General features: G+C 32.5%; 14 protein-coding genes and 4 non-coding genes across 48 annotated transcripts; 7 read left to right on the top strand and 11 right to left on the bottom strand.

Annotated features, from left to right (window-relative positions):
• Positions 1-1,814: 1,814 nt before the first annotated feature.
• On the bottom strand, positions 1,815-6,007 carry LOC103490861 (ubiquitin carboxyl-terminal hydrolase 3). Its single transcript, XM_008450581.2, has 9 exons — positions 5,796-6,007; positions 4,632-4,763; positions 4,481-4,522; positions 4,012-4,117; positions 3,496-3,554; positions 3,234-3,308; positions 2,489-2,537; positions 2,283-2,359; positions 1,815-2,157 (listed from the first exon to the last, which is right to left on the bottom strand). The coding sequence occupies exons 1-9, from the start codon at positions 5,874-5,876 to the stop codon at positions 2,056-2,058; spliced, it is 723 nt and encodes a 240-aa protein (XP_008448803.1). The 5' UTR covers positions 5,877-6,007; the 3' UTR covers positions 1,815-2,055.
• Positions 6,008-7,413: 1,406 nt separating this feature from the next.
• LOC103490860 (probable enoyl-CoA hydratase 2, mitochondrial) lies at positions 7,414-11,583 on the bottom strand. Of its 2 annotated transcripts, none has more exons than XM_008450578.3 (8): positions 11,222-11,583; positions 10,067-10,236; positions 9,869-9,943; positions 9,162-9,252; positions 9,005-9,080; positions 8,648-8,751; positions 8,485-8,561; positions 7,414-7,925 (listed from the first exon to the last, which is right to left on the bottom strand). In XM_008450578.3, exons 1-8 carry the CDS (start codon positions 11,460-11,462, stop codon positions 7,749-7,751), a joined length of 1,011 nt encoding a protein of 336 aa, XP_008448800.2. In that variant the 5' UTR covers positions 11,463-11,583; the 3' UTR covers positions 7,414-7,748. The 2 variants fall into 2 exon arrangements, with proteins under 2 accessions (XP_008448800.2, XP_008448801.2); XM_008450579.3 differs by having other exon boundaries at positions 9,005-9,056; positions 11,222-11,577.
• A 600-nt stretch (positions 11,584-12,183) lies between these two features.
• Positions 12,184-16,793, bottom strand: LOC103490858 (uncharacterized). Of its 6 annotated transcripts, none has more exons than XR_537948.3 (8): positions 16,615-16,793; positions 16,336-16,372; positions 15,913-16,172; positions 15,129-15,165; positions 14,767-14,987; positions 12,893-13,559; positions 12,756-12,811; positions 12,184-12,312 (listed from the first exon to the last, which is right to left on the bottom strand). XR_537948.3 is itself a non-coding variant. In XM_008450575.3 (7 exons), the coding sequence occupies exons 1-6, from the start codon at positions 16,642-16,644 to the stop codon at positions 12,912-12,914; spliced, it is 1,233 nt and encodes a 410-aa protein (XP_008448797.2). In that variant the 5' UTR covers positions 16,645-16,793; the 3' UTR covers positions 12,592-12,811; positions 12,893-12,911. The 6 variants fall into 6 exon arrangements, 2 of the variants coding, with proteins under 2 accessions (XP_008448797.2, XP_008448799.2); XR_007821852.1 differs by having other exon boundaries at positions 12,893-13,556; XR_537947.3 differs by having other exon boundaries at positions 12,756-13,559.
• A 1,393-nt stretch (positions 16,794-18,186) lies between these two features.
• LOC103490857 (polycomb group protein EMBRYONIC FLOWER 2) lies at positions 18,187-31,182 on the bottom strand. 17 transcript variants are annotated; one of them, XR_007821846.1, is made up of 17 exons: positions 30,985-31,180; positions 29,216-29,390; positions 28,904-28,959; positions 28,018-28,082; positions 26,859-26,944; positions 25,017-25,070; positions 24,879-24,938; positions 24,242-24,288; positions 24,030-24,157; positions 23,276-23,546; positions 21,290-21,338; positions 20,614-20,697; positions 20,308-20,387; positions 20,067-20,156; positions 19,914-19,928; positions 19,732-19,839; positions 18,187-19,546 (listed from the first exon to the last, which is right to left on the bottom strand). XR_007821846.1 is itself a non-coding variant. In XM_051086459.1 (16 exons), the coding sequence occupies exons 3-16, from the start codon at positions 29,336-29,338 to the stop codon at positions 18,466-18,468; spliced, it is 1,335 nt and encodes a 444-aa protein (XP_050942416.1). In that variant the 5' UTR covers positions 29,339-29,390; positions 30,159-30,483; positions 30,985-31,181; the 3' UTR covers positions 18,187-18,465. The 17 variants fall into 17 exon arrangements, 10 of the variants coding, with proteins under 10 accessions (XP_050942416.1, XP_050942418.1, XP_050942414.1 ...); XR_007821847.1 differs by having other exon boundaries at positions 18,389-18,607; XR_007821844.1 differs by having other exon boundaries at positions 19,732-19,928; positions 30,985-31,181.
• Positions 31,183-33,332: 2,150 nt separating this feature from the next.
• Positions 33,333-33,405, top strand: TRNAE-CUC (transfer RNA glutamic acid (anticodon CUC)). The gene has a single exon. It is a non-coding gene; the product is annotated as a tRNA-Glu (tRNA).
• Positions 33,406-33,463: 58 nt separating this feature from the next.
• LOC103490856 (pentatricopeptide repeat-containing protein At4g16835, mitochondrial) lies at positions 33,464-35,875 on the top strand. Its single transcript, XM_008450571.3, has one exon. It carries the CDS (start codon positions 33,620-33,622, stop codon positions 35,627-35,629), a length of 2,010 nt encoding a protein of 669 aa, XP_008448793.2. The 5' UTR covers positions 33,464-33,619; the 3' UTR covers positions 35,630-35,875.
• A 1,361-nt stretch (positions 35,876-37,236) lies between these two features.
• Positions 37,237-41,333, bottom strand: LOC103490855 (GTP-binding protein YPTM2-like). Of its 2 annotated transcripts, none has more exons than XM_008450570.3 (8): positions 41,097-41,333; positions 40,208-40,280; positions 39,780-39,827; positions 39,639-39,686; positions 38,900-38,971; positions 38,664-38,819; positions 38,466-38,569; positions 37,237-37,616 (listed from the first exon to the last, which is right to left on the bottom strand). In XM_008450570.3, exons 1-8 carry the CDS (start codon positions 41,108-41,110, stop codon positions 37,523-37,525), a joined length of 609 nt encoding a protein of 202 aa, XP_008448792.1. In that variant the 5' UTR covers positions 41,111-41,333; the 3' UTR covers positions 37,237-37,522. The 2 variants fall into 2 exon arrangements, with proteins under 2 accessions (XP_008448792.1, XP_050942413.1); XM_051086456.1 differs by having other exon boundaries at positions 40,982-41,307.
• A 3,298-nt stretch (positions 41,334-44,631) lies between these two features.
• Positions 44,632-48,635, bottom strand: LOC103503286 (NAC domain-containing protein 2-like). Its single transcript, XM_051086455.1, has 4 exons — positions 48,073-48,635; positions 46,364-46,432; positions 45,381-45,765; positions 44,632-45,229 (listed from the first exon to the last, which is right to left on the bottom strand). Exons 3-4 carry the CDS (start codon positions 45,761-45,763, stop codon positions 44,644-44,646), a joined length of 969 nt encoding a protein of 322 aa, XP_050942412.1. The 5' UTR covers positions 45,764-45,765; positions 46,364-46,432; positions 48,073-48,635; the 3' UTR covers positions 44,632-44,643.
• Positions 48,636-48,903: 268 nt separating this feature from the next.
• LOC103490838 (uncharacterized) lies at positions 48,904-51,448 on the top strand. Its single transcript, XM_008450551.3, has 6 exons — positions 48,904-49,132; positions 49,238-49,317; positions 49,411-49,503; positions 50,391-50,461; positions 50,556-50,618; positions 50,704-51,448. The coding sequence occupies exons 2-6, from the start codon at positions 49,254-49,256 to the stop codon at positions 51,019-51,021; spliced, it is 609 nt and encodes a 202-aa protein (XP_008448773.2). The 5' UTR covers positions 48,904-49,132; positions 49,238-49,253; the 3' UTR covers positions 51,022-51,448.
• A 702-nt stretch (positions 51,449-52,150) lies between these two features.
• On the top strand, positions 52,151-52,224 carry TRNAT-AGU (transfer RNA threonine (anticodon AGU)). The gene has a single exon. It is a non-coding gene; the product is annotated as a tRNA-Thr (tRNA).
• A 1,367-nt stretch (positions 52,225-53,591) lies between these two features.
• Positions 53,592-53,664, top strand: TRNAA-AGC (transfer RNA alanine (anticodon AGC)). Its single transcript has one exon. It is a non-coding gene; the product is annotated as a tRNA-Ala (tRNA).
• Positions 53,665-54,677: 1,013 nt separating this feature from the next.
• On the top strand, positions 54,678-81,019 carry LOC103490840 (uncharacterized). Of its 3 annotated transcripts, none has more exons than XM_051086454.1 (36): positions 54,678-54,871; positions 55,313-55,406; positions 55,837-55,931; positions 56,041-56,558; positions 56,669-56,879; positions 57,031-57,342; positions 61,554-61,701; positions 61,839-61,976; positions 62,242-62,323; positions 63,849-64,126; positions 64,249-64,362; positions 64,514-64,761; positions 66,203-66,448; positions 66,611-66,766; positions 67,861-67,998; positions 68,234-68,476; positions 69,263-69,390; positions 70,246-70,369; positions 70,855-71,016; positions 71,100-71,247; positions 71,339-71,436; positions 72,405-72,563; positions 72,844-72,891; positions 73,267-73,374; positions 74,383-74,457; positions 75,143-75,193; positions 75,393-75,536; positions 75,615-75,745; positions 76,062-76,149; positions 76,768-76,827; positions 76,901-77,153; positions 78,212-78,363; positions 78,472-78,542; positions 79,755-79,911; positions 80,551-80,711; positions 80,796-81,019. In XM_051086454.1, the coding sequence occupies exons 3-36, from the start codon at positions 55,920-55,922 to the stop codon at positions 80,800-80,802; spliced, it is 5,169 nt and encodes a 1,722-aa protein (XP_050942411.1). In that variant the 5' UTR covers positions 54,678-54,871; positions 55,313-55,406; positions 55,837-55,919; the 3' UTR covers positions 80,803-81,019. The 3 variants fall into 3 exon arrangements, with proteins under 3 accessions (XP_050942411.1, XP_008448774.3, XP_050942410.1); XM_008450552.3 differs by having other exon boundaries at positions 54,678-55,007; XM_051086453.1 differs by lacking the exon at positions 54,678-54,871 and adding an exon at positions 55,079-55,129.
• Positions 81,020-83,950: 2,931 nt separating this feature from the next.
• LOC103490842 (light-harvesting complex-like protein 3 isotype 1, chloroplastic) lies at positions 83,951-85,967 on the bottom strand. Its single transcript, XM_008450555.3, has 3 exons — positions 85,448-85,967; positions 85,049-85,186; positions 83,951-84,396 (listed from the first exon to the last, which is right to left on the bottom strand). The coding sequence occupies exons 1-3, from the start codon at positions 85,851-85,853 to the stop codon at positions 84,146-84,148; spliced, it is 795 nt and encodes a 264-aa protein (XP_008448777.2). The 5' UTR covers positions 85,854-85,967; the 3' UTR covers positions 83,951-84,145.
• Positions 85,968-87,405: 1,438 nt separating this feature from the next.
• LOC103490843 (ATP-dependent Clp protease proteolytic subunit-related protein 4, chloroplastic) lies at positions 87,406-91,416 on the top strand. Its single transcript, XM_008450556.3, has 8 exons — positions 87,406-87,732; positions 88,454-88,657; positions 88,939-88,994; positions 89,133-89,259; positions 89,438-89,515; positions 90,260-90,373; positions 90,451-90,557; positions 91,097-91,416. The coding sequence occupies exons 1-7, from the start codon at positions 87,469-87,471 to the stop codon at positions 90,520-90,522; spliced, it is 915 nt and encodes a 304-aa protein (XP_008448778.2). The 5' UTR covers positions 87,406-87,468; the 3' UTR covers positions 90,523-90,557; positions 91,097-91,416.
• A 1,740-nt stretch (positions 91,417-93,156) lies between these two features.
• LOC103490844 (histone-lysine N-methyltransferase, H3 lysine-9 specific SUVH6-like) lies at positions 93,157-106,304 on the bottom strand. Of its 3 annotated transcripts, none has more exons than XM_008450557.3 (3): positions 105,991-106,304; positions 101,114-104,287; positions 93,157-93,505 (listed from the first exon to the last, which is right to left on the bottom strand). In XM_008450557.3, exon 2 carries the CDS (start codon positions 104,145-104,147, stop codon positions 101,166-101,168), a length of 2,982 nt encoding a protein of 993 aa, XP_008448779.2. In that variant the 5' UTR covers positions 104,148-104,287; positions 105,991-106,304; the 3' UTR covers positions 93,157-93,505; positions 101,114-101,165. The 3 variants fall into 3 exon arrangements, 2 of the variants coding, with proteins under 2 accessions (XP_008448779.2, XP_008448780.2); XM_008450558.3 differs by having other exon boundaries at positions 106,004-106,304; XR_537940.2 differs by lacking the exon at positions 101,114-104,287.
• Positions 106,305-108,258: 1,954 nt separating this feature from the next.
• TRNAK-CUU (transfer RNA lysine (anticodon CUU)) lies at positions 108,259-108,331 on the bottom strand. The gene has a single exon. It is a non-coding gene; the product is annotated as a tRNA-Lys (tRNA).
• A 3,032-nt stretch (positions 108,332-111,363) lies between these two features.
• Positions 111,364-118,733, bottom strand: LOC103490848 (GATA transcription factor 26-like). Of its 4 annotated transcripts, XM_008450560.3 has the most exons (9): positions 118,144-118,733; positions 117,138-117,273; positions 115,840-116,211; positions 114,710-115,142; positions 114,194-114,266; positions 113,833-113,936; positions 113,473-113,659; positions 113,279-113,378; positions 111,364-111,924 (listed from the first exon to the last, which is right to left on the bottom strand). In XM_008450560.3, exons 2-9 carry the CDS (start codon positions 117,253-117,255, stop codon positions 111,614-111,616), a joined length of 1,698 nt encoding a protein of 565 aa, XP_008448782.2. In that variant the 5' UTR covers positions 117,256-117,273; positions 118,144-118,733; the 3' UTR covers positions 111,364-111,613. The 4 variants fall into 4 exon arrangements, with proteins under 4 accessions (XP_008448782.2, XP_016900626.1, XP_016900628.1 ...); XM_017045137.2 differs by lacking the exon at positions 117,138-117,273 and having other exon boundaries at positions 118,144-118,732; XM_017045139.2 differs by lacking the exons at positions 117,138-117,273; positions 118,144-118,733 and adding an exon at positions 116,893-117,121.
• A 15,582-nt stretch (positions 118,734-134,315) lies between these two features.
• Positions 134,316-138,738, bottom strand: LOC103490849 (vesicle-associated protein 2-1). The gene is made up of 7 exons (XM_008450562.3): positions 138,223-138,738; positions 136,969-137,039; positions 136,773-136,854; positions 136,357-136,472; positions 136,151-136,267; positions 135,815-135,883; positions 134,316-134,602 (listed from the first exon to the last, which is right to left on the bottom strand). Exons 1-7 carry the CDS (start codon positions 138,281-138,283, stop codon positions 134,468-134,470), a joined length of 651 nt encoding a protein of 216 aa, XP_008448784.1. The 5' UTR covers positions 138,284-138,738; the 3' UTR covers positions 134,316-134,467.
• Positions 138,739-140,749: the final 2,011 nt, after the last annotated feature.

Raw genomic sequence — 140,749 nt, 5'->3', positions numbered from 1 at the left:
TAAATAAATAAATCATATGCTCTTTATTAAGGTTTAATGTTCATAATTAAAAAAACTTAAAACTTTTATTCTTTGGGTCACAACGTCATACCTTCAAAAGTTGAAAATAATAATTAATTTTTCTTTACACTTTCATAAATGTTTCAAAATTAAACTATTTTATGTTACTCTCTATTATATTAATCATACTAATAACATTAATTTGTATTATATTAATCATACTAATAACATTAATTTGTTGCTTATTTTTATAGTTTCTTAGTCTTTTAAGTTATTTTAGAAATATTTACCGTCGTATGGTTAACTCTTATTTATCATACAAAAATGGTAATACGTCAATCAAAATTTGCATATTATGTTTATCCATCCAAAACACTATTCTTTTAAATAGAAATTATGAATTTTCAGTATTACCAAAAAAAAGTTTTGTACTTCGAAAGAAATTCGAAAATTTTCTTATTCCCTCTATTTATTGTACGCCATGTGTTAGTGTATACATAAAATTAACATTAGATCGTAATAAGAACTCAATTTAACTGATACATATATGAATTTAAGGATAAAAGATTTCGAGTTTAAATCGAAAGGGTATGAAACAATTTTAATGAAAGTTAATTATTAGAAAAATATAATTAATGCTTCTAGAAGGGTTTGATTTTCCATTTTGTAGGTAACTTCCTTCCAAAGATTTGGATTCAAAAGTGAAAAGCATTTCTTGAGACCCCACATGCTTTGACTTTTCAACTTCCACTTTCACACTTTTTTTCTTCTTAAATTATGTTAGGGAATTTGAGTCTTTATTTATTTTAATCAATTTTATAACATTTTTAAAAGTGATTTTTGATTGGATTATGCAAGTCCAATCCCTATTATCTCATTATAATTTTTTATTGAATATAGAGAAGGGTAAAGAATTGGTTTTTATACTAACTTATAAGTGATTTGTTGATCCAAAAATAGAATTTGTTGTCGTTTGTAGTTCTAAAAATTGGACAAATATCAGTACAAACAATTATGAAAATGTACGAACAAACCTTCAACATAAAAAAAAAATAGATAGATTCTGCATCAATTACTGTTGAGCTCATACTTTAGCTATTGAACATTGAATAATAATTTGTCAACAAACGTTATAAAAATCGAACAATTTTTTGACTTTTATCTAACAAAAAGAAAAAAGAAAAACAATTTAGTATTTGCAATAGTCTATCAATCTAAGAATATGCAACATTAACACTTAGATGTCATGTCTGAATTTTATTAAAAACGTCAAAAAAAAAAAAAAAAAAGAACTTGTGTAGACAAAGCATAATATTCAGTATTAAAAGATGAAATTACGTCCTAAAATATGAAAACTTAATAAACCAAGTAAACAACCTGAGTATATTGAGTTTCTAATTTGACATTTCATCTTTTCTTTTTTTTCTTTTTTTTTTTTTTTTTTTTTGGTTTTTCAAAAATGATAATTAAGAAAAACAAACTATAAATATTTGATCAATTTTCCTATTCTTTTTCTTTTTTAGTACTTTTTAGTTTAAATAAATGTTTGTTTCTACCCAGTTTTAGTATTTATTTTAAATGCGTTGCAAATTTTATAAATATGACAAGCTTGAAATTATCAAACAAACCTCAGTCATCTTCCATATGAACCAAGAGATCTAAAATTTATATGCAAAATAATAATAATGATAAAACCCCAAATAAAATTCAGACTCAGAAATCGACCAAATTTGTAATTCTCATCTTTTATGATTTAATTTGTCATTTCCACAAATCAATCAAATATCACTTTTCATGATTGTCAACCTTCCATCTTGAACAACAAAAGCAACGAACAGCTTTTTTCTATATTGTCTCATTAGCAAATATTTAAACCACAAAAGAAAGTGTGACGTAAGGTACACTACTAAACACTTTGTTCAACTACAACAGAAACAGATTCGTGTCGGTTACAAGCTAACGGATCTCTCATACACGCATCTACACATGCCGACAACTAGGTAATAGGACTAGGTCATTGATGTAAAACTAAATCAGATTGAACCTTGGTCGCCTTCACATGCTTCCTTCCCCAGTCTTCTTTGAGATGGCAATGACATTGAAGTTCAGCGAGTCGGGGTTATCCGAGATCATGTCTTTTATGACTCGAGCTGCATCCTGTGGGTTTCATCAAGTACTTAATTAAGTGGAAGAGAAGAGGGGTAATATTTTGTTTTGTAGATTCATTTATGAAGTAATTTTGGACTAATGTATGATCTTTCAGAGCGATCATAAATTCATACCTGTAATAAACTGTTGGGTGATGATGGACCATGTGATATAGGTTCCGTCTTTCTCCCATCGAGCTCATAAAGTGTCCCTATTTAAACCATCAATTAGGATATTGTAAGATTAGATGAGCTCTGAGAAAATCTGATCACTGAATTCGAAGTAAACATGATAAAGAAGCAATTTGTTTCCCTATAAGAGAGTTTCAATAAGTGTGTACCATCCACACATGAGAAGCAGATAAAGTGAGTATCGACGTTTTCCGGAGCCTGCCAATAATAAGTGCAAGGAAAGATGAGCCAAAAATGGATATTGCATGAACACACTACTTAAAAAGATGGGGAAAATGAATGGAACTCGACAGAGTTAAATCAATAGAAAAGATGTACACGCACACACGTATGCATCCATAGGAGGGAAAATAAAAGGCATTTGTTCCAGTGAATTAATTTTATGTTCATGGGATCTCTTATTATCAGATATCTGCCAGACGAGACATCATTCACCTTAACCAATAAGGAGTACATATGCTGTATTTTTCAAATCTTAATTCTCTAAATTAGAAGCCATGAAGTTCGGAAGTCCATGCCTTGATCTGAAAATAACTATGCATCAAACCTTATGTCCACTATACAACCAATCCCTGTGTTATTAGATCTTGAACTTCGAAAATTTATGTCCATTTTCACTGATCATCCACATTTTAATTATCAAATTCTCCGATTTGACAAAGAGGTAAACAGGTAAAAATGAGGTATCGGAAATTCGGCTCCCTTGGCCAAAAAAAAAAAAAAAAGCATCCATGTTTCCAATTAAATTATAACTATTTGAAAAAGAAAAAGGAGCTTATTAAGGTAAGACATTCAGCTATATTTTTCTATTCTCAATATACTTAAAAGGGAACAAGAAAAACTCTTCTATTATCATTCTCCATCATAATGCAATTAACTTAAAAAGAGTCTTACTGCGGTATCTCCAGCAGTTGCTGCTACCGAATGTGCAACTTCCATTTCATTGTCTTTCTCAAGAAATGCTGCACGCTATCATAGTGAAAAACATACAACTATTAGAAGCAAACACCATCTCAACAAAGGAAAGGATAGAGAGATAATATTATTTTTCTTGTGTTTCTAGTTATGTTTGTCCTTTCTCTAATACTTTTGGGTGCTGGTGGAGTGGGGAGGGAGGAGGGAAGTGGGAGAGAAAGCATGTGTTTGTAAATAAAACCTCGATCGGATCCATGCTTTTGGTAGACTTGAAGAACCTATCCAAGAATGAACCCTCCGCTGTAAAAAAAAAAAAGAAAAAAAGGAACACGAGTTAAAAATGAGTGTGCCAGAACTTAAAGAAATATCAAAGCAGCAGCTAAGTAATCAGTCAGGATATACCAAAACAAGCAGGAAAGTAGATACACTGATGAAAAACATCACCAACATAATTACAGAACAATGGATGTGACCAGCCACAGGACTGAAGTTGGATAAGGACAAGAATACCAAATTAGACATATGAATGACCCAACAGATAACTCCAAGTTTCACTTTCAATTCGTGTTCTGCTTTTTTTCAGTGATACATAGCTTTCTTCGCTCCATAAATGACCCATTCTCTACTCTACTCTACAAGTGCAAGTAAAATAACAGATATAGGAAAAGCCTCTGGGTAACTGTGTTAATATTCACAACAACGAAGAAATATGTTTCATTTCACCTCTTTAAATTGGCTAGCATCATTCAGTACTTACAAAGCTTAATTTCCGAAGTAATGTTCCCAATAGCATGAAGCAGTCCAATAGTTCCACAGGCATTGCCAACTGTTTGTTTCATAAAGTATACTTCATTGCTGTAATCCTAGAGTCACAACAGAAAGGACAGAGACTTATTAGATAAGGCTTACAGATATATAAAACATTTTAGATATAGTATTAGAAAGTAAAAAAGACAACATCGTGCACCAAAAGTAGACTGTTCATACTTGATTATGTAACCAGAGGGCATTTCGTTTTTGTGAATATTAATGATAACATTTTTATTTTCTCGCATCTCTCACCATTTCTAAAAACATTATTTAGTGATTTAAAACAATTTATGACAGAGAACCTTTGATACACTAGACAAACATCAGGTAACATCATAATTTAGGGAAAACGTATCTCCATGGTTCAGCCAAGTGGTATGGCATAATATAAAGAGGACTTGAATACTCTTGCTCACCTTCTTTGCTTCCTTTTCCTGTTGCCGTCTCTCTTCTTCACTCTGAAAATATTAAACATTTAGAAAATGGAGAACTTTTACTTGGTTACATGTCAATGGAATTCTTCAAATCCATAAAGATCATTAAAATGAACTTTATCCATAAGAAAACCTTTTCGGTTATGGGATAAAGAAACAAAACCGCCAGAACAGGCTTAGGCACCATGTCCAAGAGTTCATCATCCAAGCCATAAACATCACCGCACTCTGCTTCATCTTCTGGAAGACCAAGACCCCAAAGGAACTTCGCAATAACAAAAATGAAGTTTGTCAACCATAGATGAAATATGGAAATTCTTGCAACCAAGAAAAAAAAAAAAGGACGCCAGACAAACGAAGAAAGGAAACTTGAAAACGCAATCATCTTCAAAAATCATGCAGCAATGGGTTTTATAATAAATATATATATTGGTAAGAAAAGATTATTTGAAAGAAAGAAAAGAAAACGATCACTTCAAAAGTAGCCCTCATAACATGGGCACACCATTTCCAAATGAAGATAAACCAAGAAAAGAAATCCCAATTAGTAAAAAATAACACATTCATATCCCAAGGACCACACCGAATTGACAAACGAAAAAACAACTGACAAACAAACTCGCTCTGTATCTTCTTCCATATTTCGTTCTCACTTCAACAACATACTGCTCGCAAACATAAAGCAGCAATTCCCATTGTTCCATTTCCAGAAAGAGAACAATAATGCCAATAAAAACAAGAAAGAAAAAAAAAACCAGAAAGCTTCTACATAATTCCACAACCAAGAGACAAAACATTATTTAAAGGGAATGAAAAGAAAACGATCAATTCAAAAGTAGCCTTGATTCCAATAACACGGGCATTCCATCTTTATCAAGATAAACTACGAAAAAGCCCCCCATTAATCAAAATTCATAACCAAAGGACCAAAGGAAATTGACCCCAAAAGAAAAACCTACATCTTCTTCCATATTTCTTTCATTTCAACAACATGCAGCCTGCTTCACACAAAGCAGCAAATGCCAATGTTTCAATTCCAAAAAGAGAACAGCAATACCAGTAGAGACAAGAAGGAATGAAAAGACCAGAAAGCTTCTGCATAATTCCACAACCGAGAAACAGAAATAAACAAACAGACAAGAAAACGCAGAGACACTGAAATAAACTATAACCCATTAAAGAAAGCTTCCCAATCAACATAGAAAACAAGAGTTTTCATCAATTCCCACTCACCGGATTCTCTTTCCACTAACAAGAGCTCAAAGCAAGAAGCCAAAACAGAACAAAATAATTATACCTGGTTCATAACATCAGGGTTAGCTTCAAGTGGAAGCCATCGCTTAGCTGAAGAAGAGGTTTCGTGAATAGCAGCAGCCATTGTCGTCTTCTGAGCTTCTTCTAGTACACTTCGATAACAGAAATGGAATATGCCAACACAAACACTTACTTCAATGATAGGTTTTAGGGCTTTAAGATCGAAATCAATTCCTTGCTTCGAAACGACGCAACCGTTGTACCGATTCGACTCCATCTCTATATATATAGGTTTTGTATCGGGTTTTCCGCTTAACGGGCCTGAAATCGAGCCCACTAAAACATAGAAATAAAGCCCAAGCCCAAGCCCAAGAGCCTAGTGTGAAAAACACTTTAGAGCATAAATTCTTTAACGAGTATTATTTCAGTTAAATTTAAATAGATAATATGTCATGAAATTTTTAAAATTTCAAAAGTAATGAAAGATATAATCGGTAATAGTATATATATAAGATATAATTACCTTGAATGAAATATAAATAATTTAAAGAATATAATTTTTTTTGCTGATTTTAAATTGTAAATATTGGACTTTCAGTTTAGCAGTAGTAAAATAAATAAAGTGAAGTAAGATATAGTTATTCCTAAATTTAAATATTAGGGAGTAAAATGACACAAGACATTAAGAACATGTTTTGAAAGATAAGAGTAATGTAAGGAAAAAAAAAGGGTTAAGGCATGTAGTTTTGTTAAAAGGCATGTATTAGAGTCCACTTTAATAGTCATTTATTAATGGGAAAAAAAAAAAAAACAAAAGAACTAGGATCCATAGAAAAATATATAGAAATGTACCCAAAATAAAAATGGTTCTAAGGACAAAAAGGTAAACGGAATTAAACTTTCATTTCATATTTATTTCATATTAATTAATTGACTAAAGTAAAGTTTGAGTGAAAAATAAAATAAAATTAAGCTCATAGACTAAATTGAAATCTTAAGGTAAAATTGTAAAATCTAAAGACTAAATTAAAACAAAACTTACTTAAAATTAGCTTATTAAAATTTTTTTTTATTTTTTTAGAGAGACCTAAACAATAAAAAGTAAAATAAGGGAATATAAAAAAGATTAAAATAATTAATCATAAGAAATTAAAGAGAGAGAGAGAGAGAGAGAGAGAGAGAGAGAGAGAGAGAGAGAGAGAAAAGAAGTATGCAAAAAATCTACCCTGTATTTTTAATTTGTTTTCAAACTATCATTTTCCAATTTCTTTTTAAAATTACCCTATTTATCCAAATAACCCCACAACAAGAAGTACAAAATAAAAGGAATGTGAATCGATGATAGATATTAAGATTCTATGCTCGTAACCCATTTTTATATAGCATAAATATTTGATAATATAAACCATTTTATTTGGGGTGATATTAAAATTATTTCAATAATGTAGAAAGATTTTAGGCTTTAAATGACAATAAATTAGTAATATGAAAAAGCAATAACATGAACTAACAGTTTGTTTAATTTAATATTTATGAGAATGACTGACTTCTTAGAAGGAAAAAAAAAAGTAGATACAAAATTTGGTCCAAAACATCCCTATAATTTGATAGCTCTTTCAATACCTTACTTCTTAATAATGAAATGGTACAAAATCTGAAAATAACAATGAAAATGTAATACCACAGTTACTTGAATAATAAAAGGTTACATTCACATCATTCACAACTCAATCAAGTTGTTTGGTTAATGACAACCCTAACCATTTTTACACCCCTAATTATCCAACTGGCAAACTAAAAGTAACAAAGAACAATTCTAAATTTCAGGACAGAGATCAATGAGTGCAAACACTAAGCATTCAAGGCTGCTTTATTATAGCATCACTGATCAAATAAGCTGAATTTGGTACAGTTTCTGAAGCCTTTCAAGTTAAAATGAAGATTAGAGGTAACCACATTGTATTGTGGAAACAAGCAAGTGAATGTGGTTACCAATCTATTCTCCTCTATACCTTGGCTTTCGCTTCTCGGCAAATGCTGCCAATCCTTCCAACCGGTCTTTCGTGTCCAAGAGTTCTTTGTAACATTCATCTTCTACTTCCATAGCTGACTCCAGGTCTCCCTCGAGCCCCTCGTCGATTGCCTTCTTTGCCATCTTTATTGCTAGTGGACCCTGTTACAATACTCAACAATTACTTGGGCATTAGATTGTAGGCGGTATGCACAGCACAGCATGACAGAGTTAAGGAAGAAGAATATAGTTCTTTTTTCTTTTTTTCCTTTTTTATCATTATTATTAAAAGCAATAAAAACAAAATTACGATCTACCAGCTGAAGGATAAAGTTTCTTACATCATGCCTACAACATAAAATAACCAATCAAGAAAATTAAACATCCAAGTAAAAGAAATGCCAGAAAAACCCCTTTTGGCTAACTCGTGAGCCGAGGTACATACCAATCTCCACATAAACAGAAACTGACAGTACAGGAAACTAGAAGCTAGAAGCCTATATTTCTATCTTCGAAATTATTAGAAATGGTTCACTTTGATGTATGAGTTACAGTATGTAACGCTTGAAATTTAAGAAATATTTCAAATTGATCAAGCATTTTCTAATCAGAGCCTAAATTCTCAGTCAAGAACCGAACTAAGAAGATTGTTGTTTAGATGGAGTGGATGGCAATGGACAGAAAAATGGATATAATAAACAAATAGACTTGTTCTAATTACCTTCTGATTTATCTCTTGGGCAATTTCCAGTGCCTTTGCATAAGCTTCCCCAGCAGGGACGCAGTAATTGACAAGACCTAAAGCAAGAAATTTTATTCTCTTCTCCTTAGCTCAATAAGACATTGAACTGAAGATTTTTTTTTCTTTTAAATGCCGTTCATACCTATAGATAGAGCATCTCTACCACTGACCTTACGACCAGTGAATATAAGTTCCTTTGCTATTGATTTACCGACCAGCCTAGGAAGCCTTGCAGTCCCACCTGCCCTGTGAAAAAACACGATTAGAAGCTATAATCTGCTTGTGCATACTGGAAAACCATCATGGTAATATCAATAGAAAAGGGGAAAAGAAGGATTCGAAAAATATTCTTGAGAAGAGTGTCATTCAGCTTCCTTCCACCATCAATAGTTTAATGTTTATACTAAGTAATAGAACTATCCAACTTCAGTTTGCATGCAGGCTTCCTTCTACTGGTCTCAAGTGAGCTATAATATATAAAGAAGAATTTACTACATACCCAGGAATTATAGCCAGTCCGGTTTCTGGCAAACTGAGTTTGGCATCTTCCCCTAGATCATGGCCAACCATGTGAGCTACAATAAATATGCCATCGAACACAGCAAGAAGTTGGTGGTAAAAAACTTAACTATAAAATAATCGAATAAATTATTTACCACATATCCGAAGATCACATGCAAGAGCCATTTCAAGTCCACCACCCAATGCTGCTCCTTCAATAACTGAAATAGTAGGAATAGGAAGGGCCTGAATAAAATAAAATTTAGATTACATCAGCAGACAAAGACTAATGGACCTGAAAAAATCGAAGTAAAAATATTCCAAAGAAGGTGAAAACCAAAACTAGAGTTGTTCAAGAAAGAGAAGTATTGCATTCTTAACGATGACAAATTATCAAGTTAATCAGGTAAAAAATAAATGAAAAATAGAGCTAACATGTGAGAGTGTGGCCACCATGGCTTGAATTCCTCTAAGCCTTTTATTACTATTGACCACAAGGACAAACCATAGTGGTTAAACCTGAGAGCAAATTGTAGGTTTCACCACTCATTTATTAATATATAAAACCCTAAAGTTTCATTTGATGTTCGTTGAAAAATCAAGTATATGGCCTATTGTCATTTATGGAATCGGTATGAATCAAATGAATCTCAAAGCCACTGAAGAAAGAAAATATACACCCTAGGTGACGACTAAGCTTACTAGCATCAGCAATAAAAGATCACGGTTGGAATATCAATGATAACTCATGTGCACATCGACTGATGCATTACATCCTTGACAAGATATCCTTGTTTAAATATTATTTTATATAAATCAAAGAATGTAAAAGAAAGTAGGTAGGTAGATTATAATGAGCTACCTCTAAAAATGTGAATGCAGACCGCAGTGAGGTGACAAAGGAGTGAACTTCTGATGCTGTCATCTTCTTACGTTCCTGCACTTAAAGGATGAATTGAGGGGGAAAAGAAGTTAATCACCATACCAAACTGTGAGAGGCAAATTATCTGAGATTCTACCAAAATGCTCCAATATAAACCACCAGAGTTAACAAGAATACCTTCAAATCGGCTCCTGCACAGAACACCTTTGGGACAGAGCTGCAGATCATCATAACATTGACGGATGGATCACTATCAACGGATTCAAAGGCATGACGCAATCCCCTCAGCATATCCTTGCTAATAGCGTTTTTCGCCTCAGGCCTGTCTAAATGTACCTCGACAATTCCTGTTTGATAAACCAAAGTTGATTTCCATTCAAACAAAATGAAGCAGCCCAAGAAAACCCCAGAAACTTGAAAAGAAATGATCATAGATAACATTACAAATAAAGAAAAAAGGAACCCATCGGAAGTTTGAGCCATCCAAGGACAAACATAAAGAATATTTGAAGGACCCAAGAACCAAAAGGACAAAAGAATAAGAAGAATAGGAAACAAGCCGTAGTTGGTTGTGCACTCCATTCATGAACTAACAAATTCTCAGGACAGTTTTGTCAGAAAAGTGGCTGACGATCAAGTTGCATGTCACAATATGGAAGTTTCCAGTGTATGAAAAATACTAGGAGTAAGTATGATATGGCTTCTAATTTTAACACTTTGGAAAGTTAAATTTTCTTAGAATACTTTTACAAAAATATTTTTCGTGAAATTTCGTGGGTGTTTAGTTACATTACATTTTATCTTTTTATTTATTTATTTATAAGAGTTTCCAATGTATGAAAAATACTAGGAGTAAGTCTGTTTGGTTGCGCTACATCTAAAAATAAAATCACTTTTATAAATGTCAATTACCCTAAAGTGATTCCTTGTTTTTCCAAAAGAAAAATTACAATAAAGTAATTTTAAAGTGATCTTCCATCAATCACATTTCGAATTATCAACTTTAAACTGTTTCTTAAAAAACGATTTTGAACCATTTTTTACTTTTGGTTATCAAACACTCGAAATTTACTATTTAAAAAAACAAATTTGGTCTCCACTTTCCCTTCTCTGCAGACAATCAAATCATCAAGAAAGTAGCCAGTGAAACAACAATAGCGAATTATCAGTTCCAAATGCAAGATGAAGCCTTAAACATTAGCACAAACCATAAATTAACAAAATGGGGACCTAAACATCAGCAATCTAAATAACCCAAGCATATAACCATTGAGCTTAGAGTATTAAATCAAAATTAAAGAAAATGTTTTACATATTGAGCTCAGAAATTACCAGAATCAGAGTCTGAAAGTCGGTGAAGCCGGACAGGCTTAGTAGAAAGTGAGTCCAAAATGAGATTTCTGCAATGAGTGTATCGCCACGGATGTGAGAAGGAATTGAAGGCATCGGAAGGGGTGGAGCTGGGGAATGTCTGACGGAGGTTGTTGGCCGGAATCGGAAGGTCCTGAGGTGAACGATTGAGTTGAATTCGGAGGTTGATGAGATTTCTGCATCGAATTTTGAAAGCTCCCATTTGTTGGTTGTACGGAGGAAGATGGGAAAGAAGGGAGAAAGAAGACGGAATGGAAAAACGTGAGCGAATTGGATTCGATCAAAAGATTTTGTTTTATGAAACTTTAAATCATTTTGGATTTATAACAAAGCTTAGAGATATCGTTTTCTAAAAAGTTGGGGGTAGTTGAGATTACCATCTCAATTTTTGATATATACTATGGATGTATAGCTTTTTTATTTTTATTCTTTTTAATGTGTTTTTGAAAAGTTACGTAAAAAATATGTTAGAAGAAGGCAAACTATAGACCACTTTGTTTGGAAAACGTAGACCCTTTAATAGGTTGATACTTTTAAAGATATTTAATATTTATATATTTATATATTTTTAAACCACATTGTATATCAATCAAGATTAGGGATTTGATTCTTCTACTCTATCACACAAGTGGTAAAAAATCTATTTACAAACATAAAAACCGCAATGGACTATTAATGATTACAATCTATAATCATTTTAAAAATTAAATATTTTAGTTTATTTTGCATGGAAAAAGAAATTCTTTTATGTTTAATTTTAACAATTTGAACTTATAAAAGAGAGGATATAATTATAACTTATAATTTAGGGACCTTTTTATATAAAATAATTGACTTATAATTTATAAGTAAAAACTTGATGTATTTGGATCAATTGTCAAAGATTCAAGTTCACATATCACTAACTATCGTGGACATATGTGTGCGTCAATAGCTATTCATTAACTTCAAAGTTTTCTCACACCCAATAGTTAAGTTTCAACTCTCACATCATTACATTTGGTTGAACAAAAAAAAAAACTTGAGATTTTATCTTCCATAAGCTCATTAACCTGAATAGAGCAAAATACAAATATAAAAGAGAGATCAATCAAGATTTAGATGATAAGGATGGTTGTCAATTAGAGTATAATTCTACTAATTAAAACTTATATCTACAACCAAATGGTTAAGAGTGTGAATCTCCTCTAAGATTCAACAAAAATCTACTAGCCACAAGCTATTTATATCCTTCTATCTTGGGTTTGAAACCGTTGGCTTGTGATGGTAAATTTAGTATTAATTCATGTAACATTCTTCTTTCACTTGTATGCTTGAGATATGTTCAAGAATTAACAAATGATAATCTATATTAATTTAGGAGAAAATAACATCCCACAGGTTTGAAGATAGAACCTTCTATACTATCTGCTCTAATAGACCAAAAAATTTAAGTCTAAAGATTCAAACAAATTTAATGTTATACCATCTATTCAAAGAAGGGAAATGGTAGAACCTTTTTTGCAAGAGCCTCCATCACTTTCTCGTCAATGATTGATTGTCTACTTATACCTTACAACAAAAGAATATACAGTGGAGAAGCTAACAGCCTAACACAATGAGAAGATATGTAAGAGGAGAAGATTTGCATACCATAATCGTTTTGGTAGTTCTATTTTCTGTGAACCCATCTTTCAAGTCGAAGCTGCTTTAGTGGCGGTCCGAGATTTGGCTTACTCTTCTGAGGACAACTCCACTTCCCAATTACCTCATAGATATTAGAGTGCTCAGTATTGGTTTTGTCTGACAGTCCCTTTCTTCTTGAACAAGCAAAAGCACTTCCTGCCTCTTTATTATTGTAGTTTTCTTGCATTTCCACTGATTTCTTGTATGTTGCTTCAGAAAAGCCACGCTTGTTTGCTGTAATAAAACCAGCATTTGAAACTCCTCTCTTTTTGTTTTCTTTGTTGTCGCTTAGATCATTTGGTTCTCTTACATTGGGAAAGACACGAGGCATATGGTTTGAGCCATTAAGTTGTGGTTGGACCTCACTTTTAGTTTCAAAACTTTCCAGGATGGGATCGATCTTATGGATCAAATTTGTACGGTTTGGAGGGTTGTTATTACCATCATTTGAACTTCTATTTTTATGCAGTGGCACGGAACCATTCTCTTGCAAAACTCTTTCTTGCAACTTACATTGAAGATCATCAGTAGTTAGGCTTGAGATTGGAACTTCTTTGGTTGGACTGATGGCGTTGGTTCCCATAGTTTTCTCTTTCGGGTCTTGCTCGGAAGTTCTTTCAGAAAACAGATTCTGCTGAGAACAGGGTAAGAGACTTTTACTTCCTATGAACAGTTGAGTTTCTCTCAAACTAATAGAAAATGGAAATGCCTTGTAAGAAAATACTTGGAAAAGGGTCATGCAACTCTATATTGTATTATTGATTAAATTTTGACGTGGGGTGATCTTTAGCTTAAATGAGATAAATTATCGGTTCAATTATCAAGTCACATTTAAAATTAAATATAAGTGTTTAAGTTGGTTAAGAACCATTTAAGAATAACTATTTTGTTTTTTGTTTTTTTAAAATTAAGCCTATAAACATTACTCCTACTCCCAACTTTATTCCTTTATTATTACATTCTACCCGATTAAAATACAAAGTAAATTTTGAAAATTAAAAAATGTAGCTTTCAAAAAGTTGTTTCTTATTTTGAAATTTGATTCAGAATTCAACTATTGTATTTAAGAAATATGCAAGTCTATCGTAAAACATTGAGAGTAGACTTAATTTCCAAAAATGAAAACAAAAAATGAAATGATTATTAAACAAAGCCGTTTATGGTTTTTGGTTTCTAAAAATTAAACTTATAATCACTACTTTCACGTATGATTTTTTTTATATCAATTTTTAACCAATATTTTAAAACCAAACTATGTTTTAAAATTAAAAAACATGTTTCATTTCTAGAAACTTTAGTCTCGACGTTGAATCATACATTTATGGCCAATTCAATCATACCGACTTTTAGAAGTTTGGTGTAGTTTCCATATTAATATCATAAATGACTAACTTTTTTTTCCTTGTAATATCTTAAAGTGTATCTAAGAATATCTAAAAAGGCTCTAAAAATATTTCAACACTATAATAATAGTTCCTCGGTTCCAATGAATTTGATTTTATGTATGGTTAGATGTCTAAAGAAATATCTAGATAAATAGAATTCAAGAATGGCATAGAAAATGTATCTTACTTTGGCCAGGGATCTCTTGCCAATAAATATAAGTATTGTCCCCACATATTAGGCAAGTGATTTGTAACTAGGAGATAGAAAGATTTTCATGTTCTTACACTAAACTTATTACTTGAAGCATCAAACTTAGGATTCTGAAGAACTCTCTCCTAAACTTCTACGAGCCCTCACCGTCTAAGCTGGGCTTAGGGGGAAGGGTGTTGAAGTCCAAATTAAAATATCTTTGTTCACACATCATATAAAGTGCTATTTGTAAGTATTTAATGTACCTCGCTTGGGGGCTGATTATCCTGTCTGTTTCCCGTGGAATTGTCATTGGATATTTCGAACAGGTTCAGCTGTACTCCTTCACCTCCATTATCCAAAGTCTCTTCTACTTCATGGCCCAACCCTGTTTTCTTACTCTCACAATACCCAAATTCCTGGCTTGGGTCCAATGTAGGGGATGCATATACATAACTAGAAAACCAGTTCCCAATATCAGGAGGCTCTGATGAAAAAAGGAAAGAAAAATTCTGTAATTGTCCTTGTGTTTTAACAAGTTCTAATCATATAACTCAATGGCAAATAAACTAGATGAAAAGGATAGAATATTTATTGGCAATTGAATCCCAGAGTGAATGTTATAAACCTGACAGAAGCGTCTGGGAGCACCAAGAATCTTGATTCTAACATAAAAATACAAACAGAAAAAAGAAAAAGAAATTAACTGTTAGAAGTTAGCAATTTTGAGCTTTCACTACATATGCATGCCTATCGTTCATATAACATAAAAATATCAAATCTAGAAGAATTTTGTTGTTAATTCAACAGCAACAACAATAATTATGTTTTTAGTTTTCTAGTTTGAGAATTACACTTGTTTACTAATAGTTTACAATAAATAACCAAATTTCAAATCATGCTTTCTTTAAAGAATTAAAAGAAACAAGAAAAAACAGGAAGAACTTATTTGTTTCTTAAATTTTATGGAGATTTCATTAGTAAATAAGAAGAAAACAGAGCACAGATTATTAGCAACTTGCAAGTAACCTTGCTTTTTTAGAACAAACGATAAACAAAAGAGAAAATCAAAATCCAACAAAGTCTTGAGTCTCTGCATTACTTGATCCCTTAAACTATATCTATGCCCAATTAACATCTTTAAACTTTGGCTAATTAGCAATCAAGTTATCTGTTAGAATTTCATCATCCTCGAAGAAATAATCCAACATGAAAAGTGCCTGAAGTTCAAGCATTTGTTGAGGGATTAAATCATTCCAGGAGTTCCAACACCTGACCTCCCATACCTCTTAAACCTCCTACTCTAATAACATGTTAAACAACCCATTAACACTAGCCACCAAATTCTTAAACAAATACTTGTTTCACAATTAATTGAAGGGGAAAAAATGTTGAAAGGAATAGCAGTTTACCATGCTTAGAAGCTGGCTTTCACGATGATCTTCAATTGAATTGCATTTCAAAGGAATCCAATTTCCGGGAAGCTTCTTAGCAGCTTCTTCTTCTTCTTCAATCTTAGTGACGTTATCCCTAAACTCTCCCACAGTCTGCTCATCTTCCTCGACCTCAAATTCTCTCTCTCTTGAAACTGAATCTCCAAAATTGTCATTTGAATCGAGTTCCGGAGATTCGTATTCATAGCTGGAGAACCAGTTCCTAATATCAGGCGGCTCTGATGGAAATAAACAAACGAAAAAAAGTAAGTCCAACTATGACCTAACTCAAAAACACACCTAATTAAGATCACTGTCTTCCTATGCCATACTTTTCTTTTCTCCATTTTCTCAACATCCAAACAGATATCAAGTCCATGAATCAGGGAGAAGCGTACAAACCTGAAGACGGCGAATGCGACAACGAAGAATGAAGAACCTACAAAAAAAAAAAACGAAGCAAATGAAGGAATAAGAAATAGAAATTTGGGGCAAAGATTGACCTATAAAGCTGCTGCAAATTCCCTAAGTGGAATTAAACAATGCATTGGAATTAGCTTTAAAAAAAATTCCGGCAAAAGACGATCGTACAGTCGTAATTCCTGATATTTTCGCCGGAACCAAACAGAAAATGGAAATCGATAACCAGAGAGCGAACGTGTATGCAGAAGAAAACTATACCTGAGAATCAGTGAAGCTCGAATTCTCCATGGCTCCGACGTCGCTCTAATCAAAATAATCAAAACACAATCAGCATTTGATTCATGAAGAAATTTTTTCCTCTTAATTCTTAAAAGAAAAAAAAAATTGTAATTTGAAATTCGCGGGATCAATTGGCGCCAAGTTTTTGTTCGTCTCCAACGAAGCTTTTCAAGAGCGCGTGTTTCATGTTCTTAATTATTACCCTATAAAAGAATTTATTAAATTATTTTGGAAAAGTTTAATTCAATCCATTCTTATTTTGTTTTCTACAAAGTTTAGCAAACAAGAAAAATATAAAAGAGACCCAAATCGATTAAGGAGAGTTTGATATATTCTACTATATTTTTGTAAATAATATAAATGTTTTGTGTAATCTATATCTGTTTAATAAAAAAAATATTATGATTTGGCAAGTTTTTTTAAAAAGATTGATTACAGGTAAGGAAGAGGAGCATAGAATTATGTATAATAGGTTAAAAGAAAATGTTAATTTCCATAAATATAATAAAAAATGTTTGTATAACAAATCCTACAAAGTTACAGTTGTTTTTAAATATTTCAGATTTACCGTTTCATCTTTATTTTTCTTTTATCGTATTTCTCGGTGCGATTTCTTTCGTCTTTCTTCTTTTCTTTCTCTTTTTTCCATTGTGATTTCTTTCCATCTAGCTTTCTTTTTTTCCTTTTTTTTACATCGTTTAAATCTGACTATCTAAATCTAAACGATCATGTACAAAAAAAAAAAAATAAAATAAAAGATCGTGTTACAAAATTAAATGATAAAATTGAAAAAATAAATTGTAGCAAAATCTAAACCAAACACTAGCCAAATTTATACTATCGTGTATCAAATATATTACACGCACGTTGTTGACGACGTGGATAACATGACATTTTTGTATTTTCCATGTCAGTTTTGCGGCTTTGTTATATTTTTGAAAAGACTCCTTTAAAAAATAAAATTTACTAGATACAAATAAATAATACCTATCATTAATATTATCTAAAATTTTGTTATATTTTATAAATATTTTTAAAAATTTCGTAATTTACGATTATTCATTCTTTTGCGATAGGCCTAAAATCTCATTACATATATCTCATTACTGACAAATTGGAATTCAATTTAATATTTAGTTTGTAACTAAATTTGATTTATGACACAAATATATAATAAAATGTAATATTTATTTTAGAATAAACTTTCTAAAGCTTACTGCCGTACACATCCAAAAACAGTAAACATAAAATACAACTTGTCTTTCTTCCTTGAATGTTTTATTTACAAATCAATAATCAAAGGCACCATTATTTTTCAGTTCTATCTAAAACAAAAACTCTATTACCAAGTTCTATTAAAATGTTAATCGAATCGAATATTGAAATGAAATTCCCATTTTATTTATTCTAATTTACTTCCAAACCTATTATTAGCTAGCTAGTTAGTTTTAGACATATTTGCAGTATATAATAGATTAGGAGTGAGCACGATACCAACCAAACCGAAGTTGGTCGATCAGTTACAGTTTAGAGACATACAAAATCAAAAGATTTAGAAGAATTAAACTTATCGACCGAATTTTACTATTGAGGTATGTTCGAACATTTACTAAACCAATCGATCATCAGCCCTATAAATCATTAGTAAATAAAAGTTCTGATCTACTAGAAGTGGCAAAAATTTAGTAGAAATATAAGGTTCATTCTTTTCCTTCGATAGAAGTTGTGAAAGAAAGGTAACCCATATGAATAATGAATGTAAAGGAACTAACTCCAACCTATAAATGATTAGTTAACGATGAACAAGAATGTAATAGGCCGAAGAAGCTGCTAATCGTCATCTCTTCTACAGTTTTTCATAGCATTCGAACTCTCGTCTTTAAATCCTTCAAGGGTTAAATTACAGTTGTTCATGGTAGATGCATCAAGAAGACCATGATTCCAGAGCTTGATCATGAACAATCTCCAACACCTGCAAAAGGAGATGATTCAGGATCTATTTTTAAAGCCAAAGAATGTCGAATTCGAAACCCAAATCGAAATGGATCTCCACGGGCTCCCTTCCAACCACAAATAGGATGGACTAGATACTCGAATAAAGAAAAGATTCCTAGTTATATTGGCAAATGATTCAAACTAGAGAGGAAGAAAGAAGCTGCGTTAATATGGTCTGGAAGAAGTTCAATCTTGTCATCCAACATGGTCTCATCAAACTTCCAAAAGGCTTCAAAACCAATAAAATGATTTTAGGACCAGCCATTCACATGTTTGGTTACCTGTAAACACAAACTTCAAGCTTTGAAAGGCCCACAAGTTTACTGATTAAACTTGAGTTGAGATTCCAGAAGGAAAAGTACTGAAGTGACCAAAAGTTTCCACAAGTTTATTGAACTAATCAAACCTTTTGTTAACATTTGAAAGAACTATTTTTTTGTGCTTTTCATGGCATCGAGAAAACCCAACATCAAGAACCTAGTTCGTAAGAATATCTCAAAGAACCACAGGAAAAGCTTCGATTGTCCCAATTGTCTTGTACAAAATCCATAAATTACTCTTCCTTGATGAAAAGACTGTAAGATCTCATCGTAGCCAATTAGAAGTAAAAGAATTGGGAGCCCTCAAAATTCAACTGACCACCATAGGACGATTTGATGTTCTTGGTTGTCACTCTTCTTCATCCTTGGAGTTGGAATCATTCTCCTTATTCGGCACCTCTTCCAAGGGTTGCCAAACACGTGTTGGGATCAATCATGTTAGAAGTTTTGCCATCCAAATTTTAATCGGCTTCTCTATACCCCGCCTTCAATTACACTGATGCTCATTCTCATTCCAATGCACAATTCAACTAGGGGCTCGTTCATCTCAAGTGTTCTTTTTCCTACAATTACCAGTGACGTAAAAAGCTTGCTGCCTGTCCACAGATCCTCCATGTAGTCAATAATTTAGTATTTATTTCAATAAAAAACATTTTAGGTACTTAACCACCTTGTAGATCTGCATTTAAAAGTTAACTATTGAGGTGAGAAGGCCAAGCTATTTAAGTACCACATTGGCCATCTCATTCTAACCAATGTAGGATAAAGGTAACTCATGTACCTAAAAGAAGTCTTGTTTCAATTCAAGCATAGCCTCTGGAAGCTTGCCCGAGGAGATTTCACCTAATGTCATCATGTCTTGTTTCAAGCTCAACCAATCATCACGCAGCTAAGCAAAAAAGGTCTACTTTGTTAAAGCTTCAAAATGAGCCCTACCTACATCAGTACATCAGTTATCCAAACCTTTATTGATGCGCCCTTGTCAGAAATATCCAACCGTGAATAAATATCAAGCAGCCAACGATCAAAACAAAACACAACAAATAATGAACAAGTATCACAAAGCAAGCATCAAATTTAACCGTGGAAATATATAAACATTTTGAAGAGCATTACCAAAAGAGAGGCGGAGATGAGATAAGCTCTTTCCCGTGAAGTTTTGAGAATGCTTCACATGCCCAAGGCACGTGACCGTCAGCTAGCACCCTGGTACACAGCAGAGAATATACTCTTTTTATATTATGGGACGGCCAGGAAATATTATTCATGGTGAGCTCAGTTTGATACCATGTTAAAGTAGAATTAAACAGTATAGAGGAAAGGATTGATAAGGAATATAACGCTGGCAAGGAGCAACCTTTGTTTTCTAACAAAGGAGTTCCATAGATGCATAAGCCGCTTCTCATCTTTGGTGACATCCACGAAATCATCGAGCATCTGTAAATTAACATATCAAGTTGGTATTTTTAAGTTCTCACGAATTTCATAAAAGGAAATGGATGTAACAGGTCCAAACAGTGTTACACAAGATTGTAATCACATGCCAGACAAAGATAATCCACATTGCTAGTTTGAAAAATCATTTCAAATACTTGAAAAAAATCCTTTAAAAATATTTCCAGCAGGAACAAATCAATATTTACTAGTTCAATAGAAACCGTACCCTTCGGTCTTCAAAATCAGCAATGTCATCATCTACTTCGTCCTCACTATCTTTGTCGGATAGTACTTTATCTAGAGCCATAGGCTTCATGGTCAAAACAGAAGACAGCATGAGCAATCAACAGATTTAATTACAGTAAATAAGGACCAACTATAACATGGTAGCAAGCTAGAAGCAGGTGTAGCTAGAACTTTGAATTCTCAATCAACAGATAGAAACTATTAAAGTCCATGTACTAAGCACCAAGCTACTTGTTTAAAACTATTCAAGAAAAAATTAATCCAACGTTGATAATATATCTAATATAAACATCTTACATATGTTTTGACTACTAAATGTTGACTGATTGGACAATGGTGGGACAGAAAATAAACAAATAAAATACCAATGATCCAAACCCGATGCCCAGCTGCATTTTTCATCTCCTAATCATCCTTATTTTCATTTCATTTCTTACAGTTATCTCTAAATTGAACTAGAGTAAACCAAATGAAACTGATCAATAATTTAAATTTCAAAAGTGCATGTTTAAATTCCTCCTGCTCAACAAAGTACGAAACAGCTGGATCCCTCACACCAAAAACCAAAATAAAAAGAAAAAAGAAAAAATAATTATTTTTCATAAGTAAATTTAATAATTTGAAAGACTTCAATGTTGTAAAATCAAGTTTCATACCTGAACCCTGTGAGAGTGATAAAACTGCCGTTTCTGCAAAAGCATGCGGCTGAAATAACACAATAAATTGACCACCCTTACTTATTGGCAGTCTCATAATTGATTAAAATTTACAGACAGCTCTAGAATTCAAAGATGAACTTGAAATTTGGGAATCGTTCAGACTGTAAAGCTAGAAATACAAACATGGATATGATAATGAACATGCCAATAGATCATTTCCTAAAAATTATAGCATAGACACAACAAAGACGCAGGCATAAAAAAATATTTTGAAAAGTTACTTTCACAAATATCACATATATCACCGTTTTCTAATATAGCGAGGTAAAGATTTAAAGGTATAAACTTGTAATATCATCTAACTAATTTTATGGAAATCTAATAAATTATATTTCTCTAATCGTTTTCCAACAATGAAATGAAGGCAAGCATCACAAAAAATACACATCTTTCAGGAAAAAAACACATTTTTTATGCAACCTCGTTGAGTTTTATTAAGAAAATTCAATTTTTTAGCTTATTATCTACCGGTTATAATTTTGAGGGGAAAAAATCAATTTATTTATAACCCTAATTGTGGGGGTTTATCACTTAAAACTCCAAACTAACAATTTTATCAATTAAAATCCTAAACTTTCCTAAGCGACTTTATTTAGATCCTTCTTTAGAATTTCGTTCAACGGTTGATGTATCTATGTTCAAACGGTATAAAACCTGTTTAAAAGCAAAGATTAAAGTCAATTAACATTTTGGTCCCCAAGTTTAGGATTTGTGTCAAATTGTAGCTAGGTTTCAAAATTGAACAACCAATCCTCATGCTTGGAAAATGCTCGATGTTGATTTTTAAATTTAAAAGATTACAAAAGCTGACATGGCAATAATTAAAACAAAGGTTAAAATACAAATAGTAATATTTACTTTCGGAAATGGGTCACTTTTGGCTCCTAAGGTTTGGTTTAGCTTGCATTTGGGTCCCTGAGTTAGCATACCCAACAATTTTACCCTCAAGGATTGTAGTTGGTAGCATGTTGGCCTCTTTGTCAATTTTTCCACTAATTATTTGTAAAAATGGCTCTAGAGTTTTTCCATTAATTAAAAATTATGTTGGTCTTATCTGTCAATTTTTTCATTAGAGGCATCTTCTTTGTACTGAAAAATTATGTTTAAAAAAGTCATTTTCCGTTCTCCTTTTTCTCTTTCTTCTCTCTCCTTCCATCTTTTTTCTCCTTCATCCTATCCATGGGTGCCGCCACCATTAGTCGCCATTGACACTTTTTTTCTCTCCTTTCTTTTCTTTTCCTCTTCTTCTTTATTCTCATTACCCCATCCTCTAATTCATCTTAAAAACACCATCCACCATCAGTGGTGTCATACCTCGTTGTTCCCTTTTTTTTCTTTTTGCAGCCGCCAGCGTTGGGATGTAATATTGGTTCAACTTTTTTTGTTATATTTTAATTTTTACTTTAATTATAATTAAATTTTAATAATTGATTTTTTATTTTAAATTTGAGGTTAATGTTGCCATTAACAAAGGGAATGAAATTAAGATTCCTAAATGTTAAGAACTTGATTGTTAGATTTTGAAACAGAGGGGCTAGATTGATACAAACCCCAAAACCTAAGGGACCAAAAGTCTACTTTACCCTTTTTTAATATATTACATCACTTGTAAAATGAGGGACCTATAACCTCATAGAAGGATAGAGATGGCTTAACAATTGGGCTATATTCTTCTTTTTTTTCTTGAGTTCAACAACATGTAGGATTGGATATTTGAAACTTTATGAAGTTGGCTTCAGGTATGCTTAAGTTGGCAAGTCCTAATTGTTTTAAGACAGAAGTAAAATAGTTAAACAGAAAAACAAAAAACAAAAACAACTAAAGGTAGTAAACGAACAAATACAAAACTAAAGCAGCTAAGACTACATGCTAATGAAGCTTTGATATCTGAAGGAAAGAAACCAGAAAAGATGGTGAACATACTTTCTAGGATCTCGTTCTACGGTTAACTTCCTTGCTTTGGCTGGTTGTAAATGATCACTTCCAGACAGCACTTTATAACATTCAGGACCTGTAGATGATTGATTGATAGCCACTGAGAAACCTGGAATATTTGAGCTGGATGCAACACGTTCAATGCACTCCATAGAGGAAGGACCTTCAGGGCCAATATTTTCTCCGTCTTGTTGTGCATTCTGCAAATAAGTCTCAATGGGGAATGAATGGCTCCCCTCTTTTTCACAGGACACACCATCTAAATACAAACTTAATTTCAGTTGAATTGCAAAGCAGATGGTTGAGATCATATAGTTCAATATCCACTAATTGCAAAGTGAAAGAAAAGAAAATCCATTTATGAAGAAATAAATCCATCTATGAAGAAATAAGATAATGGTACATTGTTTACTACAGCTTGATGCGATATGAGCTTCGTTTTAATCAACTTCCCTTAGTATCACTTTGTAAACTAAAAGGATAATAATAATAAGGGGAAAATTTTAGAACCACATTTTGCGAGGGCTTCTATTCTCAAGCCAAAATTATCTAATGAAACACAATGCAAGCTCAGGTAAGTATAAATTATCAGCCAAGTTTACATGCAAGAATGTCCGAATGGCATATTTCCATAACGCTAGTTTGCCACTTCTGTTAGTCTAACATAAGAAAGAATTCAATCACTCCTTTTTCCTCTATCTTAAAGGAAATAACTAGAGGACTGCAAAAGAAATGAGATTACCAGCATTATGCCCGACAAATCCCTTGTGCATGCCTTCTGTGGCAGGTCCAGGTGAGTCCATCTCCAAGAACTGCACATACTTCCCATTCTGAATAGAGTTCTTTAATTTGCGCTTTCGTGGTCTTGTGCTGAATATTAAACAGTCAAATATATTAACAGAATACAGCAAAGGACCAACAAGATAACCATACAATGAGGTTCAAAAAACTTACCAGAAGAAGAAAGTTTGTAGTTGTGGGTCCACCCCATCTGCTACAGTCTGCAAAAAAAAAAGACAAAATAAAAACATGTCGGCAACCTTCAACGGGGGTTTTGGAACGATAATCCATGAAAGTGTTAAACAAACTAGGATTAAATGAGTGAAGAAATAAAATGAGCGACAGAGAGAGAAAAGGAAGAATGTGAAGGTCATGAGAGACACAGAGGAGGAGACAACTGACAAGCAGTTTCAACTCTGCCAGATCACTCCCTGCCCACTTAAGAAAAGCCTTATCTGACGAGCAGACATATTGAAGGTGTGAAGGATTTTGAGTGTTATCGGTTTCAGTAAAGCATTGTTCCAAAGCATGCCAAATTCATCCAATGTGGGAGAGACTGTTGGATCTTTAGAAGACAGCCAAAAGGTGAGAAGGATTTTGAGTGTTTTTTATTTCAGTACAGTAATAATCCAAGAAAGACAAATTCATTAAAAGTGGAAGTTGGATTGCAGGATCTTTTGATGATCGCTTCGACTCTAACCAAGTATTAACACCCCAAAATGTTCCTTTAAATTGACATGATAAGTATAACGATAAGAGAAGAAAAATTATAAAAAATAATTCTTCGCATAAAGAAATTTCAAACTCTTACCTCAGGTCTAAAGACATCAATTTTCACAGAGACATTCACTGCCTGATATTCTTCAGTCACCTACAAGTTAAATGTTTCTTCACAAACCACATAATGGCTAGATAAGCAGCAAACATCTAGACATTGGAGATTACCAACCCAGTACTCGAAGTTGAACATATCATGGGAAGAGCATAAGTGGTAGCGCAAACCCTACAAAATAAGCACAAAAGCATTAGTCGCTTTTCATTTTCTTAATGACCAGTGTCATATTCTTTTCCAAAAAAACAATAAGCACAAAGGTTCAACCAAGGATTCCACCAAACAAGCAACTAAATTTTAAAAGCATACCAATATCTCTATGACATGATCCAGCTAAAATTATGTTTTCCAAATACACATTAACAACACAAACAAGTACAACAAAGGAAGTATTAAAAGTAATAATAATATGATTCAACGAATTGCAACAAACTTGATGGAAAATGTCAATATGAGCAGAACGTGTACAAATATAGGATATCTGGATTTGTACTACACATGGTGGCAACAGCTACATAATTTCTGTTAGATTTCAGATAATCAGCTAACTCAGCTAGGTCAGTTTAATTTGCAGTTATCGCAACAACTAAATCATTAGAAACTTATTCAGTAAATAAGGGAGTTAGATATGCGAGAATCTATAACTGTGGGTGTACAACACGAGCTGCTTCTTTCAAATTTTAGCAGTTCAATTTAACTATACTTTTCTGACTCAATTCATATTGATATCACATGTTAGAGGGTTGTTTTGTTTAAGGTGGACCCCCATGGTAATTAGACAGCTGCACTTGGTTATGCATAAAATATTATTCAAATATGAGGTAATCTATCAAGATGTGCATTGGGATAACAATGTCTGGACACATATCTTTTCCATGAATAATTGTAATTTTGAGAATTTGGATCGTTCATGGTGGAGTAAAAGTTTGCAGCTTCATATTGAATATATCTTTGATAACACACGGCATGTTTCTAGCTTGTAACTGATCTTGACTCCAAATGTAGAGGGTGCTACTTAACCCGCCATTTTGAGACAAGGGAAAGGCTATAGCATGCTACTCCACTGATTATTTTGTGAATCTTTGAATTATGGGATGGGAAATAAAATAACTTATACATTAAACTTTCAATTCTAGATATTAAAAAAATTAAAATGAAACTTGAAGGACCTAAGTAATTTTGACATACAAATATCTCAAAAACTTATGTTTTAAAAAATTAACTCACAACCATGAAAGCAAATACATAACAATCTGTCTTTATCTTACTATTTTATTAATTAAAAAAAATATCCACACTCGTCCCAAGGTGACTTTGGAAACATCAAGGGTTCCTAGTAAGCTCACTTGAAAATTCCAACAAAATTCCAATACACGAACTTTGGGTAGGTGTTACTCAGACACCACAAGCCTTACGTGACGGGCCACCAATTTGGGGATATATTTATCTTTACTTTTACCACCCTACAATAGAGCACACACCCCTGCTTTCCAACTCCCTTTCCCCAGAACAACCGATGGGTCTGTTGAGTTGGGTCTGTATTTGTGTTCTCTTTGTCATCCAGCAACAGCGAGTTTAGATTATATTTGAGGGTTTGTTAGCTTGCCATAGCTATTTGGGAGAACTGTTAAGACATCCATCTGTTGGGTTGGGTTAGTTGTGGTTATCTAGAGGCTATATTAATCCTCCTAGTCAGGATAAAAGAAGGTCTCTCAAGTTTGTATTTTCATTGTTTTTTTGGAGGTTATGGCTTGAGAGGAATAGTCATAGTCTTAAGGAGATTGTAGAGGTCTAAGTTCGAAGTATGGGACGTCGAGAAATTTAATGTCTTGCTCGGACCCCTTTTGTGGGTTTTACTTTTATGTACACTTTTGTATTTCTTTCATATTTCTCAATAAAGGTCGGTCAAGAAACAAAAACCTTAACTTCTTTAAGGAATATTAGAGTCTGAATGCCTACCTTAAAGCTTGCGCATAGCATCAAACAAAATGGACATGAGAAGTCTTCGGTCACTACATAATTCGAGAATGAAATTGGGATCAAAACTGTACGTTCAAAAAGTATGTTAAACAGACTTATCATATCTCAGTGCAGCGAACGATTTACATGGCATACTTATCCATTTCTATTAGATGACCGTATCTAAAGAAAACTACAAGTCTTTACAGAAAAAACTATTATAACTCATCTATCTCTACAAGAAACAATGGAACCTATCAGCTACAGATATTATTAGCTAAAATTATAAGAAAGAATTCTTTTAGTTACAACAGTCGGTATTACTGTAGATGAAATGATCTATAACTAGTTCCTACATATTTTACAGCTCAAATGAAGACAGCAAATAAAATAATACAACAGACCTAGTTAGCTTCAATTAAATTTTTTTAAAAAAATGCCTCGTGTTCCAGTACAAAAAGTAGAATTATATTTTAATGGTTTTTAGGAAACAAAAACAAATAACAAAAATAATTTTTTTTATTTAAAAATAATAATTAAAAAAACAAACAAACAAAAACAAAATACAAACCAAACAAAAATCCAAGTTGAAAAGTACAAGTGACCAGGGAAATACATGAATGTTCTCGAATTGGTCAGTATGGCAGAAAAAGATTGAAAAAGGTATTTTGACCGCAAAAACAAGATTTTATTGTCTTCATGTACTTTTTTTACAGTTCATCTTTCGTTGACGATCATGCACCACTCATATATAATTAATAAGAAAAAGAGAAAACAACAACACACACACACACTCACAATTTTCTTTTCAAACAAAGTTTAAAATTGAAATTAAAAATAATAGAAAATGGTTTTTTCTAACAAGTCTCATTGATGAAAACAAATAGTTCTAAAATATTAATTACTATAATAGCTTATTCAAACAAGAAAAAGGGTAAAAAAGTAAAAAATAAAAATAAAAATACACACAGACACATATCATCAACAGATCTATGGTGACATTTTCAGCACACAAAATCACAAATGTTCATATAGTAATCTTTCAAAAGGCATAACATGTCCATAGAGTACATAGAAATTGCAAGCAAATAGCACTATCAAAGGCTTTAAGAAGATGAAAACATTCGATGTTTCACTACAACAAAAAGCAGGGAGAGACCTTCAGTTTTTCGAACTATGTTGTTGTAGTCCCTATAGTTGAAAATTACAACTCCGGTGCTCACCCTGTACATAAGGCCAATATTATCTATCACACAATCATGGGATGTTAATGAATGTTGATTTATAATACCAGAAAGGATGAGGGCACAAGAGAACGATTTCATTTTATTCTCATTCAATTTAGGGTTTAGGGTTTAGGGTTTAGGATTATTTCATTTTGTCCTCAGCAGATCATATATGAACAATAAATTCAACAAAACCACAAAACAAAATAAAATTGCTGTTTTTATAATAGAAAAGTGCTTTTAGCAATTTTCCTGCTAAATAAGTTTAATACATCAGAAAAAAATCTGAAATAGGAAGTTGTTTTTAAAGGATGCCACAACTTTGTTAAAAGAACGGAAACAGACTAACAGTCCAAGTTACAAAATTAACAAAGAAAACACATAAAGGAAAAAACAGCTCGTACCCAAACAGTAACAACAAACAGAAGAAACAAAAGGAAAAGATAATTGACTAATAAATAATAAAAAAGGATCCATAAGACTAACTACAATTAATATCTTGAATAGAAAACTCCTCGAATCCTTTGGTAAAAGAACGCCAAGGGGAATGTCTCTTACAGTAACTAAGTCATTTCATATAGTCCCTCCACAGTAAATAACTTAATTAAGTACAAAATATGACGAAGTTTATCATTAATATACTATAATTAGCTGCATATTAACGAGCCTCAAGCTAAGATAGATATCTCTGTTATCAAATTCAAAGGTTTCCTAAAGTGAACAAAAGCTAGAGAATATTCATGAATTAAACAACTTTGAAAAAACCTTGCCATTAGCCACAGTTAAACCTTTTCTCCAATCAGAAAATGAAGATCTTACCTCTCTTTTCGCCTAGCTTGTAACTTGTAATACAAACAACGTCGAAGAAAAGAAGGCTGCAACAGAGGAATTAACTTCATCAGCTTACAATGTTGAGTTAGTAAAATCTTGCATTAGAAAGAAAAAAAGTTTGAAGTACAATATGCCAATAAATGGGCTGCAGTATGTGAGTATTTTACTTTCAAAACTTTCAGTTCAATGACAATAGCTAATGAAAATTTTATATACACAAGCATAATGGAAGCTGATCCATAAGAAATCAATAGAATAGAGGATAAAAAGTGATTGACCCCAGGAGATGCACCATATTACATTGTTAAGGGAACGAAGATGAAGAATGTTGTATAGTTCTACTGGTTTGCAATATATTAGGAGACTATCTTCAGCTGTCGTTGCCTCTTCTAAAGAATGAACGTGGAAATTATCATGGCACATCTTGAACTTTGAAAGAGGTTAGCTACGAATGATGAGCTAAGCTACCAGATCTCTGTTACAGCAATAAACAAGTGTTAAAATATCATATCAATGAAAGTTTTTAAGATATAATTAGATATCAAAAGATCTAATAGATTTTTATATCGCAATGTTGTGTGGGTGTGGATGTGTGTAGATAAGAAATAAATTTCACACGAGAATGAATTGCATTTATGGGTAGCATTCCAAGAAGAAGAAACACTAACACAGTTCACCCAAATAATATCCAAAAACTCTTCCTCTTTGTCCTTAAGGGGCCATCTAAAAGAACTTTGACAGTGGTCGAAATTTATCCTTGCCTTCTTCACCACTTTAAGTCCAAAAGTTTTCCATCCAAAACAAAAAGAGCCCCCAAAGGGCCCAAGCTAAAGAGCCAAATTCTAAAAGAATTGAGAATGGTATCCAGAAACCAAGCTGTCCACTTCCAGGATGCTCTGTGCCAATAAGTGGTTGTGTCAAACGCTCTTAGTTCAATTGCATAAATATACCATTAATCAGAGCACTTTCATACAACTGTAAATCTTCCATCAAAGTATTGAATAGAGTTGAATGCTTCTTGTTGTCTTCCACATTTGACTTTCTTTTCCCTTTTTTTTTTAAATAGGAAACAGTTTTTTATTACATGAAATGTACAAAAGGATAAGCCCATCCAATAGATATTACAAAAAAACAAACAAACTTCTCCAGCTGGATATATGAGTGTTTAGGCTATAACTGCTGAAAGATAAGATACTTTTACATCAATAGAGAGCCAAAAGGAAAAAAGTGAACACTGCCTCACCACCTCAACACCACCTCCAATCGACTATATATAAACTGCAATTATCACCTCGACACCACCTCCGGTCAACTATTGTGGTATCTGCTTCTCAAACAGCTCCCATATCTCGATAGTTAAACAGATAATAGATGTTGAAAATCCACATCTCCAGCTCAGCTCTCTATTGTAACATTATTGAGGGAGAGAATGTGGACAGAAATCAGATTCTTCAACTCCCTTACTCCAAGACTCTTTTTGCATGGACATTGGATTTTCTCTTCGATCGGGGAGTAAATTTCCATGGCATTTTCTTGGTATTTTATCTCCTAAATTCTTCTACAAGACACTGGTTGAATTGAATTGAATCAGTCTACCACTCAGCGTTACATAAGAACTCAGATCAGTATTAAGAACGGGCAGATCAGTATTAAAAACGTTGACCAAGATGACCCCCAGCTTCTAAAACTATCATTTTATGCCAAGCTCATAAAGAGGGATACAAAGTCCCACAACAAGGAAGATGGCGATCTTAAAGATGACTCTGAAGTTCATAATTCTGATTTTACTAGAAGCATTTACAGAAAACACATACCAAAGAAGTAATTATTCAAAATTTTCATCACTTCTACCTCGACTGAAACTACTTTATGCCCAACTCCAAGATCACCAGTCAAGAGAACAAGAAGCCCACTAAGATTCAGCATATATTGAGAACTCAGGAACAAAACACACAATAGGATATAATTCTGACCCGATGAGGTCGGAGGGAGGATAGATTATGAACACAATACAGAATCAAACGGCGGAAGTGATAAATTAAAAAGAATGCGAAGTGTATTAACCTTACCAGAAACCATGGAAGTGAGGAGCTAACTCGTTTGAAATTGGGAGGAAAATTTTTGGATTTCAGAATTCAAGAATCGTTGAATAGTAGAGAAAAATTGGTTGGAAATGGTTATCCCCTCCAAAAAAAATTGATATTCTTCCGGTAGCTGATCGACACCGCGTCGTCAGATATATGAACTCTCACAATGTCAATTAGATAAAATTAGGAAGTTTAACCTCCGCTTGGTGGTGTAAAAATTATTTTGAAAAACAAAGAATCAACCGCAAAATAAATCAAATTTTAAGCTTTATCACATGTTCACAATTTCTAAACAAAAAACAATAATTTGGACCTTCATTTTTTACCAATTATGATAAAGATTATTTCAACCTTTGACCTCTTCGATTTCTTTCGATAATTAAAGAAAAATTTTGGAAAAAAGACTTAAATAGACATTAAAAATTTAATAGATTTTGTTAAATTTTGTAAGTAGTTCTAATTTTTTATTATATTTGAAAATACTTTCGTTTAAATTCTTATTTTGTATTCAATTTTTAACTTTTGTCATCTATACTCGTTCATGTTTATATGAAAAATGTTGTGTTATGGCCTATCCAAAATTTTTTGGGCCAATTTACCAAATAACTCATTATAATTGGTCCATTTCTCATTTTCTCAATTTACCAGCAAGACTTGATTGGATGATTACTTTAGTTTGATTTGATAACTATTTTTATTAAAATCGATTTCAAAGAATAAGTCATTTACAACAACAATAATAAGTTGTCTTTTTTTCCTATTTTGTTTTCTGAAATTATAAGCATAGGATATACTTTTTTGAATTCGATCAAATTTACAATCAAACACAAAATTTTGAATTCAATGTTTAGAATTTTAAATTAGAACCAAACATGTTTTCAAGACGTCGAAAAAAATTGTTTTTTGTTTTCTAATAGATTCATTGTTTTCAACTTCTAGTTTTTTTACTTTATATTTTTACTATTGAAAGTGTTTCAAAACCAAACCAATTTTATAAAATTAACCAAGCAAGTTTAAAATTGTTTTCTTTTTTAAGCTTTGCACGTAGTTGAAATGTACGTGTCGAGAAATGTGAAAAAAAAATTGGAAACATATATCATACTTAAAGTTAAATCGTAAACTGTCACCTTTTAAAATTGTGATCCGATAATGAGTCAATCCTAAGGGTTGTGTTATGAATTTAGACATTAAAAGTTATGTCACCACAACCTAAATCGAAACAATGTATTGGATTCATTAGACTTGAATTGAGGATAGAGATTTACCTTTCATAAAAGAAATTAAAAAAAAAAATCATCCTCTAGGCTTAAACTACATTCATACACCTTTAAGTAGACAATAAACATATAAACTTTCGATGCACTAATTCACACTTTGAGACTTCAAAGTTGGTAGTAAAGTATTATGTCGAGTCATGCTCGTTGGAAGAACTCTTGCACCTATAGAATAGAAGACTACGTCAATAACTGTCGAGCTAAGTTTTGTTTGGTATTTTCTTTGTACAACAATTGTCGAAATGAGAATAGAACCTCTGACCGCTAAGATGAAAGGTCATGTCAATTAATGTTGGTCAAGCTTGGACACTTGGTTAATTGCTTATTCGCTAGTCTAACCTAATTAAGTGTCAAATTCGTTAAACCTTGATACTATGCTTAACACATCCCTCTTCTTTTCCAAGAGAACATTGATTGTCAGCCTCATATTTGACCCTTCATCCACTAGAATGGAACGACGACTCACAAGCTCGACGACTTCTTTGACTCGAGCCTCAAAAAGGTTAATTTCTCATTCCACCTCATGATACTCCTTGGAACAGTACATTAGCCGACGAAAGACATCCCTTTCCTGTTCACTCAACCTCTCTTAAAAGTTGAGCCCAACGGAGCGAATCTAATGATTTGCAAAAGGCTCCACCTAAAGCTACTGTGCGAGTTATATATCTCTTATACTACCATCAATCAATATAGCAAAACAACCATAAAAAGGAAGTGAAGTGAAAAAGTCGTATGATAGGTAGTAACTATCTTGTACAGTCCAGGGGTCTTTCGTAGATCATAAACCAACTCTATGTTTTTTCAAGACCAATTCCATTATCTTTCACCTCTTATTTAGCCTTTCACTTTCTGCTTGGATTATTGCTCTTGGAAGAGCAGCTACCTAAGCTTTCTCGTAAAGGATTTAGAAAGATCTCTTTTCATGCCTGTCTATATGCGAGTTGAAAAGAGTATTCTCAATGTAGGATAGGTCAATCCAAATGCGAAAATAGCCGTTTTTTAGAGCCGTTGGTCTTTTAAAATTATAAACTTTGTTCTTTGGTTTAGAGCCAAAGATCCGTTGTAGTCTAGTTGGTCAGGATATTCGGCTCTCACCCGAAAGACCCGGGTTCAAGTCCCGGCAACGGAACTCTTTTTTTTTTAATAACGTCTATGTTATAATTGATGAACCAACCCGAGGTCCCAAAATAACCATCGACCGAACCCAACCCAACCAAACCGTTTACAAGAGTGGTGGTGTTCATCTTGATGATACTTTTCAGCATCTGCCACGATCGACAACAAAAGCTCGAAACTGAGCTCTGAAAATGATACTATCCACTTAACCACTTCAATCATGGCAAATGATCATCCATTTTAGAAACTCAAGGGCTTACGCCAAGTTCCCCTCATCTTTATTCCGTCATTTTCTTCCAATCGAATCCCATTTCCGGAACCTTCATCTCGGTTCCAATGAAGAATCTTCTTCCATCGTTTGTTCCACTTCCATCCACCCGCCACGAAGAATCCATCTGGTTTCCCCCAATAACATGACCCCCAAACTTCATGTTGACACTGCTTCTGATGTTGTTTCGTTGAATAAAACAATCGCCAGCTTCGTAAGAGTTTGGGATTTAGAGTCTGCACGTAATGTGTTTGACAAAATGTCTGTTAGAACCACTGTTACTTGGAATACTTTGCTGTCGGGATATGCGAAAGTAGCTGGGAAAGTGAAGGAGGCTCATGAATTGTTTGATAAAATTCCTGAACCAGATTCTGTGTCTTATAACACTATGTTGGCTTGTTATTTGAGAAACTATGGTGTTGAGGCTGCTTTGGCTTTTTTTAACAGGATGCCTGTCAAGGATATTGCTTCTTGGAATACGTTGATATCTGGGTTTGCTCAGAATGGGCAAATGCAAAAAGCGTTTGATTTGTTTTCGGTAATGCCGGAGAAGAATGGCGTCTCGTGGAGTGCCATGATTTCTGGATTTGTGGAACATGGAGATTTGGAGACAGCTGAGGAGTTGTATAAGAAGGTGGTTGTGAAGAGTGTGGTTGTAGAGACTGCAATGCTTACCGGTTATATGAAGTTTGGGAAGGTGGAGTTAGCTGAAAGGATATTTCAAAGGATGGCTGTGAAAAATTTGGTCACATGGAACTCTATGATAGCAGGTTATGTTGAGAATTGTCGTGCAGAAGATGGTCTCAAACTTTTCAAGGCAATGATTGAATCTCGGGTGAGGCCGAATCCTTTGAGTTTGAGCAGTGTTCTTCTTGGTTGTAGCAACTTGTCTGCTTTGCCTTTGGGAAGGCAAATGCATCAACTAGTGAGTAAATCTCCGTTATCAAAAGATACAACTGCATGTACTTCATTGATTAGCATGTACTGCAAGTGTGGAGATCTTGACAGTGCATGGAAGTTGTTTCTCGAGATGCCACAAAAGGATGTGATTACCTGGAACGCCATGATTTCAGGTTATGCTCAACATGGCGCCGGTCGAAAAGCTCTTCATTTGTTTGACAAGATGAGAAATGGTGCAATGAAACCAGACTGGATTACGTTTGTTGCAGTCATATTGGCATGTAACCATGCCGGATTTGTTGATCTTGGGGTTCGATATTTCAAGTCCATGAAGAAGGAGTTTGGAATCGAAGCAAAACCAGTCCACTACACATGTGTAATCGACCTTCTTGGTCGAGCTGGTCGGTTAGACGAAGCTGTAAGTTTAATAAAGGAGATGCCATTCAAGCCTCATGCTGCAATCTATGGAACTCTATTAGGCGCTTGTAGAATCCACAAAAACCTTGATCTGGCAGAATTTGCAGCCAGGAACTTGTTAAACCTTGACCCCACGAGTGCCACCGGATACGTTCAGCTTGCGAATATCTATGCAGTGACAAACAAATGGGATCAAGTGGCTAAAGTGAGGAAGATGATGAAAGAACACAATGTAGTTAAAATACCAGGTTATAGTTGGATTGAGATAAAAAGTGTAACTCATGAATTCAGATCAAGTGATAGAGTTCATCCAGAAATAACTTCCATACACAAGAAACTAAATGAGTTAGATGGGAAAATGAAGCTGGCAGGGTATGTTCCGGACCTTGAATTTGCATTGCATGATGTAGAAGAAGAGCACAAAGAGAAGCTACTGCTGTGGCACAGTGAGAAACTGGCAATAGCTTTTGGATTGATGAAAACTGCGCCCGGGACGCCTATTCGGGTTTTCAAAAACTTGAGAGTCTGTGGGGATTGTCATAGAGCAATCAAGTTCATATCAGCCATTGAGAAAAGGGAGATTATTGTGAGAGACACTACAAGGTTTCATCATTTTAGAAATGGATTCTGCTCCTGTGGTGATTACTGGTAACTTGAGTTCATTTAAGCATAGCACACTGAGGATGATGATGATGATGAAACATACTTGGGTGCATTCCAATCATAATTTGTCGGAGGCAAATTCTTCTAACTTCTTTTTCTGAAAATTTTTTGATCTTTTTTCTTTTTTCGAGTGATTAGAGATGGATGAGTATTACCTGATTACTGGCAGACCTAAGAATAACATTTATATTGTTTCAAAAAACTAACAAGATTTTTCTGCTGTTTTTTGGGTAGTGATTTCTGTTTTTTTTTTTTTTTTTTTTTATCCCGGTTTGTCAACAGTCAATTGCTTGATTATTTTATGCTTTTAATTTCATTAAATCAAAATTGATCCAGCTAAAATTATTTGGAACGAAAATCCGTGATTGAAAATTACATACTTTGATATAGTATCCGAAATAATGGTATCAGTACCCATTTTAAAGATCCAACATGACAAATGACTCGAAGTTATAAAAAATTGTGAAATGTCCCGTTTACTGATGTCATGATCGCATAAAATTACAATCTCTTCTTTTTTCCTCTGCGTCTTCTCCACCTGCATGACAAGTCCACACAGCAACTCCATTGAAGAGGATGCAGTGAACTGTGAGAGAGGGTGAGTGAGAGTGAGCGAGTGAGAGAGCAACAACATGAGATGGGCGAGACTAATGAAACGAACAACAATGAGATTTGGGCGAGAGTGACACTTGGCAACACCGATTTCGAGTTATACAAGTAAGAGCAAGATTACTTTTTTACATGCAGTGTGGTAATTTCACTTATCAGGTCATTTGACATTTTTCCTTTTTGGGTCATTCATATAACAGACTTGTAATATTTTTGTAATCACCATGTACAAAGATTCACATGAGTCCATACTCGATGTTATAAACAGAGATGAAATTAACGTGTTGATATATCAATCAATTTGACACTTATATTAAATATTCACGAATATTTCTGATATATTTTAAAAGTGCTCGTAAAACATAGAAATGTTATAATTTTAATCCAATATGAATAGAAATACCAATAACAATATTAATGATTTATTTTGATAGAAAAACCAACTTAATTATTATTAGTCTAAATAAATTTCTACAACAAATATATGTTATTGTCAACATTTTATCGATATATTTAAAAATTGAAGTCTAGATATAAATCGATATCGGTACATCTAATAGTTGCTAATATGATTAACATGTGTGTGTATATATATGAGATGGGTTAGGTTTTATTACCTAATTAAATAATACAATAGAAAGAACAAAGGAAAGGAAACTAGACTACAAAATTCAAATTAAAAAATCAAAAGAAAACTTGAACTTCACAATTAATTTAAGAAATACTATTTTTCCAAACTCACGACAATTTCATTTTCTAAAAGTTTCATAACATTTCTATTGACAATGGAATCGAATTAAGCCAACAAATCAACTTAAAGAATAGCACTGCAACTTACATGAGTATTTGGGAAAAGCAACTTTCTACTCCAACATTAATCCAACACTAAACTTGACCATATCAAAAGTCACTGAAATAATTTATAGAACATGGGATTAAAATTAGGTAATGTTTAGATGTTGATGAATTTCACCATGGCAACGAAGATAAAAGAGCAAATAGTGGATAGTGCTATTCACCAATAATATTTTCTAATTTGTACAGATGGTTTAGTTTTTTTGTTTTTGTTTTTGTTTTTGTTTGTTTCAGCTTATGTTATGAGAATCAAATACATTGAAAAGAATGGGGAAATTTTAAACAAAGTGCTGACCGACCAACAAAGTAAATGATGGAGAGAAGAACACAAAAAACAAAACGAAGCTTTTTATAAGAAAAGAGTTTTACATGTGAAGAACCCAATCATCATAGAGATATCTCCATCTCCTATTTTTCTTCAAGATGAGCAGCAACCAGACTTTTGGTTCACAGGCTGTCCTCGAATTTGAACAGTTGGCGGCCGCGCATTGTTCATCGGTTGAGTTGCCATCCTGCAAATAATCCCATTTCACATGTCAGAACGTACAAAACCTTTCCAGGGTGTTTAGGTTGAATGTCAAAGAAACGTATATGCATTGTCCCATGATAACAGTTCAATAAAGGGGCTGTTTGGAGTGTTGAATTGGTTATTGTTTGATGATATAATACCAAATCTACCTTTATCCATCAGTTAAAACTTTTTAGTCAATTGGTAATTTAAGAAAGTATTAAAGAAGAAGGTAGTATAGGTATAGGAGATCTTGTGTTTAAACTCCTACAATGTTATTTGAACAGATCTTCTAAATATTTCAAATCTAAAAGTAAGGGGAGTCAGACGATAAGATATTAAATTTAACTTCACCAATTGGTTTAATCTTTTGGGTCATTCGGCATTCGATGACTTTAAGTATTTTTATAGTCTGTCGGTTACAATAGTCTGTGTTTGAGGTACACTTTGTTTTAGTTTGGGTTACAATAATTAAAAACTTCAACTATTATAATAGGGTCCACACATTAAGAGGTCCATAATACCCATCTCTACCCATGACAAGTTGGGGCCCAGACGCCACATTAAAGATTCGAGATATAGTTCAACCAATGATTTGACCGGCCACATTATTCTAGCCCACAATAATTTCTCCCTATTTACTCACCTCAACAGATTCTTGGACAAGCTTCCTAACGAAACTTATGGGATAATTAAGTGTGAGATTGAAAAGCATCCAATAATACATATAGATTACACAAACAATCTACTGTTGATTTGTGGTTTTCAAGATTTGAAAAAAGGTGCAGGGTTTTTAGAAATTCATTCCATGAACCACACACGAGTCTTCTATTAAGGTCCAAAGTAAACTTACCTATTCTTGATTTCAGCAGCCATGGCCATGAAAGCTTGTTCAACGTTCGTGGCACTTTTAGCACTTGTTTCCATAAAGGGAATTCCAATTTCATCCGCAAACGCCTAAGAAAGAAATCATAAGTTACTTCTCTAAGCCTTTTTCATGACCAAAAGGTAAAAACTTCATGTAAAGAACAAATATGAAACAAAATGTTACCTTTGCGGTTTCATAGGACACGACTTTGTTTGCTGTCAGGTCAGACTTGTTACCCACAAGAAGTTTGTTCACGTTTTCACTTGCATAACGATCAATTTCATTTAACCACTGTTTAACATTATTGAAACTGTCTTGGTCTGTGACATCATAAACAACCTGCCAAGAGTTAACAAGATTCAGATTAACCCAAGACCAAGATTTATATACCCTAGGTTTAGGTAGTATGTGGCTCTTACAATAATGCCATGAGCACCACGGTAGTAGCTGCTGGTTATTGTTCTAAAACGTTCTTGGCCAGCAGTATCCCACTGAACATTGTAAATAAAAATTTGTCAAGTCCTCTTCCCAGCAATATAATAACAGGCATAATTTGGAGGATGGATTTAACAAGTAGAAATTCAGAATAGATATGTAAGGCTAATTTTAAGTCCTACTTCAGTGTATGTTTGCTCTCTGCTGGATGGTAAACATAGATGGGGTAAACTTATCGATTGAATATTCGATGAAGTCCTTTGAGAAAAAAGAATTTGTGAAGTTTGAACTAGACGATTATATCTATAACAATATCGTCCTCTATCTTATAAATGTTTGACAGACTAGTTCTTTTTTACGGTAGAAACTCAGGTGTTATTAGGAAGTGAGACAGAAGCCCATTGTCCCACACCACCACATCTCTAAGGTGAAGTACAGAGTTGGTTACTTCCATACAGATTCATGAAGTAAAAGTGCACAAGCATTAATGTGCTGTCAACAAAAAGCATGAAGAAAATTACACATAAATTGCTCAAAAGAAAGTCTATCTTGTTGCACATGGTATAAACGCTGCATATTAGCCACCTTTACTGGAAGGCACGTGATTAAGACCTCTAATCCTGTACATACTGTCTTGGAAAGTTTATCTAATATAGTCAACGTCAAAATTTAAACAAAAAATGGCACCTACGTAAGAAGACAACTAGGAGATATTTAACTTACTATTTGGAGCTTTATAGTCTTTCCATCCAGCTCCACGGTGCGGATTTTCTAAAAGAATGGAAACACAGTATGTATTAGAATAATGGAATTTTTTAAAAGCAATAAGAGCAAATACCAGAAGAGTGGAAAATCAAAACTTACAAAGTCAACCCCGATGGTGCTAATGTAGCTATCCAAATACGAATCATCCTATTAAGCAAGAAAATAGACCCAAAAAAAAAAGTAAATCCTACAATAAATCCAATAATCCAGGTACAGCACATTAGATGGCAACAAAAATAAGCAACTAATAACATTCAAGTGCTGATAACAACAGACTCCACACACACAAAACTGCATATAGAACACACTACAGCACACACAAGATAGTTATTCTCAGTACAACTACAAGTCTGCAAGAACAGTTCACACAAAAACCACCTGACATGGATAGAAGTTGGAAACCGGGAATAGTGAATCAATATTAGCTATGGAGATTAATAGATTCTTGTGAATTTGACGGCATAATTCAGAACCAAAAAAGGGAGGAAAAAAAACTGTGAATCAGTCGTAGATCGTTGAACACTTACTGCAAACCTCAGAAGGAGACATGATTTTCCAACACCAGAATCTCCAATAAGCAGGAGCTTAAACAAATAATCACTGCAAGAAAGGAGTAAATGTTGCTTAAAGATAGGATAAATACGAAGTTCAATAACAGATAGCATCATTGAAAAATCATATGCCATTCTCATAAATCATCTGAGACGTATCTCAAGCAAATATATTAATTGAAACTTTGAAACAAAAAACGAAGCAGGTGGTGCCCACTATATTAATTGAAGTCTGACATGAACCAACACATTTTGTTGCATACAACAAGCAATTATATTCTACAATCTATTCTTGTCTATGAAAACTCAGTCTAGCAGATCAACTTAGTTATAGACTTATTCAAATTATTCGTTGATTTCCCTTTTTCGACCTCAAGGACCAAATAATTCAAAAGAAACAAACAAAAAAGCCGCCGGTTATAGAAAGTAAAATTTACAGAACAAGAAACCTAAATAACCTATTCCAGAAACTATGGAATTACTCTCGAATGTGTCTATAAGGAAATTTTGTTCAACGTTAAACTATTGCTTTAACATAAGGATCGAGAACTCATAGTTTGTTAAAAGAAACAAAAGCAATAACCGATGACCGAAATTGATCAAATCGCGTGGATCTGATTCCAAATCACAAGGATCTATACCGAAAAATGACCACAAGAGTCCGACAAATCATATATAATCAGGCATACCGGACGATTAAAAGAAAAATTAAGAAGAAGAAGGTGAAATTTAAAATAAGCAACCACTTACCAGATCCAGACTAATTCTAAAGAAATAAAAACAAACAAGTTCCGAAAAAGTGAATTGATATCGGAGAATTTAAAATCGAAAAACATAATCAGAAGCAACGAATTGGCTTGCATACTATTCAGGCGTCATGGCGGATAAGCGGTGGATATGGATGGAGTCAGAAGAGAATTCCTAACGGTGGTGGAGAGACTGTAATTTAGCCCGGCGAGTATCGATCGGAACGCGGAGGAATTCGCGGGAGAAGACGGAATTGTTGAAGGAAAGTTGAAGGAATAAACAAGGAGAAGAATTATTTGTATTTTGCGTTTTGTAAAGAGCCTAGAAATCTGCACGGCAATCAATTTTGAAAAATAGGGAGTTCCGTAATAACGTAGGACAGCCTTTTGTATGCTGCCACGTGTTATTCGCTGATCTACCATTTTAGACGTGTTTAATATTAATTACCATTTAATGATAGGGAGGCTAAATTCAACGTATAAAATCATACATATTATTTGTCAAAAATACCATTTTGTCCTTACCCTCCTCGTTTTATTATTATTTGTTATCATACTCATCGTTTTATTATTATTATTTGTTATCGTATTTTCTAGGGTGTAAACGGGTTGGATTGAAAAACATTCACAATCCAACTAAGTTTCCAATTCAACTCCTAAAATTTGGATTGGATTAGGTTATCGAGTTATTATTATTTTTTTGTTTCTAAATTTTAATGATTTTAAAGTTTAAAATTGTTCTTTAAAAAAAAAATAATTGTTCTCACAGTTTCAAACATATATATAAATAATATAGATATTATTAATTCGAGATCCAACCCAACTTAAATAAAAAATCAAAATTTTTAATCCAATCCAATCCACATTTTAAATTGATCCAACGTGGGTTAGGTATTCTGAGTTATCGGGTTATTCATCGTATTTACTATTTCATTATCAAACTAAAATAATTCACATTTCAAATACGTATTATTATAATTCAAACTAAAAATAATATACACTCTGACATCAATCATCGTAACTTATTGAAATAATTCACTCATCGTCTCAAACATCTCTGGAGAACTTTTATATTATTTGTGATTTAGTGTCTAATTTACTAATAAATTTTAAAAGCATAAGGTTGTCTTTTCTTTTCCAAACATTTTTAATCTTTGAGAGACCGTTTGGGAAAAGGGTTGGGGTTATGAAGGGTTAGTGTTATAAAACTAGTTTTATCATAACATGTGTTTAGAGGAAGAGTTTAAAAATATAATTTTATGGAAAAATTGAAGAGATGAGATTATGGGGAGTTGAAAAAAAGTTTAAGAAGAATGAGAGAAAGGAAAGATGGGTTATGATAGTCCAAGAGTTATAACCTTTAGGCCAAACAGTCCATGAATCTTGAAATATTTTGAAAAAAAAATCACATAATTAATTTTACTCGTTAAAATTATTATTATATTGGTTTCTATAGAAGTTAATTCTTGTATGATTACAATTAAAACTTATAAATTTATATGATTGTAAAAGTAGACAATACCATTTTCGGGTCAATTGGATAATAAGGAGTGGTTTTGTTATATATATATATATATATATATATATATATATATATATATATATATATATATATATATATATATATATATTATTTTCAACTAATTTTATTTCTATTCTAAAAATACATAATTTATAATTATAAAAAAAAATTCTTTAATTGTTTTAGTGTAATATTTGCTTATTCAAATTGAGCTTTAAATTAGGATAATACTTTGTTTTTTAAATTCAATTAGTTTCTTATTCTTTTAATTTTTGTTTAATTATTTTTAACTTTTAGGCATGAAATACGTTATTTTTAATTACAAAATAGTAAACTCAAGTCAATTTGATAAAATTTGGAGAGAAAAAAAAAATTGTCTGAGATGTTTATATTAAATTTATTACTTTGACTTTATTTTGTTGATGTTAGTTAATTTATTTTTATACTTTAGTGATTGAAATGCTCTATTAATTATTAATAAAGTCGTTATCCATAGTATAAACTAAAAAACAATAGACTAAAAGACAAAATAAATTAGAAATTAAATCAATTCACTAATGTTTTCTCCATTCATAAATAAAAATATTCTACGTTTAAAAGTTAAAAATAATAAAACAAATATTAAAAGAATAGGAAAATAATTTAATTTAATAAATAAATTATTATCTCAATTTAAAGCTCGAACTGAAAATAATTAATTGGACTCAAAACAAAGTAAAAGTCACATTAAAACTATAAACAATTAAAGAATGTCTTCTTTTTTTTAAACCATCAAGTCTAAATTTAGTATTTTTCATTATTATTATTATTTTGGATACAAAGAATTAATGGTTTAAATAATCATTAATTTATTGCTTTTAATCTATATACTTTCAAAACATTCGTTTTAGTGATAAGTATCAATTTTGGTCTCTTCAATTTTATCTTTCTATCTCATTTAATTTCGATTAAATTTTTTAACACGATGTCTCATTTGTTAAATATTTCATAACGTAATAATAAGTTTTGTGCACAAAATTTAAGTCAACATTTAATAAATAGGGACAAGAAATGTCAAATTCTTTGATAAAATACCAACTACCAAAATGAATAAAAGACAAATACACTGTGATCAAAATAGTATTTAAATGAATACTTTATCATTTGAGTGCTACATCTATTATCTACTTTTATAAAGGGCTAAACCTATAAATCATATTTAAGAAAAAGGAAAGAGAGAAAAGAAAAACCTACGAGCAAGACTAGCCACACGATCCTTAAATAATATATAGTTAGGATGTGATCATATAAGTTTTAAACTATTCAATGCTATCAACTTGCAGCAACATAATGAAAAGATGAATATTTATTCATAGCTTTTCGATGTATAAAAATTATTAAGAGTTTGTCATAAATATACTTTTTAAAAGATATATGTTCACTTAATAACAACCTTTTTTCGAATAGGACAACTTTAGGAATCGAGGGGTCAAACCTCCAATTTCTAAAATGTAAGATTTCGTCGATTATGTCTAAGCTAAATTCATTTTGTTATTTATTAAATAGACAATTTAGTTCTATGTTCACTTGAAAAACATTAATTTTTTTAAAAAAAGTAAGTTATCTTATTTGGTTTGTTTTAATTTTTATTTTTTTTAAGAAATAGTTTCAAAAATTTTAAATAAGAAAATAGGAATATTAGAAGAATAAAATATAAAATGAAGTTTTGACCAATTAAATTGTAAAAAGGTAAGGGAAAGGGTGAAATAGTCAATGAAAACGAAATGTATAAGACCCACATTATTGTAATGCAAAGAGGCAAACTTAGAAGACTCGTAAACAGATTGCAAAACTTTGAAATAAACACACTTCATGTTAAATAATAAGAACAAAATTATAAATATAACTTGTCTTAAATAAATAAATAAATAAATAAATAAATAAATGAAATTGGGTTATGGTCCTTACAAAAAGAGAGAATACAAAACAAAAAATGTGATAGTTATCCTTAAAGAAACTAAGGTAAGAAAAAAAATTCATAAAACAGAGCAAACCAAAATGTTATTGAGAGTGACATATAATGATATTTATTGTATTAGAAATGAGAAATAAATGATACTTTATTAATAATAATAAGTTTCATATAACGTCTTTACAATGAATAACTATCTCTCATCAAACTTTGAAAATACACGATGTTTAATTTCGTCGAAGTTGCCCTCGGTGTAAAATGGAAAGTGAACGTCGTTCAATTCATCGAGATTTATACAATTCATCCATTCGTCGTCGTTCAAGTCACCTAAATTTAGACCAGTACCCAAATTATTGCTTTCAATATTTGTGGCCATTAAAGGCGTATAAACGTTATGTTGATTAGCAGTCATATTCGGTACGTGGTCCACAACACTGATATCTTCACAAGTGGTCTTATCAGGCATGATATTCGAGTTGTAGATCGTCTGACGTATCATTAATCTTGGCTCTATCGGTTGCAACTGATCAACTAAACAACTTTCCTTTGCTTTTGTCTTTAGTCTTTTATTAGGATAGATTTTTGGTGCCGTCATTCTTTTCTTATTGGGTTGTTGCAACTCACGTATTTCTAATTTTCTTTTAGCCCTTTCATTCTTCCTTATTCGACATAAAACATAATTATGATCCACATCTTGGTACGCCAAATAACTTTGGTGCAATCTATATTCATGCATTATCCATTCACCATGGTGTTCTTCCACTTGGTCATTCTCATACCTGTACATAATCATATATATCATTTATCACAAAATACCATATAAAGCAACACCATGACAATTTTCTAATAACTTAAAACAAACTCAACAACGAGGCAATGCCAACATATATCGAAAACAAGTTTAACAAAAACTGAAACCAAAGAACATACCTAAAGCGCTTGCGGTAACCAATTATTTGTTCATCATCTTCATTTGCGAAAATTGGAGTGGCTGAATTCTCGCCACTCCAAGTGCCGTTGGCTAACCCAATCTTGCGACTGATGTGTGCTGACAATTGTCCACAGTTCTTCGTTGACCTCTTGAGTTTAGTAAAGAAGTAGAGATCTTCACCATCGATTCCTTTGAAACTTTGCCAGATTTCCCATGGCTCGGTTCCACCATAAAGATCAAAGTCGAAAATAGCTCCTTGAAAATATGGTTGACCATTAATCTTACTATAAAGATAATGAAGAAGTTGTTGATCGGTTGGCCTAAACTTGACGCCAACGTATTGGTTAAGTGGTAATGGTAAATAACCACTAGAAGAATCCATTGCTACACAAAAGGCAAAAAAGAAAATAAAGTTATTTTTGATTTATGATCGATCGTGATATATATCTTTTGTGATATTTTCATCATTATTTTCATGTTTCTATATGTTTGATATTATCTTGAAGTGTAAATCAACATTTCCATTATTTCATAGGAAAAAAATTCACTAAACATGCTAAATAAAGAACAAAATGTTAATTACTAATATATAATAACGATATAATTAATGATAGACATGCTAATTAACTTGTTTTATAATCATAAAATGTTTATTTACTAATTTAAATTTATTTTTAAACTTTTGCGTAACTTTTCTAAGAAATATCAATCCATATTGACATTTGATCATATTTTCATTGGAATTTCTATAAATTTATAATGATGTGGATATTTTTGTCGAAATCAATATTTTAAACGAAGTCATTCTAGATAGTCTTTCCATTAAAGAGTTTACTGTAGACATGGCTTGATCCAAAGCTACTTCAAATCTATTCTAAAGACAATACAAACGAACCTAAATGTAACGAAATCTTAAGGTTTATGGTTCAAAATCTATAACCGATAATGGATGAAAAAGAGCTAACACTTTGAATTAACTCACCAAATATTTATTGAAAGGTCTTATTACGTGGCGGACCGTATACCAAGGAATTCCTTTGAAGTTGATAATCTAAGATTAGAATATAAAATGAAGTTAATATCTCTCCAAGAAAAAAAAATATATTGATAATAATAATTTAGCGAATAATAATCCAAAATTATAACCAAATAAACAAATGGAAACGAAGAAAAGCAATTGTTAGACATATATTTTTAATTAATTATATGGATAGTTAAAGTATGGATGAATTAATAATATTTTATTACTTTGGTTATTTATTAGATTGAGTTCCATTACATGATTTATTTAATTATTAAAGCTATAAATTCATAATTCAGTATTGAAGAAGTTCCTCCCAAATTGATTAAAGTTTAATTAATGAGAACTATAATCGGACCAATGTATAAACAATTTTCATCTTTCCATAAAAATAAAGTATCTTTCTTAGCAATCAGAGATGAATTATGGTTAAGTAAATGAATTTAATACATATACATACAACAAAAGCAATTAATTATATTCGCAAATGATAATAGTCCATTATCAAAGTTTAGATTATTACTATACTGTTCTCGATTGGATATGGAGAGACCTCAAGCGATGGTTGGTCGTTGGAAGCATTTATTATTCTTATTATTATTTTACGTGTTGTAATATAGTATTAAATTTTCGTTGACATGTTGATATAAATTCATTGTTATTTACATGTTTCTATAGGTTCATATTGACATAAAATTTAGATTGACATTTCTATTATATCACACACAAAAATATTCACTAACATACAAAATAAATAACAAAATGTTAATGATGTATAATTATAGTAGACATGCTAATTAACTCATTTAAGAATTATAAAATGATTATTTACTAATTTAAATTTATATTTTATTTTTTGTATATATGATTTTTCTAAGAAATGTTTCATTAAAGAGTTACCGTAGATGTGACTTGATCTAAAACTACTTCAAATCTCTTCTAAAAAAGAAACAATCGAACTTAAACATAACAAAACTCATCAAATATTCACTAAAAATACCTTATTAAGTGGTGGACAATATGTCAGGAAATTATCTTGAAGTTGAGAATCTAATATCAAAATATAAAATAAAGTAAATGATAATAATAATATAGTAAATAATCCTCAATCCTAAGCCAAATAAACCATTGAAAAAAAAAAAGAAAAAACAAAACTATTAGACGTAATTTAATTTTAATTAATAATATCAATAGTTAAAGTTATATAGATGGATACATTGATAATATTTTGGTTATTTTATTAGATTGAATCTTATTATTTGATATATTTAATTATTAAAACTCTAAATACATAATTAACTGGACATAATAGATGGTAAAGAACCGATGCAATTAAATTAATTATTTAAAACTATCAAATTTATAAATACCTATAATTAATAATTTAATTAATAGTTATAATTAGCTTAGTAGTTACTTTGACTGTCAGTTCCCATTCCCACCTAAATTGAAATCCTACTTAGTTTATTTTTCTTTTAGTCCCCGTCAATATATTTTCTAGATCCGCCCCTGATAGTTACTATATGAATCTTTTAATAAAAACAAAATATCTTGCTTATTCTTAAGAATTAGAGATGAACTATGGTATAAGTAAATCAATTTAACATGGATACAAGGAAATAATTATAATAAGAAATTACAGTCCATTAGCAAAGATTAGATTATTATACCACAGTTTCACGATCGGAGCCGGTGAGACGTCAAGCAGCAGAGGAGATGGTGGTGGTGAATCAGCGCAATGTGATGGTGAGTGAGAGGGCGGAGAAGGAGAGGGAAGTGATTCGGTAGAGAGAAAGTTTACGCTTTCTCTCTTTCCTCTTAATGAAATTAATTGAGATCTTGAACCCAAAGTTAATTATTTATAGGCTTTCAACAACTAAGGGTATTTTTGGAAAAGTGAGAGCGCCAAAAATCTTTTTATTTTATTTAATTAATTAATTAATATTATTATTTGTAGACCAAATTTAATCTGAGCATAAGACTGTTATTTCTTTCTGCCATATTTGTGAACAATTTCATACACATTATCTTAGCTTTCTTCATTCCGCAAAAGTTCCATCACTAATCTTTTGTCCCAAAAGTTTCATTAATTTCACAAAACTTTCATCAATAATATTTTCCCTCATTACGACTCAGTAATATTTTCCCTCGTGGCCGGCCATAGCAGAAGAAAAACAAAATGCTTACACAATTGTTGTCTCTACAGTACCATATATTAAACCTAGAAAAACAAAAAAATTACAAAAATGATTCAATATAATGATAATGAACACAGAGATGAACAAAAAAAAAAAAGATATATATATATATATATATATATATATATATTTTACTAAACATAACAAAAATGCATCCAACTCTATATCTTATTCAATAGTTCGTTATTCAACACAATTCCTCTTTATTATTATTGATTTAAAGTTAAAAATCACCATAGTCCTTGAAGACTTTGGAATAAATAATTTGACTCTCTGTAGTTTGAATTATATAACAATCTAAGGTATAACTCAACTATCCATAAAAACGCCGCTAGTTTCCGCAGACCCATTACTTTTCTTAAACCCTACTTCACGCGTTCAGCCATTGCGTATCCAACCTGACGCCGTCCCAGTGGGTGCCGGAAGCCTTCCGACGTCTATTCAACTCTCCCTTCCTTCCTCACAGTCGCCGGAAAAGTGCTTCCGGCTGCTGCTTTCACGGCCGACGCCCGACCTTTGCTGTTGTGACTAGGTTCATCCCACTTTCTCCGACCCTCAGTCTCTCAATTTACCTCTTTCTCTCTTTAACCGTACGATTTCTCCTAAATTTGATGGTTGGACTTCTTTTTCTTCACAGCTAGAAGAAGGGAAAGATGCGGCATGCTAGCAAGGATCTTCTGCATTTGGAGCGGAAGGATTTATCCACTTCATCTTTAGGTGTTTTTAATGGTCGAATTTTCTTCGTTTTTAGCCTATATTGAATGTTTGGATTAGTACTTGTTTATTAGCTAATTTTTTGCGTTATATCAGAATCTTCACTGCTAGTTTGTAAAAAAAACTCAACATCCAAGGAGCCTTGTCGGAATGAAAGACCCATTACAGAACCCGCTTCAAAAAGCTTAGGTACCTACTTCCCTTTTGACTTTGATTTTTTTTTTAAAAAAATAGTTTTTATTTCTTGCTGCTTGTTATAGTTTGAAATCTGGACTCGTGCTTAGAATTTTTATTGCATTCATATTTAGAAGGCTAATTCAAACATGGGCACACTCGTTGAGTCATAATTTTGTGTTTAATGTTGCCTAGATTGTAAAGTTTAGGATTATGTTAGCTTAGTCAAATAGTACAGTTATTTGACCAATGATTTTCTTCCCCAAGTAGGTAATACTTAGTTGTTGTATTGTCAGCTGTTGTACATCTCATTCAATTGTTCAATCATTGTTTACCTTGTGGTAAACGCTTCAGACATAAGATCTGTGCTTGCTTGTTGCAATAACTATGCATAGACATGGATGCCTGATGGCTGGTTAGGAAATACTCACTGGCTATTTTCCTTTTCTTGGTTTTCTCAATGTCTGGAAATATATGGGTTTTTTTAGTTTCAATTTTTATAGCTTTTGCAAGTTGTGTTCTGTTTTCTCTTATGCAAGTGATGATGTGAATTTCCAGTTGTTGGTTTAAAACTTTGAGTATTATGCAGTTTGAAGTGATATATAGTGGTTGGAAAAATACTGACTATATAACATGTAGTGTTGTTAGGTTACCAACTATTGCTAACTTTGTAGCACTACTATGAGATGTATTGTAGAGGTTGTTTGTAGCAACTGTTTCCAACTAGACAACATCTTGCACTTTAGCTGGAAACTTATCTCCCCTGTTTATGTCGGTACTGCCTTTGGAACATAGAACATTCAGCATCAAATTTGAATATATTATGGTGCTTATGGTGCTTGTGGTGCTTGTTCCCTCTTGGGAGTTGTAAACATTGCTCACTTCCTTTTCACTTATTATAGTATTGGGAAGAGTCCAAGACTTTTTGGGAGTAATATCAGAAGCTAATAAAAAGCTGCAAATGGATTCAAAGGTTTGCATATTGACCAACTACTACTTAAATTTGAATCTAAACACAAAAAACATTCATTGTTCCTGATAGATACATTCATTGTTAATTGTCGTAGGAAAATGCTGATAAATATGATATCGAAGCCCTCGATGGCAATGAATCAGAAGTGATTCAATTGGTAAGTCACTTCCTTGTAATATTGTGTCCTAGATGTGATAGCTTGGTTTTTCACAATTTCTAATGTCATAATTTGATCTAAATAGGACCTGATGTTGGGTATTGCTGATCTTCACACTCCTGAAGCTGTGGCTGCTGCTGAATCTGCAATAATTGGCAATCACCCTGTAATTCCATTGACTTGTAGTAGTAGCGAGTCAGAGTCTGAAGAGAGTAGTGATGATAGTATTACCAGTGATCACGATAACAATGACAATGAAAAGAGCGATGATCAGAATACTGACTGCAGTAACAGATTGTCAGTTAAACTCAAAAGATCGAATTCTAGAAAAGCAAGCTGTAGAAGTAAAAGCAAAGGAAAAGGTAAATCAAAGAAGCGACCAAAGATTCAAGTGCTCTCTTAAGATGATCCATCTTCTGATCAGACCTGTTTGCGTCAATATGGATGCATTGTGGTTTGAAAGTTTCTGTTCATGCTCGATGTCGTTGGGGGCGGGGGGGGGGGGGGGGGGGGGGGGGTATATGAAGTTTCTGAAGCTTGCTCTGCCAAAATCTCCAAGGTTGTGATTGCGAGCCTAGTTCTTTGAGCTTGGGCAGTATGACCCGACTTTTGCTCGGCCTTGAGATATTTCTCTCTTCAACTTTATCACAATTTCAAGTGCTGGTAAGGTACCGTTTCTATGCATTTCTATTAGGAAATCTATTGGATTTTAAGTTGTAACTACTCTTGGTCAGTTTCACAATTTTGGTTTGTATACTTGATGTCAAACTTCGATGTTTCAAGAATGGCCCTTTATAATACATGTGTTGTAGCTTCGAAGGAGAGTTAAATAGTTTTGGCTAAAAATCATATGTACGATAGTTCTTAGTAAGAGAATAAGGTCTTTTTTGGATGGTAAGAAGTATTTCTGTAGTTCATGTTTGGGATTCATCTTAAAATCGTGAAATCACTTTTCTATATTCATTTTGAAACGTGTCTTAAAATTACTCGAAATCAATTGAGCATTTGATTTTCTACTTTTAGATGGATGTTTTATATTAATAAAATTGATTTTGAACAATGAAAAATATTTTTGGATTGGTGATGTTTTCGTCTTGAAAGTTGTGATTTTGGATTTTGTTTAAATTTCATTTTGCTTTTTCGAACTTTAATATTCATTTGTTTTTTTAATCTTAGTCCGTTTTGGTTCAAAAATTTTTAAATGCTATCTACTGTGATATCTGGCTTATTAAAAAAAACGTTGAGCCTCACCTTTATTCATCTTATTTTTAATAAATTGAGGACAACTTCTAAGTATATGTACAAACAATTTAAATTTTTGAATGATCATGGCTTGATTCCTTTTCCAAAGTTTTAATGAATTTATTCTCCAACGATAGTATTATAATGTTTATATCGGATTGAGACGTTATCGGGTCGGGAGTAATTTTGTAACTTATTAAATTCGAACGTGCTAATCGATACTCAGGTGTACTTTCTAGTTTCTATAATTTGGCTAGAAAATTTTCAAAACGTAAATTCTATAGCCAGATGCTTTCATAGCTCAGTTGGTTAGAGCACCCGTTTAGTAAGCGGGAGGTCTTGAGTTCAACTCTCAATGAAAGCACAATTTTTATCATAATCTTTTATTTCAAGCTTGATGTTTACCTTAGATATCAAACTTGTTTCATTTTTATTTCAACCTTAGGGTAGATAATTGTTTTTTTGTTTCTTGATTTTCTTCGATATTTATTCTTTTATTTTATTTATGTTATTTTATTTACATTAAACAAAAATATATGTCTTCCATCAAACATAAAAAGTAAAATTATCAAAAGTTTATTCATTTAAAACAAAAAAGTAATAGTGAATAAATAAAAATAATAACATAAAATTGTATCTATCTTTCACGTGTTGCCCAAATTTGATTAACAATATCATTTAGCACTCGGGTCTAACTATTTCTCTTAGATGATGTTGATTCACTTCTTAATCCATCAATTTCAACGACATATTTGTGATATCTATAATGTAATATTAATTTAGAGTAAGTTATTATGTCATCGATATTCATAATTGAAATAAACAAAACAAAAGTTAACATTTAACTCTAATACCTATAATATGTTAGAGAAAAACCCATAATGAAAACCTAGATCCGCGCAAAGAGGACAAGCAAAACCTTTGGATTTGGCGAAGAGGAAGAGTCCGGCTTGTAAAGGAAGACAATGAAAGGCGAAGAGGAAGACGACGTGTAGAAAAAGACGATGAGGAAAAGAGGAAGAAGATGATTATTTGGGGGAAAACGATGGAGATAAGAGAAATAAAAAGAAAATCACGTGAAGAGGAAAATAGTAAAGGAAAATGAAACTAATAGAAAAACAATAATTGAAAAAAAGAAAAGGAAACCCATAGAAAAGTAATTGAGAAAAATAAAGCAAAAACTAATAAAAATAATTGAGAAAAATGAAGATAATACGCAAAAAAATAGAAATATAAATAGAGAACGAGAACGTTATCAAGCACCTCCATTTCTTAAAAAAGAAAAAATAGAAATAGAGAACGAGAACGTTACTAAACAGGTCCGACTAAAAGTTATGTTACATTTTGCTTCATTTTCAAGCCATCTAACAATTTTTCCCTTAATAACACTAGTAAGGTGATTTATTTTTTCTCTTTGTTTCTTTCTCTTAACACTAATAGGGTGATTTATCCTTCCCCTTGTTTATTTTTTCTCATTTCTCGTATAAATGGTTGGTTTTAGTTTTTTTTTTTTTATTTTTTTTTATTTATTTATCTTAGTTATTGTATCACTTAAAAGAGAGAGAAAAAAAAAAAAACTATTCGTGAAAGGGAACCTCGAAGTCCCCTTGGTATCCATATACGAATATTCCATAATTTTCGAATAAATTTAGATTTTTATTAACAATATTCTTTATTAAAAAAGAATAAAAATAAGTTAAGTTATTTACGAATGATATTTCAACAACAAATGGGGATGTAGCTCAGATGGTAGAGCGCTCGCTTAGCATGCGAGAGGTACGGGGATCGATACCCCGCATCTCCATAATATACCCTGTCCACTTTTTGTACGTATCTTTCAGCACTTTCGAAACTAGTTAGCAACGTAGCTCTCTGTGGGCCGCAATGTTTCTCACGCTTAACAGGGCCCAAGCCTCCTTAGGGCCCGCTTAATTTTTCTTTCAAATATCGAAATTCCTTTTCTTTTTCTTTTTTCTTCTGATTTTTTTTTTAATTATGGGATCATGTGATGTGAACAACGTAATCAAAGAATTTAAAAAGAAAGGATTATGTGATAAAATATATATACATTTGTTCACCCACATACTATTTTACTATGCTTCGTTGGCACATTGGTTCGAGTCGGATATTCAACTTTTCAAAAAAAAAATATTTTTCTTTTCCTTATCGTTACCGTATCTTCTTCGATAGATTAAGTACATTTAGAAAGTTATTAAGTAATAATGTATAATAATTCATGCATTGTTTCGTATACTTAAAGAACGAAGTTCGAGAAAAAAAAATCTCATTCTTACTTTCAAAATATTTAATTGAAAAACAAGGTTAAAACTTTGATTAGTATATCACTTATTTTTATCCTTTTTTTGTTGTTAAAAAGCTTTACAGAATAACATGCACTTGGAGTAGGGAGAGAGATGATTGATCTAGTAAACGTCTTGGATTGCAATTGGTATCTCGTTATATGATTTGTGAAACAATAGTAATCAATGGTAAAAATTGGTCAAGAAAATTCATGTGGTATTTGCGTGCTACTCATTGTGAATTTTGTATTTTGTGAACAAGTCACAGGTAAAACATTCACAATGTTACTTATTAAAGACACTTTGATGGTTAAATTGGTTTTCAACACAAATGTAACACGAATTTTTGAAAACGAAGATAAACTCTTGAGTTGTTACGTTATAATAGAACGAGTTAAACTTTTGATAGGATGTACGTTGTCATGTCATAAATTAAAATTTATTTTATAAATATTAGGATTGATTTGTATATTTAAAAATATCCGTATCATTAGTAAAGAGAAGGAGAGAGAAAAAAGAACTCTCAAATAAAGATTGTGGCGGGTACTCCGATAGGTTTTTAGAGGGGAAAAAACAGAGCATAAAATCAACAAATGCAAAAACCCTAGGGTTTATGATTCAGACCGTTTGAATTAAAAGCATTTCTATCCATCTTCCAGTTGTGGGGAAGATGTCTCACAACAAAACCTTTTCCATGGCCTCTGTTTTCAGGTCACTATCAGAAAGCTTCCGTAGAGTGCCTCCAATGGCAGTTCCAGCTATTTTGGATTGCCTTTTTGCTTCTACTGGGTTATCCCCATCTGAGCTTTTCGATTCGCTTCTTGAAACTTTCCCCAAAAATATTGATGTACTACTCTGAAAAATCCAACTTTGTCAATTATAATATAATTTTTGGGTTGTAGGTAAAAAATGCAGGCAAATACATATTTACCCATGTGGGGAAAAATAGCTGTTCATGTTTGTGTGCATGTATGAAACTCATCATAGAAACTATATTATGTATCATTTATCTATGTATGTTGCATCCACAGATGTTGTTGTTGGTTGGCTGTAATTTCATAATTTCAGCTTAAAAGTTGTTTGATAATGGTGGAATGGGGTGAAAGATAATTGAAGTTGTTGTTTAAGCTGGGATGTAATTGTTTTGGATAGGATACTACCACGACGGAGGGAAAGCTTGATGCTGATCAATGTAATTACATTACATCTTTGGTCTGCGCGCTGTGCCACATACTAAAAAAAGATGGTCAGTCATCATCTGCACCCACAGTTTTCCAACTGATTATCCTTCTAATCTACACAGAGGGTTGTGTAATATTTTTTTAGCAAGAAACAAGACTGTCCATCAATGATAGTACTTTATCCTCCACAACTGACAACTCTCTACTGTCAAAATCAAGTTGATTTGTTTGTCTTGTGTGATTAGTCAAAGTGCATGTAAGGTGGTCTAAACAACACTTACAACTGGCATATAAAAAAAGAAAAAAAAAAAGGAAAGGAATGGACTTTTACATGTCTCTGTATGCTTATAGAGTGAGGTTTTCCATTATTACATTGGAGTTTCTTTTCAGTCTCAATGTGTGCTATATTATCCGGCTATTCATATTAGAGGGAGGATAGAAAGTTTTAGGCTGTAATGTGTTGTAAATCATATGGTCAATTGATTTAATCCTTAGGTGCCAATCCTACTGCTTTGAAGTCATTCATATGGAAAAGTTTCGTTCCTTTGATAAATAAGGCAGCTACATTGAATCGTGAAATGCTAAATCAGGTACTATGTTTTAAAAGCTCGTTTGATTTGATGATAACTGGAACTTCAGTTTCCAAATATGTTGTTGCTTCATGATAATTGTCTTGTTGACTTCATTTATTGTTATTAGGTCTCTGAATCATTCATTGATGTTGTAACTGAGACGAACTCATGGCCAATTGTTGAAGCAACCCTAATTCCATTTTGTATAAGTTCAGCTCTTTATTCCACGAGTGTGCTGCAAAATGTTGAGTTGGACACCTTTGAGGTTGACAGACGTTCTTTCATTTTGGGCTCAAATGTCCCCGTGCACGAACCTAGAATGGATGATCAGACGATGAAAGACTATGGATTCCTTCAATTACCATTAGCATGCCATGTTTTAGCTATAATGTTAGATGCTGTCCTTTGCAATAGACAAGTACCACAAACATCAGACAAAGTGGTGTCAAATGGGTGCCAAAAAGCTGAAGAGTTTACTGTTAAACTAATTTGGGATATCTGCAATTTATCTGAACAAATGCTCTTACAAAGCTCAGACTGTCGATCCTGTGCCATTTGCCATCTTCTTCCAGTAATCTTTGAAGCACTCATTTCTCACCATTCCTTAGAGATCTCCATTCAAGGACATGCATGTAATCTTTCCAGGTTAGGCTTACAAGTTCTTTGAACTTTATGGTTCAAACATGTAGCATGTCCTAGATTTTAGAATTCGGTTTCACCTCATTATTCTCTTAATGCATATGATTGTCTTACAGGAACTGTTTCCTCATGAAAATATGGAAATGTTGCAAAAAACTATTTTCATTCGGAACTTTGGAGAGAAGAGATGCCTATAGGATTTTGTCTCTTTATTTTTGTTTTTTCTCTCACAATGAAGAGCTTGGAGGTGCTGGAATGTGTGATGATGGAGAAGAATTTGACATAAAGGCTGATAAAGATTTTTGGGATGAAATTAAAAAAGGCTTGGTACTCGAGCATTCCTTTGATTGAGATTCATTTACTTGACAATCAATGATTAGAGAATGGCTTAAAACTATTTTATTTCATGTTTCTTTCTAAAATATTTATTTCATATTTGTGGTTCGGTTGATTATATTTGTTTGGTGAGTCTGTTTAGGTGGATAAGGAGAGCTCAGTGAGGAAGCAATCACTACATATATTGAAGAAAGCGCTATCTAAAAATGGAAGAGGCAACCCAACTACTATTCCAAAGACTATTTCAAGTGGAAAAGATAGTAGTGTTCGAGGTATTACCAAAAGGGAAAGATGGGCCAATAAGGAAGCAAAATCACTGGGTGTAGGGCAAATTTGCAGCCAACATGAAATTGCAACAAATAGCCGGCAGCAGAAGTGGGAAGCATTCATACTTCTTTATGAAATGCTTGAAGAATATGGTTCACACTTGGTTGAAGCTGCTTGGAGTCTCCAGGTTCATTAACATTTAATGTTTTTTCAATGTTCATTATCCATTTCTCTTTTGTATAATTTAAAATTGGACCACTCAGACATTTTTTTTTTGAAAAGGAGACAAACTTCTTTACTAAAAGTAATATCTCAAAGTACAAGAGGTATACATTGAGAATAATAAAGAAGCATAAAGAGCAAAAAGCTAGGGGATTAGAAGGTGCACCTGGGGATCTCAACTAGGTTGACACCCGCTTAGCTCCAAAACATCATATCCCAAATATAAGACTGATCAAAACAGAGAAAAATAAACTATACAACATAAATAAGTCCAGCAAAAGTACAGAGGTTGAGACTGGGAAAAACTAAAATTTGAAGAAGAGACAAAAACAAGAAGCTACAACTGCTGAGGGATACAAAACTGAGGCTGGTTCCAATACAGGACAAAGCTTAAGGGGCTGGATGGTAGAGGAAAGCTGCCCAATTGAGACAAATATCTTGAATAGAGTAAGCCCCAAACTCCTTGTTTAAGGAAATCTAAGCTGCTGCATTTCGTTCCGCAGAGAGGACTTCTGTGCACGGGTTTTCTTTGTTATGAAAGATCCTTTGATTTCTTTCAAACCACAGTTCGGAAAGTATAGCTTTTAGCAAATTTTACCATAATAGTCTTGGCTTCTTAGGGAGCTGAGGACCCTCTAGAAGCTGAAGAATCGAAGAGCAAAAAGAGCCATCAAATACCCAAACAATGTTGAAAATGGAGAAGAATTTGTTCCAGCAAAAAGAGGAGAAGGGGCAAAACAAGAAAAGATGGGATAAAGTCGCATTTGCTTTCAAACAGAGAGGGAAAACCGAGGGTAGAAGGCACTTATTGGGGGCCTTCTTTTAGAGGATATCAGCATTGTGGGGACCCAAAGATCATGACCTAAATCAGAATATTAACTCTCTAGGGGCTGGATGACTTCCATAAGGCTTTTAAATAAATGATTATCCATTGGGGGCAAATGCCCCGAGAAAGATTTAACAGTAAAACAGCCTTGGGGGTCAATTGACCAAACATTGTGGTCATTCAAATTCAACAATTTCAGCATCTTTTAAGCTTCTTCTAAAGGGTAGGGACCAAGAGAGGGTAGCAAAATACCAATGGTCAGCAACCGAGCTGTTGGGAAGTAAGGCTATTTTGTAGAGTAAGGTAAAAAGAACTTTGAGAGGGGAGGTTCCAACTCAAATGTCTGACACGAAGTTAGTTCTACTACCATTTCCAAGTTTAGTGAGTGCTGGAGATTCCATCGACCTCCACACTCTTAAGATGCTTATCCATGGAGTCCTTAGACTATTTCTGGACTTTCCCATTGTGAACCAATCAAAAAACGTTTTAGATGCTGCAAATAATTTTCCTCCAAAAAGGCAGAATCTTCCATAGCAAATCTCCAGCCCAATTTTGCAAGTAAGGCATAGTTGTGGATTTTGAGGCCACCCAGGCCGAGACCCCATTCGCAATCCATTTGCAGTTTTCACGACGATGGACACCCCATTTGCAGTCCAACCAAATCTACCGAAATACAAAACACAGTTCTAGGGTGCATTGATGATAGTGTTAATGGAAACAATTTTCCCTTTCAAAAGCAAAAAATTCGATATACTGGCACGGGACATGAATCTGGTTGTTGTTGCCTGATGTTTAGAGATGTTTCTATTTGAATGGCTTCTTTTATTTTTACCTTCATTTTTCGTCGTGGATGAGTTTTTCTTGGAGGGATAGAATATGATGTAATAGATTGAGATAACTTAGTATATTCAAATTAATCTTGGTTAATCTTTGATCAATTCCATTCTAGTTTCCTATTTAGGTTTTAGTTTCCTTTAAGGTGTCTTTTTGGGATTGTATCTTTCTTTTAATTCTCTATAAATAGAGAACCCCTTTATTGTATTTTATAACTTTTATTCATTAATAAAATTCTCTTTTTGGTCTACACCAATCATGTTCTAGATAGTTATTTGAGGACAAGTGTAATGATATTTCTTTTGACTTCAGTTGGTTTAGGGTCCCCTGATGTCTCATTTTTCAAGTTCTTTTTGGCTATTCCATTTTCTTCATTCAATTGGAGAACGTTTGAAATATCCAGTCTTTGGATGATGGGGGATGCCTTGTGCTCCTGTGTCGTTTGTTTCATACCTGAAATTTCCTATATAAACAAAAAAAATACTGTGGTGTGTAGATGTAGTGAATGATTGTGATAAGGCAAGGGTCTGGTCAGATGTTGTAGATACTGCAAAGGGGAATGTTGCAGCCTGGTGTTCATTAAACAAGGAATTTAAGGATTATTCCATCCAAGATCTATGTTTAAACTGGGCTGTCTTCATTTTACAACCAGATCTATAGATCTCCCTCCACGGTTCAGAACTCAAGTTCTGCTAGTTGGCTGATTTTTCAGTAGAAGACCTTCTAAGCATTTGTCTAGAAATAGGAGTTAATGATGTGGTCCCTTACTGAATTGTTTTATCTTCTGTAATGTTTTCTGTCAGTCAGTATTTGCTTGTATTGGCTGATTTGTACTGATTTTTTATCTTCTTTAGAATTCTAATGACTTGTGGGTGTTCTATGGTATATGATGATGGTGCTAAGGGGGAGTCAACCTAGTTGAAATGTTTGGCGCGCCTCTTGATCCCCCCATATTTGGTTTCTCTATTATTATCATTGTATAATTCTTTTGTACTTATATTAATAAAGAAGCTTGTCTCCTTTTAAAAAATAAAGAAAAGTAGTGGATGATTGTGCTATCTAAGAAATGTAATATGGCTACCTGATCCCTGAGAAGCTTGATGTGGCTTAGGTGGGTGGTTTAGGCTTATGCTTTTTTTGTAGTTTGAGATTAGGATTTAGGTCTTAACTATCTTATTGTCAGCTCAAGAAAGTTCTTTTACAAAGGGTGTGTATCATATGAAATAATGTAATTGCTTATCTTGAAAATGTTTGGTAACCAAACGTATTTTAAACCTTGTGTTGTGGTCCAAAGAATTTATTATTTTGCACTGTAATACCTAAGTTTACCCACCATGGGGGTTTATGTTTCTCTCTATTTATTCATTTTTAAGAAAAATGGGGTTATATAATCTAATAATATATTAAAAAGAGGTTCAAGGGGACAAACATTTGATTTTTCCTTTGGTCCCTATCTTTTTATTATTTCTAGTTTATCTACTAAATGGTATCTGTTGGTGATATACAATTAAATTTGCCTTCAACCACCAGCTTAAGTTTTTGGGTGAATTGGTAGTTTAATAGTATCGATTATGCTTGCTTTAATAAATCACAACCATATTTCAATGTTATCTGTTTCATTGGTTGTAAAATTATGTCCTGGGGTTCCTAAACTTGTTTAACAAATCAGTTCATTATGTCAATTTGCTCATGTGCAATGTGACCGTCCTCAATTCATACTGTTAGGCATGTAAATGACAGCCATTTTTCTTACCAGATGGTTATTCCAATAATTTAGAATAGTGTAATAGTGTTTTATCATATTTTTTCTAAAATAATTTAGAAAAGTCAAAGTATTGACTATTATTGATATGCTAGTGAACATATTGTTTCAAATAAATCCGATCAATCTGTTTTCTTGTTGAAAAGCAAGAACGGTTATTTAATGTACCAGAAGACAATTATTTTATGTGTATTAAAGCTTTTTTCCTGGTTTCCTTTGGAGGAAAATGACAAAACTTTTAAAGGTAAATTAAATTAAATTCTTTAGAATTTTTCTGTGATCGTGTATAGTTCTCAGCCACTACACAAGTTTCTTTTGATTACTCATTTTTTTGAAACGGGAGACAAACTTCTTTGTTTATAATAAGAACTCAATGTATAAGAGAATTATGCAATGAGCGAAATAAAGAAGTTTAAACAAGTGAAAGAAAAACTAGGGGATCGGAAGGTGCACCCGGACATCTCAACTAGGTTGACACTCCCTATTTTTATTCATTAAAAAACTTGATTTATACCGTCTACTTGGATTGGAGGGCTTTTGTGACTCCTTTTCATTTTGGAACTAGAACTCCTCATCCTTTGTTGTTGTTGTTGTTGTTGTTTTGTTTTTTTGGCATATTTTTAGTGGATTCCTCTTGTTTCTAATTAAAAAAGAATACAAAGTCAAGATCATTTAAAAGTTTCAAACATGTGTTTCATATAAAGTTTAACTAGTTGTCTCAGAGTCATTACTAATTAACAATGTTTTGTTGCAGATATCCTTGTTATTACAACATCCGACCTCTACTAAATTTGACAGCTTCAGTAGTGGCGTTCATCAGAACCAAATTGAAATGTCTGGTGAAATCTTTAGTTGGTTATCAATCTTGTGGGTTCGGGGATTCCACCATGATAATCCTCTAGGTACCACTAATTTGTTTGTTAGTTAATAGTATGGGTGGGCAAACTAGAACTCTTGATGTATGTCATGCATCTTTTTGGATTAAAATTTTATGAGTTTTGCTCCATTCAATTATGCCATCCCTTCTTGTTTATTGCAGTTAGATGCTTGATCATGCAGTCCTTCTTGGCCATTGAGTGGAGGGACAAAGTTCCTTGTTTAAAGTCATTGCCAGAAACTTTTATTATTGGACCTTTCATTGAAGCACTCAACGATCCTGTGCAGCACAAAGATTTCGGTTAGTTCATAATATATTTATGTCCTCTGCGCTATCTTCATGTTTTAAGTGAGCTTGAACCTCCTATATTGAGACAAAGGATTCTTCTTCCATTATCAAATAGTTTGCTTAAGACATTGTCGACAATTCGCACTTGGATGACCAATAATTTTGTGGTGGATGAAAATGAGTGATGTTCAAATTTCCTAGTCATTTTAATCGTACGTGGACTGGAGCATTATGGCTCCAAACATAAAAGATGATATGATGACATATATTTATTCAGGTTTAAAAGGAGTTTACTCATCCAAGACAGTTGAAGGTGCAGCTCGTTTTATATGCCAATATACAAATATTCTTAATGCAAGGTATGGTATAATTTTCTTTAGAGTAATTTTGAGGATGACTAAACATCACAAAACATTTACGAAAAGCTCACTACAAAAGGAACCAACTCCATGACTATCCATTGCAGTTGGGGTGTTTTCATTCTTCCTTTTTAGTTTTCATTTTAAGTTTCCTTATGTTTACTTTGCTGATTTTTTTTCTTCTTTCTATTCTTCTATTTTCTGCTTTGTTTTCTCTGGCTCCTTTTGGAGTTTCTATCTCTGAAAATGGTCCATTTTCCGTCTCTTTATGAAAGTGTCGTTTCTTGTTCTGAAAAAGACACTTAATATCACAAAAACTTTATGTCCCTATTTATATCATCTTCTTCCATGAGAAATCATACCGTGGCAGCCGTCTTTCCTCTATTGTTGGGTTCTGTTGTCTGTTTTCCAAAAGGAAATGAATATTGTGACTCTTTTATCTTTGATTGGGGAGTATCATTTCATTTATTCAAGGGAGAAATGATGTTTTCCTTTGGAATCCAAATCCTCACGAAAATTTTTTGCAGTTCTCTTTCTCAGTGTCTGATCAATCCCTCTCTCTAGTGGCTATGTCTTTAACTCATTGTAGAAGGCGACTATTCTTAAAGAAGGTTAAATTATTTGTTATAACTACAAATATTACTGTGATGGAATATTTACATTGTTTTGAGTTGGTTTTGATTGGTGGCTACTTGATAAGATTTGTAATCAATATATCAACATTACTTGGTCTTGCTCAATAGGGGTCTTGCTATATCTTCAATGTTCAGGACTGTTTTCGTTTTATTTGTTTTTTACTTTTATTATTCTGTCCCTTGTGGAGTTTGTACCACTTGAGCATCAGTCTCTTTTAGTTTTATCAATAATAAAAAGTTATGCGTGCCTCTTGTTCAAGAAAATTTGTTTCTTGTTAAGAAAAACATAATATATGAGGGCCTTGACAGATATTCTCCAGCTGAGCTGATTTAATGAGTTACTTGTAAATGATGGGTAGCAGTTTTCTTATCTAAAAATTTTGTATTTTAAGGTGGTTTTGCATGTCCCTGGATCCAAAGTATTGGTTTGCTGGGATATTGGGAAGTCTTGTAATTATTGTCTATGGCAGTAGGTGGAATCCCCTCTAGACTGCTTGCACGTTGCCCTATTTGTTGTAGCCTTGGCCTATCTTGTAGCTTGGAAGTTCAGAACTTTTTCTCTAATGAAACCTGTAATTATGCACACTATGGTCAAGGTTATTTAACCATTATTCTCTCAAGTTTTATTTACACAAATTGAATGCCAAATGGGGCTGGAGGCTTAAAATTTGATGTGATTGTTACATGTTTTATAATCTGTTGGATTTCCTTTATCTGTTGTAATATTAGATGTTTGTTATGTAATATTCATCATTTATATATCTGTAAGCATTTTTCCTTATTAGCAGTTGTCTTTTTTCTATATGGTAAGACTCTGTATTTGATTCATAATATAAAAGAAATATAACAATATTATCTTCCTAATTTCAACTTATTCAATATGAATGTAGGACAAGAGTGGTGTTTTTGCATCAGCTGACATCTTTGGCCAGGAAGAAATCATTTGGTCGAGTTGGGTTGATCAGCCTATCTGAATGCATTGCTTCAGCTGCTTTAATTGTTGGGTTTGACTACAATATTGAAGGAGAGTGCTTTAATGGTTCTTCACTGTCAGCCCAGGGGGATCTGATAACTTATTCTCTGGAGTGCAAACTGGAATTGCTGGATGATCTGAGATTTGTGGTCGAGAGCAGTAAACAACATTTCAATCCTAGTTATCGCCTTCAAGGTTTATGGTTATTTCATATGGTTAGGTTATCATTCTTGTTTTTCCTTCGGTGATCGAAAATTGAAAATCAAATCAGTAGATAGTCAGAGAGTGAATAACCATTTCACATTTATGGGTGTTAGTTTGTGCCAAAGCTCTGGAGGCTGCTGCTTCGGTCTTGTGTACATCAAACTTAGCTCTTGAGGTTGTTCTGCATTTTGTTTCAGCACTACCACGAGAGGCTACTGACTATGGAGGTGAGAGAACATTTCTTCATTTTTTTATTTTTTCTGAATGCAAGCTTGGTTATTCATTTAAAAAAGTCGGAGTGTTGAAGTCGTTGTAATTCTCTCTTGATCTGCCCTTTTTCTTTTTGTTTATTCTTATCTCTGCCACTTTCTGTTCTAGGTTGCTTAAGGAGGAAAATGCAAAATTGGCTCTTAGGGTGTGGTAAGAAGTGCTGCAGTACAGAGACAAAGTTTATGAAGAGCCTTATTGAGTTCCCTAAAAGATTTGTGACCCATAATCATTCATCCGATGCTTCTGTTACTTACGATGATGAAGAATTGGTAGCATGGGAATGTGAGGCAAAACGATGGGCAAGAGTGGTTTTTCTTGCAGTCAAGGAGGAACATCATTTAACATCTATACTAACGGTTTATTTCTCCTGTTTTCTTTATAATGAATGAATTTACTTTAAGATAGATTTCTAAGGAATATAGGCATACAATACCTTCAAGGGAGAAGAGAAAACCATTTGTTAATTGCAATGAAATATTTTTATGGAAAAGTTAAAGTAAAAATATACATGGTATAATTTGTTTTTACAGTGAATAAAGAAAATTGAAACTTATGTTGGTAATGATGGCATATAGGTGTTCTGGGGGTTGGTTTCTGTGTGCTTTTTGTGTTTGTCTTTTAGTTTTGTACTATGAGCAATAGTCTCTTTTCATTATATCAATGAAGAGGTCTGTTTCAGTTTTAAAAAAAACAAGGATGGAATTACATTCAACTTTTTTTGTTTTTGTTTTTTAATAAGAAACCTGAGAATACATATGATGTAGCCTAAAGGACCCAAAGTGAGACTCATTCTCCAAGAAGTCTAACTTAAATTTTTATTTTATGAATCAATTTATGATCTAATACATGAGAAAACCCCCTCTGTTTGTAGGGATTGTTACACATTAGGGTAGAAGGGAATTAACCTAGTACTTCTCGCAAATTAACCCTAATCCTTCCCACATCCATCCATCCGTCTATCCATCTATCTCTCTATCTATCTGTCTGTCTGTCTGTATGTATGTATATAACTGACAAGAAAAGGGCAGGAGGAAGGTGGTTTCCTCTCCCATGAACAACTTTTTGAAACAAGATACAACATTTTTAATGGAAAGACCAACTACCAAAGAATCTTGGCTGTCTAAAACACCACTAGGAAGAGCCAAGAGGTGGACCATATATTTCTACAACAAGAGAAACATCAAAAGGACAGGAAGTATCCTCAAATGTTCTTTGATTTCCTTTCTACGTACAAGTTTAGTAAAAAAATCCATTTTAAATTCTTTGCTAGTCTAGTTCAATGTAAATTTTAACTTTGTAACTATGGATAAACTTTATGATGTTTTTTAAGATAATGTGATAAACTTCACACCACTTCAAAGATTATAGTCTTTCTACTTTATTAAACAATAGGAATTTTTTATTGTAACCCACCTTTTATAGGCATTTCATTTATCAATGGAGTAGTTATGTTTTCCTTATAAAAGTTTGATTACTCTATTTCTTTTTTTAAAGCTAAAATTAATAATGTGACAAACTGTTACCAAACTGAGTTACATTAATAAATGTTGGGTTTATCTTAAAGATGAAGAGAGAGAAAGGAAGGATTAAGGAATCTGGTCTTTTGATGGAGCCTTATTTATCTTCCTTTTTTGATATTATATTTGCAGCATAATTTCTGCTTTGTCTCGTACACTAGGCTTACCTTTCACTTTTCTGGCTACACGCTTCTGTCTGTGTGCAGGTGCTCTTCGTTTTGTGCTTTTGGTTTCCTTTGTTGGATGAAAGTTTTGATGTCATCTGTATTATCTTGTGTAGTTTATCCAAAACCATGGTGTAAATATTTGCAAACAAAAGGGTGATTCAGAAGGTATACGTGTGAAGTTCCTAGTACTTATCATGACTTTGGTTCAAGAACTTCAATTAGTTCAGCAGCAAATTGGTCACTGCAACTACAAAAGTGAATTCGATGACCTTACTATGTCTCATCCGAGTGACAGTTGTAGCCATGCAGAACCAACTATTTTTAGCCAAAAAATAGTCAACCTTCTTCCATCACTACAGGTATTGGAAGTCAATTTCACTTTCTCTGGTCTGGGAGTTTGTATCTTTGAACACTTTTTCCTTTTCATTAATCAATAAATTTTTTTCTTGTTTCTTAAAAGGTTTTCCTATAATGCAGCAAAATCTACTAAGTTCTTGATGGATGTCCTTGTTGACTTTCAGGTAGAATTTGTTTCTTTTGCTACCACGTCTTGTTCCATATTCTGGTCCAACGTCAAGTCAGATGAGACAACATTACCAGGTTCTGTGAAAGGGAAACTTGGGGGTCCCAGTCAACGCCGGTTGCCGTCCTCCATTGCTACTTCAGTTTTGCTAGCTGTATGATCTTCAATACTCTTTGGCTCTTTTACGTTGTCGTTTGATCCTTTGTATAGATGTGGCAATCAGAATCTATTACTTAAGAATACAGGTGATCATGTCATTTTTGTGGACTTCCTTTCATTTTTTCAAAAAAAATGGAAACAAAATGTTTCATTGGTATAGAGAAATGGGGCTAATGGTGAATACAAAAGACATAATAATTCAAGTAAACTAGAAGACGAGGTAATCAATAGGTGCACCCGAATATCTCAAGCAGGTTGTTTTTACATGAAAAAGAGGTTGTACATGTGTGTTCTTGAGTTCTAAAAAAATAACCTCCCTAATACTTATCTATGAAGACTCTAATTGAGGTCGATAGTGTTAATTGCTAAAGCAAAATTTATGTTTGCTTTCTCTTGGTGTTTGTCCCCATCAATTTTGAAGCTTCCTGTGAGCAAATTTGGAGCTCATTTTCGGCTTCCTATTGGATTTTTTTGTCTGCTTCGTTATTAGTTTTCTCTTGTATTCTCGGGGTTTAGAAGGTTTTGATCAGTTAGTTTGTACTTTTGTTTATATTTGTTCTTTTTGCTTTTCGTATAATTCTTGTGTACTTTGAGCATTAATCTCTTTTATTATAATTTTTAATAAAGAGGCTTGTCTCCGTTTCAAAAAAAAAAAAAAAAATGGAAGTGTACTACTGGCCATCCTGTCACTCTATTTTTACCCTTTGATTTACCATTTCTATGTATTGTGCTCTAAATTGGGCTTACCTCAGCCAATTCTATCTATCTCTTAGGATTCTTTAGTAATTCATCTTTCAGTTTAGTCTGGTTCCCTGACAAAAGATATTGCATGTATTTTGCTTCTCTCCATCCCTTTACTTTTATTTAACAATAAAGGAACCTTCTGTCGCCCATGGAAAGTTGGTCTGTGGCTATTATTATTTATTTAATACTCTTGAAATGTCGTACAATACGAATGGTTTGTTATCATTAATGCTTCATTTCCTACTTTTCTGTTTGGCAGAGTGATAAATATTTTTTTTTAATGATTTCAAATATGTTAGATTTTATTGGTGAATAGTTTCATCCTTCTTTTGTATAAATGGATAGGTAACATCAACGAAGGCTGTAGCATCTATCTTGTCATGCTGCAGACAGTTTCAAATCCTTTGTTCAAGTAATTCTGGTGTTGAATTTTTACTGACGTTTTTGTTGAAGACTGTTTCATCTCCAGTTTATTACTCAGAGGTATATTGATAATTTGCAGGTTTTACTTTTTCTGCAAGGAACTGATTTGTTCTTATTAATTTTATGATAAAAACTTACGTCTGTGGTTTGTTTTTTTTGAAAACCTTATATCTCGTTACAAAAGTTTTCATGTTTGTCTTGTATTTTGCACATTTTCAATAAGAAATATCCGTCTTGTATTTAGAAAGGAAAACAAAACATAAACCTTATGCTTCATATATTTACTTCAATGTAGAGTGGAGCAGAAATAAGTCTTGCAACATATGAAGCGCTAGCCTCTGTTCTCCAAGTGCTCGTGTCAGAGTTTTCTTCTGAAGCTCTAAGATTTGTACAGGATGAGAGTACAATCCATCATCCAAGAGTAGAAGGAAGGCCACTGTTGGACTCTCTTATTCTAACTTTTCATCAACATGTAAATGGTATACTTGATGCGGGAGTTTTAGTTCGAACAAGAAGGGCAGTTCTACTAAAGTGGAAGGTGGCTGTTTAAGCTTTATTTGTCTATGACTCTATACTTCCTATGTTTTTATTATTTTTACTTTTATTTTTAAACTTAGTATTTTTACTAACCTAAAATTTTTAGTAATAGCCTTCTTAGATTTTCTATTTACAAAGTGGTTAATATGACACAATACCAAAATAGTTTTGTCTGTGCGTCTGTATGTGTTTTTTTTCTCCTTTTGTTCTCCTTTTCCTCCTTTTTGGACCAAGATAGGTTCTCATTGAAATAGTGAAAGAAGCTAATGCTAAAAAACACAAAAATGATAAAATGTTGATAACTATTAAGCAAAAGTAAAAATGACAAACTGTTACCCATTTACCCCACTACAGGAGAGTTGTGCAAGTAGATTTGGAGTTTCCTCCCATACCACTCAGTTCTTCAACTATCAACTGCTGCAATTTTGAAAATTGAGGATATTAAGCTGATTGGCCTGAATTCTTCCACTGATTTAAAAGAATCATTCTTTTGAACGAGGCAGATAGAATTTTCCTTCAAAAGGTGTTTTAGTATGCCCATTGTCATGGATACATCAATAAGCTAAGGAAAATTTTCTTTCAGAAAGTGCTAGAATTTCAATAAAACGTCCCTGTGAAACCATTAGTGCCCTTGGTTCCTTACCAAATAAATAGATAAATAATTTGCACTGTCCTTTGGTCTCATAGATTTGCACCTTATTGAATCTGTGCTTTTCACTTGCATGTGTTAATGTAATGAAGATTGCATCATCTTCGGACTTAAAAGTGATCTGCATGTCTTATGCAGTGGCATTGCCTAGAATCTCTTTTATCAATTCCCTATTGCGCTCTTCAAAATGGAATCAGTTTTGAGGATAATAATACTTTTTTGTCAGAGGCAACTCTTCTACAGATATTCAATGATCTTGTTGAGAGGTATGATCTGAGATTAACTTTCTGTCATTAATAGTATTTAATGCATGGGTTCGTTAGATAGCCGTGTTTAATATCTTTGCTGAGGAAGGGAGTTGTAATTATCAAGTTCGTTTATTTACCAAATGTTCCTAATGTTTGGAAGTTATTCTTCGCCGGTTGTAGTTTTAAGATTTGTGTGCATTATAGTTGCATTTAAATTAATTTATTTTTCATTTATCTTTTAATTATATTTATATATTCTTTCCTCTTCTAATTAGTTTCCTTGGTTAGAATTTCTCCATCCAAGTTCTTTGAGGGTTCTTCAGTTCAAGACATCTACCGTAGCTAGAATGCTTTTTAAAATCCTTTTAGGACTTGTTTGGATTGACGAGAAAAAATGTTTTTTAAAAAATGTTATTTTTATTTAAACTCTTAATTTTGAAAGTGTTAAAAAAAACCTTACGCTTCAAAAGCCATTTGGTTTGAGATGATTCAAAGAGTTTTCCTTCCTAATTCACTCCAGTAGTTTGTTTGTTTTGAAGCTGCAAGGATCTTTGATTCTTGGTGCTCTCTTTCTAAATTTATGTAATTTTTTCTTTTTTTGTTATCTGTTTGTTTTGGGGCCATTGTTTTCTCTTATTAATCATTGGTCTAGTTAAGTGTACTCATGACACTGTCTGTTTAAGTTTACTGTTTCTTCCTTTTGTTTCCTTGTATTTTGAGCGTCTATCTCTTTCCATTTTATTAATGACAAGTTGTGTTTCCTTTTAAAAAAAGCCATTTGGAGTGGTTGCCAAATACTACATTTTTTTCCAATAAAATTTGTTTGTCATCAGAGAAAATGTTCTATTCGAATTGATTCTGCTAAGTTTTCAGCCTCGAGAATGCTGGAGAATGCTCTGTTTTACCCATGCTGAGATTGGTTAGACTGACCTTGTGTCTATTTTACAAGGGAAAGTCTGGTCTGCTTGTTACATCGTGTAATGGTGTGAATTCAGAGGTTAACACCACATTCTCTATTTTGTTCCTAATGCCGTTTATTATATTTTTCTATTTTCTGTAATGTGATACGAGTGTACATAATGTTGTTCAAAAGATCATGATAATTTAAAAGAGACAAATGTTTACCGCAAGATATATAGCTAAGTAGATTTTTGTTGAAAAAGAAAAATAAAAACTTAAAAAATGTTTTTGTCAATGAAAACCCTTTGGTTTTATGTTTCATCCCAGTAATTCAAAAGAAGCACGATGAGATTCATCCAAAGAAAAATTTGAGACTACCTTGTGTTGGGTACTTCCCCTTTTGTAATTTTATACCATCATTAAAATTGTTTCTTATAAAAAAAAATGTTATAGATTTAACCCATAAAAAATTGAGAGCATGTGAAGTTTTTTTCAGGACTTAAAATTATGTGGAAATTTTTCTTTACCAGTCGTTTGTTCTCTTTTGGCTATGTTTATGCATTTCACATTTTATAATTTCAGATGATGTGGCGGTTGGTGCATTCCTCTTGGATATTGCATGTCAGCTGCAACAAGCGAAGGGTTGCTCATATTGCTGCGCTTCTGTCTTCTGTTCTTCATTCTTCCACGTTTTCTGAAAGCAATATGCATTTAAGTGATGGTAGACCGGGACCCCTGAAATGGGTGTGTACTCACTTTGGTCACACATGTTTTCTCACAGTTGGATTTTCTTTGTGTGTACTGTTTCTTAATCCATATTTTTGCAGTTTATAGAAAAAATTCTTGAAGAAGGCACCAAAAGTCCTCGAACATTTCGTCTGGCTGCATTACATTTGACTGGCATGTGGCTCAGTCATCCATGGACCATAAAGTATTATCTTAAAGAACTGAAACTGCTATCTCTATATGGTTCCAGTATGTGTTCATTGCATATCTTAGTCGTGATCCATATCAAACAATTTAACGTTGTCTCTGAAATCACTGTCATGAAAATCTTCTTCTTCAGTTGCTTTTGATGAAGATTTCGAAGCGGAATTAACTGATCATGATACACGGACTGAAGTATCATTATTGGCAGAAAGTCCAGACCCTGAGCTCACTGAAGTAAGTCTTACATCTGATACTGTAGTTTTTGTTAGAATCAGTAATTTCTCCCAATTACATCTGATATTATCATCTGATACTGAAGGAAGATTTACCCTAATTTCCTTGTTGTCTATTTATTTTCCCCCTTTGTATCTTTTGTTACTACGAGAAATTAATAAGAAAGTCAGATCGTGTTTTTTCTCTTGGTATTGGGTTTCCACGTAACTCGGTGTCTAGTTTCTATACCGCTTTTAACATGGTATCAGAGCGAGGTAAAGACGAAACCATAGACACGATTATTGATGAAACCTGAACAAAGACAGACAAGACAGCTGCCGCCGTGGAAAGCTGCTCCTCCAGTTTCAGAAGCCGCCGGTGATCACAATGGGACCACCCTCGGAGTCAGCCGTGCAACCTAGTGGAGAAAACCAGCCGCATGCGCCTCAACTGTCCACCCATGCGCCACACGTTGCCGTCCAACTCCTCCGACGTTCAGCCGGCCTACTCCCACCCATTTTCCCAAGTTCAGCTGCAGTACCCTTTTGGTCAGCTGCACATCCGCACCAAAATAATAAATCTTTTTATTTAAAAAAGAGAGAAGAATTTTCTTAAATAGAAGAACAACCCATTCGAAAAAATAATTTTGGCAAATAAAATACAACCAATGCAATAAAATATAATACAAAAAAGGAAATAATCAAGAATTATATTACCCTTTTTATTTCTAATTACTATGAAATACAAGATGCTCATTAAATAATACGAAATTAATCTTCACTTAGACAACTTGTTCAAAAGAAAGTTACTGGAAATACTACTTATAAATTACAATGTAACAACGTTTGAAATAAAAAAATATGACTGTCAATTCTGAAAATATCTATCCAGATTTCTTCTTGACTGGCTTTGCATCAAATATGTAGGTTGTGATTTGGAATATCTTCTTTCTGACTTTGACTCCCTTGTATTTTCATCTGGTTGATTAGGTGTTTATCAATACAGAACTGTATGCACGTGTATCAGTTGCTGCTCTGTTTCATAAACTTGCTGACTTGGCTATGCTGGAATTGTCTAATAAATATGGGAGTTGCTATGATGCTGCAGAATCTGGAAAATTGTTTCTGCTTGAGCTCCTTGATTCTGTGGTATGGATTTTGTAACCCTGGGGTATGCGTTGTGCGATATGTTAATCTATTTCGATTACTACTTAAGAGCTAGCTCATGAGTCATTTCCGTTTTTTGATTTAGAAGCATCATTTTATGACTATCCCTTTAACATTTATTCCTTTCCATTGTATCAGATGGTTCAGAGGTCCTATATAAGATATTAGATATTTATGCTCTTAATATTCTTTAACAAAAGTTAATTATGTTTGTTGATTTTGTTGTTGGGTTGAATATTGATTGCATCATGTATTGGTACAGGTAAACAGCAACGACCTAGCAAAGGAATTGTATAAGAAGCACAGTGCTGTGAGTATTGAATTTAATTATAGAGTTCTCTATCTGGGATGCATTTTTCAAGGGAGTAAATATGTATGTCTTATTGATGAAAATATTTACAAAATTTTAAAAGGGTTTATTATAATAGTGTGTGAAGCCCGTTGTAACTTGTCAGGATTACTGGTAGTGGAATTTTTATCACTGAATTTCAAATTTTCGTAACATCTATCCATTTATTATGACATAATTTATTTAAGCACCGACTTTGTGAATATTTCATCATTCATCTTTTTTCTTCACTGGAAGAAAGATTATGAATATTATAGTACCTGCCTTTGCTCATGGATTTTTATCTGGGCTCTATCACAAAAAGAAAATTTTAATTTTATTCCTCTTGTTTATCAGATTCATAGACGCAAAATACGTGCTTGGCAAATGATATGTATTCTATCTAGGTTTGTCTGCGAAGATATAATTCAGCAAGTTACTAATAGCTTGCACGTCTCCCTCTCTGTAAGTAAATATTGGATCTAATGCAACACTCTACTTTTTGACTGTTTTTTTTGCCATTGATTTATTTCTTTTTGAACTGATGCCTAGTTCTAGGTTAATTTTGAGTTTTTAATTTACTCATTTCCATCATAATTTCTTTTTAACTTCATGGCATTCCCATCAAACTTTATTTGAGCCACTATCTAATCATTTCTTCATTTGATTCACTTGCTTATTCGCAGTGCCATTCCTCCTTCTTATACCTTCTCTTTTAGCTAATAAAAGGGAAAATAAGAAAAAGAGTATTTACTCTTCGTAATCTTGTTTTAATTGGAACGGTATTCCATTTTTGGTCCCTTTTTTTTCCATTTTCTTTTTTTTTTTCTCTACTTTGTTCTTTTTCTCTCTCTCCCTCCGAGTATGTATCTTCTGAATATTTTTCTTTTTATTAATCAATGAGAGCTGAGAATGTAAAGAAAAAGAGAAATCTATTTAGAATACCTTATGTCTTTCTTTCACCACTCGATTCTTTTATTATTTTTGACATGGTGAATTAACACATTATTTTTTACCTATATGTCTTTCTTTCATTTTTCTTTATAAAAAACACACACACACACGATGGATCGTTTGTGAGATGCAAAGCTGTTTCATCTTCGCAGCCAAAGATAGTGATTTACATGACTTATGTCTTATAGAAGTTGAATAAGTAAACAAGATTCAGTTTGGTTGCTTTTCTTGAAACCACTTGTTTTGAATGTGAAGAAGATTGTTTTTCCGCCTGGTTTTTTTCTCGATTTCTTCTTTTCTTTCCATTCTTTTTTCCCTATTCAGTTCTATTACAATTGTCACTAGATTTATGGCATTGCCTATTGTTTTTTTAGCACAAATTTCTAAACATATTTTGTTGTTATTTTACCATCAGAAATTATGGAAAATAAAATGTTTCTTCACAAATTAACTTGGCTAAATTCTGTAGATCATTTTCGTTACTGATACTTATCATTTCCTTCATCTCCTTGTTTACAGAAAAATAACCTACCTTCAGTTCGTCAATACTTGGAAACATTTGCAATCAGCATTTACTTGAAGTTTCCAACACTGGTAACATAATTTCTTTCTTTCATTTTGTTTGGAGGATATAGCATATATTTTGTATTGGGGAGAGAGGGATCGAGAATGATATCCCTATAATAACGCTTTATCACATATTTGCATAAACATTGGTGTGGTTTAATTCATGCATCAGTGCAGATCTTTACTCCAGTCGCAATGTACTAATGGAAACTAGGGATGGAGGTGATGTGGAAACTAGGACTGGAGTTGATGGGATAATCAATAGAGATGGTAGCTAATGGAAACTAGGGATGGAGGTGATGTGGATGAGTAGTGGATTAGGACAGAAAAAATAGTTCTAGAACATTCTTTTTTTTTTTTTTTGAAGCGGAAACATATAGTTATTGAACAATGATAATAATAAAGAGCCAAAGCTCAAAGTACACGAGGGATATACACGAGCAAAACCTAAGGATCAGTAGACGCATCAGGACATCTCAACTAGGTTGACAGACATCCTCTAAGCACCCTCATCATGACCAAATGCTAATTATAAATAACATTTCTTTCTCTAAGAATAAATTTGGTTGGATTAGATTTTGAGTAAGGTGCTACTAATTTTCACACTGACAGACAACTGAGATCTTTTGGACTAATTTTCATACCCGTATTCTTTTGTCCTGACATACACCAGTCACCATCTGACATTTTTATTTGATCACTTAAACGACAGGTTAAGGAGCAATTGGTTCCTATACTACAAGATTACAATATGAGACCTCAGGTAAAAATTTCAGCAATTACTGGGCTCTGCACCTTTCTGATTGTGGTAGATAGCGATAATGGATAATCTAGATTTCTGGGAATTTGCATGTATAGCAGTATCAAATCAAATTTCAACTAACTTTGGTCTTTCTACATCGTGCCAGTAGGTGAAAATTTTCTTGTCAAATATGTAACTTTATGTCATGATTGAAACACAGGTACTCTCTTCTTATGTATTTATTGCTGCAAATGTAATCCTCCATGCAAATGAAGACGTACAGTGCAGCCATTTGGATGAGTTGCTTCCTTCTCTTGTTCCACAATTAACCTCTCATCACCACAGTTTACGAGGTTTTACTCAGGTTGGTTTCTGAGGAGCATAGAATCTTACTTCATTCTAGTAACCTGTATTTCATACAATGTCTTTGGTTCTCTTGCAGTTGTTGGTGTACCATGTTCTTTGTAAATTTTTTCCAGCAGTGAAATTCAGACCCACCGGGTACATGCCTTTAGAGAGAAGATGTTTTGAAGATTTGAAATCATACCTTGAGAAAAATCCTGATTGTGTCAGGTATGATTACTTATTTTAGTGTTCAATTACTACTTACTAGATATTGAATGTTTGTGCCTTTTTGGCATGAATTCTAAATATGTTGAGTCATACCTTCGCACCTATGGGGCATTTTGTTATTCTCATCTCTCTGCAGTATATGGTGATAACATATGGTTTCTGCTTGTATAATTAATGTTTCTGGAAATTTATTTTTAGGTGCTTAGTTTTAAGTCCATAAAATTTTCGATACTATGAAGGTATAATATACTCCAAGTAAAGGTTTACACATTAAATATTAATTTTCAATCTGACCCTTGATACATTTATCTTTCAGATTACGGGCATCAATGGAAGGATATCTTCATGCCTACAATCCTGCATCATCTGTCACACCATCTGGAATTTTCTCTAGCAGAGTTAAGGTCAGCGGCATGTTGAAAGTTCACCAATTTTACTATCACTATGCACTTTAAGCATAACATGTAAATATACGGTAGAGTAAGGAAAGAAAAAATTAGAAGAATTATACTTTTCTCTTATTTCCTTCTTTAAAAGAGAATTTGCATCTGTTGATGAGAGGTTGAATTTTTGTACTACTTGGGAGCTTCAGATGTTATAGATTCGCAATGGATGCTGCTTATTGCTATTTGATGTGACAGATCAATATTTTCATTGTTTTTCTTTCATTGTGGTATTTGTGTTTTTAATTTGTTATGAATCCACCATTGTGAACAGTCAATTTGCGTGAATGTGAAACTTAAGATCTCTCAGAAAAGAATCGATCTCCTTATCCAGAAAGCAATTGGAATCTAAGTCCCTTGTCACATTTTAAAGTTTGAATGGTGTGACATGAGTCAAATGACTAACTTGCTAAAATAAATCGGTTGTGACTGACCTAGATGTTTCATCAAATGAACCACCCTTTATGTCATTATTTTCTTTAGAATAAACGAATTCTAAAAAGCATATTTTTCATGTATATTGAATTGCATTAGCCACCATTTAAAAAATAATTGATTTTTTCATTCCTTTTATGAAAGGACCTTGAGTTCGAGTGTGTCCCAACATCTCTCATGGAGCAAGTTCTTAATTTTCTGAATGTAAGTAATCCTCATTTTTGTCCATCGATGTCTCTTTATACCTTACATATCTAACGTTCTTAGGATCTATCAGGATGTCAGAGAAGATCTTCGGTGTTCAATGGCAAATGATTTGACAGCTATTAAAAATGAGAGCTTTAAAATCAATGAAGGTCACTACCTTATCGGCATATCATCCGACATAAATGAAGAAAAATCTACTTCCAAACTGCCTGTGGCAACTTCTTTGGATTTTCAGAAAAAGGTTACTCTCTCAAAACATGAGAAGAAAGACACTGAGACTAGTTCCTACTTGGGCAGCAAAGAAGCTTACAAGTTCCTTCATGGTATGATTTATTGTTTTTTTTTTATGTTTGTACTTGTTTACTAACTAGTCTCCTAGAAAAATTATATGACCAGAAATTAAACAAAACAAATATATGATACTGATTTGAATAATTCTCTGTATCCATTTTAAGTAGATTATTGATGCTATATTTTATATAGTTTTTACCTCATTCTTTTGCAATTTGATATGACTGACCCTCAGTAAAAAGGTAACAGTTAATTGTCAGTAGAAAACATAAATTAGTCATACGATTTGTGAAGAGCAAGAAGACTATTAAGCTTATAATAATAGTGTGGATCCGATGAAAGAATAGTTATGACTTATGAGGGGGTTGAGTAAGGAAGGATGAGGATTTAGAGAATTTCTCAAGAATTTAAGCCGTCCAAAAGTTTTGATCAAACTAGACTTGATTCTAAATTATGAAGCATGGTCGTTATTTAGTAGTGTCGTCATAGGATACATTAAAGTTTACATGCTTTGGAACGGAGGATTTGGAATGTTCGATTTTATATTATTTCTTTATTTATTATAATTAAGTCTATGTTGAATTCATGTTCCAGCCTTTCAGAATTATGTGTTCTTATCCATGATGTCTTGAGAATGTTCATGTCCACACTTTCATGACTTTTTTGGTTGGTCTTTATTATTAACTTCCGGATTTTATGGGTTGTTTTGTATTGGCAAGATTCTGGTTGTGTTGTTTTCTTATATTGCAAGTTTTGGTAATTTCTTCTCAACTTTTTGGTTTGAAGGCAAAAGGAGTAGGGCTCTTCTTCTTTCTTTCTTTCTTTCTTTTTCCACTTCGTGCTCTAATTTTCTCAGTTATTATTTGTTTCTTTAACTTCTTTCCTCAAAATGACGAGAGTATTGAATCCTTTACGATAAGTTTTTTGAGTAACGTTTGGGCATCCTATTTCTTTTCCAATATGTTTAATTAATTTTATCTTCTTAGAAAAACCTTCCTTCTACAGTTTTTTTTACCCTTTCCTATCAGCCTCAATATGATCCATCAAACTTTATCGTATGTCACTTAGTTTGTTGTACTTTTAAATGCAGAAATGGAGGGGGAGGATCAGCTTCTTAACCAACTACTGCATTCCAGAAGTTTTTCGATGGAAAATTTAAGAACAAATCGACAAGACATTATCCTTGTAGCATCTCTGCTTGATCGTATACCGAATTTGGCTGGTTTGGCTAGGACTTGTGAGGTGGGTTGTAAATCCTCACAAAATTTTCAAGCCTTGGGGTGAAGTGTTTTACGTCTTATGTTCTAGTCAGATCAATATTCCGTTTACACTAAACTTTGTTCTCAACAGGTTTTTAAGGCTGCAGGATTGGCTATTGCAGACTTGAATGTTCTAAATGACAAACAGTTTCAACTCATCAGGTTCAGTAGTAAATTGCTAATTGAGATACCGTTAAAGTAGATCTTTGCTATCTGCTACTACATAAAAATTATGTGCTGAATCAAGAATTTACATAATCTACTGACTAATCACTCATTACTTCGATTGACATAACGTTAATAAGATCTCTGATAGAGGATACACTACCTATTAGAAGTGAGTGATAGATCGAAAAACCGAGCCGACCGACTAAACCGAAGTCAGTCGGTCAGAAAACGAAAGGAGTCGGTCTGGTCGGTTTCAGAAAGTTTCAAATCGAGAATTTAAAAAAATTATTTTTAAGATTTAAACCGACCCCTCCTCATCGATGTCGAGGTCGGTTTGACACTTTACTAAACCGATTATGATCGGTTCGGCAACCAACCAATGATCATCCCTACTACCTGCACACCTGCTTTCATATTCTTATTTTGAGTGCAGTATTTTTTCTGGTAAACTAAATCAAGTATTTAGTATTTAGAAAAGAAGAAGTTCCTCTATTGTTTCTTTTGCAGCATGCTACATAATGGCAAGTAACACTACTATTTTATGAGCCATGCTAGGTGTGAAGTATTTGAAAATGCTCGAACTATTAAAATGCAGAGAAAATGTAGATCTTTTAAGAAAACATTTCTTTTAAATTGTTCGTATTGTTCTTCTATTGTTGAATTTTTTCCCTACCTAATTCATGGTAGTGTATTATTTTAACTAAAAGTAGGGGATTTTCCTCTTCCCATTTTGTACTGTTGTGCATGTATTTTGTATAGACCAATGAAGTTAACGAGATTGAACATAAAAAAGATTATATTGGAGACTAATGGATGCCAAGGGAAATTCTGCTGAACTTGGCTTGTATCGATGCTAAATGTCAGTTATTTTAGATTAACAATTTGAATTCAAAGACTGTGCTGTCTGATGTTGGCTAAAATGATTGATAAATTTACTACTTAAAAACCGTAACCAGCCTTTTACTTGGTTTTGTTTAAATATATAGTCTATGGTTCTAACTAGAGAATTACCATTAAAGGAGCAAGTCAAAAGCCAACATCTATTCCCAAAGTTTTTGTCAAAATCATGTGCTGAAGGCGAATATCAAGTAAAATCATGCTGTAGGAAGTTCTTGAAGTTACATATGTTTTTCTCATAATTGTATGGCATGGAATGAATTCCAGTGTCGCCGTTGACTTCTTTGATCATTGTTGGCTTTGTTTCAGTGTTACAGCAGAGAAGTGGGTCCCAATTGTTGAGGTCCCGGTGAACAGTATGAAGCTTTTCCTAGAGAAAAAGAAACGAGAAGGCTTCTCCATTTTGGGTTTGGAACAAACCGCTAACAGTGTACCTCTTGATCAGTATGCATTTCCTAAGAAGACAGTAAGATATTCTTGAAAGTCTTCCTTCTTAATATCTTCTTCTTAGTATTTTCCCTGGTTCTTCAGTTGAAAAGTGATTGAAAATGAGTCAAGAAAGTGAGAAACCATCATGTTGGTTTTCTGGAATGGCTTGTTAGATTAATTGAGCCTGCGTTTTGAGATGGATTAAGGTTGAATAGGTATATTAGTTATACAGATAGTACATTTTCTTTTTCTTAGAATAATCTTTATCAATTCTCAAATCTCAATTAAGTATGAACGTTCCTGATGTATGTCATCATTTAAAGAGTTCAAACATTGGACACAGCATGTGTATAGATATTCAATTATATATGATTTAATTAAATTTGATGGTTTTGCATGGATTTGAATGTTCTTTCGGTAGAAAGCACACATGCTAAATACAACATGAAAAAGAGGATAGGGATATGCCATATGGATCGTTTTTCTGAAGATGAAATAACTTCTTTTCTTTTCTATGAAGTTGATGACACTACTTATATATTTCTAACGCTGCAATGGACTAGAACAAATGATAGTTACACTGGTTACCTATTCATGAGAATTGCAAGATTGAGGGTTAATCATTATTTATTCTTTATTTTAAATTTTACTTATAATTCTTCAATCACCCTGGTAGGTATTGGTCCTTGGACGTGAAAAGGAGGGTATACCAGTTGATATAATCCATATACTTGATGCATGTGTTGAGATTCCTCAGTTGGGAGTTGTCAGATCTCTTAATGTTCATGTTAGTGGTGCTATTGCACTCTGGGAGTATACTCGACAACAGAGACACCAGTAAGGCATCATCATTTTCATGATTTTACCAATTACTTTTGGTGGGAAGTTTCAAACATTAAGGTATACTTGCTAAATTTTCAGGTTATGAGTAATTTATCATCTTGGACGATTGTCAGATCGTGGTTCTGTAAAGAAATTAGAAATGGATTTCATATCCGAAGAACGGTGGAACAGTAAACAAGTGAATCGTAATTTGTATGAAAGAGTCGATGTATTGTTGACAAATTACATGTTCACTTGTAGAAATTTTGTAAGCATCAGTGCCATTATTTTTTCTACGGTAATTGTCATTTATCTTAATCTCATTCTCAGTTGCATGAGCTGCTGCCACATCTTCATTATTGAGTTTGAAAGTTGTACTTATCACGGGAACATGCAACGCCAATCTTTTTATGTCCCATCTCCTTCGAGAGAAGATCTAGAATGATGTTAGCTGAATCGTTTAGGATTGAACACAGAACTCTGATAAATGGACCTTTCTTGAAACACGAATGTTCATGTAATGCCAAATTTACATGCCTATTTTTTTCTTTTTTTTGTGAAGTTATTGGATTAATACAAGGTACGAGGAATCAAATCTTTAACCTCAAGGTTGATGGTAAAGTATTATAGCAACCAAACTATGCTCATTTTGGCATTACCTTTTCAAAGGTCCTAGATTGGCACAATGTAATTTTGGCTTAATCCTACCAATATTCAAATTGAAAGATTAGTTGTAGATACTAATCTACAAATTATATTTTACAAGTTGTGTTGGTTTTTCTTGAGAAGTAAAATACATTTAGTTTCTCAGAACTATGACAGATTAGTTTTTAAAATGTGTTTAAAATAGCAAATAGTGGATCATTTCGATATTTAACGAGAAGAGGGGGTGACCTCACTTCTATTGCCTTTGAAAGAAAGTTAAGTGAGGAATCTGGGGCATACATCCAGATAAATTTAATGGAGATCTACACAATCAGGTGCATGTAAATGTCAGTAGTCTTATCCTTCTGCCCTTTACTTTATCTATGGTATTCTTGCTCTTTGATTCACTGTTTTTTACTTCATTAACATTCTTGGTAGATCCACTGCTTTGGTTCTGCTTTTGTCTATCTTTCTTTGGTTGAAAACTTGCCAAAGCTTTGTAAGACCTTTGAATCAGGTTGCCGAAACAACTTGTAAATCTGGGACCCTTGGGCTTTCCACAAAGATTGACGAGCTATTGAAAAGGCAAATTTGAATTCTTCATCAAGCTACATCCTTCCAGAACAATGTATTATATGCAGAATAAGAAATGAATGGGTTTGATATTATCTCCAATATTCTAACACTAATGACTACTCAAGAGTGTCATGCTCTTTTCTGGCTTAAAACTATGGTACAAGGAACATGGAGGGCTTCCATTTACACCTCCTAAACTTGACTACTTTACTTAACCTAATTTTACTGCTATATTCATTCAATTTGAGTTTAGATTAATTGGATGTCTGCAAATTGTGTGGGTTAGAATTTAGATTATCTTACTATCTTGCTAGGACAAGAACATAAATGTGATTGCTTTGTGAATCAATATGCAACTTACAGAAAAGGAAGTGCATACAAGATTAATTGCTATGCTTCTTGCGATTGGTTGTTTGTTCTTCAAAGGAATTGGCTCTGGTGTTCGGATATATGGAGATGCGGGTGACCGTGCAGACTTACGAAGGCGTTGAGAGTACTTGAGGAGTTCAGTTCTCCTATTGTATCCTTTATTAGCCGTGTCTTGCTTCCATTGATTTCTCACTACTTTATTCACGTTAGCACGTTGATAGCGATTGACTGGTAGTCTTGGTTCTTGCTTCTCTGAATACACAGTCACCAACACTTTATTCTCTTTTGAGACTGTTGCCTAAAATTCACAAATATCATCACCATGTCAGAACACAAACCTTGAGTTTCAGAGTAATAGAGGGAGAGAGTTCACCATTTAAGTTGACAGGGAGATGGGATTACGATCTTTAAGTCTTCTTTCCCTTGATATATTTATGAGATAATGAAATTATATGACTTATATAAATGGATGAAGATAGCTATGGCTGGATGGATATATTACTATATATGTATCTTCCTACATCACCTTGTGTGTGTCACCTTGCGTGTGTATATTTTATGTGTATAAAGATTTGTGGTGATACCTACAAAGTGAATAATATACAATATCTTACGGTGGTGATACATACAATGTGATATATACACACAACTCATCTTCCATTCTTCAACTTTAATTTGCAGTTTTTTCATCACTCCACCAAACAGGGAAAGGATGGAAAAAGTGATTATTTACAAATTTGATGTTTGGAAATGTGATTAACATGTGTTCAAAAGTGATTTTCAAAATTAGTGTTTTAGAAAGGAAACTTACTTTGTTAAAAAGAATGGAAGGAACGTAGTGGTTTTAGAAAAAGAGACTTGCTTGCAATTAATTTTATAGGATTGAATTGATTCTCGTATAATTATATTACCTTTTGATTTCAAGCTTCTTAAAGTGATTTTGAAACGAAACTTAATTGGTATACAAAAACGTTATCGTTAGGTTACGATGTATGTGATTTAAATATTCTTACCCTTGACAATAATAATAATAATAAGTGCTTTTGTATTCTTATGTTTTGATTTACAAGTGACTTTAGAATGATCAAATGAAAAATAAAAAAATATATATTATTTTATTTCTGAAATGTTATTAAACAAAAAATGGCCATGAGAAAAAAAAATTCTTAAATGGTAAGACAAATTTAGTATTTCAATAATGAATAAAATGTGGGTAACTTTTTGAAGTGATTCTAATCACCTCAATTTTAGAATTCCCCTGACATCTATCATTTTATAAAACTTTAGTTCAAACTATTAATGACGAAACAGTAAAATTTTGTTATATTTGGTTATATTTGAAAAAATCCCAAATTATTATTTACAATATCAACGTTGGAAATGAAAGAGAATTTTACCAGTAGCAAAAGTGATTTCTCAAAAAAAAAATTGTTAGTATATCACTCCCCCTTTAAGTTCAATAAATGCTCAAATCTTGGGTGGATGACTCTTCTTCAAGACTCCTTAGGCATATGTACTAAATGCATCTGTTAATAAAGGGCCCTTTAAACCAAACCAAAATTTCCCCACATGCCTTCTTGCACAACAAAAATGGAATTTTGGGAAACTGATTGAGCTAAATCTGATAATAAATCCATCAAAATAGCTGAACCCTCATACCCATATTTCCAGATAAAGCAAGGCTCTTTTGGAGAGATTTTCATTGAAACTCGAGAAGCCTCAACTTCAAGAAGCATTTAACTGAGACCTAAAGATTTAGTATCTTTCAGAGCTCACATTATCTTTTCTCTACTTAGCCCAAATCTTTAGAGATACAAACATAATCCATACAAAACAAGAAACAGGCAACTTTTCCCGTATTACATTTTGCCTGAGCCTGAGGATGTTTCATCCTGCCAAGTTGCTTGCCATTGCTTGTCATAAAATGTTGTTTCATCAATCAACTTCTTTAGAGTCTCTATATCTTCATTCTTTCTTATCAAAAGAACTCCAACCACAGCAACAAATAGCAATGTTTTGCAGAAGAAGTTGCCCATTTGACCTACTAGTCCTACCCCTGTCAAGCTATCAACGAAGTAAGCCATGAAGAACCCCACCATGGCTGCACGCCCTGCACCGAAAACCATCGTACAGCTCAAATTTACTTCAATATGTTAGATATGATATGATACTTTGTTCATCACTATATTACTTGTGACTAGTGCGTTCAAAGCTCGGTGAATTTTTCAACACTAAATTAAGTGCAAATAGAAATTCGAAAATATGATATAAAAACCATGGACTTGTCTTGAAAGGCAAAAGCTCTATTCAAATCACTTTACTTGTTTCAAAATTGTTTAAAAGATTATGATAAAAATGAAGTGAAGCCAATGTTATGACTGACATACACTGAAATCATGTTTTACAAACATGAATGAGAGAGAATTTTGAAATAGTTAAAATCACTTTTTCTAATGTTCAAAATCACTCTAAAACATGTCCTTACTCGTACACTTTTAAGCACAATTTTCATACAATCAGATTGGTTTTGAATCCTTAAAAGCATGTTTTGGAGTGATTTAATCCTTTCAAAATCACTCTCAAGCAGACCCTTTTTTTGGTACAGGTGGAGGGAGGGGATTTCAACCTCCAATCTCAATATCAAACTACTTAGCTAAGATCGTTTTGAAAAAGATGCATACACAATGTCTTGACCTTATTTCACTCGCACAAGCTTTAAGAAAGCGTGACAAAAGAATCATATAAACATGTTAATATTATACCATTGAGTAGCTCAGCCTCTGGCAGATGGTAGCGCTTAATCCAAGCCCACCAAGGAACTATGGATGTGTCAAACACCACAGGGTCCTCATTACTTGATGATTCTGGATTGTTTTCCAACCACTTCCTCCTCCTAGCCTCTGATGAAAAGATCAAGTAAATTCTCAAGGATAACCAAGAAATAACATTACAATTTGAACATCATCAAAACTTGCAGACTCCAGATCTCCCCTAAAAATGCATTTCCGGCATTGCATGTATCTATTTGTCAATTTCCAATGTACCCCCATTATACACCTAGATTTAGCTATGCAATTAGAAGCAAAATAAACAGAGAATTTAGGGTTCCCCCTTAAAAGAACAAAATAGTTTAATGTTTCATTTCTCATAATGAAGGTTACCAGCATCAATAACAGCATCCCAATCAGTACTTCCATTTTTCTGGAACTGATTCAAATCCCAAGTCCCATTAACCCATTTAGGGTCTTCAAATTTGCTAACCACCTCGACAACTTCTTCAGCAGCCGCCACCGACCCATTGGTTCCGGCGAGGCTCTCCTCGGCCGGCTCCGGATCCTTCTGCTCGACGGGGGTTTCTACAGCAACAGTAGCTGAACCACCTGAGATTCCGGCACCATTGTCAGCTGTGGCCCTGATAGTGAAGAGAGAGGAGGAAGAAGAAGAAGAAGAAGGGTTTCTGGTTCTGAGAGAAGAAAAGGGTCTGAAGGAGAAATGGGTTGTGTGGTGTGAAGAAGGAGAGAGAGTAGAAAGATGGGATGAAGGAGAAAACAAAGCCATGGAGGACATTGTTGTTATGGAGAAGGGAGGGAGAGAGCTTCTGCTCTAAAGCTCTATCCTCAGCCTTGTAATTATGATGGATGGGGAAGCTTTGCCCTTTGTACATTCATTTGTCATTTTACTACTATAATATAATAATAATAACATATACTTCTCTTAAAATACCATTTTCTCCCTAACCTTTAACATCTTTTCTTATTATAGCTCTCTTTTGTTTTTAAGCAACCTTTTACTTCGTAAACTTTTCGGTTTGAATTGAGTGTAATGATAAGAAATAAGAAGTTACTAACTTCATAGACTCGTTAACTTTTGATGAAAGAGTTTAACATGATGTAAAATTGTTGTTTTTAATAGTAAGATCAAACAAGTAATGAAGTTTATGAATCTTTACTCACACTTCTACTCCTTAACGTTTTGGCGAAACATATATTAATATCTAAATTTAGTTATAGATATAAAAAAAACATGATTTAATACTAAATGTCATGTGTTGATGCAACTTCATAGCAACTGTTATGTATTGATATTTAAGGTTTAAAGTTTAATAACTTGAAGAAGAGGAAAGACAAGATTTCGTCTTTCAATTTTCATGAAAACAAAACTTTAGTTGGTAATGATTTAATCCAAATACTTTTAAAATAATCTTTTTTATTTGGTTTTAATTAGAAATCAAAATTCATCAGAATATGAACTAATTTACAAAAAGCAAACATGGTAAATTATAAACATTCTTTATTTATAGCCTTCCTTTTTTCAAAGAGAAATCTGTAAAACTTTTCCTAATAGTCCTTTCAATAAACTTTAATTAGGTTTTATTAAAATTTAATCCAATTAAATTATTCATTAAATCTCATGCAAATGCAAAATTCTCTCTTTAACCCAAAATTTGATTCGTGTCAATTATCTATTTGATTCATATTCAAATAAATTGATCCTCTAGTATTATATAATCTAATACGAACCGGATGGATAAATAACTATATGATCATTTATAATTGTACATCATATCTTTTATTAATTGAATTTTAAATTTTGATATATTTTGTAAATATTTTTAATCATCTTGTCATTTACACTAAAGGGTAAGAATAACTTGAATAACCTGACAACTCGGACTACCCAACCCATATTATATGGGTTGAATTGGATTAGTTTAAACGGTAATAACATTTAAAATATAAAAATTAAATAAAAGACTCAAAACTCAAACATAAAATCAAAATAAGAATTATTCTCCAATTTTTGGAATCACAATATTGCTACGATAAAATACATATATCTTTTGATAAAATACATATATCTCTTTTAAAAAAAGTAAATATAACTAACATAAAAAAATAGAAATTTGTTAAAGTATATCGATAATAGAAGTTTATTACAATTGTATTTGTTATATTTGTATTTATTTAAAAAAATGCTACTTAATTATTATATATATATATGTTTCTATATAATTTTAAAAATACATATATACAAAATCTCCATTTGAAAAACAAATGATTTGGGCTGGGCCCAGCCCAATACCTTTAAAAGCCCACAAATCTTCAACTTTCGCACCGCTCTATCTTTGGCTTCTTCTGTTCTTCGTTTCGGATTATCGCTCTGCTTCAAGGTTTCTCAAGCCATGGAGGTCGCCACTACTGCCTCCAGCTTCGCACTTACCAAGCGAATATCCCCATTGTTTGCTTCTTCCAATTATGGAAAATCGAACCGGACCTTGTCCTTGTCGTCATCCTCTGTCAGAACGGCTCCCCTTTCGACTAATTTTCTCACCCCATTCGCCGGTGGCAGCGTCTCCGGGGACTTTTCCGGCGTGAAGCTCCGGCCTTATTCACTTAATCCGAATTGTTTCCCTGGATCCAAGGGCAAACGGGGTGTTGTTACTATGGTAAATGCCTGAACTTTTCTGTTCTTCCGGTGTTATTTGGATATTGGTTTGAAGTTTTGTTGTTGTTCTTTCAACTACTTGGGGAGGTTAACTAAATTGTAAATTGCAGTTTATGAGTTCGTTTAGTTTAAATTTTTTGATATTGGTTTGAAATTTTGTTGCTTATTTGTTGAAATAAAATTAAATTAAACTCTGAAGACTGAAGAGTTCTTCCATTATCATGTACAACTCTTGATATTTCTTTGTGTTAATCAATTCTTTTGTAACATCTTTAGTTTGGGCTTATGCCCTTCTTTTGTAACTTTCATACATCAATTGAATTTGTTTGAAAAAAAAATGTTGCTTATTTGTTCTCCCATTTCTTTGGTTTACTATATTGTGGTTTACTGGTCCCCTTTTGGAGGATTTGTGCTATGCTTTGTGAAAATTGGACAGCTTTTTACTTAGTGGTATGCTCAAATACCTACAAATGAAGGACTCTCGATCTCAAATAGATTGGGAGATTATAGTGGAGGCTAAAGAGTAGACCCTGTAGGAAAAGTTACTTGTGACTTTAACTACCTATTAATGTATATGGGGGCTCGAATTGAACTTACTCTATTTTAAATTTAAACAATGATTCTTACCGTTAACGGCCTTCCTTAAACTGTAAATGTTCTTTTCAGAACCACTATCTATTCATGCTGGCCTCTTATCGTATCTACCTGATTTCATTGAACAGGTTATTCCATTTTCAAGGGGAAGTGCATGGGAGCAACCTCCTCCAGATTTGGCATCTTATTTATACAAGAATCGAATTGTATACTTGGGCATGTCTCTTGTCCCTTCTGTCACAGAGTTGATACTTGCTGAATTTCTTTACCTTCAGTATGAGGATGAAACAAAGCCTATTTATCTTTACATTAACTCCACGGGGACAACAAAGGTTAACTATGTTCTAAAGTTTTTATCTCTTTTATCTAGCTTAAACTTTGTGGGAATACTAAACCTTGGTTTTTTAATGATTGTGATGCAAGCAACTTGCAGAGGTCTTTGTTGTGTTACTCACGTACAATTTTCATAGCCTTTAAAAGTAAAACATCTAAAAGTTTGATGAAGCCTACTATTTTGTAAGAAAATGTTTTTCAACTTCAAGTCCTGCAGAAAAACGATTATTGACCTTTTCCATGTGATAGTAGATCATAATGAAGTGCTTGTATTTTCCAGGGTGGTGAGAAGTTGGGCTATGAGACTGAAGCATTTGCAATATATGATGTTATGAGGTTGTGATGTGAATTTTTATTTAGAGTCCATTTGGTATTCTGTTCTTTTGAATCGTTCTTTTATTGGCATTCAAGACATGTTGAGGACTTGACGAAAATTGTGTAATGTTCATGACTTAGTATTCCTTTTCACTGCAGGTATGTTAAGCCTCCTATATTCACATTATGTGTTGGTAATGCTTGGGGAGAAGCAGCACTTCTTTTGGCAGCTGGTGCTCAGGGAAACCGTTCTGCATTGCCCTCATCAACAATAATGATTAAGCAGGTATTCTATCATCAACGGATATCTTTTCATTTCTTTTTTCATCCTTATTCTTCTACTCATTTTCGAACTTCAGAAAAGTGCAATCTTGAGTAAACTTGTGTCACTACCAGTTAGGTGGTCGTTTGGTATACTTTTGTGGAGTTTTAGAATTTTTTTGTTTTTCTCCTTCAATCTGCAGCCAATTGCAAGGTTTCAGGGTCAAGCGACAGACGTAGAGCTTGCTAGAAAAGAAGTACGGAATGTGAAGGAAGAACTGGTAAGATCATGGTTGAAGTTTGTGCTTTGAGTTCGCTTTCTCTTCATTCCCATACTCGTCCTTGTTTTCTTCCTTCCTGAAATGAGAGGTAGGGATGTGCATGTGCTATAGTACACTGGAGTTCCATTGGCTGGGATTTATCTTTGGATAAGAAACCAAAAGTAAGATAGAGGTGGTAACCACTGGAGTTCAATTGGCTGGGTTCAACTTCAAGCTATGGTGGCAGTCTATCCATGAGTTATCTTAGCAACCAAATGTGGTAGAGTTAGTGGTTGGTCTTGTGAGAATTATTAAAGCTGGCTCAGACACACGTAGTTTTTTAAAAAAGAAATGAAGACTGGTTATAGAAAGGGAAAAGGACAGGGAAGCATGCCCCTAGCTCAAATTAGGATTTACAGGCAGGAAATTCCCTGTTTAGATTACCAAGAAGGGTTAGTTACAAAAATGCTGTCAAGATAGGTACAAGAGTTGGCTAAAAAACTGAACAAACCTAAAAATCCTCTCAACTTCTAAAATAGTGTTGAAAATTTCTACTATTTCTAGCCATGAACTCCATGACACTAACATCCGACCTAAGAACAGCAACTTAGTTCAGTAGATACCATCAATGCCTTTGAAATTTGAACAGAAGCCACTATTCGTGTATAGGATTACTTTTAGAAGGTTTAAATTTTACATTGTTCCCTCGAAACAAGCATAGGTGATGAACTCACAGTTCTTTCCTTTTTACAATTGATATTGAAGGTTAAGCTTTTTGCCAAGCATGTTGGAAAGTCAACTGAGGAGATTGAAGCTGATATCAGGCGGCCAAAATATTTTACTCCCAGCGAAGCAGTTGAATATGGTATCATAGATAAGGTACCTGAATTGCAAAGTAATCTAATTTGTCATATTTTATTGTGAATGCGCAATTGAATATCATTTACTTTCATCAGGTTCTATACAACGAAAGAACAACTGAGGACCGGGGAGTTGTATCTGACCTGAAAAAGGCACAACTTATTTAGTATAGAAAAATGTGGATTGGCAAAACAGTACCAAGGTAAAGTTCAACTACAAATCATTGAACTACAAATCATTTCATAGATGTACTGGAAGTACTACACTATGATTATGATTATGCACCTTGTATCATGTTAGATACTATAATATCAAATTTACCTTCACATATCGATTTGAACTTTTGTGTCACTCGGTGATTTAAGATATATCAAAACAACTGGTTTATGGAGCCCTATCAAATCTCTCCAGCGTTATTTTCTCTTAATTAAAATTTATTTACGTTTGTTGAGTTACTACATATTTTAAGCCTAAAAATGAGGAGAAATGTTAGATGATATAATATTAAATATCTTTACTTATCAATTTTTATGCTTTTGAATATTCGATGATTTAAGATATTGCTTGTTCTTGTTCATGGGCTGGTCATTAATTGAGGACATGAACGGTAATCTTATAAAGCAAATCATATGGAAAATCGTTGGCGAATGTCTACTGTTCTAGCCTTTCTATTGTGACATTTTCAAAATCTTTCATTTGGGGGTTTCACGGCCATCTAATACATCGTTCCAACTTTCTCAGATTGAAGTTCGCACAAATACTGGGTAGCATCTGAAAACTGAAATTTGGAATCCTTGAGCAGTATTGGTCGGACTCAGGAAACAATCTGCGAGTTTATTGCGAGCTTATCGACTTCCAGTATCTGAGGAACTTTCTGAATTATATTACAATTCTAGAACAATGTTACAAAAAGGAAAACTGGTTGATTGATTTCAACTTTAACCAAGAAAATTGAAGCATTCTGTTTTGCTCATCTTCAACCAAGAAATTCTTGCCTTTATGTGATGTGTTGTATCTTCAAATTTTCCCAATGTGCAGTGAAAATCCTTCCTTCCCGTGTAGAGGAACAATATTTTCAAATTTATTAACTTAGAACACATGGTTTCTACATTGTTACAGGCAAGGTTTGAAAAGTCAGATGGTGACGAACAAGTTGAATCTCAATTTAACTAAAATATCGATAAAATGGCTATTGATGTGTGAGAAAATTTGAAAACATAAATGAGAAAAAAGTAAAATAAATGGTCTATACTTTCACGAACAACTTAAAATATTTCTTATCTTATTATATCAGTATTAATGAAACTTTATTGCTTATTTTTTTGTGTTGTTCAATTTTACATGTATTCATTTTATAATAATTATAACTACGAAATTCTACTTGAAAATTCAATGGAATGTCTTCTACAGAAACAACACATGGTTGCAATTTTCAAAGTTAACTATGGGGATAACAAAGCATATGACTTTACTCCTATTATATTATAATTGACAGTATTTTTTATTTAGGGTTCATGTATTGTGATATATACAAATTTTAATTTGTTGGAATTTCTGACCATATGAAATTCATGTAAACTACAATTTATGTCCAACATTAAGTCGACATATGATTTATACATCGTGCTAATATATTATATTATAAGTGATTTATACATTGCGGTATATTTTATATATTAGATAGAATATTTTAGGTATATTTAAAATAACAATGAATCTAAAAGAACAATAAGCAAAATCCACAAAGATAGAAAATAAAATCACTCGAGTAACCCAATCCAACTCTAATGTTTAAATCAATTTTATTTGAGTACGTATCAAATATTTCATATTTGAGTATGTATCAAATGTACTCCACATTATTTGTTTCAACATTCCAAATAGAAAATGGAATATAAAAAAAAAGAACCACCACCGAAGATTGAATTTGTCGGAAAAAAAAAATGTACCGGAAAATTTGTAGAAGAAGATTGAAAAGAAGGTGAAATGCAAAAGAATGATGGTAGAGGCGTAAATAGGAAAAGAAATTGATTACAAACTAGTTTCTCTCCAAAGGCAAAAAGAATGATTTTCAACTAATTACTGTAATTACAGTATATATACCTTCTCTCGAACATCAGAAATATCTTGTAGATGTGTAAAATATTACTTATTATATCCTATTAATTATAAGTGACTATGATAGATCGAAAAATTGAGCCGACCGACCAAAAATCGATCAATTAAAAGGCGAGAAGGACTGGTTGAAGTCAGCTTTGAAAAGTTGCAATTTGAGAATTTTCAAAACATATTTTTAGATGTTATGAATCGAGGTTAGTTTGACACTTTTCTAAATTGACTATGGTTAATTTGGGGTTGATTCTGTAAAAAAACAATAGACTCCAACCGACCAATGGTCACCACTACTATTAATAAAAATATCTTCGAATTCAAACATTTTTTGAAATAAGTTTTGAAAATGTATTCAATATCTAAATTGACAGTTCTTTAAATAACATCAAGGTTTTAAATTCATGAAAAATAATTAAATTGACAAGTCAACATTTGTTTTTCTTTTATTTAATAGTATTACATTAACTAATTGAATGAGAAGTACTAACATTTTGTTCATTTCCTAGATATAGATAAACTATTTTTTTTTTTGGAATATACATGCCAAGGGTATACAAAGATGACCTTTTTCCTCCAAACAAAACATAGCATAGATGTATTGAATTGACACAAAAATTAATCTTTAAAGACATTTGATTCTCAACTGCACATATTTGAGGGGAAATTCGCATTTTGCACCTGAAATGAAATTATCATAAAAGGCCGAAGTATCTCCATTTAAAAAGAAAATTCAAACTCATGTTTTGCAACCTGAAAATTGTATATGTGTGTAATTCCATACTAAAATCTTTGCCAACAACAGATGAGTTAGATACATCCTCAATGAGACCGAAGTGCCGCCCTGACCCTGTCATCACAGCCACGCCTGTTGTGTCAAGTAAAGCCATTCTTTTCATCACATTGCCATCTGAATGTAACTTCAACTCGAAATAGCACAAGCTGGCAACTTCTGCCTCAAAGACATCTCTATTCTGATCAAAAGTAGGCTGCATAACAGCTACTCAAAAAAATGGAGAGTTTCCACGCCATTTCTTCTACCTGCGAAGGGAATATTCTTTTCAAGTCCGTGAAGAGAAGAATATTACATCTCAGTCATCACATGGAGGTACATGCACAATAACATCCCGTAGGTGAACAAGAACAAAGTCACTAATATGAGCATATTTTGACTTATGAGGAGCATTCAATGCTTTTAACTAAATTTCTGCCCTAAAAATCATAAGGGCATTCAATACAAATAATTAAAAGATAAGAGATAAAAGATGACAGACCGAGAAACAATAAGCCTACAAAATTAAGAAGCTCTAGAAGACAGATTTCGCCTTCCGGTTCCGGTGGTAGCTTAAGAAACCATGATATTGAAGCTGGATGGATTTTGATGAAAAACTCAATCGCTTGAAGGGGCCAAATAGGGTTTAGGGTTTAGATTGTTACTAGTTAAAACAAGTTCAACAACCATGTTTAGATGTTCAAAGACTGATTTGTAGCTTTTAAATACAAATCCCTACGTTGTAATTAACAAAACATCGAATAAAGATTCTTCCTTAGAGTGCACGAATCCATGGAAGAGTTGAGAAGTAATCAATTAAAATTCACCAAGAGGTCAAGGTTTTAACTAAAAAAGTAGACACAATAAGCATAAGCAAATAGCACCTTTCCTAACCATCAGAGGCCCGTGGCGAGCCATATTGATGCACTTCCTCCAACCTTTTCATGATAGAGTTACTTTTAAAGATAAGAATGGAGCCCACACTCACTTTGGTATGACCGGTGGCTGAGAGGGACTTCTCTCGCCTCTTTGCATGGGCTATTAAGATAAATTTGTACATAGAGTTTCTGGGATGACTAACAGGGTTGGATTCTCCGCTTCAGAAGAAATTTTAATGATGATGACGGTGAAGAATAGATTAATCTCCTGGACGGTATTGATGAGGTTCATTTAACATGTAATAAAGACGGTTGAGTTTGGAAACCAGATCCAAAGGGTATTTATCCACCAAGATTCTTTCCCTTTTTACGAGCCCAACCATTGTCAATGACATTACCCCTCTACACAAGGAGGTTTGGACTTATTTTTATATCAGATAAGCCAAAATTTTCCTCTGGGAAATTAGTGACAGCACCATTAATATTTGTGATAAAACTCATTGTTTCTTCCCACACATGATTCTGATTCTTTCCCCCCATTGTTCCACTTCATGTACGCCCATGAAAGAGCCATTTGTTCATCATATGCTATTTCGATAGATAGATCCATGAAAGACAAAGCCATTCGTTCATGAGATGCCATTTTGATAGATAGATTCTGGAAAGAAATTACTCTCCTTCGGATGATCAACTACCCTTCCTAACAGATTATCAATCGCCTCACATACACATTACAAGGCACCCGCTCACCAATGTTAAAAGATCAACATGGATGCACCTTATTGAGGCCTTTTTATGCATAAGGAACAAATGGAACAATAGCCTCTTCAACAATAAGGGAAGCCATTAGTCGAGGTTATACTTGTAAATCCTTGTTTAGTCTGTTGTTGAATCCCCTTAAGGAGTCAGTTTTTTACGTGGTCTGAAGGACAAGGTCCTTAAGAAAGCTAGGTTCTTTGTCTGGCAAGTCTTGCCTAATCAGGTTAGTACCGTTGATAGGCTTGTTAGGAGGAGAGCTTGTTAAACCTTTTGGTTGCATGCTTTGTTGTTGGAAGGCGGAGGAACATCTTTATCATCTCCTTTTTGGGATTGCCAATATGCCCGTGTTGTGTGGAGCTCTTTCCTCCAAGAGTTCGGTGTTTAACTTTGCTAGATTGTCGAGTGTCAGAGTAACGATCAGAGTTCCTCCTCCATCTATCCTTCATAGATAAAGGGGTTTTTTATGGCTTGTCGAGGAGTGTGCGGTTATTTAGGACAATTGGAATGAGAGGAACGATTGGGTGTTTTGGGGTAGGGAGGGTGCATTTTGTCTTTAGTTAGATTTCACGTGTCTCTTTGGGCTTTGATTTCGAAGAGCTTATGTAATTATGCCATAGGAAACATTTTACTTAGTTGGACTCGTTCTTTTGAATGCCCTTGAATTCTTCCATTTTTCTTCAATGAAAGTCATTTTCTTCCAAAAAAAAAAAAAAGAAAAGCAATAAGGGAAGTCGTTTGATAGCTTATTTTTTTTATCATATTATATTTCTTGCTACGACTTGGTTCAAATGTACATCTTTCCATAGCTCATACAGTCTAACATCTCTTTTGAGCAATTGGAGAAGTTTTGCAACTCCTTTGATTTGGGCCATCTGTTCACAACTCGCAGAAAGGAAAAAACTCGACAGAACCCTTCCACGCAATAAACTTCCCTCCACCTACTAACGACCAAAGTCTAGAATACAAATATACTACGGGAGGAGCTCAAGTTTCATTAGAAATCACTTCAAGAAGACCTCAAGCTCCCAAAAAATGCATTCCCACCTATCGAATTTCCAGACCATGATTTGACAATCTAAGATTTCAAGGTTCCAATAGCTCAAGTGAGGACAAAGATCCAAATTTGAGAGAAAACCCTTAAATTCCTAACAAAGGGGAAGAGGCTAACATTTTTTTTATAAGAATAACACCTTTCATAGACAAATGAAAGAATGCGCAAACATACAGAGAAAAACCAAGCTCACAAAAGAAAGGGGTCCCCTACAAGAAGGGACTCCAACTGTACAGAATCAAGGTCAAATGGTAATTACAAAACACCTTGGCAATCGAAGCCCACTAAGAAACATGAAATCAAAGCCCAAGTTTCTCTATAATCCTTATCAAGGACCCTAGACATTCTTTTATTCCTTTCATCCCACAAAACTCAAACAATGGCACGTACACAAGCAAGCCAAAGAAAACAACCTTTCTTCCAGAAAGGCAGATTGAGGAGGAACTCTTCGAGCAAATCTCCATCTCTAACGAACACATATAAAGCCAAACGACTAAAAAAAGGAATCCCGAACACATTTGGCAAAATCACAGTACCAGATAATATGATCCAGGCCTTCCTTCACCTTCCAGCACAAAATGCAACAAAAAGGCCCAACCAACAATCCGTAGATACTTCTCACATAGATATCGTTGATCTCTCGTCACAAGAAAATCACTCCATTAAGTATTTGTTTTTGAAACGGAGGCAAGCCTCTGTATTTATTATTAATAAATGAGACTTAAGCTCAAAGTACAAGAGTATTATACTAAGAGCCAAAGATATAGAGAAGAATTCAATCAACGACTACAACAAAAGCTAAAGTTAGGCAACAAAGAAGATGGGAATCTAAAAAACGAATTCCAGCATAAAATAATCTAGCTAAGCAGAACCACAGTCGTAGAAAGCTAAATACAAAGCAATGTAAAATCTCTATCATAAGGAACCCATTTGAATTTAAAAACTTGCAAGAAGATGCAACTGACTACCTCGTAGTTGTCTTGCCAAAATAATCCAAAATCTAGAGGAAGCTCGAAGAAATCTTGCAAACCATCAGCATCAGCAGAGAGGCTTTACTTGCCACCCACATGAAAAGAAATCTAAGAAAGACTAATGTTGGTCCGGGAGGAATACATTTAACGATTGAAGAATCAAATTAGAATAAGTCTACAATAAGCAACTATTGACTTTAGATGATCTGGTATTCCACAAGACTGGGGACAAGAGCGAGTTGCAAAAGGAAAAATTGCAGAATTTGGTTCTTCCTCACATTGAAACAAGGCATCGAGATCTGTTTCTAAAGGCTTAAAGCGTTTTTTACTCTTATTCTTAGTTGGCCTATCCAAATGCTCCACTTCCTGAATACTAACGTTGAAAGGAGAGTTGAAAGAAGATTTGTCCTTCTTGCTGGAGTGATTAAGTGGGATTTTCCTTAGAGAGCTCCTCAAAAATTTTACCATAGAGAACTCAAAGTGCTTGGGTGAGAATGATGAGAAATTAAATTAGAAGAACGGGTTGGGCTAGAATTTGGTGTAACTAACCTCCAATAAATCTAGATTAGCCTCTAAAAACAACTTGGATCTGCTAAAATGAATTGATGATTGAGAATGGACACATTTTTCCTCTAACAAATCATATACTTGATCTTCAAATATTTGGACTTTTAAGGATCGTTTAGCCAAAATCTTCTTTAATTTTTTCTTTCAAATGAAATACTTCAGAAAGGGCTTGAGGCAATGTGGGAATATCTTAGAACCTTTCTTTCTTTTCAAATTTGCTCTGATACCTGACTTTGCTGAGGAATAAAGAGAAGAAGAGGAGAGGGCTACTAAAGATGGAGGGTTGAAATGACTTTGTCGAGGATCCGTCGCTGAAATGGGAAGTAACTTATTTGAAGGCACATTGCACGACTATCGAGAATTCGAAGGAAATTGAAAGACTGACGAGTGGTGGGATGCCAACTGTCCTTTCTTTAAAAAAGTATTAGCTGAATTAATCTGAGTTTAATTTCTTGACAAAAGATGGGCCACTAATCGGTTGAATTGGCTTTCTAGAATTAAGCATTAAGTATTATAGCGATAAGGGTTAGTGATTCTAGACAAAGATGGAGTACTTACGAACAACCTCTAATCTTTGGTCTCAACTTTTAACCCTCAAGTTGGGACGTAGATATCAATAAGACCCAACTTGCTAGCACATGAGTCAAAGCTTTGTCTCAGAAGTCTCTTAATGAAAACATCAGCAACCAGTTGGCTTGAGGGGATGTAAGGAATCCATATGTTACCATTGTCCTGTCTTTCTTTAATGAAATGTTAATCAATCCCTACGTGTTTAGTTCTATCATGTTGAACTGGATTGTTGACGATGTTAATAGCTGCCTTATTATCACAGAATAATTTCTTCGTAACCTCATAGTCTTAATGAGGGTCAAATAGAACTTTTTGAAGCCAAATTTCCTCACATCCCCAAACTCATGGCTCTATACTCAGCTTTAGCACTGCTTCTAGCCACAACCTGCTTCTTATTTCTCCATTTTACGAGAGTGCCTCAAACAAAGGTTAAGTAGCCGAAGGTGGATTTCCTGTCAACAACGGACTCTACCAAGTCAGAATCAGTATAGGCCTCAATAGATCTCTTGTCGGTCTTCTTGAACATCAACCCTTTACCATAAGTTGTTTTTAAGTAGCTCAGGATTCTATTAATTGCCTCCATGTGTTCCTCGTATGGAGCCTACATGAACTAGCTAACGGTACTCATAGCATAAGAGATATCCCGTCTAGTATGTGACAAGTAAATCAACTTTCCAACAAGGAGGAAAAGGGTCTCTAGCCAAGTATACGACCACAAACAATGTCAAACTTAGGATTGAGATCGACAAGGAAGTCATAAATCCAATCAGCTTCTTCAAGTCTAGCATATTGTAAGCCATCATTCGAAGTATCTCATATTGTCTTTCTACACAAGTCCATCTCTTGCCAGAGTAGAGAGAGTTTATTGAAGTATGAGGTTACATCCAGAGTTCCTTGCTTGCAATCATGGACTTTTTTCCTCAGTGTACACAAATGAGAGGCGTTCTGACGCTTCGAATAAAGTTCCGAGTAGTGTCCGATAGACCCTTCGCAGTTGTTGCATAAAGCAGAAGCTTGCCAATTTGTGGTTCCATACTATTAATCAACATAGACCGAATAAGAGAGTCCTCCCCTTTTCAGAGACGTCCCTAGGCATTACCGGGTGGGGGCCGAAGGGTCTCCCCTGTTAAAAAACTGAATTGGTGATGTCCCTCAAGAAACATTTTCACCGATTCAGACCAGGAAAAGTCGTTCTAGCCATTCAGCTTCTCCCTTGGAAAAACACTTGTAGTCGGTGCAAGAGAACTAGTTATATAATTTGAGGACAAAATAGGGAGTGAAGTTATCGAGTTCTTGAAATACATCGACAAGTCGATTAGTTTGGATTGTGTTGAAGATTCACCAACTTTAGACCCTGATTTATTATGGAGTTGATCAATCCCAGTACCACGGATGCACGGCCGCGGTAAAGAATCAGAGGGCAACAACGCATGAAACGAGGGCAATCCGTAAATAGAGGTCAGCAACGGCACCTGGTTGTACTGATCGCCAACGTCTTCTGAAGCTGGTGGAGCAACTTTTCCATGACGGTGACGACGGCAGCATCCACGATTGTGGCTGTCTCGTCTCTCTATCTCAGTATCATTGATAATCGTATCTAGGGTTTCATCTTTACCTCGCTCTGATACCATGTTAAAAGCAGTAAAGAAAGTAGACATCGTGTTACGTGGAAATCCGACTACCGAGAGAAAAACCACGACTTGACTTTCTTATTAATTTCTTATATTAACAAAAGATACAAAATTCACTCGAAAAGAAGAATTTGAAAATGTTGATTCAAAAGTAGTCTCGAGTGGAGAAGAAAAATTCAATGAAGAAAATGGAAAAGATGTATTGAACATCAAAATTCTAAACATCGAGGCGGAAATCAAAAATCGACTAAGAATGACACTAATTGTGTTGGAACAATTACCACAATGTCAAGAACTTGAAGCAAATGATGAAGAAAATGTGATTCTTAAAGGGTTTTCTTCAAAAGCCAATTCTTTACTCATTGATCCTTTGAATACTATTTTGAATGAGCTTGAAGGAAATATCTTTTTTGGGCTCACGTCCGATGGAAGGGTTCATATTTTGATGGAAATATTGGACTTTTTGTCTTGAATTTATCCCTTTGATCATAATATTTTTGTCCAAAATGTAGGAGGTTGGTTTCGTCATACTCCATTGATTCGTTTAACAAGTTTATTTCATTCCGCGTTTGCTTCATAACTTTTTTCTTTTTAAAACTCGAGGACAAATTTTCTTTTTGGAGGGGTAAAACAATGTAAGAAGAATAGGGGTTGATTGAGTAGAAGAATATAAAGATGCTAAAATTCACAAAAAAAAAAATTATCCAACTAAGAAAGATAGCGTTGCACTAAGGGAGATGAAGGGAAGAGAGAAAAGTGAAAGTGGGAGGCCAATGAAATGGAGTGCAAAAGGACCCCACGTCACATTGCGAGATATTTCATCTAAGTGTCTTTAGATTCAAGGTTCAAACAGTAGAATCTCCTACTTAAGGTACTAAATACCTCATAAAATCCTCAATGCCAAATCTTATACAACCATATGATTCTTCTTGAAAGTCCTGATGCGTAGTAAATTAGATCAACTTCCCTTCCTTAACATATGTTCCCAAAATTTCTAGTCATTCGCAAAGCCTAGAGTATTTTGAAAACAATTGGTAATAATCGCTTTCCCTCTTTATGGAGCATTAACCAGAACATATCAAAAAAATTTCCAATTTGTTGTTCACTATGCTCCTCCCATTTGCATTAATAACTAGGATGTTTTGGTATTCTATAAGAAATATGTAATCTTGTGAGTTGTGAGAAACAGATTGATTTGGAACAAAGGAGACCAAATTAGGGCAACTAACCAAGGGAAATGACAGGAGACCTCAAGAAAAATTCCCACAGATGACAGAACATATATAAAATCTGAATTTAATATCAATGGAATCATGTCAATAGCTTGAGACAACTCTCAATTGAGTTAATGAGCCATGTATGCATATATACCAAGACCATAGAAATAAAACATAGAAATGAAGAAAAGATGGATTATAAAACAAAGGGATTTATCAAAATGGAAACTTACCTAAGAAGAAATATGCAGTCCTGTTGATTGAATGAAACATCTTGGTTAATACTCAATACATCCAACCAGTACATTCTGCAGAACCACAATAACATCTCTTCTTTTTAATATTTCCTTCTGAATCACGAACTTGATCCATCATATAGTTGTAATGGTAAGATAGTTCTTGTAAAGGAGGAATGTTCTCAGCGGCAAAGAACATAATATGCGGAATTCTCTTATCCTCATGATCATAAAGCACATTTTGGGCATAAAGATTGGGTGTACAACTATGGTTGATAAATCTCCCAATGTTCCCATAGCTTGCCGCGTCAATGGTAAAACTTCCATCCTCCATGATATCGCAAGCATTCGCTTGTGCATCAGGCAAGAGGGTTGAAAGTCCATCCCAAAGAGAATTGTCACTATAGTTATTCCCAATATCGAACAAGTACTCATCATTACCAGTTCTCTGCTCTGCTTCCTTATCCTCGAGAAGTTCCCCTATATACTCGCAAATAAAGCTTCCTGAGGGGATTGAATTTAGGGATCTCACACCCCATCCCCTTGATTTGGTTTTAAAAATTTCCAGCTGAAATTTGATACCATGTTGACTAACTCGATTATGACAAGAAGGAGGACACTTGCATGAAAGACCACACTCATAGACAAGAGTCTTTGCCTCAACAATTGCCCCATTGTGATTAAATGGGATCTCTCCTCCATTTAAGACCGCACAATAACATCTCTCTGAATCTGAGCACCCGTCTGTACAATCACAACCCTTAAGAGGAAGTGGGCGACACCAGTCAGGATATATCATTTTAGTGATGTAATTAAATGGTGGTGGCTTCTCATTATCTATGATGTTCACTGCACAAATAGGAGCTGATTCTTTTCCTTGAGAAATATCGTCAACGCAAAGACCTTCTCTTACTTTGAACTTTTTAGACCTCTTTATTTCTTTCCAAGCAAGTTCAGGCTGACCTGGAATTCGACACAACTGAAACTTGAATATAAGCTTACCATGAGGACCCATATCTTGCCACCATTTCTCCACCAAATATAGCCCATCATAGACATATGTTCTTCCATCAGATGACTCAGAGCCACGAATCACTCTAACCGGACTCTTTTCATCAAAACTATTCTTCAATGCAAGATTTCCTCGTTCAAGCTTTTGGTCTTCGGGTTTTTTGTCTGAATGCATCATATTTCCTCCTTGTCCTGTGTAAATCAAGACATCTGAGTTATCGAGGTTATTAGCATAGCCCCCCGAAGCAACAATACTAGTAGCAAGAATCTTTTGACCGCACTTCACATAATCTATCCCACCCTGAGTTTGGCGATGAAGTCCAATAATATTAAGTTCTATCCTATATCGAAACTCATCACCAACTTCGACTCCTGGGACTTGTCCTAAAATTTGTTTGCACACATTAACATATTTCCCTTTATCCTTAAGAATTTTTGCTGCTATAAAATCAATCCTCCTAGGTGCACTTCCTTGGACCTTTTTTCCAGCTTCATCTTCTTGCAAGAGCTTCCTACATACAGCATGGAAAAGTCTCAATGTCTCCCTTACTCTAGTCCTAGTACCTTTAGAATCACTCCCTTGCTCACTTCCACTTTCATTAATTTGAGAAAATGGAATAAGGCTCACATTAGTATTATTGGATCTATAATTCACATGAGAATTGTTATTTTCATCAACATTGATACTTGTGTCCATGCTACCTGCAACAACTAGCTGATGCATATCCCCATTAACATCTTTTTCAACAATAGATGTCTTTGAAGAATTTTTCTGATACTCTTTTCCATCCTCTTTTAAGATTGATTTTGTTTTCTCTAATTGCCTCAAGTCACGCTTCTTCACTTTTTTCCCATTTGATCCACCTCCTGGAGAGGGCTTGAGGTTCAATTTGCCTTGCCTCCAAGGACAAGTCGATGAAGCCATAAGACCTAACACAACAGGTCTCTCAGCTGCAAGAGTTTGCTCGCAAGGTACAAGTTTCAACTGATTCTGACGGGAGGGAATATTTGAAATATTTTCTTCTGAAGGCACCTCTCTAGTGTAAACCTCTATTTCCTTCTCCATAATTTCCTTCACTTCATTCAGAGTACTCTTACGCTTCTTATCAAACTTGAATTGATCACTACAAGAAGTTTTCGTTCGTTCTGATGTACATTTGTTTTTTGAACCACATTTATCGTCCATCTTTGTTGCTTTAATAGGTTCCACCATCACATCAGTACAAATTTTATCCACGGTTAACTTGGTCACATCCTCTACCAATTCAATATTGCATTCTTCTTTGCGAGCATTATCTCCCACACATTCATCATCCTTATCCAATTTCGATAGCTTATACTGATGCTCGAAATTATTCTGAGAGACAATCACGAGGGAACCCTTCTCTTTGGATAAAGGAGGGGCATTTTGGCCACAAAAGGGAGGAAAATCTCTAATAGCCGAAACTTTTCTTCTAGGAGGGTATTTTCTTACCACAAGTTCTTTCACGTCCTTGCCATTAGAAACAAAGGTAGTGCCATCAGGTGATGAGCAAGGTCTCGACTTACTGGGCTCAAGTACCTCTTCCCCTATGCCAGAAACAACCACTCCATGCAAATCTTTCAAAGAAGGTTCATCTCCAATAGAATTTTTTATATTTTTAAAAGATTCATCTTTGCCTTCCAAATCCTCATTCAACAATGATGATTCAACATTCGCTGTTTTGTGCCCATCCTCTAGACACGAAATATTAGTTCTTTTTATGGTAGCTTCTAAAGTGGTATTTGCATTTGGCATCTCCACGCTTCCCAACACTTCATGATGCAGTGAAGGAGGACTCTCAATTATATCACCTATCACACCTTTTGTTACGGTTGAAGTGTTTTGCAAAAGACTTCGACCACAGCCGGGAGGGAAATCTCGAACAACAGAGACTTTACGTCTTTTATATTTAAGTAGCTCTGGATGTGAAAAAGAATCACCATTTTCAATATTCAACTTTTGAATCCTCTCTGTGGAATCATTACATGTGAGTGACATAGTTGCTCTTGGTGATTTGAAATTAGTCGGATTTGGAACTAATGTTTGGTGTTATGAAAGTCTGTAACAGCTGAAGGCACATTGAAGGCTTTGTCTTGAAGAGGAAATCCAGAAGTCCCGAGCTAAAGCATGGCATGAGCCTTGATCATAATAGAAAAAATAATCAATAAAGAATGTTAAAGAGAAAAAAATAAAAGACACGACTTAAAACATGATGATAGTATAAAAAAGAAGCAATTGTGACTTAAACATTAAAATCACATCAGGAGTAAATGGATTGATGACTCATGCTTGCTAAGAAAAATTGTTAAACCACCTTTAATACTTCAATCTTTTAAGTCATCACCCCTCTAAAGGACAAAGGTAAGATGAGCTCTCTCACCTTTGTTGTGGTTGTTTGCTTGAGTAGGCTTACATAAGAAGCTTACAAAAGTTTGATAAAGGGCTTTGAGATGGGAAGAATATCATAAATATTCATCATTTTCAATTCACAAATGACATTATCCTTTTCACCTCTCGTGAAGAATAGACTATGGAAAATATCCACAAACGACACCATCCTTTCACTTGTCGTGGGGTAAATGACCTCTCTCACCCAAGATCCAATTATAAAAGCATGTACCAGGAATTCGGTTGATATCATTGCAAAAACATGTTGTGGTAAATTGGATCTTGGACATGGTGGAAAATTGGATATTGGCCTTATTAATACTTCCTTGGCCTCCCTTTGAATGGTAAGCTTCGATCTTTATCTTTAAGGATCCAACCATAAAGATGATTGAGAGGAAGATGCCTACACAACAGGCTTACTCTTATTGAGGCCACTTCAACTAACCTTCCTACTACTTCTTCTCTCTTTCATACGCCTAGCAAAGTGGTTAAAGCTATTGAAATATTTTAAAAAGAAATAAAGAAAGAAGAGGAAAAATGTGGAGTTGTCAAACAGAGAAGTCACATTATGGAGGAGGCCATCATTGATGCAACGAACGGAACCTCTCCGCTAAAAAGATAAAATAAAAGTGGAACTTTGACCCTAAATATAGCCCATTAACCATGGAAGAACAACGGGAAGCAATAAAACTTAGCTCGTGAACATATGACATCCCAAGTCCACAATGGGGCATCTATATGAATGGCCATTGGCTTTCATGATCTTATCACCCCATTGGTCTGTTCTTAGTTAAAAATAAGAGGTAAAGTAAAAAAAGAATCACAAGAAAAAGAAAAAAATCTCTATTTGTTCTTTTCATCAACATTTTCTTTAGAGATTTTTGTATGAATGGTGTTTTGACAAGCACCTCTATGGTTAATGACACAACCCACAAACGTATGAAACCTTTATCTTTAGCTTACATCAGAACGCACTAACGCAATAAGCATGCATATTGTAACCCTAATGCGATGGTCATCTCTATCGCAATCTTCAGTTTTTCACCGAAACTAACACATTGTGTTAGGGATGGGTGACCATCAGGCTACAATAGACATGGTGATCCCAACGTGATAGTACTCTTTGAGGTAAGCAGAATGTTGGATTTCATACATTTGTGGGGAGGATCATCGTGCCTGTGAACGAGTCATCCGTACCCAAAAAAAATCCTTTTCTGAAGGTGCTCCAACCTTTCAAAAGCTGGAAAAGGCTTCTATGAATGTATATGGTTCGACTTTTATATTAGTCTACAAGGAGAATGTCGCCGTTGCTAGGAGAAGAATTAATTCATAAATTCAAACACTACTTTCATCGCAGAAATGCAACATTCGGTCAGAACAAAAGAACTTCAAGAAAACGGCCAAGAGTTTAGAATTAGAACACCCAGAACAAAAAAAAAACAGAGATAATTACCAGAATTACACACCACGAGGCACGAACGAAGAAACCCAGCAAGCAAAAGAATACTGCCGCAATACTCAACTCCTCTACTTGTGGGTTTTGCGAAAATTAATTCCAAGTTCCACTCCTATGGCGTATTTAGATCTCGCTATCTGCTTCCCTGTGACTCGAAAACCCAATTCAATCAAAAAGAAAACAAACTGAAGCCTGAACGGTGCTGGGATTTCATCATTCTACTACTTTTATCTCTCGGAGGGGATAGTCGCGAACTTTTCAGTTACCAACACAAATCGAGTCGGGTCGACCATTTCCCGGTTGCGGGCGGTTTCTCTTCTTTTTCTTTCTTTTTATTTTTTCGGAAAATTGAAAAAACTACCGATAATAAATCTCAACCTTCTAAAAATATATCATTAATAAATCTTAACCTCTTTAAAATATTTCATTCCTAATTAAAATATTTGATTATTTCCTTTCTAAAAATCTTAACTATGTCCACGACTTCTGGACACGTCAAGTCGTGGACCGTTTACGACTTGTCTAGTCACTTTCCTACCCTATTTTTGTCGATGGTTTCACCCTAGCCCCATTTTTTACAATAATTTTTAAAACAACATTATCAAAAAAATGTTCGTTTTTTTAATAATTACAATTTAACGGTTTTGATTGAACTAACATGAATAGATGAAGATAGTAAAGTTGTCATATAAAAGAGAGGAGGGATGTTTTTTAAATGTTGTCGGCTAATAATAACACCACTGCCTTAAATTCATGAAACTTACATGAAAATGAAGAATAAATGCTTTAAGAGAGAGCTTAAGTCAAAATTGAATTGTTGTTGTGTCGACAAACACCACCTCCTAACAAAGTGCTTTGAGCAAAAGGAATGAAGAGAATAAACACTCGAAGTAGGAAGAGGGAATAAACACTCGAAGAAGAATAATTCTCATTCTCAAGCACAATCGTTTTTTCCAAAAGTTTTGCTTCACCTCTCTCCACCTCCTTCTAAGTTGCATGGATTTCAAGCAATGGTGTTACCGGACAATGTTTCAAAAACTTTCCTCCTTTGTTTTTTATACGACAACTTTACCCTCTTTTATCTATTTTTTAGTTGTTTTTACCTAAAAAGTAATATGATAAAAGAGGTTGATTGCAACCATAAAAAATCCATAAAATAGGTAAACTAGAGCATATTGAAATTTTGTGTAAATACGACCAATCTCATAGTTTTTTCTTTTGTGGTTTTTGCAATTTTTTTTACGAGAATTGTATATAATCAAACATGTAATCCTTTTTGTCACACTAATTACAATAATTTGATCAACAAAAATTTTATATTAATCAACATCTACGTCGCATTGGATTTAAGCGAAAAAAATAATTTAAATCAAATCAACTCATTGTCCTAATAGGATTTCATTGATTGATTAATCATAATAAATCTAAATCGCAAATAAAATTAGATTGATTTTAATCACATTTACTTAGAATTACAAAATCGGTCACATTTCAACTTTACATGTATCTTTATTGTTTGACCTTAACGGTAAAGATTAGGGTAAATGTAAAGTTAAATGTGAGAAATTCATAATTCTCATATTGTTATAATAACAATATACCTAACTAACAAAGCGAGCTTAACACAACAATAATTAACATGACCTTTCATCCTAAAAGTGAAATGTTAGATCTCTCATCCCCACAATTGTTGTATTAAAAAGAGGTGTTTCTAATAATAACGATATATAAATACAACAATAAAGGTAGTGGATCACACATAATTTACATTAGCAATCAAATTGAGCATCCTTCATTCCTCAATCAAATTGTATGTTTTGATTACAATTTTGAAGATGCCCCCACAATTCGTTGCAATTACGTAACATAGACAAATAACAACAAACTTAATCAATTATCAACTAGAAGAAAGTTGTTAGAGCTAGTCAAAAGTGGTCTTCATCGAAATCGAGGTTGTATTAGTTGGAGTTGATTCCTGAGGATATTGAAATCAAATATTAAAGTGGTTTTCATGGAAGTTGATTACCAAAGTGATCTTTAAGATTGTTTATATAAATAATCATTAAGAGCGGACGATTGTTGGAGTTGATTGGCAGAGGAAGTGGTTGCCAATATTGATAATAAAAAGTGACTTTAATCACCAAAGTGATCAACGTTAAATTTTATTTTTTTCCATTTCCCAATTTAATTAAAAATAAATAAGTTTTATTTCTTCCATTTCCCAATTTGATTAAAAAAAAACTAAGGAGAAAAGAACAAAAATATCGCCCACCGTGGGGCTCGAACCCACGACCACAAGGTTAAGAGCCTTGCGCTCTACCGACTGAGCTAGACGGGCTTAATGATAAAACTGCACGGTTTACTGTATCTATTCAAATATTAAAAACCCTAATTTCTACCGAGCCGTTATTTTCTCAATTTCTCAAAGAGGGGGATTTTCTGTTTCTGTTGATCGTCATCTTTCACCTCACAATGGATGGACATGCTGACGGCGATCGCATTGTTACGGGCTTGCCGGTAAATGTCTTCCGTCGCTGCCCCTTCACCGGTAACGTCTATTCTGACTCTGATTCATCGGATTCCGAAGCCGTCCCCGTGGAGTCCACCGGCATTTTCATGCTATCCCTCCCTGATAGCATGGAAGAGAAAGATGATAGTCTCCCTCATTCTTTCCAGACCGCACCGGAAGAGTTGGCGCCGACCGGCTCCGATGGACGGCGGTCTTTAGCGGCGGACTCCACTGGTGTGGAGGTGAGCTTTGAATATGTTGACGATGGGAAGGCTGTTGATTTGGGGAGGGATACGGATGTAGGGTTGTACTCGGAAGTTCAATCAACGACGGAAACAGTGGAGAAGGGTAAAACAATCGAAGTTATTGGTGCTCGTGGAAGCCATAGTTCTGAAACGAAAAAATCAGGAATTCTGTTCGAAGAATCGGTGGTCTCGTTGGGTGAATCTTCATCGAAAAAGTTGAGGTTATCTGAGGAAGCTTTGGGTTTGAGCTCTTGTGGAAGAACTTTTCTAGATAAATTTCCGGTTGATTTGACAAATTCCGGTGGAAGTCATAACGACGATGACTGCAGTGGAAAATATAAGTTAAAAGGAACGGATGATGGGAAGGTTTCAAATGACGAGAATGACGAAAATCAATGCAATTACAAAGAGAAATCTGCAGAGAAGGAAGTGAAGGAGAGTGTGAAAAACATTCAATCTCCTCAGCAGAACAAGTTTCAAGAAGAAATTGCCAATGCCCATCAATCCTGTTGTAGAGTGCTTCCACCTTCAATGACTGGAGTGAAGAAAAATGCAGCTGAGGAGAGGTTCAACACCTCTGAAGATCAACCTATAGAGGTCACACTTTTGAAAATCTTAATGATTCTCAAAGGAGAACAAGTCAACGTGATCGAATTCGACGACGAGACTTTATCGAAGCTCAGCATTTTGGAAATAGCCCAGCTTCGTGGAATGACATTTCCTCGGCCGGAATGGTGGCCGCCGGAGTACTGAGCCAGAGAGAGGAAAATGTGTAGAATAACGAAACAATGGAGGTAGATGAGCAGCAATGAATTGCTGGAAGGAAGATGTCTTCATCCTGCAAGCCATTGGTAATTAAGTTATTAACCCTAATATGAACTACGAAGAGATTAGTGATTAGGGGAATTGGGAAAAGCTTTTGGAAAATCTACACATGGTGTATTGATTTTTTTTTAGATGATCATCCTCCATCACTATTGTTGTAGAAACAGAAAAAGGAGTATCCTTTTGCCTTTCTCACTTTTTGTAAATGTATGGATTTGCCTTTGCCATTAATAGTGGCTTGTGAAGGTATGAAGAGTGCTCTTTTTCTGGTTTATTTGTTTGAAGTTGTTTGCAGGCTTGTCATATTGTGGCAAATTTGGAACTACTATAGAAGCTATATACGAAGTGAGAAAATTTTGATCGGAGGAATGGCATATTATTTTATTTCATGGCCTCACAACATTCTTCCAAATAGTATGGAAATTCTTTCTACAATTTTGATCATATAGTTGTTTAGGCTAAGAAAGTGTGCATCAACACTAGAAGGGAGTGATGCACAATAGATAATCGCAAAAAATATAAGGTGATCGATATTTTATTGGTCCTGTATTACTTGTGACTTATGAGTGCAAAGTTCGGCTTATCATAGTTTAAACAAGTGCTTGATCCTTGTACATTAGTTTACGAGCATAACTTCTAGAATATCAAATCCTAGTTAAGTAATCCTTTCTTTTTTCGTTATTTACATGATTCTTTTATCTTCTTTTACCCCTATCCATGTTAGACATATTGTTGCATTACTTATATCGAACAACATTTCAAATCTTTAATTAAGATCGACTAATACTTGTACGACATGTTAGGTCATATGCCCTCTCAACTTCAATACTTTTTTAGAAGTCAAACAATATGCAGAAGTGAAGATTTTAGTTGATGATACAAAGCACCATACTTTAACGAGCAAATTGCTTAATAAGTTAGGCAAATTTGAAAACTTGCATGGACTGGCTTGCTACTCAATTTGGCTGGGTATCTTCTTTAAGCATCTACAAAATAGATCCCCTCTCTCTTAATGCTTTTCCTTTTCAATGTTCTTTACTATTATCAGCATATTCCTTCTAACATTACATGTTAGAAATGATAACTAAAGTATATTCATATATAGCAGGACTTGTCTATCCTTGTGGATTCTTATTTTTCAGAATCTCGAACATTATATAAATCTCTAGACTCTTATCTATTCTAATCTTTCCAATCTACATATTCTTTTAACATTCTATTTTATGTATGATACATACCAACTAACATTGAATTATCATTTTAAAGGTTGATTCACTCATGTACCCATGATTTTTGAACAAAATGAGATATGTATGTAATAGAAAGCAAAAACAAAAGAAATGCATGCTTTTGTTCATAGTAGATTTCGCAAAACCAGTTATTTCTAGATAAAGCCTTGAAAATCATGTAATAGGTAAGTTAGTCAGAACACATGAATATTAAAAAAAAAGTGTAATGGGTTTAGTTCGGAGGGATCTTTTAGAGTATTGGGAAAGTTAGAACTTAAGTAATTCCACTCATATGTAGGTCTATCAATTTTGATTTTGATGATATCAAATAAATAAGAAATTCAACTTAGTATCTTCAGCTCATTTAACTAGGATACTCAAAAGGCTCAAAGGATTAAGCTCATATATGATGTGTATATATAAACTCCAACCTTTTCCACTTCTTAACAAAGAAATGTTTCATTAATGATATCATTGTTACCCCTGAGAAAAAGAGTTGTGCAATTCCATGCCAGAAGAAAAACAAAACATTATTATGCAAGTAAAAAATGTACTAGCCATGTACAAAAATCTAAACCTTATAACTTCTGAGATGGGAGCTATCTATTACAGTCAGCTGTAGCATTTACAAAAAAAGAAGCCTACCCAAATCCCCCCCTTATAGCTGCAAGTTTATAAGAGTGATTGAAAGGGTAAGGAAGAGAAATCAACCATAACCCACATCGAGACTATTTTCATTTTCAGTTTCATCAAGCAAGAGAGAAAAATACTTCTTTTTTAAGTTATGAAACTGTGGTGGTTATACGAAATTGTCAGCGATGCATAAGTCGAAGATTTACCGAGCTACTACTATTGCTTGCCTGTTGAGCAACAAAACTCAGGGCTGGATGAAGGAGCTCTGCTTGGGGAAAGGAACTGTTTGACCTCACATCCAGTAGGAGATCTTGGTCAGAACTATCTTCATCAAAATGCAGCGCTTCCAGTGTGAAGGAACCTCCGTCAGAAGGCAAAGCAAATAAACTTCTCGGACTGAAGCAAGAACCGTCACTGTCAACAAGTTCCTTGCTTTCCGTGCTTGTCTTCGTCATCACCCTTTTGGGACTCTTCATTGTGGTCCTGGTTTCTGTAGACAAATATGTTTAGTTTCAGAAACAAATAATGAAAGCTTGTGCAAAACATTCAAAAGATTATGGAGTAAAAGTTGATCGAGGTTGTTGACTCCTTGATCAAAATGGTTTTAAAAGATTCAGTTGGAAACTATCGCAAGAAGAGTGTGCGTAATGCTTATTTTGTTCTCTTGGGTTCTTTGTACTGCCTTCTGTTTTTCAACTTTTAACATTGAGTGTTATTCTAAAAATGAAAATTTTTAATCTTGTTCAAAAGAAACGTGCGCGCCATTGTTAAAAAAGAAATTGAGGTAGATTGTAGATTTTCAGCAAGTCCTAAAGAGGTTGGATCGAAATGCTCTGTTCCTGAAGCTTTAGCAAAGAAGGTCGTGCGCTAGCGAGAGATTTAAGCAAAAAAAGACATTATATTTATATAGATTATTGGCAAAAAGCCAATGATGGATGAAGAGAGATCTCTTACGACCTAATTTGGTTCTGGCAGACATTAAGAAAGTTGCTGGAAGGTTCTATTACTTTTAAAGTTAATTACACAGAGGGTCACTAAATAATGCGTTATGTTTCACAGACACCTCGTTTCTATCGTAATTTGATGAACTATGCGATTCTTCTTGCAAAGGTTTGTTGGCTTTATCCTGAATTCTTAGTCTTAGGTCATGGTAATAGACCAACTATAAAGATGATTTCATACTTCTACAGAATATCTTAATTGAGATTGTTTCAGGGCAGTTGAAAAGCGATTCTTTATCTGGAAAGAATACAATTTAGATGAATTTCTCAAGAATTCTTCTTTAACTCAACGATGTAAGATAGAATCACCCAAGTTCTGACCTTTTCAAACTCTAACTACAGCTCACTATTGGCTCCAGAGATGTACACAATAAGGATTTTTTTTTCTCCAAAAGAGTGCATCACCATTTTTATCTTTTGGTGTAGAAGATCAGATACTACCTCGCAACACAAATACCCAAAGAGCTGATCATTTACCGCAGAGCGGTCATTACGTTTGTTAATTTAGACAAAATAGGGAGAAAAGGAAACTGAGGTATAGAGTTGAAAAGTCATCACAATTCACTTCTTTAAGGGAAGAACTAAGGTGTTTGTAAGGAAACCATGGATTCTCCAAGATGGACCAAGAGGAATGGATAGTTGAGGATACAGAAGAAATGTGAGAATTATGTTGATTAGATCAAGCCGTAGTAAACATCAATGAAGCGGGAAGAAATTATAAGCCGTGACTCATAGTAACACAAGGAAGCCTCTAGAGTTCTAGAAACATACAAGACTCTATTCTGATATTGGAAGCATGTGCTTGATACTAATGAAGAGACCACATGGGAAGTATTCACCAACCTGAAAGCTTTTTGTTCTGGCCATCCAGCACTCTCTTGCCATTCGTAAGGCTACTTGATGCAGCAGCAAAACCTTGGACAGATTCTCCACTACTGCATTTCTGCAGCCCGTAGAAAAGTTTAGTCACTATATATCATCACTCTTCACAATAAGTTCATCAGGAGATAGCCATGATTCCCCATAAGATCTTTTACCTTGAGTAAATTATATTGTTCCACCCATTTTGATTTTGACAAATCCAACAACACCAGCCTACTCAAAATCTTGCAGTCTTCTCTTTTTGCACCCGGAAAGGAGAAATCAAAGACTCCTTCAGTGAGCAGCTGCTTAAAAGAATTCAAATTCTCCTTGAACTGAGGACTTTCAAACATGCTATTCAAGCTGCAATACCAAAGAATATAAATGGTAAGCTTTGGACGAATCTGTCTCCTGAATCACCCCATTCACAGCAGACAAAACCACAGGAATAAAGGAAATCCAATATTTACTGATCATAGAAGATTTTTCTATTTCTAATTTTATTTTATAAAATAAAAGTGTGCATAAAGATTAACCTGTCTGGAAGCTCTTCAGTATCAACAGAAGGCAGATACTTCATCAACTCTTGCTGATTTTCACTCGTCAATTGCTTCGTAAACTCTCTGAAGTTTAGAATGTCCTATACCAAACATGGGCCACAATTATGACATGAATAAAAGAAATTTAAAAAGTGGAGATGGTCTATATTTCAACAAATGCATGTACCAAACAATAAAGCAAGCACCTCATGCATGCATTTATTTCTTCATGATCAACAGATTAATAAGATGGTCATTTTGACCATATTTCAGGAATTTCCAGTTTTGTACCAAATAGATATACGATAAGTAGCCTTTTGAGCTAATGGCAAGTTCAGATCATAAGCATACAACTTACAGTTAGATCTATATTACAGAGAGGGGAATTGCGATTTCCAAGTGCTTGCATTCTTTCTGATTGAGGCCTGTCCCTGGGATTACAAGCAGGAAAAATATTAGTTCAAAAAATAGTAGGTAAAATACTCAAAAGTTCTCTAAAGTTGAGATGTAAATTTTTTTCTAACAATTACTCTAATTTATAACTATAATCCAACATCCTCGTGCTAAATTCATATCATATATTGACGAGCAAACTAGGTTTAACAGTGATTGAATTTGCTGCCACAACGAGTCGACCATGGCAGAGATAAACAAGTAATCTTGTTCTCTGACAAAATCACACAGCAAGAACAATCTTCATACTTTGGAATATACATACATGTGCGTGCAAGTACATATACCAATCAGAAGCTTCACTTTATCCTTGATCAACTTCCGTTTAAATTCCAAGCCACACAGTCAATTTGAACTATCTTGTGATAAACCAGCCAATGCTGAATGAAAATACTAGAACTCAGTTTGGTCCAAAGCTTACCTTTTAATTTGCTCATTCAAGAACCCTTGTCCAGTAGAGTGCTTTCTCCCAATTCCAAGAGTAGAAAAATTTACAAACGTGTTCTGAGCTTCATAATGTACAGGAAGGATGGACGACTCTGAATGAACCTCGTTTAAAGAGAATTGTTTATTATCAACTGAAATTGAGCTTGCTTCGGATTCCTCTTCTCGAGCAATTGAACTCGGATGCCTCATGAGAACACTTCCATGTCCTATCTCTACGGAGACCATCGGAGTTTCATTCTCGAAAAGCAAATCCTCCTCGGAAGATCCAGAAAAGTAAGATTGTTGTTCACGTAAAATGGTGTACAGATCTTTGGTGAGTTTCTCAACTGCAGTAGACTTTGGACGACCGACACAGGTCCTCTTTCTAGAAGGCACCATTGCCTCCCACGCTGTTGATTGTGAGGGACCTGAAGAAAAATAGAAATAAACAAACGGAAAAAAATAAAAATAAGCAAACTTAAACGTCTTGTTCAGATAAAATTTCTGCAATGAAGATTTTATACGGGACAAAAGAAGTTATTGCACAAAGAACAGATCTGAAATATTCTAGCAACAAGTTCTGAATAAAACTATTAAATTTCTATTCATTTGTTGGTTCATTACTAATTGAATAGTCATTGACAACTATTTAAAATTTAACTGTTATACCAAATAAAAACTAAGGTACGAGGCATCCCACTCATACAACAATGTCAGCTTAACTTGTTAATGTAGTTGCATTGTTCATAAAAAAGGAATGCATAAGGTTCAAAAATTGACATGCAAATACTGCTATACTATGATCTATATGTCCGATTGAGAGCATTAGATGCTTTAACCATTGAGTTATGTGCATGAAGGTGACATCACTGGACTTGTTCATGGTGATCGAATACACAGGTCTACCATTTGATCTTTCTGACTGCTCAACCCTAACTTCAGCCAACGCACAAACTAGTTGTCCAAGAACAATAATTAAAACATTTCTCATCTCATCTTCAATCAGAATCTTCCATCAAATTTAGTTTCTAACAGAAGCATTGCTTTGTGATTTCACCAATGCAGGTATTTTAAATTCTCGATTATTCTATCTTTTATTATTTCTCAATTGTATAATTGACCAACCTGTCAGATCACTAGCATCTGCGCCACCAAATTGTGCACAGCTCTCAGAGTTCGATATGGCTGATCCAGAACTTGATCTATTACTTGTATCTTCATCCACTACCTTGTGAAAGCTCTGAGCATGATCAGGAATAACCCCAACCACAAGTCCATTATCTTGATACTGTTTTCTTTTAAGCAGTTTCACTTCTTTGTTCTTACACATTGACAAATTCTTCCACCTAGAGATCCTTTTATCCTCAAACTCATCAGGATCCGCCCGTGCATGAAGAGGGGTATAGTTTGCTAGAGTTCCCTTCGTCCTCCATCGAGATCCACAGGCGTTGCACAATACTGGCTTATCAGGAGGCCCATTACGCCAGAGTGGTGTGCCTGTTTCAATTCTTGCCTTTAGGATCTACTATTAAAGAAATAACTAATGCAACAAAGGAAACATGGAAATTTTGAAACAAATCATGCAAACTACACTCAAGACAACACAGTCGGGTTTGAAACAAATCTGTAAAATCAGTAAAGAGTCAATGATTATGCATGGCACAAAAGTTTTATCAGCATAAAATTTAATGGGTATAAAGTGCTTTTAGTAGCTTGCCAATTCAACAGAAGGAAAATGTGCATTTCAACTGCATTTGGATTTTATCCAGAAAACATTACAGCCAAATAGAATTGAATTTTGAGGACTAGTGTTACAATACACCAATCACTAACAAGTTCTATGTCAGAAAGAACGGCCTAGGAGCAGCTCCGAAATATGCAAACGGCTTGTGGCCATTACAATGGCATAATTCAAACCTCTCAAATAAACCACAGTTCACTTGAGTTACTGAAACTAAATTTTGATGCATTCTTAGGCTACGTTTGTAGTCTCAAAATAAGGGATGAAGGATCCAAAAGATAATGGCTCTGATGAAGACGATGCAATGTTCAACTGAAACTCTATGTAGAATATACAGAATCAGAACTTGTCATTCATGTCCTTTGTGAAAGTGAAACTTGTTTGTTTCCAAGCCAATGAAAATGTCCTCGTGTTCATATTTTGATAGTCAAGAAAACCTTGATGAAAGAAACAATTCAGCTGATCAGTCCTCTTTCTTCTTCATTGCCAATTCACTCTTCAAAAACTTAGGCAAGCTTGACATGAACTATCAACTATAAAATCAGACCACGCTCTTGCTGCAACTAAACTTCAATTAAAGAAAATAATGTGCTCAAACTTTGGCAAGAACGGTCATCCTCAACTCTCATAGGCCGAGTTTCATCTTTCTAGACAAGCAACCTCAATGCCATCTGAAACTTACTGGGAAAATCCTTGCTTGCTGCTATTAGCAATATAGTGACGATCTCCACACGTTGAGGATTGTGCAAATGAAATATAAATTCTAAAACATGCGGCAATCCAGGAGGGTAGGGGTGCATATTTAACAGCTTGACAGCCTACCAGTGATACAAAAGCATAGAAGTTAATTTGTGTCTTGCATTGAATATTTAAAAGGTTTAAGCTAAGGTAAGTTTTCATCTGTGCTTTCAAATTGATACTCCAATTAATCATGGCATCAAAATGGATACCATAAAAGTATCCAATGTAAAAATTGAAGCACTGACAGATATTCCCATGGGAGACGCCCAGTGGAGACAACTGACAAAAAATTTCAAGTACATAACTTCTCATGGAGACAGTAATTCAGAACCAAAACATGCCAGCATTACAAGGGAATACAATGTGGGCTTCGCTAAAAGATAGTTTTCTTTGATGTCATTTGGGAATTAATACAAACATAACATAGTCTCAAACTTTATATTTGGGTTCTTTAAAACCTCAACAGAAATGGGAAGATGATGGAATTGAAACTTAGACTCGATATGTTGTTCATTATAGTTTGAAAAACTTTCAGCTGTAACAGAGGTTAGAACATGAAAAGGTATCATCAAAGGAAGAAAAAGGACAACAATCATCATATGAGCTGTTTGGAGAGGTAGAAATCATCAAAAATCAACAAACTCCTAATATTTGAATTGTTTTCGATATCAAAATGAGAAACAATTATATTGAAAAACTTTCACATATGTATAGAAAAATTAGAAAGTAAGCGCAAATTTGAATTTCATTAATGATTAAAGGAGTTTGTTATTCAGTCGTTCAAGGTTGTGTTCCTTCCATAACCAAATTACATATAAAACAACACGTAAAACAATTTTACAAAACGTCTATGAAATAAACAGTATCATTAGAATCCAGTTTCAATCCTTCCTTGTAAATAGAACAGGGCATAAAAGAAAACCAAAACTGGAGAAACAAGAACTCACTTGTAACTCCACAGTGATAACAAGGCCCTTGCTTGCCCATATCCTTCTCTTCCTTTTAAAATTTTCTCCTCAAGTAGATAAAGCAAATTACAAAACAAAAAAAAAAACTGGGTAAAAAACTAATTTATTCACAAAAATTATACAAAAATGGGAAAATATATATATGATTGGTTTTTTTTTTTTCTTCAAGCTATTGGGCATAAAACCCTTTTCTGAAAAAAACCCAGAAAAGGGAAATTGCAGAAACAAGCAATAGCTCAAAGACCCAGAAGAGTTTTGCCTCAAAAAGTCTCAAAAAACCCAAAAAGAGAGAAATGAAAACATAAGAACAAGAAGAAAAAGGGAAAATCAAAATCCCAAAATCAATCAGAATTCAGAAGTGAAGGGATTAAGATGGGTTATTAATTGGGAATCTGTACAATCCAGTGGAAGAGAAAAGACCACTGCAAGAATCTCACAAATGGGTGTGGAAAGAAATAAAGAAAAAAAAAAGAAGAAAAAAAAAAGGCAAAGGAAGGTGAAATGGTGGGAGAGTTGTGGGTGTCTGTGTGTGACCTCTTCCTTCTTGTATTGTATATGAAGTAAATGTTCAACTTTCCTTTCCTTTCTTTAATTTTGGTGGGTTATTAAAAACATCTTTTTCTTATTTCTTTTTTTTTTTCACCTAATTTTTTTTTTCAAAATATATATGAATATATAATCTCAATCAAGAAAAAGAAATTTCAATTTTATTTTTTTAAGCTTATAATGGCAAGTGAGGTGTGGAGGAATATTATTATTATCAATTATTAATTTTGAGTATGTACTTGTTGACTATAGATTTTCTCTATTTCATGTCTTTTTCTTTATTTTCCTAACACACCACAAATTTTTCCAACCCAATTTTAAGAATTTTATATATATATAAATAAAAAATCTTTGATTTTATTTTTCTAAAAAAAATTGAGAAGATTAATTAGGATATTACATAAGATTTGGATGCTAGTTTCTAAGCATTTCAAATTGTAATTAGTTCATATAATGTATATTATCCTATTGGATTTAGATTTGTCTTGTTCAATGTTTTTAAATCATAAAGATAAATTAAATTTTGTAGTTAAAAAATTGGATACTTTTGATGGTGGTAATTGATATTTTATTTAAGGAGATATGATCGGACTTTGTTTTTTATATATAAGAGGAATTGAAAAAAAAATTGAAAATGGCAAAACTATCAAAATTTCAGATTCTATCAATGTTAGATCTCAAATTTTACTATATTTTTTGTAAATATTTTGGTTTGTCTATTAGTATTTGAAAATTTCTCTATATCTTAACCGATTGATATTTTGTGTGTTTAAACTTTAAATTATGTTTACAATATATGTTTGGTGTATATATTAGGTTAACATTTTAGTTACATGTTGATTGTATAAATTTGGAATATGTGACCCAATGTATCAACTAAGGTTTGCTAAGTGGACTAATTTCAAATTAATTGGTCAATTTTGTGTGTCAATTGAAGTATGATTTAGTAGATAAGATATTAATTATCATCTAAAAGATTGATGGCTTACTCTTGTAAAATTGTTGAACTAAAAAAAAGTCGATTGGCTAAACATGAAATAATTGACCTAACACTTTTAAGTTGTCATGTTCTACTTTATAACATCTAATTTATTATAATCAAACAATAAAACTACCTAAACCAATAATCAAACGAACATATTAAACACGAAATTAGAAATTCACGAAGGTAAAGTTTATAATTTAAGGACGTAATTGAGAGATGAACTAAACTTCTATTTTTGTTTGTAATTAAGAACTCATTTGGTATTATATAAATAAATAAACAAATAAATTTTTGGTTTTTTAAATTAATTTTATTTTCTCTTAGTTAAATAATGATTTATTAATTCGACTATAAAAAATACAAAACATAGTAAAATTTATCAAAACTCTCCCTAACATATTTTAATTTTTTCTGCTATATTTTGTAAATAATTTTAATTTTTTTTCTATTCAAGAATTCTCCATTCGAAGAATTATGTTTTAATTTTCAAACATTAGCCGGTTTTCTAAGACAATCTATGCAACAAATTTAGAGGTATATGAAATATGTACATGGTTATTTTCAAAATACAAAGAAGAAAAGAACAAATAACCATTGAATAAAATAAGCAAAAGATATTTGGCTATTTTAAGAAATGTACCATTATCAATTTTTTTTATTTTGAGTTTATCTTAGTTTCCAAGTTTTTCATTTGAAATAAAAAAAAAAGCATTAACATAAATATTATATTATTAATTTTAATATTTGATAAATACCGGCAACTCAAAATACAATTATTCTTATAAAATTAAATCATAATAATATCTTGACAATTAAGAAATATGACATTTCATCCTTTCCAAAAATTAAAAAGAACATTTTTAAAATATCAAAATATTGAAAATATTTATTTTATTTATAACTTTACTGTGTGTTTTAAACAATTTTATTTTAGTTATCCAAAAATAAAATTATTTACTTCCTAAGAAAAATAATTAAATGATAGAGAATATTCTGAATTTTATTTTTTAGTTTATTTTTATTTTCTTGGAAATATAATGATAATGCTAAAAGAACAAGAAAGAGAAAGTAAAAAGAGAGAGAAAAAAAAGGAAGAAAAGGAATAGAGTGATTGGCTTCTTCCTTCTAACTTGTTTCCCACTTTTAATTTTCACTTTCATTGCTTTGTCATACTTAGTGTTTTTTTTTTTCTCTTTTTCCTTTTCTTTAATTTTTCTATTTTCTCCTTCCTATAAGAATTAGATTAATTTTCTTTCATAAGAAAGTGTATTAAAAAAAGTGGGATCAAACTAATGTCACCGGGCATTCACCGGATCCAAGTTACACAGCCTCATTTATCACCGTTGATTAAGGAAGAATTTAAATCAGAAATTGCTTTTCACTAATTTATTTCTATCTTAAAAGTCTTCAAATTAAAAAAATAAAAATGTCAAGATGAGGTGCTACTTTCCTTTTTTCTTTATATATATATATATATATATCATCATATTTCTATATTTCTATGGGAAATGAATAGTGGAAATATACACAAAATACAAAAATAAACATAAAATATTACTAATATAAATATTAAACATGTGAACGTGTATGTTTAATTCATTCATTTAAATTTACTTTTTGAATTTCTTGTTTTTATGATTTTTTCTAGAAATATTTGTGGAAATTGATATTTTGTCATTATTTATCGAAATTTCAATAAAATTAACGTCTCAATATTTTTGTTGACATTGACATTTCAAATATTAGGTACAAATTTAATTATTTTTATACCGATTTAATTTTTTAATATATATGTTAGTGAATGTATCGATAGAGTTAAAAAATATGTTCATTAATTGAAATTTATTGTTTTAATTAAAATTAAGTAATATTTTGAATCTACACATAATCATTAAAGTTAAATATTTTAAAAAATGTTTCACTCACGTTCAATTTTAGTTCATATAATTTAATTGAACTAATTTTAGTCTATGATTACAGTAAGTTTTTATTTTATACCTTATTTTGTTATTGATTTTTTATTTTAATATAATTATTTGTTTATGAAAATTTTGATCATACTTTTGAAAACATATTCACACACTGTATTTTTTATATGGACTGCGGTTGAATATTTTCGGTATAGAAAACTAAAGTCTAACAACATTCTAAATGTAAATACCAAAACGAAATTTTAACCTAATTTAAATCCATTAATTTTTGTATTTAAACCACTTTATTATTGTTTAGATTTTTGAATTCTCAAATTTTAGGACTTCACCCTTGGATTAATAATCATTTTACTTTTTTTATCTCTTAACTACATTTTAAATAAAAGTACACACTTTTCATAAAACCACCTCTTTTTCTTTTTCACATGCCTATGGATGCTTTTTACCTACACAAATGTTTGAAAAACAGAACACACTAGGTTAAATAGATTTAATTACTATATTAATGAATTTATACTTTTTAAATTAAATATATCAACCAGAATAAACATAGTCCAACTAATATGAAAATAGACATTTCAATTTATATATATATACATCTAAATGTATGCATGGTACATATGCATATCGATATGTTGTGTGTGTATGTATGTTCACATAGCATGTGTATGTCATTTTCTTAACGATTTAAAAGATGGAATCTTTTAAAAAAATATAACATAACAGCAAAATATTTATACTATACAGAACAATTTCGAAAACAGAAAAAACCCACATACCCACAATGAAAAATACATTAAATATTTGTGATTAACTGACTCTTTGTAATATATTTGATAAATGATCATTTAGATTTGATAGATTTGGCTACCTAAATCTAAACGATTTTTTTGGTATACGATCTATTTTTTCATGATCTTTTATATTTAAAAAAATTGCATAATTAAGAAAATGGAAAGGGTAAACAAAAATATTTAAAAAAATTGCAGAAAAAGACGATGAAAAGAAAAAAATTGCATCGAGAAAGAAGAAATAAAGAATGACCTGAAATATTTTTTTGAAAAATGTTCAACTTCATAGACTTCCTATTATACGACCATATTTTGCTTGTTTGTTATATTTATGAAAATTAATCTTAAAAAGCATCACTTTTACTCTTTATTTACTGTAGTTTTCACTTTGATAATTTCATTAAAATAAACTGTAAAAATTTATATAAAAAAAGGTATGTAACATGATTATATTTTTTCTATTAATATGTTTGAATATATGAACATGCAACTTAGGTTTTTCTTTGTGACATGAAATTCAACCAATTCACGAGTAAAATATTTTTGTATGTGTTTGAATGCCCAAACATGTTGACAAAAAAAAAAATCCATTAGCAAATTATTCTTTTAGAAATAATTAACCTAGAAGTCATGAAAGATCACATAAATCAAGATAATAGCAATATAGTATATTAGTTATTGTCTCATTTCTAACAAATTAGATACGAAAAACAATTAAAATTCAAATTAAAAAACTTAAAAATATTTAAATTAAATTTCTTTTTTCAGTAAAACAATTATAGAGACAAAGAACAAACCTTCAAATTATTCACCCTAAAATTGGGCTTACAAAGTAAAACTATACTCAATAATAAATTTTTATTATTACTTCTATTTTTTTATAAAATTATGCTTTTCTTTTTCTTCAGTTTTTAAATATGATTTTTTTTGTTTCAATCAAAAATAAAATTATAAAAACAAAAACAACTATCTGAAAAATAGCTTGGTTTAGAAAAACACAGTAGAAAATATATAATAAAACAAATAAGTTTATTAGTAAAAAAAGAGTATTTATAACACTAAATTTTATAAATCAATTAAATTAAAGATAAATTCTTTATAAAAAAACAAAAAATTGAAACTATTTATAAAATAAATCTTGCTATATTTTAAATATTTGATGTGATAAGTTTTTTATTGGATAAGCATGACAACATTTTTTTTAATGAAATTGCAAAACAACTAATAAATACCTTCCAAAACCCCATTAAACTTCCCTCTTAAACAAAATAAATTTTTTTCTTAGAAATGGAAAATAATTTGTAATAAAAAGACCAATCTATTTTTGTCTATAATACAAAGTGGGAATCCCATGAGTTTGACTCTTTTGGTTTTTATTTATTTATTTATTGTTATTATTATTATTATTATTATTTTAATTTTTTTTCTCAGATCTGCCTACCACATAGATAAAAAGAGGATGATGGAAGGTCAAACAAGAGGAGTGGAATTTTCAGCCATTGGATTAGTTAGTTCATCACAACAATCAAATCTAACTCATTCTCCAAATTCACATGATATTCAAATCAAACGGCTCAGAATTAATCCTTCATTTATTTGCTGAATTATTGTTATTTTTCTTATTTTATTTTTGGTAATTAAGTATTAAATTTGGGCCCTACAAATAGTCATCATACATGCCAAGCAAAGCAATATTATTTTTCTTCTACTTCTAGATGTCATGTTATCTTCTTTGGATATTTGTTTTTATACTTTATTTTAGCTCTCATCTTCTAATCTCAACCCTCCATTTTTGTTTGATTACGTGATCATCTCTCCTTCTAATTCTTCATACTTTATATTAAATTAAATATTTAAATACTATTTTAGTTGACGTATTTATACATTTTAGATCGTATATTTTCAAAATATTATTTTAATTATAAATTTAAAATAAAATATGAGTAAGGAACCAAATTAAAAAACTTGAAAGTACATAAATCAAAATAAACCGAAGTTAAAATTACATGGATCAATCACAATAAATTAACAATAAAGAGTATAGACTCAAATAGTATTTAAACCTAAATCAATAGTCAAATTATCCATAGACTTTACGTTTATTAGGATTTAAATATTGAAAATACATCAAATTGAATGTTCGGGCCAGCTTACGTACACCTCGACTAATCTCAAGAATAACCAGTTTGATTCTACAACATTTTGGTGTCAAGAAAATGAGTAAGAAATTAGTTCATAGGTAAAAATTTAATTTTTTATTCTTTAATTAATTATAATTATAATTATAATTTCGTGTTAGAAATGATTTCTAGAATGCATGCATACATGTATGTTAAAAAGAAATTAAAAGGTTACGGAGATTTAGATAGTTTCAAACCTTGAAGGTATTTAAATACAAAATTAAAAGTTTATACTTACGGATTTGTTAAACTTTATCTTAAAAGTTCAAAGACTAAATTTGCCACTTTACTATATATATTGATATATTTTTATTTATTTATTAAATTTAGTAGATGAGTTTTCAATTTTGTATCTACAACGACACTCGTTTTCATGCATCTTCAATCACAAATGAAAAATATATTCAAAAAGTTAACTTAATAAAATTGTTTGCAAAACAATTTGTGATTGACCGCTGAAAGTGGTAGGGATACACAAATACCTAAATATATGTATTTTTTAAAATTTATAATAGGTTTAGGAGCTCTCAATATTTTGTCTCACAAATATTTAATTGTCTAATACATGAATCCATAATTTCGGTTTTCTTTTACTTTCAATTTTGTATTTTTTCTTTTTTTGATATTTTAAGACATCTACTAACAAATTTAAGTCTTATAACTTTTATCGGATACCAAATTCAATGTGTTTAGTACATTCACTGATGTTTAAAAAATGTTAAATATGTCATACCTATTAAACATAAAATTTAAAGATCGAAACTTACGACTCTTATAATTTTTTTATGAATCTAATTACATACAAAATTGAAAATTTTTAGATTTTTTAAAACACATTCAAAGAAATATTGAATAAATCATTCTACAAATTACAGAACTAAACATGAGAATAAATTTAATATGTTTGATATGTCATTATAAATTAATAAAAGCTTAAAAGAAAGGGAAAAAAAAATAAGAATGAAAAAACAAAAGCAAAGAATTTTTGCTATTAAGTCTTTTTTAAAACTTTCAAAGAAACTATCTCAAAAAAGAGGAAAAAAAAAAAAAAAAAAAGAGAATAAAAGAGATCGTTGTAAAGAAAGCTTATACATTAATTCTCCCTTCATTCAATTTTTTATCTTTCATTTTCGAGAGGAGCCATTCTTAAATATAGTAAAAAACAAAAATAAAAACAAAAAAAACTATTTACAAAATATAAAAAAATCTATTAAATTATTTGCACTCTTTTATAAACGTTTTGAAAATATTAAAATATTTTAAAATTAATTTTACGATGATTTTACTATTTTTTTAATGAATGTCTTCATCTATATTTAAATATGATGTATAAATTAGCGAAATTCATTTTTTTCTCAATAGAGAAATTGGATGACATGTTCTTTTGTTTAAAAATATAAAATAATATAATTTGTAACTATACCCATCATATTGAATCGAATCTATTAAAAAAATTTTAGAAGATGAAATTAATAGAAACAATTAATCTTTTATTCTTTAATTTAGAAAAGCAATTCTCTCCACAATTAAAAATATTTTTAGGTCATTTTTTCATTTTTTAGAAAAGATATCATTCATGCTCTAATGATTTATAAACCGACATACTTAAAAGAAATAACGTGATTAAAATCATGTTAAATCTTACATGGATGACGTTATTTTTGGAATGTTATACGTTAGATGAATGTCGTAAAATGACATATATTTTACACAAAATACAAAGGATACACAACATTTTATATATATATATATATATATATATATATATATATATATAACATGAAAATAAATAAAATAAAAAGAAAAAATAATAATTGAGAGCGTGGAGCCCACAAATTTCATAGGAAAAGTCGAGAGGGCAAATGGAGTCGACGAGGGAATTGATCACCTGCGTTCGCTCAGATCGTACTGCTTATTTACTGGACCACTTATAGTTCGACACTTCATCATTGTAATTATTCAACTCTTTAACCCACTTTGTAAAGCAAGATGATTTTGATTGGTGTGGCCAAAACAAAATAGTATGATGAAATTATATTGCCACGTGTAAATTAATTTTGAAAATATCACCGTTTTTGGTTACTGAAATGTATCAAAATGTCAACTACAAAATTTATTTAGACTAAATTTTTTAAAAATACTCCTAACACTATATATTTTGGGTCAACGATGGGAGATAGTTTATAAGTATCATAGATATTAGTATACGAACATGAACGGTTAATAATTTGTTGTTAAAAACTAACATTATTAAAAAAAGTTTAAAAATACTTTTATCATTAACATCGAAATTAATGGGGTTCGTGCCTCTTCATATTATCGATTTGTGTATGTTTATATTAATTTTAAAGTATCATATTACAATATATATTAAATAATGCTTTATTATGGTTATAGCATGGTGTTACTGTTCATTTGAACTATTTTAGATGGTACCCCTCTATATAAAATTTTTGGATTTGTCACTGATTGGTAGTATGATTATAAATTTGTTTGATCTCTTTACAATCATTACAACAATTTTAAAACAAAATATATTAATATCATTATTTTTTTTCATACACGTGTCTCTTATTTTTCCAATTTTAACGCAAGTTTTCTTAAAAACCAATATATAGACAAATAATTTAAGTTCTAAATTTCTCTAAAAAGATATATCAAAACAATAAATAGTCAAATAAAAAAACGTATTCACTATTTAATTATTCACGTACAACTCTTAGCACTTTCATTTCAGAAATTTTAAAAAATCGAAAATTTAGCAAAATATATATTTTAGTGATCTTTTTCTATGGAACTTTTTCTAATTCTGGAAAGACCTGTTTTATTTTTATGTAAAACAATTAACATATTAACATAAAAAGGAGTAAAAGGGTATTGAAGTAGAAAATGTTGAAAAATAAGAGAAAATATAAAAGTGAGACAATGTTTTTAATTTTTTAAGTTTAAGAGTATTTTTGACACAAATCACGAACGGTTTTCAGCTTAAATTAAGGTTGGTAAAGGTATTATTATGAATAACAACAAAAAAAAAAATTGTTTACAAAATATAGCAAAAAACTTGAGGTTGAAAAATACTTTTTAGTATAAGAAAATTTTGCCAAAGACTTCAAGCTATAACTTAACCCAAAATTCTTAAAAAAAGGTGCAACAACTTGAAATTTATGCAAATGACGGGAATAATAGAGGTGTCAATTGAGCTAAACTCATATTGTCACTTGAAATTTATGTTATTCTACACTTAAATTTTATCCCTTAACTTTGGTTTTGTCTTCAACTTTTTTGTCTTTTAGCCTCCCATTTTACTTTATGTACACATATATGTATATATGTATATTATGTATAGATATGTATCTATGTATGTATGTATGTATGTATGTATATATATATATATATATATATATATATATATATATATATATATATATATATATATATATATATATAGTTTTTGTTTTGACAACAAGGTTCATTTTAAAGTAATTATAATGAGGAGCAACTTTAGGGATAATAATAATAATCAATATGTATAGAAATCTTTTAAAAAAATTGTAAATATAGCAAAATTTATCCACGTACGATATACTTTTATCGTGATTCTTATGGTCTATCGATAATGGACTTTTATCATTAATGTTTTGGATTGATTCTCAACATATTAGAATGCTTAATAGATCCTTAAGGGTAGAGTCTAATTAGAGTAAAATTTAATTTTATGTTAGACAGATCCAATAATTTTAAAATCTTTTAAATATATCAATAATATGTACGATACAAACGTTAGAGGTAAAAAACTTAGGGTCTATTTAGTAACTATTTAGTTTTTGTTTGTTTTTTTAAAATTAATCCTATAAAAACACTTTTATTATCTGCTTTTGATAAATGGTTTAAAAAACCAAATAAAGTAGATTTTAAAAAAGGAATTGTCATAAATAGAAAAAAAAAATGAAACCATTTATAAAATATATATATAAAAAAAAAACTCAAATGAGCTATAGAGAATTTAATGATTTGGCTATAGTATGTAAATAGTTTCGATTTTTTTACTATATGTGAAAATGCTCCTTTTAAAAACTTGTTTTTGCTTTCATAATTTAGCTAAAAATTTAACCATTATATTTAAGAAAGACGTAACTTATCGTAAAAAAACAAGAAAAGATGTCCAACTTTAAATACGAGAAAAAGATCGTAGCAAACATGTTTTTATTAATTCAAGCTAAAGTTGTCGATAAGTAATTTAAATAATAAATATAAATATAAGAAGATGGCGTATTTAATCGAACCTACACTTTTTTTTTAGAGTACAAACTTTGGACTTTTCATTAACTTTAATTTCACAATATTCTTGACCCGTTCTCCCTACTCTTTCTATTGAAAAAAAGAAAAAGAAAGGAAGAAAAAAAAAAGGTTGAGTAAATTTTGGTTGAGTGATTTTGTTTTGTCTATTTATTTTGAATTTATCCCCTTTTCATCTTTTAGAAAATGGTTAAAAATAGTAAAATGAACAAAATATTTATATTTTACACAAAAATCAAGTGTAATGTATTTTTATCTGGAGTTGGAGGGTGTTTGTCTATGCTATTTAACATGATCATATGAGGCGTGAGGATAGTTGGGTGTGGTTGTTGGGTTGGGTCGATTTATAGTGAAGGGTTATTTGGGATGTGTTTTGGCCTCGAGTTCTTTGGTCTAGTCTCTCTTGGTTTCAGAGTAATATTCATTGTCATTCCTTTTGTGCTTTGTTGGTTGTGCGAGATAGGTTGTGGACCAATGATTGGTTGTGTCAGGTGGTGAGAGCGGTGTGGCTAATTTTTTGTTATATGGTGGGGGTTGGAAACTTGAGATCGTTTTTTTTTTTTTATTTTTTATTATGAGGGTTTGGGGTGCGATTTTGAGTCTGATGGAGTTTCGCATCATGTGGCTTGGTTGGTCGATTGAGTCACAATGAATTTTTTCGGGTTGGGATGGATGAGGGTGTCCAATCTAAGCTTTAAGTGTATGTTATGGTATGTTGCATGCTATTTATTTTCTCTAGCATGAGTGAAATTGTCAGTTGCATGGTGGCTTCTTATTGTGGTTGTGCATATGCTCGTCTGCTACTTGACTTGAGGATGTTTATGATCTTATCTAGTGTGTTTTTCTTTTCCTTGTTTTATAGGTTCTGTTGGGTTTGGTTTGTTTCTTTTTATTATTATTATTATTATTGTTTTTGTTGGTTGCTTGTGTTTGGAGTTGTTCCTTTCATCGTTTTCTGTCCTGTGTGCTGTTGCTTGGTACATTGGTCTCAGACTGTGGAATCCCCTTTCTATTGTTGTTTAATATATATATCTTTCAATAATAATAATAACAACAACAACAATAATAGTAATAGTAGTAATAATAGTAATATTTAAGAAAAGACACCAGACAAATACAAATATTACTCTAGAATTTACACAAAGTTAATATCAATACTATAGTTTAATATATATAATCATTATCGATTGAAATTTTAAAATATATTATAGAAGGATTAAAAGGTAAAAAGATAAAATAAATAAATAAATATCGGAGAAAAGTCAGCTTAAAAAATATATTCAATGATGGTTTTTTTTTTTTTTGGTTTTAATTAATTTGTTTTTTATTGTTCCAATTTCATATTTTTGAAGGACAAATACAATAATTATTGATATAGCCAAGAAAGTCTTCTTGAGAAAATATAATATTAATATTGCTTCCATTCAATTTATGTAACTTCTATATACATCTTCTTCTTAAAATGTTGACAAATATAAGGTAAAATTACATCATTTATAAGTCAAACATTTAAGGTAAAACAATAGAGAATAATCCAAATAAGTTTTTTTTTTAATAAAATAAATAGTTGAAGGCTTAAGAAAATTAAACAATATAACAAAATTTTAGATTCTATATCAACGATAAACACTAATAGACACTGTCACACTAATCCATAACATCGCTAAAAATTGATAGAAGTTTAGGATCAATATGATATAATTTAAAAACTTATTACATATATTATAAATATTTTGATTTATTTAAATATATTTTTTAAAAAAATTTTAGGTTAAAAGAATTTAAATTTATTTGGGTTTTATTTTATTTACACTTTTGAAGGTAAAGAAGCATCCCAAAGTCCCACAATAGCACAAGTGTTCCCAATCTAATTATGATTTAATTTTATTGGGTTGTTATATGTAAATGTGAAAGAGATCAAACTTTGTGATGTTGCCATTTTCCAATTGGTGCAAATTATGAAATCTTTAACCTTCCTTTAACATTTTTCCTTCCCTATTCTAAAATTGGTAACATCACTTTTGCCATTTAAAAAAAATGAAGAATGAAACAAAGCTTTAAATCCAATTTTGATGAAATAAAAATTATATTTAAAAGTATAATTAAAATAAAATATATAAACTAAATTAATTTTAAAAGTGATCAAGGACTAATTTTAAAGTAATTAATTAGTACATAAAAAACACCTCATGAATCTATTTTGTGAAAAACAATTCATTATATATATATATATATATATATATATATATATATATATATATATATATATATATATATATATATATATATATAAATAAATAACTAAAAGAAGAGATAAATAAGCTTCTTGTTTTTAAGTACTAATGACTCTTGTCTAACCTAAATTTAATTATTGAAGTAGTTTTTCTCAAATAGAATAAGAAAAGTTATTTATTTTAATTTTTTAGTAAATACTCATTTTTAGTTTTTTTTTATATATTAATATCTATTAATTAATTTTAAAAAAATAATATGAAGTAAAAATTTAAAATTAGTTTTAAGAGTATTTTCAAATATAGCAAAATGTACACAAATATTTACGAAATATAGCAAAATTTTAGATTCTATTAATATAAAATTAGTGTCATCGATAGAAAATGATAGAAGTTCATTAGTGTCTATCGTTGATAGAAACTAAAATTTTGCTATATTGTAAATATTTTCGACAATTTTTTCATTTACAATAATTTTCTTAATTTTAATAGCGAAGAAGAAAATAATGAAGCTTAAATCGTTACGGTTCTTCTTCTTCGATAAAAGTTTTGAAACTTAGGTACCAAATTGAAACAAAATTTAAATCTCAAGAGTATCATAATACTTTGAAACATAGGGACTAAATTGATATCAATCTTAAAACTTACAATCTAAAAGTGTAATATTTTGAGATCTAAAGACTGAATAGAAACTAAATTCAATATTTGGAAAAAGAAAAAGTCTAAGACATTATGGACCATACTCCCTAAAACCCTGTACTAGTAAGTGAAATTAAAAATAAATCACTAATCAACTACCAAACTTTCATTTGCCAAAACTTATAATTATATATATCAAACCATTTCCCTTTATTCAATTAAAATAGCAAACCACATAATTTCATAATTAATCACATGTGTGGTCTTAGCACATTAAACTTCCTAACAAATTTAACCTTCATAAATTTTAGTTTTAATGAGAAAAAAGGCAAAGAAAAAAAGATGACAAAGAAAGGGATAATCAAATCTCCACAAGTCAAATGGTGAGTGGAAATGTTAACTTAAGCCATTATAGGAGCCACCACCCTAAAAATGATTTTATCAAAAGATAGAGAAAAAAGGGTATAGCACAAAGAAAACTCTTCACATCTAATCTACCAATTTTTCATTAGATTACATGAGAGCACATAAATGTTAATGTATCAAGTCAAATCATGGTATTGGAATAATAGATAGTTTATATCACAATTTTATCACGGTATTCTAAATAAAATTCATGTGACCTGGTAATAGTGTATACTTGAACGATATTCGAGATGTGAGAATGTTACAATCAATACTTTTCAAAGTTTAAGTTGATAGGTTATGATGCATTTTAATCATTTATTTATATAAGTAATACTTTTTCTTTGCTTGTGAAATTTGGTTATTTGTTATTTTTTTTTAAGGAAAAACAAGCAAAAGAAACTAGATACATCAAACATAAAAGACAACCGTTGAAAATAAATAGTAAAGAAAAGAGAAGAAATTCAATTCTTCTAAAACCATTCTTACTGGAGAATACACGATCAAGTTGTAAGCAAGGAAAAGTATGTATGAAAGCAACATCCTCGACATAATGACTCCTTAACTTAGCTTGCTCAATACAGAAAAGACACATTTGATAGGCTACTAGTCATATCATTGAAAAAGATTGATCACCCCAAATAATTTCACAACGAAAATTCTACTAAGATATATGTAAGCCCTTAACAATTAAGGGTCATGATTTATAAGAACTTAATCTCAAGGCATCGAGGAATAAACTTAAGTCCAATCAAATAAGCACGACCAAAATGGTCAATAAGCAAGAGCACCCATTTTAAGACCACTCATCTGCATTTTGAATCTTTGATCAATGCTCCAAGCATCGTCAGTATTAAGCCTTTAAGCATCGTAAGGAGGAGGATGTCAGCCAACAGGAACCAGAAGACATTAATTTATTATTGAAGATGTAAGACTATTAAACGACCAATGAATCAAAAAGAAAAACCTTGATAGGTTATGATATACTTGTCATCGAAAACATAAAGAAAAAGAATACTTAGTCTCCACTTAAAATATCGACGATTCGATCTTTCCAACCAGATAAAAATTTACCTTTTTATTCTTTTTAGAAAACTCTAAAGTAACATTCTCTATCTCTTAATACAATGGAAAGCTTTTACATGAGGAAGTTTTGTAGGCATGAAGAATGAGGTGGGTTGATGACTCACAAACTTTATTATTTTAGGTCGAAAGAGCATAAGCATCATAAGCATAAGCAAAAGGAGTGGTTGGTTGGCCACAAAACCCTAAATTAAAAACCTAATAACTCATTGCCATGTGATTGTCTCTTCTTTCAAAATATTTGCTTTTTGGCCATTTCTATTGTATGTGCATGCATCCCACCTCACCCACTAACCTTCCAATTTTTATTAATTAAAATAGCAATTTCCCATTTTTGGAATATTATTAAAACGACCCTTTTTTCTTCCACATATATTATTTTAAAGAAGATTACTATTAAGATGTTATCCCTTTCACATTTTTCTGTTTTAAAAGATAAAAAGAAAAATTAATGTTTTATATATATACACACACACACACACACATATATATAGAAACTTGTTTAATTAATACAATGATTTTTAATTATAATTTTCAAACATAAAAACTATATTAAAAAAGGTGTTGTTGTATACATGTTTTGTAAATGAATAATTTATCGTTTTTTTTTTTGGAATAACTTAATTAAAAAGAAATAAATGAAAGCATATATACAAATAGACCAAGAAATCTCATAATTGTTTAATGGTAGGAGAAAGATCTTAATTATTCTAGACGGTGTATAAAATAACATATTATTAGTTGTTTGTTCAATAAATAATTTAGTTTATTTATTAATCATTAATAAATTTCATTAATTTGAGAAATAATAACAAAAAAATTTCTCAACATTCTTCAACAGAACATAAGTTAACTAATTGAATAATTTACCCTGACGACTTATAGGATCAAACCTCCATCTTCATCGATACATATTGAAATTCATATTACATTATAGAAATTACATTTTTTTAAAAAAATATCATAGTTATATAAAAGATATGAACTAAAACTTAACTTCTCTTAACCTCAGTTTTGAAGGAGGATTCAAAAAGAGATTGATCGCCAGCAACATTCACAGTCAATTGACACAAAAATCAACATTTTGTAAAAATTAAGGTTATCATCAAGACCACAAATTTGCAGCGTTTCTTAATGTACAAAAATTGGGAAGTAGAAATTATACAATGAAATTGACTAGAAAATTGTCTTCTCAGGATCTGAAACATGATCCAAGTCATTCTGTAGATGGTGAAGATAATGTGAGATTCAAGAGGAAACCTGCCATGATCCCAACGATCCCCACGAAGATTGCGAAAGTAAATGAGAAGCCAGGATCGCCTTTCCGATATTTTCGTCTCTTCATCATGTCCTATTGAGAGTAATAATCGGTATTATGTATTAAGTTGTGATCGACATAACTTTCTACATTGGTTTTTACAGATGACAATGAAAATGTCTGTTATTTTTCTATTTCTTTTTTTGGTAACAATCAGCTACTAACAGGTTAATGCTATAAACATAACTTTTATAAACCTCTCTGAACATATCGCGAGTGGCGATACTCCCATCATAAGTTATACCAATCCTGCTCTCAAGGAAATATGAAATTTGTGTTCTAAGTTTATGGGAGATTCTTTGTAGAGGAAGGTCTAAACCATATTTTTTGAAGTTGCAATTTTGCGCGCTCTATTTGGAATGACTTATTTTTTTTGAATGTTTGGCATTCAGTTAGCTCGTTGTAGAGATTTCAGCATGATGATTGAGAAGTTCAATCTCCATCCACCCATTTAGAGAAAAGGGGAGGCTTTTGAGGTAAGTTCGAGTGTGTTTTGTAGTGATATCTTTGGATGGAGAGGATTAATAGTCTTTAAAGGAATGGAGAGAGATTCTAGTGAAGTTTGGTCTCTTGTTAGGCTCTATAATCTCTCTAGGATTCTCCAATTATTCATTAGGTCTTATTTGCCTTAATTGAAGCTCTTTCCTTTTGTAGGCATTTTTTCCCTCCCTGTACTCCATTTTTCTCAATAAAAGGTTGGGTTATCGTTGAAAAAAAAGAAAAGAAAAGTTCGTGGGCAACTCCCAAACTCTCCCTTTCAAAAGAAAAGTTGTTGTGTTGTAAGTGGATTTAACAAGCTACCATTTTTTAAAACGGAAGAGACTACATGTTTGTAATTATGATTTTGGTTTGATTTTTTTTGGATTGAAGCCCATTCTTCTAATTTTGTGCTTTCGGTCTCCCTTTTATTGGGCTTGTTGTTGGTTTTTTCTATGCCTATATATCCTCTCATTTCGCTCCATGGGAGTTTTCTTCTTACCAAAAAATAAAAAAGAGAGAGAGAGAGAGAGATCATATCAGATCCTATCTTGTTCAAATTCATATATGGAGTCTCTCTCAGAATCCAATGCTATTAATTGAGTCACAAAATTTTAGATTCAAACACATTTTGAATTTAATTTTAGGTCCTTCATTCTGATTCAACTTATTATTATATGAACTATGCATTCAACAAGTTTAAAGACTTTCGGTTATTACAATTACTATAGCAGCAAAAAAGCATAATAGAGCAGAGATGTGTCTCACCAGTTCCTGTTGTAATTGATGTGTTTGCCTTATCGCCATGTCTCTCTCTTCCTTCAGACGGTGTACAGCCTGCAGGAGTTAGCACCAATGGTATATGAGATATGGAAGAACAATCTATGTGTTTAAAATTTATGAACGATAGAGGCTTAACTTAATGTGCAGACAGCTACTGGACAACAAATGTAAAATATATATATATATATATATATATATATATCAGGATGAGAGCATAGAATAGAAGTGATATTTCTAATTCCTTACACTATAACATGGTTGTACAGGGAAGGTTCAAAATATATATATTCAAGGAACAAAATGTAGAATTTCAGCACTCACAGAGGAGCTTTGAGATAAATTCTTTTCATCTTCTGAGTTCCCCAAGGCTGATGTAGGAGAAATATAGATAACCTTAAGCTTGCATTCCTCTATTGTCCTTCCACTGTCCTTATTGAACTGGAAATAAGAAAATAATATTTCGAATGAAACTTATTAGAATGAAACAGTATGTCCATTCGTATTAAGGTGCAAGTAAAAATTCTTACAGCATCAGAAGGAAGCTCATCTACATCAGTATTTGGTGGGACTATCGTGCTTTGCAAGAGAAACTTATCTTTGCATTGCATATCTGCAGGATACTCTCGCATGGCTTGGAGAGTCACTGTGAATCCAGCAACAACTTCGACTTAGTTTAACATTTAAAAATAAACAAACACAAAGCAAGAGAGAAGTTAAACATCTGCTAGTGCAAAGGGAATCTTATCTGTCAAGGCCACTTAATAATTTTAGATGATGTGGTATCAAAAAAACCACTTCAAGATTTTCCAATCACAAATGAACCAACATTATTTTTCTTTCAAGCTTGAAAGAATTGCAATTGCATCCTCAATTTTTCAAAGATATTATGTGTTAATGATCAGTGCAAAGCACAAACATAGAATGCTTATATAAAAAGTAAAACCTCTTATGATGCAAGAATCCCAAGGCTGTACAACACCAGTGTTGGGACGCACAAAGTACTTCTTAGGCGAGGTTGTTTTGACCTAGCATGAGTGATAAAGAAATAAATATGAAGTCAACCAATTAATTAAAATGCTTTCCAAAATGGATTCTCAATGTTAGTTATGTATGCATTTTTAAAATAATCAAACTATTACCTTAAAGGCAACATGATGTTCTGTGTTGTTTGCAACTTTAAGATCACAAAAGCTCTGCTTGTCCAACTCAACTGATTATATAGGCCCCACATTTGTAAGTTCAAAATGCAAATGCAAAAGAGTCCACCCAGAAAACAGATGTAACGAAGTTCACATATAAGACTACAAAACTTTACTCGCAAACGAACGAACAAAAGCACCGAATGAACATCCTTTATCTACCTTTGATACAATACATTGGTAGTATTAGACCAGGTTGTGATATTTACTTCTCTTTCCTAAAATTCCATGGATCGAGGGAAGCCATGGATAATACTGGTGGTATAAAAATTCCACACAAACACACACACAAAAAAGGACTAAGCTTCAACCAGTAAATGGCTTTAAATTCCTAGGGTCCAACCATAACGTATGAAACACAACAGAGAATCATATGAGTTCAATAACAAAGCACAACACTACAGAGAATCATTTGAGTTCAATAACAAAGCACCAACACTACAGAGAATCATTTGAGTTCAATAACAAAGCACCAAACACTGAGCCATGATAACCGTGTCCAATCTTATTTTAGACCCAATCGTCCAGCTCCAAAATTTTCATCACAAAAATATGATAATGCAAGCCGAACAATCATCCACGCTCATCACAAAAACACTATAAATGCTACCGAACAATCATCGACACTCGCCTCAAGTCTACATACAAATGTTATCATCAGGCTCAGCCCTTTTCGTTAACAAGAGGCTTATGCCTCTAATAGAAAAGGCTTCCACCTCCATGAAAAAACCTAGCAGCTTGGAGTCCTTGTCCAAAAAAAAAAAAAAAAAAAGGAGAGAGACTGAAAGTGGACGAGATGAACAGTAAGTACAGGGAAAGGGATAGGATATAATTGAATTATAGTAGGTAAAAGGTACAAATACTATAATCCTCAACACTCAATGCGAGGAAATTGAAAGTTTGACTGAATTATTGAGTATTTAGGGTAGGTTCCAAAAAGCAATTTCCTCCTACGAAATCATCAGTTCTTATATAAAATAACAAGGAAAGGAACTGCAAATTGCTCAGACTCAAAGCATTCAGAGTTTCTCTCAATTCAGATGACATCAACCTCTAATCCTCAACAACTATCACAAAACGTCATCTAATCATTCCATTTTTTTCCTCCCAAAATAAAGACAAGAATTAAACGAAAAACAACTGCAAATTCAATCAAATATAGATAAAAACAACAAGAAACAAAAAAGGACATACTCTGAAACTTGAGTTCATCCGGTTGAACGGAGATTAAGCGATTCCCACCTCCAGCACTCATGACGGAAGAAACCCAGATCAAAATTTAAAAAAAAAAAAGAAAAAACAAAACAAAACAAAAATCGACCCAGTTATCGATTTCCAGTGCAGAAGGCAAGCATTAAAAAACAAAAACAACCCAGAAACAGAACAAAAGAGAAGACAGAAAAAATCCAAAAACAGCGGAATGCCAGTGCCACAAAACAGAGAGAATGAAATAGAAAAAAAGAGGATTGGGATATGAATTAAGAAATTGAGAGAAGAATTAGTGGTGAAGCGAAGGGAAAGGGGGAAAGAAGAATACGGATTGCTCGGTCCAACTTGAAATTCAATCGAAAGAAAAAAACAAAAGGGGTTTCGAAAATTTAGGCAAAGAAGAAGGAAGAGTGAAGAAAGAGAGAGAGAGAGAGAGAGAGAGAGAGAGAGAAAGCTTGTTTGGGGCAACCTCTCTCCGATGATGGCTACTGCAGAGCTTCACTGAAAACTAGAGAGAGAAAAAGAGAAGAGAGAGATAGAGAGTGGGACACGTGGCAATACAGAATTTGAAAGTGACGTATTGGGTTCAAAAGGAAAAGAGTTTTCGTTGTCCAGACTGTACAAAGGTCCCACTGACGTGGCACCTGATTCAATATGAATGTTGACGTGTCATCTCTTGTTGCTAATTATTATGTTTTAATGGATATGTTTTCTTATTATTATTATTTGATTTTATTTAGGATCTAAATATATTTTCACAAATTTATTATTTTTGTTAAAAAAGTATTATTATTATTATTATTATTATTATTATTATTAAATTTAAATATTTTGCCATTTTTTACAATTAAAAAATAAGTCATTCAAATATTCATTAAATCTAATTGAGTCAATAAATGCCAAAAACAAACAAAACTAAATCTAAATTGCATACCTAAACTTAGGTAATAAATAACAAACAACAACTTTTAAGAAAAAGGTTATATGTACCCAAAAATCATCATGGTTGTAAAAATATAGATTGATTTATGAAAAATAAATGAATAAATAATTGTAAAGTTAAACAACTCATATTCTTCAATAATATAATCTAATATTTACTTTAATGATATAATTGAAACTTTTAATTTCATAAACTATGTATACTTTCTTTTTAATGCAAGCTTAGACGATGTGAATAAAATAAAGTTTTTTATACATTATCATAAAGAAAAAACTAATAAAGTTGAAGCAATAAATTAAATTAAATTTCAAATTTGATATGAATTTTTAATGATATATATGAAGTTGTAACCATACACTATAATGATTAATGTAGTTATTGAAGGGAGCAAACTTTGCTGGTTTCTCTCCCCAAAAGGAACCTTTCTTTAATGCCTTTTCTTTTGCATTCATTTTTTCAATCTCATTTAATGTTTTCAAACCTAAATTTTTCTTTTAATTACAAATTAGAAGAATGATCATAATGAGTAAGTTTTACGAACATTCCTTCCCGAAAATTATATATATATTTGACATATGAACTTTAAAATATTGCACGTTTAATCTTTAAATTTTAGTTTCGGTTTTAGTTTAGTTGTTCTAATTTTACTCTTAGACTTTGGATTTTGTTTTAATTTGGTCCACCATATTCGGAGTTTATATTTTTTAACTTTGATTTTTCATTGAATACTTAGTTATTTGTATTACAAGATATAACTGATCTAATTTAATTATATTTATTTAAATTAATTAGTAGACATTAGCTCCATTGATGGAAAGTGGGTAATCAGTAAAGAATTAAAGTTAAAATTTTAAAATCTAGAGATCTAATTGATACAAAACACTAAATTAAAACAAAAAAAAAAAAACTTAATATAATATTTTGAAATTTAGAGGGTAAATGACACCTAAAGCCAAAACAGTAAAAAATGATATTATTTCCATCCTATTAAAAATGTCAATATAAATTATAATATCTCTTAGTGGTCAAATTTTTATGATATTATTAATCATTTGGAAAAGCTTTTGAAAAGAAAATATATTTCTACTTTTTTTTGCAAAGCAAGTAAAAAAATTATTAATTTAAAGTGCTAATCATTCTTCTTTGAAGTGATTTTAGATAATAAAAGTATAAGTAAAAAGATATGAATTAATAGAATAGCAGTTTTTAAAGTTTGATTGATTAGAAGATCTTTAGGAAGAAAAGCTTGAAACATAGATTATTTGTAAAGAAAAAAACTTTCAATTGATTGATAAAAAAAAGGGTAATGTCCAAATAAGAATATATATTATATAATTAGCACAATTACTTTTAAAGGAAGTCCACAACCTAATAAATCTTTTATTCAAAAACACTTTTTTTATAAAAAAAAAAACACCTAAAAACAATATTATTATTATTATTTTTAAAATAATACAAAAATATTTATAAAATATAACAAAATATCACCGCTTATATACGATGAACCATGATAAATCAAGATAGACAACTATCATCATACAGATAATAGACTAGTTTGATCTATCATAA

Source organism: Cucumis melo, chromosome 6, assembly GCF_025177605.1.
Source record: "Cucumis melo cultivar AY chromosome 6, USDA_Cmelo_AY_1.0, whole genome shotgun sequence".
In the NCBI taxonomy this organism is placed as follows: Eukaryota; Viridiplantae; Streptophyta; class Magnoliopsida; order Cucurbitales; family Cucurbitaceae; genus Cucumis; species Cucumis melo.
The sequence above is the reverse complement of the archived record's forward strand: the minus strand, read 5'-3'. Positions and strand labels throughout refer to the sequence as shown.

Excerpts from the sequence above, each read along its gene's own strand:
- LOC103490860 (XM_008450578.3), bottom strand. The coding sequence starts at position 11,462 with ATGGGAGCTTTCAAAATTCGATGCAGAAATCTCATCAACCTCCGAATT. Across the intron at positions 9,944-10,066 it reads GTGCAGGAGCCGATTTGAAG|GAACGTAAGAAGATGACAGC; the intron begins GTATTCTTGTTA and ends CTTTAAGTGCAG. Across the intron at positions 9,253-9,868 it reads CTGCATTCACATTTTTAGAG|GCCCTTCCTATTCCTACTAT; the intron begins GTAGCTCATTAT and ends TATTTTATTCAG.
- LOC103490856 (XM_008450571.3), top strand. The coding sequence starts at position 33,620 with ATGATCATCCATTTTAGAAACTCAAGGGCTTACGCCAAGTTCCCCTCA.
- LOC103490844 (XM_008450557.3), bottom strand. The coding sequence starts at position 104,147 with ATGTCACTCACATGTAATGATTCCACAGAGAGGATTCAAAAGTTGAAT.
- LOC103503286 (XM_051086455.1), bottom strand. The coding sequence starts at position 45,763 with ATGGATTCTTCTAGTGGTTATTTACCATTACCACTTAACCAATACGTT. Across the intron at positions 45,230-45,380 it reads GGTTACCGCAAGCGCTTTAG|GTATGAGAATGACCAAGTGG; the intron begins GTATGTTCTTTG and ends GATTATGTACAG.
- LOC103490848 (XM_008450560.3), bottom strand. The coding sequence starts at position 117,255 with ATGCACCCCTACCCTCCTGGATTGCCGCATGTTTTAGAATTTATATTT. Across the intron at positions 114,267-114,709 it reads TTGAATGAGCAAATTAAAAG|GGACAGGCCTCAATCAGAAA; the intron begins GTAAGCTTTGGA and ends TTGTAATCCCAG. Across the intron at positions 113,660-113,832 it reads ACTGAAGAGCTTCCAGACAG|CTTGAATAGCATGTTTGAAA; the intron begins GTTAATCTTTAT and ends TTGGTATTGCAG.
- LOC103490840 (XM_008450552.3), top strand. The coding sequence starts at position 54,831 with ATGTCTCACAACAAAACCTTTTCCATGGCCTCTGTTTTCAGGTCACTA. Across the intron at positions 69,391-70,245 it reads TTCAATGATCTTGTTGAGAG|CCTCGAGAATGCTGGAGAAT; the intron begins GTATGATCTGAG and ends CTAAGTTTTCAG. Across the intron at positions 74,458-75,142 it reads ACTTGAAGTTTCCAACACTG|GTTAAGGAGCAATTGGTTCC; the intron begins GTAACATAATTT and ends CTTAAACGACAG.
- LOC103490842 (XM_008450555.3), bottom strand. The coding sequence starts at position 85,853 with ATGTCCTCCATGGCTTTGTTTTCTCCTTCATCCCATCTTTCTACTCTC. Across the intron at positions 85,187-85,447 it reads GGATGCTGTTATTGATGCTG|AGGCTAGGAGGAGGAAGTGG; the intron begins GTAACCTTCATT and ends TCTTTTCATCAG. Across the intron at positions 84,397-85,048 it reads AGAGGCTGAGCTACTCAATG|GGCGTGCAGCCATGGTGGGG; the intron begins GTATAATATTAA and ends TTTTCGGTGCAG.
- LOC103490855 (XM_051086456.1), bottom strand. The coding sequence starts at position 41,094 with ATGCAAGCCAATTCGTTGCTTCTGATTATGTTTTTCGATTTTAAATTC. Across the intron at positions 39,828-40,207 it reads GTCTCCTTCTGAGGTTTGCA|GATGATTCGTATTTGGATAG; the intron begins GTAAGTGTTCAA and ends CTTGCTTAATAG. Across the intron at positions 37,617-38,465 it reads GCTGCTGAAATCAAGAATAG|GATGGCAACTCAACCGATGA; the intron begins GTAAGTTTACTT and ends GATTATTTGCAG.
- LOC103490858 (XM_008450575.3), bottom strand. The coding sequence starts at position 16,644 with ATGGAGAATTCGAGCTTCACTGATTCTCAG. Across the intron at positions 16,373-16,614 it reads CGAGCTTCACTGATTCTCAG|GTTCTTCATTCTTCGTTGTC; the intron begins GTATAGTTTTCT and ends TTTTTTTTGTAG. Across the intron at positions 14,988-15,128 it reads CTCCCAGACGCTTCTGTCAG|AGCCTCCTGATATTGGGAAC; the intron begins GTTTATAACATT and ends TTTTTTCATCAG.
- LOC103490849 (XM_008450562.3), bottom strand. The coding sequence starts at position 138,283 with ATGAGTGCTGGAGGTGGGAATCGCTTAATCTCCGTTCAACCGGATGAA. Across the intron at positions 136,473-136,772 it reads GGATTCTTGCATCATAAGAG|TGACTCTCCAAGCCATGCGA; the intron begins GTTTTACTTTTT and ends CTGGATTCACAG. Across the intron at positions 136,268-136,356 it reads ATGAGCTTCCTTCTGATGCT|TTCAATAAGGACAGTGGAAG; the intron begins GTAAGAATTTTT and ends TCTTATTTCCAG.
- LOC103490857 (XM_051086457.1), bottom strand. The coding sequence starts at position 29,338 with ATGTGCCATGATAATTTCCACGTTCATTCTTTAGAAGAGGCAACGACA. Across the intron at positions 25,071-26,858 it reads TGCTATGCGCAAGCTTTAAG|GGTTTGCGCTACCACTTATG; the intron begins GTAGGCATTCAG and ends CTTATTTTGTAG. Across the intron at positions 21,339-23,275 it reads GTAGAACGAGATCCTAGAAA|CCGCATGCTTTTGCAGAAAC; the intron begins GTATGTTCACCA and ends GTGTTATTTCAG.
- LOC103490861 (XM_008450581.2), bottom strand. The coding sequence starts at position 5,876 with ATGGCTGCTGCTATTCACGAAACCTCTTCTTCAGCTAAGCGATGGCTT. Across the intron at positions 4,523-4,631 it reads TTTATCCCATAACCGAAAAG|AGTGAAGAAGAGAGACGGCA; the intron begins GTTTTCTTATGG and ends TAATATTTTCAG. Across the intron at positions 4,118-4,480 it reads AGGAAAAGGAAGCAAAGAAG|GATTACAGCAATGAAGTATA; the intron begins GTGAGCAAGAGT and ends TTGTGACTCTAG.
- LOC103490838 (XM_008450551.3), top strand. The coding sequence starts at position 49,254 with ATGCGGCATGCTAGCAAGGATCTTCTGCATTTGGAGCGGAAGGATTTA. Across the intron at positions 49,504-50,390 it reads ACCCGCTTCAAAAAGCTTAG|TATTGGGAAGAGTCCAAGAC; the intron begins GTACCTACTTCC and ends CACTTATTATAG. Across the intron at positions 50,619-50,703 it reads AATCAGAAGTGATTCAATTG|GACCTGATGTTGGGTATTGC; the intron begins GTAAGTCACTTC and ends TGATCTAAATAG.
- LOC103490843 (XM_008450556.3), top strand. The coding sequence starts at position 87,469 with ATGGAGGTCGCCACTACTGCCTCCAGCTTCGCACTTACCAAGCGAATA. Across the intron at positions 88,658-88,938 it reads ACTCCACGGGGACAACAAAG|GGTGGTGAGAAGTTGGGCTA; the intron begins GTTAACTATGTT and ends TGTATTTTCCAG. Across the intron at positions 89,260-89,437 it reads CAACAATAATGATTAAGCAG|CCAATTGCAAGGTTTCAGGG; the intron begins GTATTCTATCAT and ends TTCAATCTGCAG.